Raw genomic sequence first — 144,179 nt, forward strand, 5'->3', positions numbered from 1 at the left:
TTAGAAAAATGTTGTCTCTGTCCAAATATATATGGACCTAACTGTATATATCACTCATTTTCATATTTTTCATTGTCTATGGATGATTTTCCTCTGATACACATTTATTACCATGGTGGCGCTCACATAATGTTGTCGTGATGTAACACCGGTCATGATTTTTTAAGTATTTTAAAGATTATGGACACTTTTGACATGGAAGAGAAAATGTTTACATATTTTTGTTTTTTTGGAATTAAAACAAAATTGTGCTAAGATTCAGTCTGCAATTAACATTCCTTCATCAATTTTAAATTCCTGCTATGCTGTCTGAAGCTCAATCTAAGATTCAGATTTTTCTCTTATGAGACTCTTTATCCCAGTAATGTAGGCTGGATGTGAGGCCTGTGTGTAGCCATGGTCTTGCAGTATTCCCTGTTCATATATCAGCCTCTGTCCTGCACTTTCATAAATGCACTTAGCTGGATAAAGGACTTAAAGACAATCAACATCACCAAAAATACCAGACAATTTTGAATGAACACTATTTAGAAGGCTGCAACACTTTGCATTTAGGAGGCAAATGAATAATAATAAATAAACAATAGTGTGCATAGCCTTTAAGTGAAGTTTTATTTTTTACACAAATAAATCATATCTATTTGTTTTTTTATTTTGTAATGGAAGTCAGTAAAGTGACGTTTTGTACCTTATGCTGTACTTTGGCAATTGTTTGAATAACTTTTAGCATTTTGTTTTAATAAAATAAATCCGTATTTTATCTAAGCACTTAACCATGAAATGTAGTGTTGCACTTCTGCCATACTTTTGTACTCGATTGGCATCCAATATGTTCATTTGTCATGTGTAAAGTATATTTTGACACATCTGGATATGTAAGGGGCATAATATAGATTTTAACATTTCAAACTAAATTCTAAGAAAAGTGATCTGTCTAAATTATTACAATGAAGTTTGGAAAAGGACTACTCAACTTGTGAAGCACTTTGCCAACTGACATTGAGGATCATTTTTAACCTTCTTTTACCCTATGCATTCAGTAATTACTGCTGTTATCATTTGTCAGCTGACAGTAATAGTATGAGAGAAGAGTAATGAATATGATAAAATCTCTGAAAAGAAATATGAAAGAACTACAGTCAATGTCTTATCCTAGAGTCAATTAGGAATGTTCATAAAGCGGCTACTTACACTAAACATGTTCTTAGATTTTTAGATGTGGCAAACACTTGAACTATAAACTACGGGAGAGGTGCAGGAGGCATTGAACCAAGATTCTTTAGAATTATGTACGGAACGTGAACGCTCTTGTCAAGCAAGAAGATAAAACCCGATGCTGTATAAGATAATTTAGCATAATATCAGATTTCTGGTAGCTACAAAATAAATAACACATGAATAATGCTTTATGTGATTTAATGGTATATTCTTTTGGGTTTTAAATCGGTGGCTCAGTGGTTAGCACTGGAGCCTTTGCAGTGCTAGGTCCTAGGTTCAAATCCGACCAGGGATAGCATTTGCAAGGAGTTTGAATATTCTAGCCAAGTTTGCGTTGGTTTCCTCTGTGTTTTCCGTTTTCCTCCCACACTTCAAAAACATACTAACAGGGAATTTTTATTGTGCGCTCCAAACTAGACAGACGTGATAATGTCTGTAAAGTGCTGTGGAATTAATGACTCTATATAAGTTAAGAAAATGTGATGTAGTGGTCAGCCAAGTGCAGCGAATGAAAGACACATCATGCTTACTTCCCTTTAAAATCGGCAGATGACCAGCAGTGCTATCAGTTAAGAACTGTCGGCAACCAGTGGGAACCAACTACATCCAGTTATTTTCATGGAAGAATTGATTATCTCTTCTGATAATTTTCATGGAAGGCTTGCAGCCAAACATGGAAACAATGACAAGTGACTCAACTGTGTATGAAAACATAGGAACAAGGAAAATGTCAGCAATTGTTCTGGACTGATGAGTCAAAATTTTAAATATTTGGCTGTAACATAAAGCTGTTTGTCGGTGAAGGTCTGAATAATTATTTGAAATGTAGATTGAGAGCTCCAACGGAGACAGTTATAGTGACATCTGTAAAGCGCAGTGGAATTCATGATGCTATACAGGTAAGGAAAATAAATTGGTGAAAAAGCTCTGCCTGACATACTCATGATGGACAATGGCGGTTCACAATCTACAAGCATAACTCCAGTCATCAAGCATGTTTTTGCACATTGAGGAAGGAGTTTTCCTTTCATAGAGGAAGGACATTAATAAGTGCTAGCTGAGTGATTGATAAACTAGCCAAACACAAAATGGTATGGAGTATCTGTTAGACATGCGCATCAAAAGTAATGCCAAACATATACCAACCTCACAAAACTCTGTCATATGCCACTCTAAAAGTATATAGTGGGGTCAATCACCCATAGGCAGAGTATATTTTTTGTAGGAAGCCTTTGCATAGAAAAATGTTGTCGACTACACTTTTTTGTGCAGGAAAAATGACATACCAATGTAATCCAGTCAAATGAAGGACACAAGCATAGCACCCAATATATACGTTTGGTGTCCATAATAGGGCTCAGAAGTGATGTTAATGTAAGGAGATAGACCGGACCGTGGGTACCTGTATGCCGGGTCCCGAACTAGGAGGGCTGCATCCTCTGTTCCTGGGGGGAAGCCTGAGTTGGGCGGACCTTCCCCGGCTGTCTGGGGGAAGCCCAAGTGAGGAGAACCTTCCTGACAACAGGAGGGGGCGGGGACAGCCAGAAAAGGGCGTGCAGCAGCAGAGGCATAAAAGGAAAAAGCGCGTGAAGCAGGGCAGTCTGGCGCAGGCAGAGAGCAGTGCAGAAAGCAGCATGCAGAGCGGTGAGCAGCGCACTCTGCTTCCCCCACCAGAGAGGACCGGTGTGGCGACAGGCCATATAGAAGGAGCCCCCGTCACCTGCAGAGAGAGCAGTGCAGAGCCGAGCGGAGCCGTGCACACAGAGTGGAGCTGAACAGGTTGTTGCAGCAGCGAAAGAGAGGAGTGCTCCGTCCAGGGAGCACCATCCCTATACAGACCAGCGATCGCTGTCGCCCTCTGCTCACCTCGTGGACCAGAGAGAGAGAGACGGGCAGTGTGTGCCCGGTGACCGACATAAAGCCAGGTGCCAGATGCTTCAGGATCGTGAGTACGATGCGTGTGCCGCCTGAAAGAGACAGGGAGCGAGACCGTAACCTACACCCTGACTGTGCTAATAAATCTCGGCCCCAGACACTTGCGACTTGACTTGACCATTGTATACTTGCAGAGCCACTTTGGGCTTGTATAGGACTGTAGCCCTCACCATTGTTTAGCCGCCATGTTATATGGACTATGGGCAGTGGAAGGTCCCGGAGACCGACCACTGTCACCAGAATATGGGATATTGTTGTGTTCTGGACTCCATTTTTAAGGACACAGCGCCATTGAGTTTGTAGCAGGAGCTGCTGTACAGGAACGTCCTTACTCCTGGTCTAACGAATTGCCGATACTTGAACCATTGTATTTCACCTCAAGTTATCCTTTGTCTTTATGTACTGTTTGTCTCCCCTGTTTAACCCTTCACCTCCCTGCGTGGAGTATTCCCCTGTAAATAAACCTGTTAACCCTTGCTCTGCCTACGTCCCGTCACTGCATCCCGTGTTCCTGCTAGTACTATACATTAACACAGGGATAGCTGTCAGAAAGATGCATCCGATAGACTGAACCTTTTGGGGTCTGGAGGTTCATCATCAGTTCTGCTGTTCTACAAAGGATTTGTATTTAATCCTTAAAGAGGACCTTTCAACACTTTGTTTAGTTTGAACTGGACACACAATATAATAGCGGCTGCAGAGCAGAATAAAGCAATTTTTTTTAAGTTGTGTGTTGTAGACACATTAGCAATCAAAGTATTTGGCACCTAATAAGTAAACTTTTCATAAGTACAAGTGAGTGTTATCAGATAGCAACTCATGCAAGGAGAAGAATTACTTGCCCTCAGTGTTAGCAACTCATACAGGGAGAATAAGTATGCAAACCCAGTGAGAGCAACTCATACAGGGAGAAGAAGTACACACCCCCAGCGACAGCCACTCATACTGGGAGAAGTCCACCCCCCCCAAAGATAGCAACTCATACAGGGAGAAGTACACAAATCCAGTGATAGCAACTCATACTGGGAGAAGTACAAGCCCCCAGTGATAGCAACTCATACAGGGAAAAGAAGTACACACCACCAGTGGTAGCAACTCATACATGGAGAAGAAGTACACACCCCCAGTGATAACAACTCATACAGGAAGAAGAAAAACATGCCCCCAGTGATAGCAATTCATAAAGGGAGAAGAAGTGCATGCCCTCAGTTTCAGCAACTCATACAGGGAGAACTACATACCCCCAGTGATAGCAACTCATACAGGGAGAAGAAGTACACACCTCTAGTGATAGCAACTCAAACAGGGAGAAAAAATATATACCCCAAGTAATAGCAACTCATATAGGGAGAAGAACCAATGACAGCAACTCATACAGGGAAAAGAAGTATACACCCCCAGTGAAAGCAACTCATACAGGGAGAAGTATACACCCCCAGTGAAAGCAACTCATACAGAGAGAAGAAGTATACACCCCCAGTGACAGCAACTCATGCAGGGACAAGAAGTACATGCCCCTTGTGATAGAAATTCACAATGGGAAAAGAAGTACACTCCCCTATTGACAGCAACTCAAACTGTACATGGAGAAGAAGTTCACACCCCAGTGTTAGTAACTCATACAGGGAGAAGAAGTTCACACCCCAGTGATAGCAACTCTTACAGGGAGAAGTGTGCACTCTCTGTGATAGCAACTCATAAAAGGAGAAGTACACTCCCCCAGTGATAGCAACTCATACAGGGAAAAGAAATACATGCCCCCAGTGAAAAGTATCTGAAACACCCAGGACTAATGTTAGTGTCAGCAAAAAGATTCATTTAACCTCTTAGTGACCAAGCCAAATTTGTAAAATCTGACATGTCAAATTATGTGGCAATATTTTTTGTGGTATTCCTGAAGAAGTCAGATAGACTTTGAAATGTGTAGAATAAACCATCTTGTCTTATAAATACATCTGGATTTGTACTGTTTAGTAGCGTGGACATTATCCATAAATTTAATTTATACTATTTGTGATATGGTCGCTTGTTGACCCGTGGATCTGCGGCAGCCGACACAAATATGCTTTCATTACAACACCAGGTGAGCAGTTTTTGTAAAAATGACTTCTGAGTTTGTGGGATAGGACCCTATCTGCACTTCTTTATTCCTATAGTTTTTATTGCTGTTGCTGTGGATGGCTGGGCTTCTCTCTTAAAAACGTTACGTGGTCACGGCTTCTATTCCGGGCTCTATGGCCCGTCCAAACGGTTTGGGCACCGTGGCCTGACTGACTACTTTGAGGAAGTTCTCCCTCTCTTAGCTGCAGCTGACCCCTTCTGTATTTAACTCCTTTCTAACTGGTTTCACTATACTATATTACATCTACTATACTAGTGGCCAGAAATGGTTACTACACTTTCCCCAATAATAGGTACACAAAACAGCAAATATATACATTACATTATGTGCATAGCAGCATTGTTACAACACTAAGGAAGGGAAGGGTATTACACGGTCCCGATACACCCCTTACACACACACACACACACACTCCAGAAAAGTTTACCTGGAACAGAGGGTATCCCTACATTCCTTGCTAAAACTAGATTCTTAACTGAACATACTAAACTTGTATCTAAACCACAATCTCCAATCTGGCTCCCCGCTATGAGCCAGCCCTACAGTTAACCCTGTCTTCCATACCATCAAATATATTACAATAAAATACATGCAGAAATACATTTAAACTACTGGGGGGGCAGTAATCTTGGAATATTGTTCTCTTATATCTAAAATCAATAAAAAGTCGTATTGGAGGTCTTTAAGGAAATATGCCAGAATTCTGCAAACGGGGCCAATTATGTGGTATGCGTAAAATGTATTTTGTATTTTAGACAGTTTTATGTCCCATTTTTGAAAAGTGTGTAGAAACTGGAAAAGGACATAAAACAAGAGAATGCTAAAGCCGAAAGGCCTTCTTGGACTAAAGGTTGAGTTAAGGGAGTATCTCTAGGATGCATACTCGGCATTCTCCCTTTACATACACATACAGTATGTAAGCAATACACACATACACAAATTACACACATACATTCATACACATTACACACAAATATAAACATACATCACACATATTTCCCTTTCCTGCAGATCTGTCACATCACAGTACTGGCCAGCACATATGTAATCTCTGCATTCTCCCTATGACTGGCTCTTCCGCTGCCAGGATCAATATGCACAGTGGGACTATTACAACTCAGTTTGAATGGGTGGTTCAATATGCAACTAAGGCTGCAATGGTCCAGCTGCCATCTTCCGCATCTGTATATTCACAGCTCATATACCGTAAAGTGGAATTCAGGTTATACAGAGAATATGATAGACTGCTGAGCCATGTTTACACCTCTTACAATTGCAGCTTTGCTAGTACAAAAAACAGGAACAGAAATCTTTATTACATCGCTCATGTACAGAAATATTAGCCACAGATAAATTAAAAAAATTGGATGGGGATATGTGGGAAGATGTTACAATGAATAACTTATTGGGAGGTGTTGTGAGCCCTATTTGGTACACTATGATCGTAATAAATCACATAAATATTTCACAAAATGCATTCACTGATTAAAATTTAATTGACAAGTTCACTTTATTTGATTTTCTACATATCATTTACAAATTAAATGTGGGTGTATTATGGCTATGTCATACGTCACAGCACTACTGGTTCCACAATACTTGATACTGCATATAAGATACCCCCCCGTGGCTCATTAGTTCATATTTGGTCTCTTCAAATGAAATAACATGTTGTCTAAAAATGAAATTTGCATAGTCGCAGCAATGTCTTGTTAATTATATGAATCTCTTTGTTGGCTGCAGATTAATCTCTGCATGGTTCAGCCGTTCAACAGTGAATATATATTTACTCAGGAACAAAAGTAACATAGCTTACAGCTGGTATTTCTTATAGCCTAGGATCTTATTATGTCTATCCGCTTGAAAAGTGAAAGAAGAGTGTGCTTTACATACACACACTGTGAGCAGGAACTTCATTTTTGTAATATAACACTATTGCTGAAGACAGAAGCTTATGCACTATTAAGAAGTGGTAAATCATAGTTGATGCATTATATGGAATAATAAGTATTAGTCCAACACCCCCACACAACAACTACTTATCCTGTTAGTTCTATAGTAGCTCTGAATTCTTCAAATTTGAATCTTGGAAGTGGCTTTGTCATAACATCTGCTCTAATCTTGTCAGTCTCGCAATAATCAAACTCAATTATGCCACATTCTATGAAATCACTCAGGTGATGATATTTAACATTAATGTGCTTGTATCGCAAATTGATTTTCTCACTACATGTAAGTTTAATGCATTCTTGGTTGTCTTCATAAATCACCGTTGGTTGAGTTGATGGCTTACCAAGATCGCCTAATAATTGGTTTAACCAAATGACCTCTTGACTGGCGTGGGCTGCAGACACACACTCTGCTTCTGTAGGTGACAAGGCTACAGACACCTGTTTTCTGCTAGACTAAGGAACTGAACTTTCTCCAAACTTGAAAAAATTGCTGCTTGTCGATTTACGATCGCTTTTCATCAGCCCAGTCTCCATGCACATCTCCTGTTGCAGATATCCTTAAACATGTGTCTTGAGTCTCTTTCAAATATCGAAATACTATCTTAATGCATTCCAGTCTTTTTGGCATGGTTTTTCTACATATCTGCAGAGAATTCCAATAGTTGCTGTGACATCCAGTCGAGTCATAGTTGTATAGAAGTACACACTACCTGTCTGCATTTCTCATTGTTAGGTAACAGATTATCTTCTCTTTCCAACTCTAGTTAGGATGGTTTCATTGCAGTTGATATACCTTTGGTGTCTGACATTTCAAACTGATTCAGAATTGAGTTGGTTTTTGCACTTTGGTTTAGATGAAAGCTTCCATCATTTTTTCTCTTTTGACCTGGATTCCTAGATAATAAGTCAGATTTCCAAGGTATTTAGTTTCCTTGCCTTCAAAGTCATACTTGGTCTTAAAAAAATACATTTCATTGCTTTCTTGCCTTGTGGTAGTATGGTGAGTTTCCAAGTTTGAAGGTGATGAAAGGACTTCATTTTCCTCAATATTACCATTAATCTACTTCAGTTTTTCATGGACAGGTAGTTGTAGCATCTTATCCCATGACTGTGGCTCTGACTCAGGTAGTGTTTTGGCAAAGTAGGACAGATGTTTAGCTGGTATACTCTTGTTTGATCTCCTAACTTCAGGTTCACCTGTTTTTTTCTGTTGCGTCTTGAGTTCATTCATTTCAAAATGTTCACATTTTTTGCCAAATTTCCAATTTTTTCACAATTAAATTCAAGACATATCAAAGATTTTTTCCCACTAACATGAAGTACAAAATGTCAGAAATAAACATTCTTAAAATCAGTGGGATCCACTGAAGCGATCTAGAGTTATTAGCACATAAAGTAACACTGGTCAGAATTGTAAAATTTAACTTGGTCATGAAGGTGAATACAAGATCGGGTGTGAAAGGATTAATATAGCATGAACTAGGCAGTATTTTAACAGGGTGTAGTTAAAATGCATCAGGAAAAAAAAAAGAGAACTGCTGTATAAACGCTTCTCAAAATAAATTCATCAAAGTAAATGTAATTATTGCCGGCAATTACTAGTTAGGTTTTGACATCTGTGGGGGTGCAATATCTTCTTTGTGCAGTTTAATAATATATGACTATTTGGCATTTTGTACAAGTATTATTATGTACAATATTCTTCAAATATGTGGTACTGAGAGCTAGGGCATAACTTTGAAATTGTAGTTCCAGTTACAAGGTTGACCAGGTATCTCTGAATTTGAAAGAAAGTGATCTGACTGCATATCGAGAAGTTAAGTATATTCTGAATGTTGGTCAAAAATAGTAGTAGGTCCTTAACCTACAGCTTTGCACTATCTAAGTTTAATGCCATTCATTCATTCATTCAATGCAAGAACAGACAAACCAATTCAACAGTAAATAATTTTAGTGTTTTGGATCCTAACTGTGCTCTGGTATACAGAGATGAGTTTTGTCGATTACTCTGTTGTTCGTAGAGTGACACATTACCTGTTCTAAGCTGAGTTATTCATCTCACTATTCCGCAGCAATGTGATGCTCTGATGAAAGTCAAAAAGACTAAATTTCTTCTTTTCATCTACCACCATCTCACATATCCTATTTGGTCTGCTTTACTCTATGCTGGGTTTTCTGGCAGCGAGGAGGTCTCTGACGTCACTGCGCGCTGTACAGCATGACGTCGCGCTGTTATCACGTCCGTCGCTCAAGGCATATTCAGCTCCTGGAGGAATGCATGTAGTGATGCCATGATGTACGCTGTGGCAACATGTAATGCAGTGACATCAGAGGACTCCCCAGTGCCTGAAGACCCTGTGTAGAGTAAAGCCAGCCAAAGAGAAAGCATGCGACAGGGGAAGGTGAAAAGAAGAGGTGCAGAATATAATGTCAAGGAAAGCTTGAGTCCAGCTCACCCACATGCATTGTTTGGAGATCTGGAGCAAAGGAACGGTTCATGCCTTGGACGTGAATGATTGCAAGGACAGAAAAATTTAGCTCCACGAACATCCATAAAGTCTTCTTTATTGGTGTGAATAGAAAACACTCCAGTCAATGAATTAAAATGCCATGGTAGTAAATAAAACAACTAGTTTCAGGTAGTGAAACCCTTAATCAAAACAATGGGAGGGGTTGGAACATATATAGGCCAGAATCTTGCCATATTATTCATTGAATGGATTCAGATTCATATAGTCAATCTAAAGTTCACTTTCAATGCACAGAAAACCAACGTTGAATTTTTGGATTTAAAACTAACAGGTATCGATGGTCAAACAATTATTACAGAAACTTTTAGGAAAGAGACAGTGGGAAACACCATCCTGCATGCAGCAGTGACCACCCCATGCATACTATCAAATCGATACCAATAGGTGAGCTCACAAGAGCAAAAAGAAATTGTAGTTTAGCTAATCAATGAAACTTAATAGGAGCCTCAGTGACAGTAGATATAAATGTGGAAGCTCACTAGAGCGAAAAACATCTTTGATAAAAAAAATCCTAGGTTTAAATCCTCTAGTAATGAAGAATGCACAGTTAGACAACTCACACCCAATACTTTATCTTTGAAATACAGTGACCAGTTTTCTATCATTAAGAAATTGTTTATTAAAAATCACTCCATATTGGAAACACGAGACATCAGCTGCAGTTATAAAAAAAAAAACGCCACTGTGTTGTCCCAAGGAAAGCACCTTCCTTGGGACAAATTCTTGCACCGAGTGAAGTAAAAAACTGTAAGCTAGAAAGTAGAAAAAATTGGCTATCAATTACAGGATATTTTTAAATGTGGCAAGAAATCTTGTAATATGTGTTTGTATACTGAGAAATGTAAGAGTGTTTTTGATTCCTTAAACAAAGCCAAATTTCCTGTTAAAACTTTCAATTGCCAATCAAATTTTGTTTTGTATGTCATGGAGTTCTCTCACTGCACCTTAAGATACATCGGCTGTACCACTCACCAACTAAAGGTTCTCATGAAGAAAGGGGAGGAGAAATGGGCTAAAAAGAAGAGAGGAGGCAGTCTTATCTTCCGGGTAGTATACGCCCCATAGTCTGGAAGATATAATTAATATAAAGTGATAAAAGATGATTTTTACAGAACAAGGCATCATCCACAAGGCATACAGGTATGACTAGTTTTAGCTGTGTACAACCTGTATGATCATATTAATAGCTCAAAAGGCTCAGATGGGGTGACAGATTCCTTTTACATGAGTTATTATTATTATTATTTATTATTATAGCGCCATTTATTCCATGGCGCTTTACATGTGAGGAGGGGTATACATAATAAAATCAAGTACAGTAATCTTAAACAATGCAAGTAATGATGGGTACAGGAGGAGAGAGGACCCTGCCCGTGAGGGCTCACAATCTACAAGGGATAGGTGAGGATACAGTAGGCGAGGGTAGAGCTGATCGTGCAGTGGCTTGGTCGATTGGTGGTTAATGCAGGTTGTAGGCTTGTTGGAAGAGGTAGGTCATCAGGTTCTTTTTGAAAGTTTCCAAGGTAGGCGAGAGTCTGATATGTTGTAGTAGAGAGTTCCAGAGTAGGGGTGATGCATGGGAGAAATCTTGTATGCCATTGTGGGAAGAGGAGATAAGAGGGGAGTAGAGAAGGAGATCTTGTGAGGATCGGAGGTTGTGTGCAGGTAAGTACCAGGAGACGAGGTGAAAGATGTATTAAGGACACAGATTGTGGATGGCTTTGTATGTCATGGTTAGGGTTTTGAACTGGAGTCTTTGGGTAATTGGGAGCCAGTGCAAAGATTGGCAGAGGGGAGAGGCTGGAGAATAGCAAGGGGACAGGTGGATTACTAAGGCAGCAAAGTTTAGAATAGATTGGGGTGCGAGAGTGTTAGAGGGGGGCCACAGAGTAGGAAGTTTCAGTAGTCAAAGGCAGGAGATGATGAGGGCATGGAGTATGGTTTCTTCAGATTCTTGGTTGAGGAATGTAAGGATCCTTTAAATATTTTTGAGTCGAAGTCGCAGGAAACGGAAAGGGCTTGGATATGTGGTTTGAAAGAGAGATCAGTGTCAAGGATTACTCCGAAGCAGTGAGCTTGTGGGACTGGGGAGAGTGAGCAGCTATTTAGTTTAATGGATAGATCCATTGGGGGAGTCGAGTGAAATGGGGGAAAGATGATGAACTCTGTTTTGTCCATATTAAGTTTTAGAAATCTAGCGGAGAAGAAGGATGAAACAGCAGACAGACATTGTGGGACTCTGGTTAGTAGAGAGGTGATATCTGGTCCAGAGATGTAGATCTGTGTGTCATCAGCATAGAGGTGATACTGAAAGCCGTGAGATTCTATTAGCTGTCCCAGGCCAAAGGTGTAAATGGAGAAGAGCAGGGGCCCTAAAACTAAAACTTGCGGGACTCTGAAAGATAGGCGGCTAGGTGAGGAGGTGGTGTGCGAGTGGGAGACTATGAATGTCCGGTCTGTAGCAATAGGAAATGGTCCACTGTGTCAAAGACAGAGGACAAGTCCAGGAGTAGTGTCGCTTGGCCTTGGTGGTTAATAGATCATTGGTGACCATAGCTAAGGCAGTTTCAGTGGAATGGTGTGGCCGGAAGCCAGATTGTAAGCAGTCGAAGAGGGTGCAGGAAGAGAGGTGGGCGGACAGTTCAAGATGGACGTGTTGTTCCAGTAGTTTTAAGGCATAGGGGAGAAGTAATATAGGGTGATGGCTAGATATAGAGGGTGGGTCAAGAAAGGGCTTTTTGAGGATAGGTGTGATTGAGGCATGTTTGAAGCTTGAGGGGAAAATGCCAGTTGTTAGTGATAAGTTGAAGAGATAGGTTTGGGTTGGGATGAAGACTGGAATGAAGTAGACTAAGATCAGGTCAAGAGCAGAGGTGGTGAGATGTGATCTTAAGAGTAGAGCGGAGAGTTGATCTTCTGTAATTGTAGAGAAGTTGGTTTTGGAGGAGGAGGGCTGGGCAGTTAGGAGGAAGAGCTTTGGGTGTTGTTGACCAAAACTGTCTCTGATGTTATCAATCTTCTGTTTGAAGAATAAGGCAAAGTCTTCAGCTGTGATAAGTGTGGAGGGAGGAGGTGCTGGGGGAGGAAGGAAAGAATTGAAGGTGTTGAATAGCTGTTTAGGGTTGTGAGACAGGGAGGATATGAGAGATGAGAAGTAGGTTTGTTTAGCTGTGGCAATTGTGTTCTTGAAAGTAGTGAGGGACTGTTTGAATGCGATGAAGTCTTCGTTGGAGTGGGATCTTCTCCATCTCCGCTCAGTAACCCTGGAAGCCTGCCTCAGTTCTTTGGTCAGGCTGGTGTGCCAGGGCTGTCTGTTGATTTTGCAAGCTTTGGTATGTGTGAGAGGAGCAACCGATTCCAAAGCTGCAGCTATTGTGTGGTGTTAAATAGAGTGGCAGTGACATCCGCATTGTGTAGGGAACTTATGCCTGTAAGATGGAGAAGGGAATCAAACAGTGAGTGTAGATTGAGTTGTTTAAGATTTCTGTGAGGGTGTGCAAGTTTATGGAGTGGGAATTGTGGACCATGAGAGGAGAGGGAAGATAATGTAAATAGGTTGTGGTCAGAAAGAGGTAGCGGTTTGTTAGAGAGGTTAGATAGGGAGCAGAGGCGGGTGAAGTTCCAGTGTGTGGCCATCTTTGTGAGTGGCTGCAGAAGACCATTGAGTGAGGCCGAAGGCGGAAGTGAGAGATAGAAGCTTAGTGGCAGCTGAGAGGGAAGTGTCAATGGGGATGATGAAGTTGCCCAAGATGAAGGTTGGAGGGGGAGTAGATGCGCACAGAGTGCACCTCAAAGGAAGGGAGGGTAACAGAGGGTGGCAGTGGGATTTGGGTGAAGAAGCAGTTATCCGACAGTAGAAAACCAACTCCTCCGCCATGCTTGCTGCTGGGGCGGGGGTGTGGGAAAGGTGGAATCCACCATACGAAAGTGCAGCAGGTGAGGCTGTGTCAGAGGGGGTGAGCCAGGTTTCGGTGATGGCGAGAAAGGACAGTTTGTTAGTAATGAAAAGATCATGGATGTAGGAAAGTTTGCGCAAATCCACTTAGACATCTTTAATAATAAAAACTTAGAATGTCATACAAGAGAAAAAGTATTTAAGTGGTAATCATTTTGTTGATGCTCCAGTGCTGATGCATCATAGCTCTCTCACTGGTCTTTACTTCCAAATACCTCTTGACACACAGGAAATGTGAGCCAATCAATGGTTGCAGCAGTAACCTCCTAAGTCAGTGATTGGTTGCAGCAGTCACATGTCTCTATGGTGGGACATGATCAATGCAGTATGAAGTAGAGACAGGTGAGGTGACCTGGCGAAGGTTGACACAAAAGTGTCTTGGGACAGGTGAAATGAGTGTTCTCTTTTATATTCTTTATCCCATTCAGTAATGATAGTGATGCCACAATATGGACACCAAAATTATAAATGACAGCTGGAATCTCTTGAATAAACTGCTCCAAACTTTCTCTTCAGATGAGCTCCTTAAATTCATGGCCAAGAACTGATTCAGGGAGAGAAAAAATATCGATTTTATTTCATTTATTAATCCAAATGGGAACATCATTTTTTAGTTTCTAGTGCTAGATGAAATGATTTACCTGTATTCATAGATTTTCTGCTTTCAAATGCAGCTGATGAAATAATGAAACCACATTTATAGATACAGTATTTTTACATTTTTCTTATTACATTTCTGAAAGTATATTATAAAGGAATATTAATAGGATTTTCAAAACCCATTTTCAAATACCCTATAAAGGAAATTCTACAGTCAATAGAAGAGGGGACCCTTGTTTAGGAATCTCATCTATTTGTCAAAGCATAGAATGGATACTAGTAGAGTTGAGCGAAACGGGTCGGTCAAATTCAAAAGTCGGCGACTTTCGCTGAAGTCGGGTTTCATGAAACGAAACCCGACCATAGCGTGAGGTCGGCCACGAGGTCGGCGACCAGAGCGCCAAAGTCGCGTTTCAAATGATGCTTCCAGCGCCCTTTTTCAGCCAATGATGGAGGACGCACACTGTGGGCAACGCGATGACATAGGCATCAATCACCACCATCTTTGAGAAGGGCATGCAAGTGATTGGCTGGCTTTGTGTGGCATAACAGGGGCTATAAAAGGGCGTGCACGCCAACCGCCATCTTACTTCTGCCGATCTTAGCATTAGGGAGCGGTTGCTGCTGATGATTCTGAATAAGGGAGAGCGTTAGGCAGGGAAGAAGAACCAAAAAACTGCTTCTGCTGTTAGCGATTTCCACTTACAACACAACACTTTGTGTGCAGTGACAGGGGAGGCTATATTTTTGTGCATCAGCTCTATTGGTTATTAGGCTGCCTTATAAGGTTACCTGATAGCTGCATTGCTGTTTGCACACTGCTGTGCAAACTGCTTTTTTAAAAGCAAAAATACTTTTCTTCCTCGTTTCTGCACAGTTACCAAGCGTTCATTTTTCCACCCTTTTCTGTGCAGCAGTCCTGCTTATTAGGCTGCCTGCTGCCATACTTGGACTAAGAGCATCATTGTCAGCCTCCTAAAATCTCTAGTGAGATACAAATTCTCCCCAATACTATACACACCTTGTACCTTGTCATACACCAGCCAATTTCAACCTGTTACATCGAGGTGTAATCTCTACTGGGCCTGAGACAATAGTTCAGCGTCCTCAAATCTCTAGGGAGATTCAAATTCTCACCAATACTATATACACCCTCCACCTTGTCATACACCATCCAATTTCAGCCTGTTAAATTGAGGTGTAATCTCTACTGGCCCTGAGAAACAAGTTCAGCGTCCTCAAATCTCTAGTGAGATTCAAATTCTCACCAATACTATATACACCCTCCACCTTGTCATACACCATCCAATTTCAGCCTGTTACATTGAGGTGTAATCTCTACTGGCCCTGAGATACTAGTTCAGCATCCTCAAATCTCTAGTGAGATTCAAATTCTCACCAATACTATATACACCCTCCACCTTGTCATACACCATCCAATTTCAGCCTGTTACATTGAGGTGTAATTGGGTGGTGTTTGGCAAGCAAGATGTTAAGCCAACGCTGCGTGCAGATCTTCTGGGGCTGATGGTGTGTTGCAGCATAGAGGGTGTAGCTCCCCACAGGTGAAGCTGTAACCCCAGGGCAGTGTAGTAGCAATAGATGAGAATAGGCGCAGGCGGTGTGAGGAATGCTGGTACCCAGATGTAGTGGTGCTGATGGTGCTAGCGCGCAAATGAATGGAAGACACCAGGGCTTGCAGTTCCAAAGCTTTACTCAAAGTCCATGGTACACACTGGTGCCTGCCTCCGTGCCGTGTCCTCTGGGGCAGAGACTCAATCAACCTCCCGGGCAAGTCAGGATTCTCCTCTCCAACACTCCGCCAACATGTACCTTTCCTGAACGACTCCTCTATTGCACTTTAAGGTGGGAAGAGCTCCAGTACCGTGGTACTCTGAAGTTCCTCCTATCAGATGTTCCTAACAACTCCACTTGTATGGCGGACAGCTGTAGCCTCTCTCGGGGACTCCCTTCTCCGGAGTCCTGGCTCTCTATTCAGTTGCTGTTGTGCCCCAAGTCTTAAATGGGAGTAGTGAATTTACAGCCAACTACTCCACCGGTGTCTGCTGCAGAACCATAAGTGTCCATACAACCTCAGAGACTGGGCCCCGGCCTTGCGCTGAGAACCTATAGGCAGGGTTCCTCTTCTGACCCACAACTCCTCTCTGTTCTCTCTACTCCTCTTTCCTATGGAAGCTTAGGTTGCAGTTCTACGTCTTTCTCCTTCTGTTCTTTTCCCCGTGCCAGCTGGCTCAGATCACTGAGGCAGCTGCAGCACTCCTTCTCCTCGGACCCGTCCTCAGACTCTCCTGACTGACTGTCCTTCTCCCGCCTGACCTCCCGTCAGACTGACCTCTAATTCTAAACCTTCCAAACCTTTTATATGGATCTCAACTCCACCCACCTCCCAGCACATCCAGTGTTCCAAGCAGGGAACCACCAGGGCACTCCTAATGTCTAGGAGGAGAGAGACACACTCACTGTGGTTGTACTGAACTACCCTGTTGTGTGGGGTGCGAGTGTTGGAGTGTGCAAAGGAGTTCCCAACTTACCTAGGTGGTGGGGCACTACACCTTAGGAGAAGGTGCAGTACCTCTGTGGCGACTGAGCCTCAGGGGCACCACATACCCCCCGTTAAACACAGCACGTCCGCGGGCTGCAAGACAACAAAGTTGACAGTACAGGAACATACAAAATTTTATAATGCTGCATAAACAATTCTTATACTAAACTTCCTAGTATAGGAGGTACTTGTTCTTGAACGTTTCAAACAATTCTTATTTAACTATCTAAATTTCAAGTCAAAAAGTGCAATTTTTCATCCTAAGTGCCATTATCTGTGACTCACTATCTCTTCAGTATTATTCAGCTTTTCCTTCTCTAGTACACATTTTCCCCATCATTTTACTCTCTTCTAGACGCAAGATGCTGACCGCAAGTACCTGGTCCGTCACCTGTCTACTTTCAATTCTTTATTCTTAATTCTGTATTAAAAACACTTCTCACTCTATCTAAAAGCCATTTCTCAGTTACTAATACTCTTATAAAACACATTATCAAATACTTTACAGTAAAACATTCAACAATTATTCTTGTAAGTGTTGGACACCGCTCCCAGCCGGGATTTCTTGCAGTGTCCTTGGAGGTAGACATTATCTTCAAAAAGTGTCCATGCAAAACATCATCTTCGCAAAGTGTCTTTTTATGTATAACACCATCTTCGCAAAGTGTCTTTTTATGTAAGACCAAGAGAGGGCACCTAAAGAGGTGCAACTATTTACAAGTAAGAGTTTTTGGATCACTCCAAGTTCATGATCGCTAGTTCACTTTAAAAAACGCTGCCAATCAAAACGAGGCAACTTTGGGAAAAAGAAAGCCATGATATACGAACAAAAAGGCACAACTGGTGCAAATAAACCCTCCTGGGTAGCAAGATTTGTAAAGTTCTTATTGCTGATCCCCTCCTGGGTTTCTGGAAACCGAACTGGAACTGTCCTCATCCTGATTCTGGTTCCTCACTAAAGGGCCTTGAAGCTGTGGCAAATGGAACCCATGATGTATTTCAATGCCCATCAACTGTTCCTCCTCGATAGGTGGTTCCGCTGTTCAGGTATGAGGTCTAGCTCCTAGGGCTTCTGCAGCTTGTCGGCGCTGATAATCAACTACCTGGGGACTTGGCAGTGAAGGGATCCCGAGATCACCGTCCCAAAACGATCCAGACCCCCCTCTTCCTTGAAGACGTCGGATCGGGCGTGCCAGTTCCAACTGCACCCCTAGCAGCAAGGACCTCCTCTGCCTCCCCATCAACCCATTAGGAAGGCCAGGATATATACCTGGGAGTTCCCGGCGGTGCGGCCTCTGCTCCGCTGCAGGCATGGGGGCAGCGGGTGTTGCCCGGAGAGACACCGGGGATGGCAGTGGAGCCCATGGCAGCTCCAGCTCCGCGGGGGTCATTGGCGGGACCTGTGCAGCCGCGTCAGGTCCAGGCAGGAGCCTCTCCTCTTTCGCTTCAGCTCCCTGAGATGTGTACAGCTCCTCCGGTATTAGCGGCAAAGAGGGGACAGAGTACGCTGCCGGTGACATGGCAGCTGCTCCAAGCTCCACAGGGTCTGCCAGGGAAAGGTTCGACGCAGCAGCGGTGGGTACCGGTGTCGCTGGTACCGCAGGTGTAGGCCCCTCCCGGGCGCGCTGCAAGTTCAATGTCCATAGCGCCTCTCGCCTCAGTCGCAGGCGGCGTGTCAACTGGATAATCTCGTCCTCCAGCTGTTGGTGATTCATCCCTGAGATCGGATCGGAGCCTTCAGCCATGGTGCCAGGGAGATCCGTTTCCCTGCGCTCCGCAGGCCTCCTTCCCTCACTCTCCAAAATGGCGTTCTGGCATTCTTCTTCCTGCCTCGGCCCCTTTCCCGCCACTGGCTTCTTCTGCCCCTCCTTCCGGGGGTGGTGCCTTCTTCCCACGCCTCCATACCAAGCCAGTATACGAACCCCTCGGGGGGTGGGCCATGTCGCTGTCACATAATAGTTCAGGCAGGGAAGGCCCAATACTCTTCTCGGTCTTTTCCTAGGACCTCCCATCTCTTCACGCCCTTCATCTCCGCGCCAGCGGCCATTTCTAATGTCCATTTTACAGTCTATTAAATCAGGTCTTCCGCACATTTTCAAAAGTTCATAGTCTCACAAATTTCAGGCGCACAGAACCCGATGGTATCGGGTCTCGTCATCCTGTTTGTGACGCCAAAATTGGGTCGCCCTCCCAGGGCTGTGGGGTACACCGTACTGGGCCGGTGTCAGTGGGGTTTGTCACGGCAGCTGTGACCCGGTCCATGGCCCTGGGTGCCCAAGTCAATGGTGGTTTTTAATGTAGTTTATAGGAATAGTTTGTGATGCCACCTTTGGTGTTTGGCAAGCAAGATGTTAAGCCAACGCTGCGTGCAGATCCTCTGGGGCTGATGGTGTGTTGCAGCATAGATGGTGTAGCTCCCCACAGGTGAAGCTGTAACCCCAGGGCAGTGTAGTAGCAATAGATAAGAATAGGCGCAGGTGGTGTGAGGCATGCTGGTACCCAGATGTAGTGGTGCTGATGGTGTTAGCGCGCAAATGAATGGAAGACACCAGGGCTTGCAGTTCCAAAGCTTTACTCATAATCTATGGTACACACTGGTGCCTGCCTCCGTGCCGTGTCCTCTGGGGCAGAGACTCAATCAACCTCCCGGGCAAGTCAGGATTCTCCTCTCCAACACTCCGCCAACATGTAACTTTCCTAAACGACTCCTCTATTGCGCCTTAAGGTGGGAAGAGCTCCAGTACCGTGGTACTCTGAAGTTCCTCCTATCAGATGTTCCTAACAACTCCACTTGTATGGCAGACAGCTGTAGCCTCTCTCGGGGACTCCCTTCTCCAGAGTCCTGGTCTCTCGGGGACTCCCTTCTCCGGAGTCCTGGCTCTCTATTCAGTTGCTGTTGTGCCCCAAGTCTTAAATGGGAGTAGTGCATTTACAGCCAACTACTCCACCGGTGTCTGCTGCAGAACCATAAGTGTCAATACAACCTCAGAGACCGGGCCCCGGCCTTGCGCTGAGAACCTATAGGCAGGGTTCCTCTTCCGACCCACAACTCCTCTCTGTTCTCTCTACTCCTCTTTCCTATGGAAGCTTAGGTTGCAGTTCTACGTCTTTGTCCTTCTGTTCTTTTCCCCGTGCCAGCTGGCTCAGATCACTGAGGCAGCTGCAGCACTCCTTCTCCTCGGACCCATCCTCAGACTCTCCTGACTGACTGTCCTTCTCCCGCCTGACCTCCCGTCAGACTGACCTCTAATTCTAAACCTTCCAAACCTTTTATATGGATCTCAACTCCACCCACCTCCCAGCACATCCAGTGTTCCAAGCAGGGAACCACCAGGGCACTTCTAATGTCTAGGAGGAGAGAGACACACTCACTGTGGTTGTACTGAACTACCCTGTTGTGTGGGGTGCGAGTGTTGGAGTGTGCAAAGGAGTTCCCAACTTACCTAGGTGGTGGGGCACTACACCTTAGGAGAAGGTGCAGTACCTCTGTGGCGACTGTGCCTCAGGGGCACCACATACCCCCCCGTTAAACACAGCACATCCGCGGGCTGCAAGACAACAACGATGACAGTACAGGAACATACAAAATTTTATAATGCTGCATAAACAATTCTTATACTAAACTTCCTAGTATAGGAGGTACTTGTTCTTGAACGTTTCAAACAATTCTTATTTAACTATCTAAATTTCAAGTCAAAAAGTGCAATTTTTCATGTAGTGGTGGGGCACTACACCTTAGGAGAAGGTGCAGTACCTCTGTGACTACTGAGCCTCACGGGCGCCACATAATCTCTACTGGCCCTGAGATACTAGTTCAGCGTCCTCAAATCTCTAGTGAGATTCAAATTCTCACCAATACTATATACACCCTCCACCTTGTCATACACCATCCAATTTCAGCCTGTTACATTGAGGTGTAATCTCTACTGGCTCTGAGATACTAGTTCAGAGTCCTCAAATCTCTAGTGAGATTCAAATTGTCACCAATGCTATATACACCCTCCACCTTGTCATACACCATCCAATTTCAGCCTGTTACATTGAGGTGTAATCTCTACTGGGCCTGAGATACTAGTTCAGCATCCTCAAATCTCTAGTGAGATTCAAATTCTCACCAATGCTATATACACCTTCTACCTTGTTTTACAGTACCATATAGCTGGTGGTATTTTGGGTACATTTTCACAAAAATGAGGAAGTATGGTGGAAGCCTCCGTGGAAGTGGGCTGGGGTTGCCAGCTTGTCCTGATGGTGGTGGTGTTGGTGGTACATCTGTTGGTAGTGGCAAAAGCACAATAGCACCTAAGGCAGGAGGTGTTGAGCCTGCGTCATCATCTGGCTCCACGAGGCCTCGAAGGCTCCCTTTTCTGGGAGTTGGTAAACCGCTTTTAAAGCCGGAGCTTCAGGAACAAGTTTTGGCTTACATTGCTAACACAGTCTCCAGCTCTCTCGCCTCCTCTTCTAAAGTTTCAAAAAATGCAAGCACTGAGTCGTCAAGTGCTGGCTCCTGGTCAGGAAGAACCCCTTTCCTTATGTCCTTCACCCCTACCAAAAGTGAACGCTTCACATTAGTCCATGTAGCTCTTTCTATCATACTATGCCTGGGTTATCAAGTCAAATCGTGAATTCCCCAGTCCAAAATGAATCTGACATGGAGTGTGGGTGGCCAGCCAGGGCAGTGGGGTTAATCGGTACCGGGCCGGTGTCTCAGAGGGATGTGTCACGTTGGTCGTGATGACCCGTTCCATGGCCCTGGGCGTCCATGCAAAGGGGTGAATAACATTTATAGGTGAATGATACGTGATGCCACCTGTGGTTTCTGATCAGTTTGACCAGCGCTGCAGTGTCGCTTCTCTAGGACAGATGTTGTGGTGCAGCTAAATGTAGAAGCCCTGCACAGGTAGGGCCGTAGTCGCAGGGCAGATGAAACAGTTGGTAGATGGTGTGCAGTGCAGGATGTAGCAGAGTCGTGCGCCAGGCCCAGGAGAAAGATGACAGACACAGTCGTGCAGTTCCTTTACCTGTACTAGGTAAGTGCCGTCCAGGACCCAGAGTACAGATGGAGGAGTTGGTCAGCATGGAAGCAAATTTGGAATTCTCTCTCTGCAGATAGGTAGTGTGGCCTCCGTTCTAGCACTTATCTGAGGTACTCGCAGTTCTGAGTTCACTGAAGTTCCCCCTGTTGACTCTCTTTTGGAACTTTCTCGTATGGCAGGCAGCCATAGCCTTTTCCTTCTGGCTCACACACGTCGCTGTTGGGGCCTCTGAGCCTTAGTTGGGAACAGAGCATTTACAGCTGCCACTTCCTCCGGTTTCTGCTGCAGGACCGTCAGTGTCCCTACAAACTCGGAGACTGGAATCCAGACCATGCGCTCCAGCTAGGAGTGAGCCTTAACTCTGCTCATCCTCCAGCTCCCCTTCTCACGTCCACACACTTCCCCTTCCCTTCACAGACTGCCCTAACTTACCTCCTCCCGACCACAGAGAGCAGCTCCTCAGCAGTCAGGTTCAGAGGTTTCCCTGCTGGCCTGGAGTGGGAACTGTGTTGTGTGTTGGTTTAACTGCTAGAGAGATCCTTCGTTGCTCCCAAGCATGATATCACACTCCCTAGGAGGAAGGTAATGCCACTGTGGTGACCGTACTCCTGGGGGCGCCACAAGTGCACTGATGCCCAGCCACTGCTAGATGATTCTGCTGGTACATTGACCCAGACCACTACATTCCACTCGCACTCTACACAGCCAGAATCTGACCCTGATGAAACTCAGGTTCCCCTTCCCGCATAATATACCACCTTACACGGTGACAAAGAGGAAGGTGCAGATGAAAGTTCAGGTTCCTTGAGCAGGTGGGGGGGCATACTCATGGCGACGGCACTGGCACAGGGCCCCTCATAGTACGCAAAAGTGTCTCTGCTGGTGGGAGGGCCCACCGCCCACCCGCCGTCAGACACACCGCCGTACTATGAGGGGCCCTGTGCCAGTGCCGTTGCCAATGAGTGGGCCCCTCCTGCTTGCTCTGGAACACAGCACTTGCAAAGTTGAAATACTTACCTCTCCCTGCTCCACTGCTGTGACGTCTTCCACGTTTCCTGACAGTGACATTCTGGTCAGAGAGCGCGATGACATCACGTCTGTACGCCCTCTGTCTAAACAGTCCAAGTGCAGTGAGATGGAAGATGGGGACGACGAGGTGTCCAGACTAGTACAGGGATTCCCTAGCGAGGAGACTTATTTAATTGTTTTCAATGTTGGGACAGCAATTTTGGGGAGCACTATACTCTGGAGACTAATATATGAGGCCCACCATACACTGAAGCATTCCAAAGGTGGACCTCAGACACTGGAGCAGCATTTACAGGGCCCATTATACACTGGAGCATTAGAAATGGGGCCCATTATATATGGAGCATTATTTGGGCCCATAAGACAGTGGAGCTTCATCCATGGGGACCAACATATACTGTAGCATTATGTGGAGCTCATCATATACTGTTTCAAACATTATATGGGACCAATGATTCTGTATGGAGAAATATATGGGCCTCATTGCTCTGTATAGCGCACTATGCGGTGGCCATAATACTGTATGGAGTAATATACTGTCCGTTTTTGGAGCTATTGGAGAATTTAAAATGGATATCAGTCATGAGATGTAAGAAGTGAAGTATTTTTCATTGTACTATACCGCTATTTCTCTGCCGTATCAGAGGATCATGAATTGTGGCATGTGTTAAAGGAGCCCAGTGGCACTTTTTGGCCCAGGGCCCATGAAAATTTGGAGCCAGCCCTACCCCCCCCACAACTTTAGCCAAATAACCCCCAGTTTTCACTGCCTAACTATTATTATAAAGTAAATTAAGGTTGACAAGCTTAAGTAATAAGAATAGATGTTTTTGGCATTAAAATGGGCACTTTAGGTGTGTTTCCTGTCCTCCACTCCTTGCCGACCTTGGTTCCCCATTGACTTGCATTGGGTTTCGTGTTTCAGTCGGCCTTCGACTTTTCACGATAATCGTCCGATTGCGTTCGACCCGACTTTTGAGAAAGTTGGGTTTCATGAAACCCGACTCGACCCGAAAAAAGGCAAAGTTGCTCATCTCTAGATACTAGGAGTTTCTCTCTCTCTGGAGGACCCTTGGATGGGAGCAGCCCACTAATTTCAATGTACATTGTATGATGCTCCATTTCCTTTGAAGTGGCACTGCAACAAAATTAAACACATGCAGCCCCATTATGCATCTGACTGTAGCTGACCACTGGGGCTCAATGGAGAGAGATAACGTATGTGCAGCTACTAATGGTAGCCGGTAGGACTGTTACACAAAGAGTTGTCCAAAGTCAACAGCACCTTTTTCCTCTCAATGTTAAAGGATGTAGCTGTATGCCCTGCCTTGCGGTGCTTGTATGGGGTGGGACGTAGCTGATTCCAGCTATATTTTAATAACAGGTGTCTGTCTCTAACATAAACAAGAGAAAATCCAGCTCAACGGACTTGTGAACAAACCTATTCTTCATTTACCAAAGTGCTCAGTAGAGGATAAAACAGAATGATCATGGATGTCACATATCATGTAACTTGCATCGCTGATTCAGATTTATTCTCTACTGAGCATATTGGTGAATAATGAATATGTTTGCTCACAAGTACTTTGAGCTGGTTTTTCTCCTGATTATGTGAGTGCTAGTGTAAGGGGGACGACCGCACCGCGGGTACCTGTGTTACGGAACGGATAAGGCTGCGTCTCCTGTTCCCAGGGGGAAGCTTGAGCCGACTGGATCTTCCTCCTGTCCGAGGGGGCATGGTTAAGGCTTACCAGGGGCAAAGCTGGGTGTGGGAACAGACCGAGTTGGCAGGAAGGTGCAGCGTGCGGCTGAGGAGAGTGAGAGCTGCTGTTTCAGGGCAGTTAGATGCTGAGGCGCGTGCCCGGCCGTGAGAGTGACAGTTAGTGGCGCAGTTTGGCGCCCGGCCATGGCAGAGACGGACCGCTGGGACTCTGAGGAGAAGTCGGTCATGTGCAGGTCGGCACCCGGACTTTGAGGTGCCAATCACTTTGTAAAGGTCAGTGCTGTGGGTGGGCCGCCTTACAGAGACTGTGACTGTGACTGGGTACTGCTGATTCCTGAAGCCCCGGTGCATATTCATCGAGCCTCACCTAATTCTGACAGGACTGTGGCCTATACCTTGCAGTCCACCGGAGTCTCCTTACTGAGGACTCCACAGGACATTTCAAAGACTCAAAGTTGCCAGCCAGGCACGTATCGTCGTCTTCTTCAGAACCCCATCGGATCTACGTTGTGCCTACAGCTATTGGCGCCATCATCGGCTCCAGGACCTCATCTGACAGGAAAACGTCTGATTGATAAGTGACTTCTTTAAGAACGACTTTATTTGTTATTCCTGCGTTGATTTTTTTCCCTACTACACCCTTCTATTCCCTGTACTGACTGCATTTTACCTCATGTTTTCCCTATCTCCCTATGTGGAATAATACCCTGTTAAGTAAAAAACTTGTTAACCCTTGATCTGCCTCCTGACTGTCACTGCATCCGGCAACCTGCTTACACTGACTCACCGAAAAGGACAAAAATTCAAAAAACATCACAGAAAAAAAGCCTTACCACCACCAGGTCAAATTACCATTGCACTAGCACGATACAGCAGACCCCCATAATAAAGGCGGGAGGCAGCACAGGTGACCTCCTGATGTTGTTAAGGCTTTTTATTTTCTGTGATTTTTTTTTCTGTTTATGTGCTCTGAACAACAAAGGATGTCTTCTACGTTGAGCTGGACTTATATTTATTTGATCTGTCTCTAACTCCCACCTCCTGAGCTGAGCCACTGTCACAGCCAGTGTGTGCTTCTATCGTTCCCTGCTCCACAATCACGGGGAACCGGTGATAGCTGAGGGGCTCTGTGCTTGTCACTCTGAATTTTGGACATTCATTTCAAGATTTCTATGTGCTGAAGAAAAAGAAAATTAATTTCTGCTTTTCTTTTGGTGATAAGCCACTTACATACCATAGCAATTTTTCATTCATCGTTTCGATAAATCCTCATGCATCTTTCAGCTGTAAATACAAAAAGCCGTCTCATATATAGTCTCATTGCTCTGCAGTCTGCTGTGTACAGGTGTAAGTATCACCTCTATCCCACCAAACCTGGTCCAGTTGTCTTCTATGTTATAACTGTTTTTGTCATTGTCCAAGAAACATAAAAATTAGTGTAGCATTGCTATGAAAAAAAACAAAATTGATGTAAAATCATCATGCATATACATGAAGTAGCCATTCTCATCGGTCCGTAAAGGCTTTGAAAAATCTGTCTTCAGATATTTCTTGCCCCAGTCTTGACAGCTTCTGTGTCTTGTTCAGTGGTGGTCAGTTTCAGCCCTCCTTTCCTATGCCATGTCTCTGAGCACAGAGCACCTTGTACTTCTGTCTTGCTCAGTGGTGGTCAGTTTCAGCCCTCCTTACCTCGGCCATGTCTCTGAGCACTGAACATCTTCTACTTCTGGGAACTCCAGGGAGGTTGCAGTTTTGGAATATGACAGTGTAAGGGGTGTACCGGGACCGTGTAATGCTCCACTCCCTTTCTTCATATATTGCCTTGTATGTATGATTGCATATTTATTGCTGTATCTAAATCAAGAAAAATAGGCAGCACTCCAAATTAAATGTGAAAAAAGTGGATACTTTACTGATCCTCAGGTGGCGACGTTTCGACAGTGACCCGTCTTTATCAAGCCATTTTTCTTGATTTATTAATTTGGTTGTTTGGATACTGCTGAATAGGTTTTGCACCAACTGTATAATTTTGGTAGTGCTGCCCTCTTTTTTTGATTTATTGCTGTATCTAGCTATTTGTACAAAATTAATAAGTAGAGTGCAGTACCTGAGTTATTACGCTAGATGGGGGTACATTAGTGTGCATAGCATTGTAGGAATCGGAAACTATTGCAAGGAATAGTTAATTAGGAGGAGCCAACCATGGATAAGGTAGAGGGTTTTCCCTGTTTAGAGCAGTAGGGCATTAGAGCCCTTGGGCCAGAAGGACAGCAGTCACAGCAGTAGTGGGAACAGAAGCTGTAGCCAAAGCCACAGATGGACAGGAACGCAGGTTGCTCATCATGTGGCAGCTTACTTCATGGGCAGATGCCCTCTTGTCTGGGATGAAACAGATGAGGAAACTCCTGAACGTAGTAAAGCTGAATGGGAGGATGCTGTGGTACCGGATGGAACAGTACGACCCAGGCACCCACTGAAAGACGTAAGGAAGAGTACTGGGAAAGTGAAGGTTGTGAACTGTATGGAACCCTATACTGATGCTGTATCTGATAAGGACATGCTGCGAAAGGAAAGAAGTAAAGTTATTCATTTACAGTTGAAAATGGACTGTGTCTCTGTTTATGCGCAATCATATGGAGGGGGTCTTCAGCAACTTAGAGGAAATCCTGAAGGTGCAGAGAGGTAAGTACACTTCTCAGAGACACCGCACTACACTCACTCACAGAGCCAATGCGCGTGTCCTGAGTACAGAAACAGTGCTAAAAGATACCTGTGTAGCAGGGCAGCAGAGGTGACAATGCGTGCTTCAAACTATTAGTGTCAGGGTCCAGTCAGCGCCGGAAAGTAAAGAGGCACAGGACCTGCGGACACTGAAGTTAGCAAGCTGGCACAGGACCTATGGTCACGTGACTGCAAGGGGGCGGGGCTTAGCGTCCTGCTTTCAGATATGACAGGACACCATACAACAACTCAGAGTCAGGCAAAACGGAGGTCACAACAGTACGGGCAAACGAGGCACAGGAGGGACAAACAGACAGGTAGTCAGACAAAGCCAAAGGTCGTACACAAGAGGGCGACGTGGTCCCAAGGGGACGAGCAGAGAGAAGTCGGGTCACAAGCAGAGAGTCATACACAAGAGGTAGCGCAGTACAAGAGGGGCAGGCAGAACTCGTAACAGGGACAGAACCGGATCAAAACCAAACAAGCAAGCAAGATATCAGGCACAAGGCACACGTACGCACAAGGTCAACTAACTCAGACGAGGGCAGGAGTATAACTGACACCGGACCTAGGTCCAGTGAGCATTAAATAGCTGCCCTCTGCCAGAGAGAGGCGGAACAATTAACCCCCTGTCTGATCAGGATGGGCCAAAGCGAAACCCCGTCCTGGATCATGACAACATTGACAAGAGGACATTTCTTGTATCTGACAGGAGACCAGGGTGCGCAAGAGCCATTAGTCTTTGCCACGGCTATGGCCCTAGCGCTCCCTCACAACAGCACTGGAGGATATTGGCTTCCTGGTCTCATCACGATTGATTCTTCTCAAATCTTTGGCAGTTAATCTGCGTCTTATTTTCAACACTTTTTTGTGACTTTCTTGACTATTTGCAACAAAATATTTGATGGTTCTGTAATTACATCCCAATATCTTAGCAGTTTGAAGAGTGCTTCATCTCTCTATACAACTTCTAACCATTTTTTTTTACTTTTCAGACTCAGTTAACCTCTACACAACACTTGGTGTAAGTTTACGTCATGCACTGGAAGGGGTTCCTGCAAAATTATGCAAATTTGTGCCATGGCGATCATGCAAGCACAAAATCTGTGCTAGCATGATCGCTGCCAGGGGCTTGGCATAAGTTAAAGCTGTGCTCCGGCAATCACGGCCAGGAGAGGTGCTCACACCGCTCCGGCCCATGTAACCTCCTAAATGCTGTGATCGATATCACTGACAGCATTTAGAAGGCTGGGAAAGGGAGGTCGCTCCCTCTCCCATGCAATAATTAGCACCCCCTTGATGTCATTGCAAGGGCCCGATCATTGCCATGGCAACCTGAGGTTGTCATGGCAAAATATGGAGAAGGAAAAACTTTTTTTTTTGCAAAAAAGCACCTTTTAGTGTGTGATAGTATCTAAACCAAGCATAAAAAATATATAAATCTGATTTCGTCGTAATCTCACAGACCCAAAAATAAAATTGTCTTATCACTTTTACTGCACGAGAGACGGTGTAAAAAAAAAATAGCAGCAATTCTTGACCTGCTGTTGATTTGTTCATTCTGCCTTACAAAAATCACAGTAAGGCTCCACTCCCATTTATCCTGTGCTCTATGCTGAGCGCTTACACTGGCGTTTCTGTTTAAATCTTTGAAATATGTGATTCATATGGAACTCGTGACTAAAGATTCCCTATAGTGAGGTAGATTGAGGCCATGGCCTATGATCCAGCTGTCTTTCTTTTGAAGAGTTCATAAAAGTGCAGTCAGTCACAGTTTTGTGCAACTCTGAAAAGAAGGACTCCACAGAACAGAGGCGAGACGGAGTCTATAGTAACTCTGCTGCTTCATTGAATTGACCCATTGTGGGTTTCATCTGAATCGTGTCATTCAGGGAGATTTAGATGGAAACCCTGATGTAAGTGCTCAGCGTGGAGAACAGTATCAACATGATCCAAAATGTTAGGTAGAATGTTCCCAATGTCATCTTCAACTCAATCCACAAAAAAGTGGAAGCTTTGACTTTCATGTTACTGTTAGCATAAAGTTCCTTCTGAACCCCCCAATGTGACTAAACCACATTTAGCGTCAATATGTTTGGCATTTCTGTAGTGATAAGAGCCTGCTTAATTTACGGGTGCATGTCTTCAGAAGCATGAGCTGGCCACATTGTATAGGCACTATAATATACTGGGCACTACAATGGCAGATTTGCAATTTTCACTCAGCAACATCACTGCTGCTTGTTTCTGGAAAACACCCAAGGAGTCAAAATCGTCACTACACCTATAGATAAATTCCTAGAGTGGTGTAACATGTTAGAGCTGTGTATATGGAGTACGCAAACTATTCTACTATAGTTTGTTCTCCAAGAGTCAAATAGTGCTCCTTCCTTCCCAAGTCCTATATGGTAAGGAAGGTACTATAAGGCCACATATGGGGTATTTCCACATTCAGCAGAAATTGTGTGACAAATTAGGGTGCTATTTTTACCCATTTCCTCATGTTGAAATAAAAAAATTGGGGACAAAACAATATTTATGTAGTAGAAATGTAATTATTTTTTCTTCACTGCCCAATAATATAAAATTCTGTGACACACTTGTGGTGTCAATAAGATCATTGCACCCTTAGATGAATTCATTGAGAGGTGTAGTTTGTAAAATTAGGTTATTTTTGTACGGAATCTGCTGTTCTGGCACCTCAAGTGCTCTCTCAGTGTGTCATGGCACCGCCAACCCTGACAACAAAATCTGCATTATAATATGGCGCTCCTTACCTTCGGAGCTTTACACTTTGACTGAAACGTAGTTCCCAATTACATGGAGAGTATTGGCATACTCAGGAGAAATTGCTCAACAAACTGAGAGGTCCATTTTTTTCTATTAGCCCTTATAAAATTTAAAACCTTAGGGCTAAAACAACATTTTACTATTAAAAATGTAATTATTCTTTCTTCACCCCCCAATGGTATAAAATTCTGTGAGGCTCATGTGGTGTCAATATGCTCAATGGACTGCTAGATGATCTCATTGTTGAGTGTAGTTTGCAAAATGGGGTCACTTATCGAGGGATTCTCCCAATGTGACATGGCACAATCAAACCATTCCAGAAAAATCAGAACTTCAATATGATGTTTCTTTCCTTCTGAGCTTTGCACTGTGCCTCAAAAGTAGTTTTTGACCACATGTGGGGTATTTTCATAGTCAGGAAATATTCCATAGCAAAATGTACCTTTCAATTTTTCCTCTTATCCCTTCTGAAAATTAAAAATTTTCGGCCAAGGCAACATTTTAGTGTAAAAAATGGTAATTTTCTATTTACTCAGTCTAATATTATACATATCTGTGAATTGCCTGAAGGTTAGAAATGCTCACTACACCCATAAATGAATTTCACAAAAGGTGTAGTTTCCACAATGGGGTCACGTGTGGGGGTTTTCTGTTATTTTTGCTCTTCAAATTTGTCATGGCATCCGCATGCTATTCCATCCACAATTGAGCTCCAGAATTCAGTTGGCGCTCCTTCCTTTCTGAGCCCTACTGTGTGCCTAAACTGTAGTTTTCCACCACTTATAGGGTATCTGTAAAGAGATGCAAGAGTGCGATAAGGTCTTATCCAGGTTAAAAATTTGATGAATAAAGGTAAAACCGCTCACCTTTTAAGGTTGTGTGACACACAACACTTAAAGAACCTAAAGACCAGATGCTGTAGCTTCCATAGAATATAAACTTAAGGTAACCAGATTGGAACTGTTTATGCGCTTTCTGGAATTAGACACAAGTAATCTCTATATATAAAACTGAATGTATGTATGTATGTATGTATGTATGTATGTATATGTGTGTGTGTATCACCAACCAATCACGAAGCATGTTTCATTTCACCAGAGCTGTTCAAAAGAAGCTGAGCTGTGATTGGTTGCTATGAGCAACAGTTTTCCTTGCAACCAATCACTAAGCATCTCTCATTTCACCAGAGCTGGTTAAAAGAAGCTGAGCTGTGATTGGTTGTTATGAGCAAGTTTTCCCACTTGACAACACCTCAGCAGACACTGACATGGTGGGAGAAATCTAGCATCCACGGAACATAAGCTCCCAGCCATTGTCTGCCCCCCAGACAGGAGCACAGTGCACATGACAGAAATGAATCCCCCCTCCTGTGGATCATTGGTAATGTTTGCAAGTTAGTGCAAATCCACTCAGCGCTTTTTTCTGATCCCAGGCCTTTCTTAAAGGGATCTCTGGTATGGAAGGCAGGGCAAATCCATCTAGTTCTTTGGTTCTGACCCCAGGCTCTCTTAAACGGATCCTTGGTATGGAAGTCAGGGCAATTGCCTTCAAATGCTCTGGTACAGACCCCAGGTTCTCTTAAAGGGATCTCCTGTACGGAAGTTAGGGCAAATCCCTCAGCACTCTGATTCTGACCTCAGAGTTCTACTAAAGGGATTATTGCTATGGAAGTCAGGGCAAATTCACTCAGAGCTCTGGTCCTGATCCCAGGCGTTCTTAAAGGGATCCCTGGTATGGAAGTTAGGGCAAATCCACTCAGCGCTCTGGTTCTGACCCAAGGCCTCTCTTAAAGGGATCCCCGGTATGGAAGTGAGGGCAAATCCAATCTGCACTTTGGTACTGACCCCGGTCTTCTCTTAAAAAGGATCCCCGGTATGGAAGTTAGGGCAATTGCCTTCAAATGCTCTGGTACTGACCCCAGGCTCTCTTAAAGGGATCTCCTGTACGGAAGTTAGGGTAAATCTCTCAGTGTTCTGATTCTCACCCCAGGCTTCTATAGAAGGGATCATTGGTATGGAAGTCAGGGCAAATCCACTCAGCGCTCTGGTTCTGACGCCAGGCCTCTCTTAAAGGGATCCCCGGTATGGCAGTTAGGGAAAATCCCTTAGCGCTGTGGTTCTGACCCCAGGCCTCTCTTAAAGGGATTATTGGTATGGAAGTCAGGGCAAATCCACTCAGTGCTCTGGTTCTGACGCCAGACCTCTCTTAATGGGATCCCCGGTATGGAAGTTAGGACCGTTCCATTCAGTGCTGTGGTTCTGACCCCAGGGTCTCTTGAAGGGATCATTGGTATGGAAGTTAGGGCAATTCCACTAAGCGCTCTGGTTCTGATCCCAGGCCCCTCTTAAAGGGATCCCTGGTATGGAAGTTAGGGTAAATCCCTCAGTGCTCTGATTCTGACCCCAGTCTCTCTTAAAGGGATCATTGGTATGGAAGTTAGGGCAATTCCACTCAGCGCTCTGGTTCTGACCCCAGGCTGATGGGATGATATGGGATATTAGGGGTAGTAGTCCAGTGGCTCTGGCTGTCGGGATGATGTGGGATATTAGGGGTAGTAGTCCGGTATCTCTGACGGAATGATGTGGGATATTAGGGGTAGTAGTCCAGTGGCTCTGGCTGACGGGAAGATGTGGGATATTAGTGGTAGTTTTCTGGTGGCTCTGGCTGACAGGATGATGTGGGATATTAGGGGTAGTAGTCCGGTGGCTCTGGCTGATGGGATGATGTGGGATATTAGGGGTGGTAGTCCGGTGACTGTGGCTGATGGGATGATGTGGGATATTAGGGGTACTAGTCCAGTAGCTCTGGCTGACAGGATGATGTGGGATATTAGTAGTCCGGTGGCTCTGGCTGACGGGACGATGTGGGATATTAGGGGTAGTAGTCCGGTGGCTCTGGCTGACGGGATGATGTGGGGTATTAGGGGTAGTAGTCCAGTGCCTTTGAAGGGATGATTTGGGATATTAGGGGTAGTAGTCCGGTGGCTCTGGCTGATGGGATGATGTGGGATATTAGGGGTAGTAGTCCGGTGGCTCTGGCTGACGGGATGAAGTGGGATATTAGTGGTAGTAGTCCGGTGGCTCTGGCTGATGGGACGATGTGGGATATTAGTGGTAGTAGTCCAGTAGCTCTGGTTGATGGGACAATGTGGGATATTAGGGGTAGTAGTCCGGTAGCTCTGGCTGACGGGATGATGTGGGATATTATAGTGAATGTGGCTATGCGGAGTGGGCATTCTAATTTGTTATAACTAACCATAGTTAGTCACTATACCTGGACAGCGCCAGGCTCTTCAGCTAGTAATAGATAAAATTTCAGGTTTATTGATGCGTTTCAGAGTCCACCAACTCCTTCTTCATGGTTGTTCTGAGCAAGAAGTCAGTGGACTCTGAAACACGTCACTAACCCTGCAGTTTTATCTATTACTAATTATGTCTTAAATACAGAGAGCACAGAAACACTTTCAATTTGGTAACTTTTATTATATATGGGTTATCGGTGTACTCAGGAACAATTGCACAACAAATTACATTGTCCATTTCTTCCTGTTACCTTTGATAAAAAGAAATATTTAGGGCAAAAGTAACATTTTTGCTGGAAAAATGTGTTTTTCATTTTCATGGCTCAATGTTAAAAATTTTTGTGAAGCACCTGTGGGCTTAAGGTGCTCACCATAACTCTAGATAAGTTCTTAAGTGGTGTAGTTTCCAAAATGGGGTCACTTGTTGTGGATTTTCACTGTTTAGGCACATCAGGGGCTCTGCAAACACAACATGTGTTCGCTATCAATTCCAGCCAATTTTGCATTAAAAAAGTCAAATAGTGCTCCTTCCCTTCTGAGCCCTGCTGTGTGTCCAAACAGTATATATAGGGTATCAGTGTACTCAGGAGAAATTGAACAACAAATTGTATGGTCCATTTTCTCCTGTTAATCTTATGAAATGTGTTCCTTTTTCTCATCCTAATGTTATACTTACAGTGGGGAAAATAAGTATTTGACGCACAGCCGATTTTCCAAGTTTTCCCACCTACAAAGAATGGAGAGACCTATGATTTTTATTGTAGGTACACTTCAATTGTGAGAGACAGAATCTATGAATAAAAACCATAAAACCATATTGTATGATTATTAAATAATTAAATTACATTTTATTGCATTACATAAGTATTTGATCACCTACCAACCAGCAAGAATTATGGTTCTCACAGGCCTGCTCAGTAAGAGCATTGAAGATGGGTCATGGCTGGGTCTTCCAACATGCCAATGACCCAAAACACACAGCCAGGGGAAATAAGGAGTGGCTCCTTCAGAAGCATTTCAAGGTTATGGAGTGGCCTAGCCAGTCTCCAGACCTGAACCCAATAGAAAATCTTTTGGATGGAACTGAATCTCAATGTTGCTCAGTGACAGTCCCATAACTTGAAAGACCTGGAGAAGATCTATATGAAGAGTGGGCCAAAATCCATGCTGTAGTGTGTGCAAACTTGGTCAAGAAATAGAGGAAATGTATGACCTATGTAATTGCAAACAGCGGTTTATGTACCAAATATTCTGCCTTTCTGTTGTCTCAAATACTTATTTCATGCCATAAAATGCAGATTAATTATGTAAAAATCATACAATGTGATTTTCTGGATTTTTTTAGATTCTGTCTCACAGAATTAAAGTGTAGTTATGATAAAAAATTACAATGGGAAAACTTGCAAAATTGGCACTGTATCACATACTTATTTTCCCAGTGAATATCAGTGAATCACCTGAAAGTTAAAAATGCTCACTATACCCCCAACTCAATTTCACAATAGTGTCACTTGTGGGGGATGTCCACTGTTTACAGTGTCCGCTATCGATTCCAGCCAATTTTGTGTTCCAAAACTCAAAAGGTGCTCCTTCACTTCCAAGCTCTGCCGTATCTTGAACCCTGTTGTGCCACCAAACAGTAGTTTTCCATCACATATGTGATATGAGCACAACAAAATGTATAGTCCATTTTTCACTGTTAGCCGTGTGAAAATTTAAAATTTGGGGTTAAATCAACTAAATTAATCATTTTGTGGTAAAAAGATAAATTTTAACTGTTTCATTTCATATTGCTTTAATCCCTGTGAACCGCCTGAAGGGTTAATAAACTTATTGAGTGTGGTTTTGAGCACTTTGAGGGGGTACAGTTTTTAAAATGGTGTGTTTTTTTGGTATTTTCTGTCATTTAGGCCCCTCAAAGTTGCTTCAATTGTGATGTGGTCCCTAAAAAAATTGGTTTTGTAAATTTTGTTGGAAAATTGAGAATTTGCTGATTAACTTTTAAGCCTTCTAACTTCCTAACAAAAAAAATGAATGTTTCAAAAATGAAGCTGATGTAAAGTAGACATGTGGGAAATGTTCTTTATTAACTATGTTTTGTGATATCACTATCTGGTTTAAGGGCATGAAAATGTGAAAATTCTGAAATTTCCTAAATTTTTTGCCAAAATTGCAATATTTTTACAATATTTGGTTGAACACCAAAAACACACGAATTAGATGTATGTACTATATAGTATACATACAGTGTGGACTTCACACATTATATTATACTAGCTGAGGAGCCTGGCGTTGCCTGGTGTTAGGGTTGGCGGAGCGCACCAAATGAAATATTATAATAATAAGGAGCGTTCACAACCCACGGTCCACCGTGTAGAGATGGAACCTGCTCCTAAGCAATGGCGGAAAAAGATGGTGGTTGAACACCAAAAACACGCGAAATAGATGTCACCCGGTGTGAACAGCGGTGAACTCTGTTACTTCACAGAGCCGCAGAAACTACGAAACTAGAACGCTGTTCCCTGTTAAATGTCACAGGGCTCAGCTGATATGGCACGAGTGAGGTCTCTAGGCTCAACCCCTAGAAAGTGGGGACTCGAGTCTGACAGGACCCACAATGCGCACGGCGTCACACTAGCGATGCCACTAATTGGCGCTGACTCTGCCTCCTGCCTGCACTATCAGCCTAGGCACTAGCTGGCAGGGCTGAGCAACTCAAGCATACCAAGGGTAGGGGTTTCATAATGAGTCCATCACTAGAGGCAATCATACGTGCATACAACACACACACCATATGGTCTATACTAGCGCACGGCTATAGATCCCAGTCTGCCAGGACCTTGCTAGTGGACAAATCCGGGTTCGCTTGAGGACCTGAGCAGCTGACCGCCGACCACAAATAAGAGGTTGCCACCTCACGAGCATGCTCAGTAGGGCGAAACCCGGACTTAGTCTAAGGAACGACTGGTTGCTGCTGTTTGCTGTTGATTGCTATAGCTGAACCTAGAGACAGCAGCAGTAAATCACACAGCACGGGCCTGAGCAATACGCTGAGACCAACATCTCTGCTGAGCAGGATCTGCTGAGACTGAATAGGAGACCGCAAGAAAAGACATGGTTTATAATGATTATATTGCACATAAAAACATTTCACATCATATATTCAACACTACAGATTTGCAAATTAACTAAACGTTTACCTAAGTATTGATAGTATTTTATTTTCATCTCTTTCAAGAGCCTTTTGATAAACAACTTTTTTGGTTTTTCCTTTCGGTGCAAAGATAAACAGATTTTTGGCAGTTCCAACTCTTGCACAGGCCACGTAAAGTTGACCATGAAAAAAGCATGTAGACTGCAAATCGGTCCCTACTACTTTCAAGGACTGTCCCTGAGCCTTGTTAATGGACATTGCAAATGCCAGTCGAAGTAGAAACTGGAGGCATTTAAAATCAAAAGGCAAATCAGATGGAATGAGTGGAATTCTTGGAATGAAAATGTCCTCTCCTTTGGCACATCCTGTTGCTGAGCTGTGTATCTAATCCTATCCTGTGTGTTACTGTCTGCTGAGCTGTGTATCCAATCCTATCCTGTGCAATACTGTCTGCTGAGCCGTGTATCTAATCCTATCCTTTGTGATACAGTCTGCTGAGCCGTATATCTAATCCTATCCTGGCTCTCCATGCATGTGTTGTGACTGTCACACAGCCATGACCACATGCAGCTGCGGCGTCAGACACCTGATTATCGGGAGCACTTCAGGTATCCGGGTTCCCTCTGCAGCTTCTTCGGTAAGAACTATAACTTGATGAATAAGGAGGGAGCCGACGATGTTCGCTCATCTCTAGTGAGAAGGGTTTCTCCAGTCACTCTTCTGGTCATGAATTAGATGTGTGAGTGAGGTCATGCTCCTTTTTGACCCAAGTTATACCAACAAAGTAAAAAATAATTTACTCAAATATGAGTGGCGTAAAACAGTGCAAATTTATGAGTTTGAAGTATCGGCCCATAACTATCCAAAATAGCGGGCAAAATGCTATGTTCTGGGACTATTATCTGCAGGAAAAGTGAGAAATTTGTACAGACTAAAATAAGTATGTGTGCAGAATATGATAATTAGGTTACGTCATACCTTCTGGTTGGTGCTAGATTGGAGCCAACTTAATTCCAAACAATGACAAAAAGCATGGCTCCAAACTGTACGACTTAATTAGGAAATAGTCAGATGGTGTTCTGTCTGTCAGCTGAATATTCATATCACAACCCTATTGAGCTGTTTCGGGAGCAGTTTGAAAAAGTGAAAGCCAGCACGCCAATCCAACAGCAACAATAGACTGACAGCTGGCAGTGCTGCCAATGGAGGATTCTTTTATTAAGGCAAATTTCAAAATCCATAATATCCTCTAAGCTTTGGGCTGATTTTTTTTCCACTGTATATAAATAAAATACATTTACCAGAACATTTCACTATACTTTGCTATATTAGTTTGGGCTTTTTTCAACAGTATTTACACAAGAAAATCCCATGACAGATAACACGATCAGTGATAAAAATTCTACATTAAATGTCACCTGCTTAACCCAGCAGGAAGTACGGCGGCGTCTAAAAATCACTAAAATTGACAAATCCCCGGGCCCGGATGGGATACACCCCCGAGTACTGCAGGAATTAAGTACAGTCACAGATAGACCATTATTTTTAATCTTTAAAGATTCCATAATAACAGGGTCTGTAACACAGGACTGGTGTATGGCAAATGTAGTGCCAATATTCAAAAAGGGGACAAAAACTGAACCTGGAAATTATAGGCCAGTAAGTTTAAGCTATCAACATGGGTTTACAATGGACCGTTCCTGTCAGACTAATCTGATAAGCTTTTATGAAGAGGTAAGTTCCGGACTGGACCAATGGAACGCAGTGGACTTTGTATACATGGACTTTTCAAAAGCTTTTGATACGGTGCTACACAAAAGGTTGATACATAAAATGAGAACAATGGGGATAGGGGAAAATATGTGTAAGTGGGGCAGGGGGCATTTATGCACATTTAATCGAAGTACATTTAATCAAAGTATGAGGCAGATATAACATGGATGAATGTGACACACATCTCTATTCTCTTCATACAGGTAACCAGCTCTTTCAATCTCTGCTCTGAATCAACTCCTGTGTGTCTCCACTCCATTCAATGTCAGCAAGCAGTTAATCTTGAATGCTATATATGTGTTTTCAACTGTGCAAGCTTATATCTGGTAAGTAGTAACCAGCTCTTTCAATCTCTGCTCTGAATCAACTCCTGTATGTCTCCACTCCATTCAATGTCAGCAATCAGTTAATCATGAATGCTATATATGTGTTTTCAACTATGCAAGCTTATATCTGGTAACCAGCTTTTTCAATCACTACTCTGAATCAACTCCTGTGTGTCTCCACTCCATTCATTGTCAGCAAGCAGTTAATCCTAAATGCTATATATGTGTTTTCAACTATGCAAGCTTATATCTGGTATATAGTTATTTAAATTTACTCTGCTTGTCCCCTTATGTTGTGAGGTCAAGAAACGTTTTAAAGTGCTTTATGATCCATGTAGTGCTGGACATTTGTTTATCTGACCACAACATTTATTGGCTCATGCTGTCTCAATTTAGTTTGATTGATTAACGAGAAGAGAGCGAGCAAAAAAAAAAAAAGGAGATCTAAGCCTTAGACTCCTATATATTCAGACATAGCTTGGGGAAGGCATTTATGCAGGGGGCATTTATGCACATTTAATCGAAGTATGAGGCAGTTATAACATGGCAGTTAGACAGGGCAGGAGACAGATAAGACATTTATATACATCTATTCCCTGTATATGCATATATCCTGGCCGCTGCATTCACACACATCCACCGCCCTGGCATTAACTCTCTACACTCCATCCATATTGGCCCCTCACTCCTTTCCTCTCCTATGTATAGCACTCACGCTCTTTTCACATTGCTACACAGCAGAGATCCATTCAGTCCCACCATTCAACATCAGAGACGCTCTCACAAATCACTTAACCATCTGCTCACTCTTTCTATCCTCCTTCTCCTAGTCGCAGGAAACATTGCTCCCAACCCAGGTCCCCCATGTTATAGAAAGTCAAACCCCCCAACTGCTACACTCAGAAACCCCTCTAATCTTATTAATATTCCCTGCATGCCATCTGTGTCTCTTAATTGTGCCCTTTGGAATTCTCGCTCAGAGTGTAACAAACTCTCCTTTATTCATGACTTTTTCCTTTCTAATTCTCTTAACCTTCTGGCTCTTACTGAAACCTGGATCCAGCAGTCAGACACTACCGCTGCTGCTGCTCTTTCATATGATGGACTACACTTTTCTCATATCCCAAGATCAGACAATAGAGCAGGTGGAGGCTTTGGTCTGCTCCTATCACCGAATGTACCTTTCAGGTTTTCCCTCAACTACCTTCACTTGTCTTCCCTTCTTTTGAGGTCCATGCCATCAGACTCTACACCCCCTTCTCCATGCGAGTGGCGGTGGTGTATAATCCTCCCAGCCACTCCCATCAGTTCCTGGATCATTTTGCCACTTGGCTTCCACATTTTCTCTCCTGTGACAACTTGCAGTCTTCATTGGCCCCTATCTCCTCCCTCTCATGTCCTGATTCTGCATTGAAGCATTACAATGAAACACTTCAAAGTGCCCTGGATGAATTTGCATCTCCTATAAATAGAACACCACAACACAGACAGTGACAACCCTGGCACACCCTGCAAACACGTTTCCTGCAGCGGTGCTCCAGGTGCGCCGAACGTCTGTCGAGAAAATCCAATCTACACAAAGATTTCATCCATTATAAGTTTATGCTTAGAACATACAACACTGCCCTTCACCTCTCAAAGCAAACCTATTTCAACACCCTCATCACCTCACTGTCCAATAACCAGAAACGTCTCTTTGACACTTTTCATTCTCTACTCAACCCAAGAGTACAGGCACCCACCACGGAGCTTCGAGCTGACGATCTGGCCAATTACTTCAAAGAAAAAATAGACCAGATCCGACAGGAAATTATCTCCCAATCACCTTATACCATGCACTGTCCTCCCTCCCCCACTGGATCTAGCTCACTCTCTGATTTTGAACTAGTCACAGAAGAAGAAGTAAGCAGGCTCCTTGCATCTTCTCACCCAACCACTTGCACCAGTGACCCATTTCTGTTACATCTCCTCCAGTCCCTTTCCCCTGCTGTCACCCCTCACCTAACTAAAATCTTTAACCTCTCTCTCTTCTGGTATCTTTCCTTCCTCATTTAAGCATGCCATTATACATCCACTACTTAAAAAACCATCCCTTGACCAAAACTGTGGCGCTAACTATAGACTTGTCTCTAATCTTCCCTTCATCTCTAAACTCCTGGAACGCCTGGTCCACTCCCATCTTATCCACTGTCTCTTTGTTAAGTCTCTTCTCGACCCTCTCCAATCCGGTTTCCGCTCTTTACACTCTACTGAAACTGCCCTCACTAAAGTCTCTAATGATCTACTAACAGCTAAATCAAATGGTCATTACTCCATGCTAATTTTCTTGGATCTCTCTGCAGCATACGACACTGTGGATCATCAGCTCCTCCTCACTATGCTCCGTTCCACTGGCCTCAAGGACACCGTTCTCTCCTGGTTCTCCTCCTATCTCTCTGACCACTCCTTTACTGTATCTTTTGCTGGCTCCTCCTCTTCCTCTCCCCCTCACTGTTGGGGTTCCTCAAGGATTGGTTCTAGGCCCCCTCCTCTTCTCTTTGTACACTGTCCCTATTGGTCAAACAATCAGTAGATTTGGTTTCCAGTACCATCTCTATAGGATTGCTACCTCCAATAGGTTGCAGTAGAGTTCTAGTCCTCTTCCTCTCTGAAGAGACAATTTGCATAATTAGCATATTTCCCAGAGGAGCATTGCGGCTTTAAGTCTCCTCACCTCGACATGCTTAGCATGTCATTCTCCGCAAGGATAAATGATACTTCTTGGATATCGGTCAGACGCCTCTCTCACAGCCAAACCAGATCTCCCACTTTGCACTGATGAGGGGCAGTACCCCGAAACACAGTGTCTGCAAATGGAGATTCTGGCTTGGCTTTTATCCTAAGTCATGTAACTAGGCTCGTTAAAGGTCAACATTGACTTTTAGGATTGCTACCTCTAATAGGTGGCACTAGAGTTCTAGTCCTCTTCCTCTCTGAAGAGACAATTTGCATAATTAGCATCTCTATGCTGATGACACCCAATTAAACGCTTCTTCTCTTGACATCACGCCAGCCTTTCTAGAAAACACCAGTGATTGTCTAAACGCTGTGTCTAACATTATGTCCTCACTATATCTGAAACTAAACCTGTCAAAGACTGAACTCCTTGTGTTTCCTCCCGCTACTAATGTACCTATACCCGACTTTGCCATTTCCGTGTGTGGTTCCACTATTACTCCCCAGCAACATGCCTGCTGTCTTGGGGTCATACTTGACTCCAAGGTTTCCTTTGCCCCCCACATCCGATCACTGGCTCGCTCTTGTTATCTGCACCTCAAAAACATTTCTAGAATTTGACCTTTTCTTACTTTTGACTCCGCAAAAACTCTTACTGTTTCTCTTATTCATTCTCGTCTCGACTATTGTAACTCTCTTCTAATCGATCTCCCTCTTACCAAACTCTCCCCCCTCCAATCTGTCTTGAATGCTGCAGCCAGGATCATATTCCTCACCACTCGTTACACCGATGCCTCTAGCTTGTGCCAGTCATTACACTGGCTACCCATCCACTCCAGAAATCAGTATAAAGTTATTACCCTCACCCACAAAACCCTCCATGGCTCAACACCACCCTACATCTCCTCCCTTGTTTCAGTATACCACCCTACCCGCACCCTCCGTTCTGCTGATGACCTGAGGTTAGCATCCTCAATAATAAGAACCTCCCACTCCCGTCTCCAAGACTTTACACGTGCCGCGCCAATTCTTTGGAATGCACTTCCCAGGTCAATACGATTAGTCCCCAATCCCCACAATTTTAAGCGTGCCCTGAACACGCATTTATTCAGACTGGCCTACCGCCTCAGCACATTGACCTAATCTATCCCTGTGTGGCACAGCCAAAAGTTTTGCCAAAACCAGGTTCCCAGCATTATGTTCCCACATGCTTTATGCATCCATTAGCCCTCTGTACTGTTACACACTTAACATTATGGCTGGTCCATACAATCAGGGCAATTGTTACCACCCACCTTTCGTGTCTACCTTTTTCCTCATAGCTTGTAAGCTTGCGAGCAGGGCCCTCATTCCTCTTGGTATCTGTTATGATCTATGGGATTATTGTTATGCTGTAATGTCTATCGTCTGTACATGTCCCCTCTGAAATGTAAAGTGCTGCGGAATATGTCGGCGCTATAGAAATAAAATGTATTATTATTATTATTATTATTAATATTATTATTATTAAGTGGGTTAAGAGCTGGCTCAGGGATAGGAAACAAAGGGTGGTTATTAATGGAGCACACTCCGACTGGGTCACTGTTAGCAGTGGGGTACCACAGGGGTCAGTATTGGGCCCGCTTCTTATTAACATATTTATTAATGACCTTATAGGGGGCATAGAGAGTAGAATTTCAATATTTGCAGATGACACTAAACTCTGCAGGGTAATCAATACAGAGGAGGACAATTTTATATTACAGGAGGATTTATGTAAACTAGAATCCTGGGGTGATAAATGGCAAATGAGCTTTAATGGGGATAAATGTAAGGTCATGCACTTGGGTAGAACAAACAAGATGTATAGTTATGTGCTTAATTTTAAAACACTGGGCAAAACTGTCACTGAAAAAGCCCTGGGTGTATGGGTGGACGACAAACTCACATTTAGTGGCCAGTGTCAAGTAGCTGCTGCAAAGGCAAATAAAATAATGGGATGCATTAAAAGAGGCATAGATGCTCATGAGGAGAACATAACTTTACCTCTATATAAGTCACTAGTGCGACCACACTTAGAATACTGTGTACAGTTCTGGTCTCCGGTGTATAAGAAAGACATAGCTGAACTGGAGAGGGTGCAGAGAAGAGCGACCGAGGTTATTAGGGAACTGGGGGGTCTGCAATACCAAGACAGGTTATTACACTTGGGGTTATTTAGCTTGGAAAATCAAAGGCTTAGGGGTGATCTTAATACAATGTATAAATATATGCGGGGACAGTACAAAGACCTTTCTTATGATCCTTTTACTCTTAGACTTGTGACGGGGAAAAGGGGGCATCCTGTACGTCTGGAGGAAAGAAGGTTTAAGCATACTCACAGACGCAGATTCTTTACTGTAAGAGCAGTGAGACTATGGAACTCTCTGCCATATGATGTTGTAATGAGTGATTCACTACTGAAATTTAAGAAGGACTGGATGCCTTTCTTGAAAAGTATAATATTAAAAGGTATATACACTATTTTCCTTAATATTGCGTTGATCCAGGGAGCTAGTCTGATTGCCGTATGTGGAGTTGGGAAGGAATTTTTTTCCCCAATGTGAAGCATACTGTTTGCCACATGGGTTTTTTTTGCCTTCCTCTGGATCAACATGTTAGGATAGGATATGGATTGAACCAGATGGACTTAAAGTCTTCCTTCAACTTACTAACTATGTTACTATGTTACTTTGATACTGATATATCTTGTCTAAAATTGTCTGAAGCTGCTGATTATGGCAGGACTGATTGACCATATAATATGTATGTGGGCCTCTAGAGTCTCCCATTACAGATAATGGGAGCGCGTCTCTCATAGAGAACATACAGTGAGTTGCAAAAGTACTCACTCCCTTGGCTTTTTACCTATTTGTTACATTAAAACCAGTGTTTAAATATTTGTTGTGATCAGATTTGTGTGTGATGCATCAGCACTAGATAGTCTAAGTTAGTGAAGTGAAGTGAGAAAAATATAGACATAAATTATATTTATGGGATCAAATAACTAAAAATTGGCAAGTGCATATGTATTCACCCCTGTTGCGATGAAGCCCCTAAAATTTCTGGTCCAAGCAATTGCCTTCATAAGTCACATGCTTAGTGAAAGGAAGTCCACCTGTGTGCAATCTAGCTGTCACAAGGTCTGTCAGCATATACACTTTACCTTTTCTGAAAGACCACAAAGGTTGCGACACCATTAAGCAAGAGGTACCACTAACCAAACAACACCATGAAGTCCAAGGAGATCTCCAAACAAGTCAAGCAGAAAGTTGCTGAGAAGTACAAGTCAGGGTTTGGTTATAAAAAAAAATCTCTAACTTTGATGATCCGCCGGAGCACCATCAAATCCATTATAATCAAATGGAAAGAACATAATTCCACAACAAGCTGCCCACAAAACTCAAAGCCCAGGCAAGGAGGGCATTAATCAGAGAGGCGGCATAGAGACCAAAGATAACCCTGAAGGAGCTGCAGAGTTCCTAAGCAGAAACTTGAGCATTTGTCCGTTAAACCACAATAAGATGTACACTCCTTAGAGGTGGCCTTTATGAAAGAGTGGGCAGCAAAAATCCTTTACTTATACACAAAAACACCCGAGTGGTTTAAGGGGAAACGTGTAAATATATTGAAGTGGCCTCAGGGATGCCACTAGGAATTTAAGGACCCCATACTGGCAACATTTTTGGGCCCCTTCAGACTCCGCCCAGGCTCCACCACAGCTCCACCTCCACCCCTCGAACCTTCCACAGTCCCATTGCCCACTCTTGGAAAACCTCCACTTCTGCACATGTCCTCACCAATCACACATTACCAGTTCCCATCGAACATCATATCATACACATAACCAGCAGCTTTTGCTTTGGCCAAAAGACTTTTTAAGCTGTCACCACGACAAGGTAGACTCTTTTGGCAGGGCCCTACTCTAATCTAACCTATTAAATGTTTCTTAAAATATCCAATACTCTTTTTAAGCATATCTTTATTCATTTTTCTTTAATGAAATGAGTCACATACATTGTGACCAGACTACACATTACAACCACATAGTGACCGGATAATACCACATACAAGAGACAAATACTGCCACACCATGGACGGACCACATATTACCACCACATAGTAACCTAATAATACCACATACAAGGAACAAATACCTCCTCACAATGACCGAATACTACAATACTGATCATTAATAAAAATTAAAAACAATCCTAAGTGCCATTATACACAGGAGCTATGTATATAGTGTCAGTGTACAGGTAATACAGTGATCACGATTGACATACCCAGAAGCTCTGTACATACTATACAGTGTATACTGTAAGTGTACAGGTAATACACTGACTTACCAGTGATATCTCTAGTTGAAGTCCTTCATCTTTTTTCTTCATCCTTTCTTTCTACTTCATCCAGTGCAGATTGCCATCACTTCTTCCAGCCAGGACTCATCTCTGGCATAAAATAACACAGTTATCTTTAGCATCACTTCCAGAGCACATTCCCCACTTTTTCCTTTTCTTCTACACTACACAGCTGAATACAGATGTGCACCCACCATTAATACATAATTAATTGTTATGCAACTCAGCATTCCAAATATAAATTATAATCCACCACTGCGCCACCACTATTATACATGTGCACTTGAGCCAGTACTCGTCACTGAACTATTTCCGGTCAGCTGACGTTACCGCTGCCATTACACATGTACTCCATGCGGTAAGCTTAACAGCTATTGAGAGTTGCTAATTATTTGATTGTATATATAATAATAGGACTCAGGACCTACCACATTCCTTTTTTCAACTGATGAATCCACAGTTATGACGATACACGCCGGGTTTACAGGAGCCAGTCCTTTGCCTTGCACCTTAATGAATTCAGTTATGTGTGTCCTTCTGTAAGCATGCCTATTTAGGTTACACCTTGTAGATTGGTAATGTATTTTACAAACTATAATTTTAATGGGCTATAAGGAGGGTTTCACTTTACTTGAGCTTGTATATTTTAGATGTACTACTGTTACACCTCCACCTACATATTGTGGTGTTAGGTGCCTATATTTAGATATAAGGATTTAAATAACTCCACATCTATATTTAACTGCTCTCTCTCTATATATATTTTTTTCTACCTCCTTCTGCTGTCTTTTGTATTTGTTGCCAATCTCTATTTTCTTCCCAACATTTTTTTGTGCATTTGAAGATTTTTTTCATAACATCATTGTGGTTCATGCATATAGAGACATGGCATCTCTCACTTCATCTAGAATTAGAAATTTCATATATTATCTTTAGGTGTTACTGGGCTATCCGTTGCTTCCTGTATGTAATTGTTACACCTTGTGTAACTATTGGTGTATTTTAAATGTTTTTAAAAACTTCTTGTGGTTTTGTGTGTTCTAATAAAATTTGGTATTGTCTATGGTGATCCCTGCGTTTGGTATGTTTCTTGCTCTTTGGTTGCATTTAGGGATGAGCGAGCATATTCGTGGGTATTCGGTACTCGGCGAGTAATGCGGTACTCGCGGTATTCGAAACATAGCGAGTATTTCACTACTCGCCTCGCTATTCGGTTCTTCCGCCCAGCAGTTGCCAATCACAGTAATGCCGCACCCTTCTTGGATGTGGGCTGCATTACTATGATTGGCTGGCCCCCCAGCTTTCTATACGTCATCAATTATAGCCTGGCACTAAGCCCTGCCGCCACCATTTTCTGCACATTGCATGCAGAACACAGCTAGTGTAGGGAGAGTGTGAGCAGCTGCTAGGAAGAGTTGTTTTTTAGTTAAAATCAGCCCGAAATCCTCTGTGGAACCCAAAAGCTCTTTTCAGAGCTGAAAGTATTAGGTCAGGGACCGAGTAGTGACCGTTTTCCCAGCTTTTTTTAAGGTCACATTTACCCCTGCAGGGCAGGTTTTTTGTGTTGCTGCCATGCTGCATTCAGAGCGAATAGCACGCACGGTACTGCACAACTGACACGCAGCGGGCATCGCTGTCTTGTGTGGTGACTGGGGTGCGTAATCTCACCTTAACCCTCAGGGCAATTTTTTAGTGGCAGCACCGCTGTCTTGTGTGATGACTGGGGTGCGTAATCTCACCTTAAACCTCAGGGCAATTTTTTTCTGCTGCTGCGGTACCGTTTGCAAAACACAATGCAGTACTAGGCTGTAGTGCTACCTTCCACAAAGCACTAACTGCTCCTTGTTCCCCAATATCTGCATCTGAACATCTGCAACTATGGCAGAAAAATCCAAAATTCCTAAAAAGGCTGTTGTGAAGGGACAGGGACGTGGACGTGGGGTCGTTGGTGCCCAACAAGGCACAGAATCTGGGAGATTGAAGAAGGTTGATGCATCTAGTTTCCTGGCAAAATTTCCCGGTCTGGAACCTAAACGGGCCTGGAAGCCAGAAGAACAAGAGCAGATACTGTCTTGGATGGCTGATAAGGCCTCCACGAAATGTTCTAGCAGCACCCAATCATCCATGACAAAACAGTCTACTGTCCATACAGAGAACGCTGGGTCATCCTATTCTCAACCTGTTCCTAGTTCATCACCCGGTCAGGAGTCACAGGAAACATTTGACCCCAACCTTGGTCACTCCGAGGATCTGTTTGGTCCATTTTCTTTCGTTGCCTCTGGCCTCTCACCGCGCGACATTGAAGAGGAACGTGAGGGAGTATCGTCTGTTGAAGATGGCAAAATATTTGAAACCCCACGTCCAAAAGAAAGCCACTTTCATCCATATACCGGGTGAAGAGGTGGAGGCTGATGGTGATGACACACAGTTGCCATCTGTCCAGTCACCAATATCAACACGGAAGGAGGATGACATGGACGACGAGGTGGTTGATGATGAGACCACCGATCCGACCTGGGCCGTTGGCACGCATAGCCAGCACAGCAGCATAGAGGATGAAGGTGGATACATAGCACCAACAAAGGCACCAAGGGCTACTGGTTTGAGCAGAGTGCGAAGTGTGTCAACTGTTGCCAAGAGCAATCCCTCTGTGTCCCAAGTCAAGGCAAGGGTGCGTTCAGCCGCTGTCTGGAAATTTTTTTCCGATAGTCCTTCTGAACCAAATGTTGTCATCTGTAGCATCTGCCATAGGAAGCTGAGCAGAGGCCAGGGCAAAGGCAACCAAAGCACCACCAGTATGCGGAAACACATGGCAGCCAAGCACCCTAGTCGGTGGGCTGAACAACAGGGTACCAAATCAGTGTCTGTGACTGTGGGTCAAACCACTGCCATGTTGTCTGTGATACGGCCTCACCAATCTGCTGGGCAGGAAGCAGGTGATCATCATACCTTTTGCTCACAAGCTGCGGTTGCACAGACACAGGCCACAACAAGCTCATCCACTTGTTTGTCCCAGGAAAGCGTCCAATTGTCCATGCCCCAGATGTATGAAAGGAGGCATAAATACCAAGCCACGCACCCTCAAGCACAAATACTGAACGCGCACATTGCCAAGTTGCTAGCCATGGAGATGTTGCTGTTTAGGCTTGTGGGGACAGAGTCTTTCTGTGATCTTTTGGCTGTGGTTGCCCCACGATACTCGGTTCCCAGCCGGCACTATTTTTCCCGGTGTGCCGTCCCCGCGTTACACCAGCACGTGTTAAACAATCTAAAGTGTGCTCTCACTAACGCCGTAACCGGGAAGGTCCATCTTACAACAGGCACGTGGACAAGTATTTGTGGCCAGGGATGATACATCTCTGTCACGGCACACTGGCTGAACCTGGTGGAAGGTGGGACAAAGTCTCAAACTGGATCATCAACACATATCCTACCCACGCCACGAATAGCGGGCCCAACCTCAATCAGGGTTTCCGCCTCATCATATACGTCCAGTCGCCCCTCTTCCTCCTCCTCCGCCTAGTCATCCTATGCTGAATTACCCTCAACATCACTCCCAAGTTAGGAGCTCTGCAGCAGCGCATCGGCAAAGCAGCAAAATGCTATGCTGAAGCTGGTCTGCTTAGGTGACACACCACACACTGTATCAGAGCTTTGGCAAGGAATAAAACAGACCAATCAGTGGCTCTCCCCACTGCAACTCCAACCTGGTCTGGTTGTCTGCGACAATGGGCGTAACCTGGTGGTAGCTTTAAAGCTCGGGAAGCTGGTACACGTGTCATGCATGGCTCATGTGCTGAACCTGGTGGTGCAAAAATTTATAAAAACATACCCTCATTTGCCGTACCTACTTGAGAAGGTGCGCCGTATTTGCGCCCATTTCCGCCATTCCTCAACCACTGTTGCCGGTCTTGCAGCGCTTCAAAAGCAATTTAATTTGCCAAACTACATACTCATTTGCAACCTGCCAACACGGTGGAACTCAACATATCATATGTTGGCAAGGGTAAGTGAGCAGCAGAGGGCACTTTCTGAATACCAGCTTAAACATGCCCGTCACACTGAGACTCAGCCAAGACACATAACAACTGTTGAGTGGGTGTGGATCGCTGATATTTGTGAGGTGCTTGATAACTTTGAGTACTGCACCAAGATTGTGAGCGGTGATCAGGCTATTATCAGCGTAACCATCCCTATGCTATGTCTGCTGAAAAAAATCGCTGCAGAATCGAAAAATGGAATCTTTGCATGCCCAGCAGCTGGGTATGGAGCAAGATTTCACAATGGGTGATCCTACTTAGCCCAGCCAATATCATCAGGTAACATTGGGGGATGAAGAGGATGATGAAAATGAGGAGGGAGAGGACTTCTTTTTCAGTGGTACCGAGGGGACACCTCATGCTACAGAGGGGAATCCCAACCCAAGCTTCATGTCTGTCCAGCATGGGTGGGCTGAAGAGGAGGAGGTGGAGGAGGAGAGTCATTGTGAGGAGAGGATGGGTATTGTTCCTCCTTCAGGGGTCACAGAAAATTTGCCTCTATGCCGCTTGGCACACATGGCACACTTCATATTTGATTGTCTGTGCCAAGACCCTCGCATAATCCACATTTTCAATAGCAGCCTATACTGGTTGGCCACCTTTCTAGACCCACGGTACAAGGACAAATTTCCTTCGCTACTGTTGTAGTCACCAAGGGGTTTCACAATGGAATCCTTCAAGAAGGCTGTTGTCGATAATTTGATGGCAACAGCACCCTCAGACACCACTGCTAGCAGAGATACCAGCTCTGTGCAACAGCATGCATTAATGGGGAGAGAGACGCCAAGCAGGTCCAAAAGAGGTGGTGGTTAAATGTCCACAAACTGGGCCATCTTCAATAAACCAGCTCATCACCAAGGACTAGCTGGAACAGTAGCAATGTCAAGGAGGGAGAAGTTGAACAAGATGGTCAACGACTATCTAAGTGACCATACCTGCGTCCTTCCTGACGCTTCTGTACCGTTTAATTACTGGGTATCCAAGCTGCATAGTTGGCCCGACCTCTCCTTCTATGCCTTGGAGGTGCTGGCCTGCCCTGCTGCTAGTGTGATGTCAGAGCGTGTTTTCAGTGCCGCTAGGGCAATCATCACAGATACATGCACACGGTTGACTACAGAGAATGCAGACAGGCTGACTCTGATAAAAAGGACTGGATTTCGCAACAGTATTTAAGCCCTCCAGATGACAGTATCCCAACCTAAAGTCACCCAACACGTTTTTTAAAAATTGGTGATCACATCCATCCCTTTCCATACAAGCCCCTTTTCTTCTTACACATGTTTTCAAAACCTGCTTCTGACACATGTACCTCAAGGTCAATAAGCTAAAAACAATGTTACGTTAATTAATATTTCACATCGGAGGCACTTGTGATGAGAGTGAGACCCTTCTTCCTTCATCAACCATGATACAGCCCCTTTGGCTAATTTTTGGAGACACTATTGCTATGCCTGGACACTGGGCACGGCCACCTCTATGCTCATAGTCCTGGCTTTATCATAATGGTTTGGCCCTTCAGACCTGCCTTGCTTCCTTCATCAACCATGATACAGTCCCTAGGGCTAATGTTTTGAAGACTCTAAAACTATGCCTGCACATTGGGCAGTGGCACAAGGACAGTAGTCCAAGCTTTATAATTGTGAATCCCTTGTGATGATGATGATGGGTGGCTTCTTCCGGCGTTAACCATAACACAGCCCCTACCCCTAGGGCAGATTGCAATCCTTACACCACTTAAGCCCCCGTCACACATAGCGATCTCGCTAGCGAGATCGCTGCTGAGTCACAAGTTTTGTGACGCAACAGCGATCTCACCAGCGAGATCGCTGTGTGTGACACTTCTCAGCGACCGCCCCCCCTGCCGGGTATCGCTGATCGTCCTGGAATGGCCAGGACATTTTTTTGATCGCTGGTCTCCCGCTGGCCAGCACGCATCGCTGTGTGTGACAGGCGGGAGACCAGCGATCAGCGAGCTGCCGCTGGTAACTAAGGTAAACATCGGGTTTCTAAGCGGCGTGCAGCGCTTAGAAACCCGATGTGTACCTTAGTTACCAGCGATCTGGTGCAGGGAGCTGGTAACCAAAGGTACACATCGGGTTTCTAAGTGCCGCGCGTCGCTTAGAAACCCGATGTGTACCTTGGTTACCAGCTCCCTGCACCAGCGCACTGGTGACTAAGGTACACAGTTACCCACGTGTCGCTGGTGTTGATAGCTGGTGAAGCTGCCTGTTTGGCAGCTCACCAGTGATCATGTAGCGACACACAAGCGATCCTGACAAGGTAATATCGTTGTCGGGATCGCTGGTGCATCGCTATGTGTGACAGAGGCCCTTACACACTTAGCTGTCAGTAGATTGCCTCCAGCATCACTCGCTCTTACGGTACTTCTGATATATCACTGACTGGCACTGCGTAAGTGGCGTACGAGTCCCGCACTTCCGGCAAAAAACCAAACGGCTTAAAATAGTGACTGCACATTCTAGTGAAGCAGTAGTGTAAAAACAATCGTGCAGTAATCGTGTAAATGTTAAAAAATGTATGCTGTAAACAAATGTATATAACATGGGGGCACCTGTTTACAGCATACATTTTTTAACATTTACACATTTTTTAGCGTTTTCCTCAGCCCCCAGACCGCTTTGAAGGGTCCAGCAGACAATTACTCGCATTTTCCATTGACTATCATTGGACTCGCTATTCGTACCGAATACCCGAGTATTAGGGTATACTCGGTACGAGTATAGCGAGTCCGAATACTTCAGTACTCACTCATCACTAGTTGCAATGTGTCTGTCATGATCCAGGTTGGATCTGACAGATTAAATGCACAAAGTAACCTTTTTGCAGCTATGGTGTCAGCAAGGAGTTCTTGCATGGCTTGGTGGAGTGGCAGCTATGGTGTAGAGCTGCACTCATGATGCTGGATTCGGTTGCTGGAAAGCTGGACTCAATATGCTGGACTCTTTGGTGGAAAGCTGGACTCTTATGCTGGACAAAGGTGGTGGACTCTGTTTGCTCCAAGGCTGCACTATGGTGTTGGACCCGGTCGGAGGAAAAGATGCACGCAGGTGGTGGGCTCTGTTGCTGGGAGCATAAGCAACAGAGCAAAGCTAAGTGGTGTTCCCCTGTTTTGTCACTTTTCCTTATGTGTGTTTAGTGCAGTGGTGGGATTAGTTTCCGCACCGACCAATTCCCTAGTGAGGGTTTAGGTGCAGGGCGAGCTAGAGTTTAAAGGTATCCTGAGCGGCGCCTGGTGCGGAACCGGCCTAGGGAACGCTAGAAGTGTAGAGACACTGACTCAGGGGAGTGCAGGAGGTCTCCACGTCCCCATTCCCTATCACAGGGCCACCATTGTTATTTTTACCCAGATTTCCCCTTTATTGTTTAAATTCGCCTTACTGGTGGTGGGGTTTCCAGTCTTACGTGTATTACCTAAATTCGCCTGTTGGAGGCGGCGTATCCAGCTGCATGTGTTATTATTTAAATTTGCCCAACTGGAGGCGGTGTATCCAGGGTCACGCATGTCATCTAAATCTGCCCTGCTGGAGGCGCTGTGTCCAGCCACGCGAGACCGTGACAGTGTCATGTCATCTCTCTTTCACACCTCAACCCTCTATTAATTATCAACTTCTCTTTACTGCTCCCATTCCCCAGTCTCAATACATCATCATTTACTCTTCCCACCCTCAAAATTCATCATAATTTGCTCTTCCCCAATCCCCAAGTCATCATTTGCTCTCCCCCCCAGCCTCAGTTCATTATTTGCAGTCCCCATCCCTCATCCTAAATTCATCATTTGCTGCCCCCATCCCCCACCCTCAATTCATCATTTGCAGTCCCTCACCCTCAGTTCATCATTTGGAGGAATGCTTGGTCAAGCTGATATTTCCAGTGTACGAGGGTGTCAAAAGAGAGAGTTTTCCTTTGTCTAGGTGCCTTATGCAGCCAGAGACAATGATATCCAAGTCCCTTATTCATTTTAGGGTCAATGCTCGTGTACTAATCATGCTTCATCGGCCCCTCCATTGCGGTGAAAGTTGCCCTGTCTCCCCCCTTTACTTCATCGTCTGCAGTCCCCTCCTCACTCCATCATGTGCAATCCCCCTCTCCCCACTCACTTCATCATTTGCAGTCCCCTTCCCCCCACTCACTTAATTCTTTGAAGCCCCATACCCCCATTTACTTCATCATTTGCAGTGCGCCTCACCCCCTTCATCATTTGCAGTCTCCCTCCTTCACTCATTTCAGCATTTACAACCCCCATCCCCCACTCACTTCATCATTTGCAGTCCCCCTCCACCGCACTTCATTTGCAGTCCCCCTCTCTCCCACTTCATCATTTGCAGCGTCCCTTCACCCCTTCTCACCCATTTAATTCCAGGTTAGATGGCCATGGAGCTCCGGGAAATCTGTTCTGTGCCACAGTGCCCAGCACTTTGGTGGACAATGGGGCCCAGTGAGAAGCACAAGAGGAGGGGACTTGGGCTCCCTTCTCTACTGCTGCTCATCAGGTCCCATATAGCAGGCTCGTCAGGTCCCATACAGCAGTAAGGGCAGTAATGTCCTAATGGAGGCCCTGAGTGGTCTAGTCAAAGCCCAGTCCTTAATCCAATTGAGAATCTGTGGTCAAGCTTTGAAGATTGCTGTTCACCAGAGGAAACCATATAACTTAAAGGAGCTGGAGCAGTTTTGCCTTGAGGAATGGGCAAAAAACCCAGTCATGAAAAACCTTTATAGCTCCAGCTGCATTTAAAATTCTTCTTTATTATACCATTTTAAAATCGGTTAATTCAAAAGATTCTCCACATTATAGCCACACGTTAGTCAGAGGCTACGCGTTTTGACCTATACGGGCTTTATCAAAGCCATACTGAGTTCTATGCATGATTTTCTATATAGGAAAGGCTCACCAATGAGGAAACTTTACAAGGTCATGTGACACATTACGAAAGGTCCTTTCTAAAAAAAAAAAAAAAAAAAAATTTGAACGTGCAAGTGCATACACAAAAGGAAACAAATAAAAAAATAAATATAAAATCATCAAACATATTGAACAATAATGTAACATTAAATCATGCCGTTTATTGAGGCCACTGGGAGATCTAGTGTTCAATTGAAAGATCCAAAAAGCTTTTCGGGTGAGAAGACGCCGCCTGGCATCTCCTCCCCGAAGTAATGATTTAACATGTTCAATTCCCTGTACTTGGAAACATAAAGTGTTTCTGGTATGATGTGTTATAAAATGTTTGGCTGCTGCTGAAACATTCCGTCCAAAGTTGTTAGTATTAATTTTATCATATAAATGCTCTCTGACTCGTACTTTGAGATTCCTGGAAGTGCAACCTATATAGGACAGATTGCACATAGTACAATCTATTTTGTACACTACATTTTTGGAATTACAATTAATGTAGTGTTTGATTTTAAATTTTAATGTACCGTCATTTTTACTAAATTCTTTGGAAATGCGTGCACGTTCGCATGTTTTGCAACTATTGGCGTCACACTTATAGAAGCCAGTGCAGATTAGCCAGTTTTTTTGTTATGATCCAAAGTGAATAGACTCGGTGACAAGCTACTGGCCAAAGAAGGAGCTCTTCTTGAGACTACATTAATGCCTGATGCTAAAATCTGTACAAGTTTGTCATCTTCATACAGAATTGGTAGATATTTATTAATAATTTTTTTGATGCATGAAAATTGTGGACTGTACTGAAGGCAGATATAAGGTTTTTTCTCTATATTTTGAACTCCTGTTGTGCTACTAGATGTCGTAATTAGTTCACAGCGATTCTTATGCTGTAGAATTTTTTGCGCTCTATTTAGAGCCCAATGAGGATTCCTGCGATTTTTAAGTTTATTGGTAACAAGATCAAATTCTTGCTTCAAATCGCTGTCGGAACTGCAATTTTGTTTGATTCGGGTGTATTCCCCTACTGGGATTGATTTAATAGTGTGCTTGTTGTGACTGCTCATGTAAGATGGTGTTCCCACTAAGCGGTTTGTGATGCATTTTTGTGGATATAATATGACCATCTACTCCAATTAAATTCAAATCCAGGAATGAAATATTTTTGGGATCATGTTTGTAGGTAAACTTGATGTTATAATTGTTGGAATCAAGATAGTGAACAAAACTTGGTATGGCAGATACATCTCCACCCCATATGATTAGGGTATCATCAATGTATCTACCATACCAATAGATGTGCTCAAGAAACGGATTGGAAGCAGAATATATGAATTCTGATTCCCAAAATGACATTACCAGGTTGGCAAGAGAAGGTGAAAATTTTGCTCCCATTGATACACCCGTTTGTTGTAGATAAAATTCACCATTAAATGCGAAAAAATTGTGAGACATCAAAAATTGAACAACTTGTACAATGTAGTCCTGCAATTTGGAAGAAAAATTACTGAATTTCTGCAAAAACCCAGTGGCAAGATGTGGAAAGCTCACAGAGACTTTTCCAAAGTGACTTGCAGCTGTAATTATTACAGCAAATGGAGGCTCTACTGGGTGCTGACTTTACGGGGGTGAATAGTTATACACACTAAAGTTTTCAGTAATTTTGTCCTATTTGTTATTTCCTTCAATATAAAGAGAAATTCAAATGTTCACAGTTATAGGCATGTTCATTACATGAACTGATGAAACCCTCAAAAAAAATTAGTGAAATTCCAGGTTGTGAGGTAGAGGTAGCAAAACACAAAAAATGACAATGGTGTGTGTATTTGCGTGTGTGTGTGTGGGGGGGGGGGAGGATTGAATATTTTTTGCAAAACACTGTAGGAAAGCCAAGTGTTCCTATGTGTGGGGCAGTCCGGAGAGTTAGCTGTCCCATGATGACTTTATAATGTGCATAGCCACTTGAAGTCTAGAGTGACTGAATCTACCAGATTAGGATTACAACCACAGATAATGTTCTACGTTAAAATGACAACTGTGCTAAAGGGAATCTGTCACCCCTTTTTTGAGATATCATATAATGATATCATTCAATTGTGTGTCACATAAGGAGTCTCTTAGTACTTTTGCTTCCCCCTGACCCCGCACCTTTCATGCATAAATATCTTTTTTATATCGGTTCAGATGTATGTAAACTGCCGCTGTCCGATCCGCTGGGCGGGGCTTATTCACCTGCTCCCCCCCTCCCTGTCTTGCTCTATGCATTTCTTCTTGTGTAGAGCAAGACAAGGAGGGGGGAGCAGGTGAATAAGCCCCACCCATCGGACCGGACTGTGGCAGTTTACATACATCTGAACCGATATAAAAAAGATATTTATGCATGAAAGGTGCGGGGTCAGGGGGAAGCAAAAGTACTAAGAGACTCCTTATGTGACACACTATTGAATGATATCATTATGTGATATGTCAAGAAAGGGGTGACAGATTCCCTTTAAATTACAAAGTCAAAAGAATCTTTTATTTTTTCCAATTTTTTTAAGGCCTTTATAGAAGTGCTTTTTTTCACTCGGACTCAGTTTAGCATATCATTACAATGAAAATTGAGGAAGCCTTATTATTGTAGTGTTTCCCTGCCTGTGGCCACAGGGATTTCATCATAATTCTCATCTCTGTACCAGACAGCCATCACATCACTGATATCTCCCGCTGGCTGTCTGATCTGTTATGGGCTTATTCAATCTTGGAATTTCCAAAGGGAACATTAGAAATGTTACATCGCTATTTTTTTGACCTTTAAAATTTGGAATTTATTTGAATATTCAACATATCAAACAGTATGAGTGACATATACAAGCGTGTACATAAACAGATGGTTACAGAATGAAAGAAAGCGCTTTTATAAGTTTTACTTCGCTTAAATTCATTGCAGCTGTTTAAAGTTTCAGATCAGCAGTGAGATTTTTGCTGTTAGTAAAGATGCGGCTTAAACACATTAGGGAAGCTGATTATTTATATCGAGATTCAAATCCTCTACAAAGCCTAAGACACTGAATGGTACAATTCTGTCTGCCTACAGCTACTGCCACGGGAGCTTATCTCTTACCGCATACAGTGTTAATAATACATTTAATGGCTTATCCTACAAACTTTAATTCCAAAACAGATGCCCTGGCCACATACAGTTTTTGAAATAAGTATTGAACAAGTCACCAATTTTCCAAGTAAATGAATTTCTAAGGCTACTTTTACACTTACCGCATTTTTTGCGGCCCATTATTGCAGCCCGTATTTGTGGGCCGTATTGCTGCATTTTTCGTGGTCTGCCGCAATAACGGACCGCAAAAAAGTTTGCGGATCGCCGTTTTTTTCCCCCCAATACTATGGAAATAGTATTAGAAAAAAAAACGGCATTCCGCAAAACCGGACGTCACGGTGCGCCGCAAAAACAAACTTCCATTTGTTTTTGCGGCCCCATTGGTTCAATGGGGGCTGTGTCCGTACGCCATGAAAAAGATCGAGTAAGTTCGATCTTTTATCACGGCCGCAAATACGGCCCTCACATTTGTACGGCACACGGTGCACAGTGGAATTTTTGCAGGCCGATTTTTCGGCCTCATAGAAATCTATCTACTATGAGTGAATAGAGAAATATTCAGATTTGGGAAAATCTGCCAGAATAATTTCTAATATCCGTGTATTCGTACCGAATAACGAATCCAATGCAAGTCAATTGGAAAGCCAAATATTTTTCTGTTGGACCCAACAAACGGGTCTGGGGGCCTGAAAAAAAACCTGAAATGGATGGGAGAGAGCTAAAACTAAATGGGAACAGCATGGAGAAGTTGCCCACATGCCATTCTGACTCACATATGGTATCTGGAAATAATGTTGTCAGACTATTGCGCCGGTTTTATGGATTTATAATAAGACCTACCAAACTAAACCTAAATTTTTTTTTAAAAGGGAAAAATGCTAAGAAACATTTTTTCCTTCATAATTACATGTATATAACGCAAAATAAAAAAAAAAAAATATATATATATATATATATATATACCTTCCTTTTTAGCATATGTTCATATGAAGCGTTATGGCTTTAGTTTTTCCTTTTACATTTGTGAGGGCTCTCACTCCTACATTTGGCAGGTCCCTCGCTCATTCCAAATTGTTAGCTAGATAGTGCAATACATATTCCCCATCACTTTACAAAGCCAGCTAAAACATGCCCATTTGAATTATGGGCTTCGCCCGCCACCATCACCACATCCTCCGCCATGTCATTATGTGGCCCCCGCTTGACATTTTCAGAGGGCCAGCGGGGGCAGTGAAACCTGAGTTTGAGAAGGGCCCTCAGGTGGTCTGGTATCATACATTTGGGAGCACTCTCACTCCTACATTTGGGAGCTTCCTACCTCATTAAAAATGTTAGCTAGATGGTGGAATACATATTCCCCTTCACTTTACAATGCCAGCTAAAACATGCCCATTTGAATTTTGGGCTTTGCCCGCCACCACCACGTCCACCACCATGTCATTATGTGGCCCTTGCTTGACATTTTCAGAGGGCCAGCAGGTGCCATGAAACCTGAGTTTAGGAAGGGCCCTCAGGTTGCTCTGTATCATACATTTGGCAGGGCTCTTACTCCTAGATTTAGGTGGTTCCTCCTTCATTCAAAATTGTTAGCTAGATAATGTAATGCATATTCCCCATAAATTCACAATGCCAACTAAAACATGCCCATTTGAATAATGGGCTTCGCCAGCCACCACCACCACATCCATGTCATTATACAGCCCCTGCTTCACATTTTCAGAGGGCCAGCAGATGCAGTGAAACCTGAGTTTTGTGAGCTCCACAGTTCATTTTTGCCACCGGATCCCAATGGAGCCACTGTCATAGCAGGTGAAGCTGCTGTAAGGTGAATATAATGCAGGACTTGGGGTAGCTGTATGCTCAATGAAAGTAAATTGGATTCTACCAGACACCAAAAGCATTAGAATTAAATTTTGAATAAAGTATATGTGGATCGCTCGCCATGGCAGTGGGGATGCTTGGTATCGGGCCACTTCTTAAAGGGTAAGTGTCACAGCAGCAGTGACCTGGTGTGTGGCCCTGGGTGTCCAATAAAAGGGATAGTAAAAAAAGGGATAATAAAGTTTGTAATAAAGTGTTCATAACGCCACCCGTGGTATTCAGTCAGGGGACCGACGCTGCAATGTAGATCCTCTGCCTCTGGGGCGGATTGTTGTCTGTGAAAATGGTTAACTTCACCGAAGCCAGGCAGTGTTTGAATTGCTCAGTCACAGCCCAGACTATGGCGAGAAACTCCAGCTTAAAGGAGCTGTAGTTGTCAGGGTTCCTTTCAGTGGGACAAAGCTTCCTGCTGGCGAAGGCAATTACTCTTTCTCTGCCTTTCTGCACTTGGGACATCACTGCTCCCAAATCCAGGTTGCTGGCATCGGTATACAGTATAAATGGTTGGTCATAGTCTGGGTAGGTCTGGACATCATCTCCCGTAAGAGCCAACTTCAACTGGGTGGAGGATCTTTCTAGTTCGTCATTCCAGTCAAAAGTAGGACTCTTCTTCCTGGCCTTCTTGGGCTGGCCCATGAGAAGGTTTTGCAGGGGTGCTGCTATTTCAGTGAAGCCCTTGATGAACCTTCGGTAGTAGCCTACCAACCCGAGGAACTGACGCATTTCATCATGAATGTTGCTGGGCCTCTGTCAGTCCCAGATAACAGTGACTTTGTCGGGGTCTGGTGCCATGCCTTCCATGCTCACATTGTGGCCTAGGTACTGCACCTTGGGCTTCGGGAGGTGGCATTTGGATGGTTTCACTTTCAGGATAAAGTTGAACAGGGCCTCGAACACCTCGGCCAGGTGCTCCAAATGGTCTTTGTAGGTCTTGGAGAAGACAATGACGTCATCTAGGTACAACAGAACTGTCTCGAAGATCTTGTGTCTGAGGCAACACTCCATCAACCTCTGGAACGTTCCTGGCTTGCTGCAAAGCCCAAACGGCATATAGTTGAATTCTGAGAGGCCCATTGGTGTCACAAAGGCGGTCTTCTCTTTGTCTGCCTCTGCCATGGGAACCTGCCAATACCCACTGGTGAGATCCAAGGTAGAGAAATAGTTAGCGGTTCTCAGTGCAGCTAGTGATTCTTCTCTCCTAGGTAACGGATAGGAATCCTTGTGGGTAATGCTGTTAATTCGCCTGTAGTCAACATACATCCTCATTGTGCCATCTTTCTTTCTAAGGAGGACTAGCGGAGCTGCCCAGGGGCTACAACTGTCTCTGATCACCTCAGCCTCCTTCATCTCCCATGACATACTCTTGGCACATTGATAGTGAGCTGGGGGTACAAGCCGATACCTTTCTTTAATGGGCGGATGAGTTCCAGTGGGGATATTATGTTGGACCTGTATTACCTGCCCAAAGTATAAGTGTTTGCTGAATACTCTTGAACCACCCGGTAAACCCCATTCCTTTGGTGTGAAGGGGTGGAGTCAGTGCCTACGTGCAGCTTCTGACACCAATCCTGTTAAGGGCTGGTGGAACGCACCAAATAATGAAGATGGTATATGGTGCGTTCGCAGCCCGGGGTCCACTGTGCAGAGATGTAAACTGCAGCTAGGCAATGACGAATAGGATATAACAGGAGGTAGCCGGACACCGGCGGGTAGCCTCAGACCCGGTGTGTGCAAGGGCAGACTCTGCTACTTCACAGAGTCCGTGCTAGCTGGCGTATAACTACCACTCAGAGCTGGTACAATGTCTATCCTGGTGGTCGCCACTAACCAGCATAAGAACAGTGCTGGAAAGCGCACGGCGCCGCTCTGGCAGACACTGCGGTATCAGTGGTATGTGAAGCCTGTACTGGCTGATGCCCACAGGTGCTACAGGAAGGAGAGCTGACTACACTGTGGCGCTAAGCAGTGCTAGTGCAAGATGCTAACTCTGGCTCTAAGACCCTAGCTCATGCGCATCAAAGGGAGGGAGTCTTAATGAGTCAGTCACCACCAGTCTCTTACATCCGTCATCACACACACCATTAAACAATATAGAATCAATGTCTATCTTAGCGCATGGCGGGGCGGCCATGCAAACCTTTTATATTAGTGTCCTTCCGGGACCTTCCTGATGGTCCAATCCGAGCTGGAGAAGGACCGGAGCATGTGACCTCTGCTCTCCAATGAGAGATTGTCCCACGGGCATGCTCAGAGGAGCGAAAGGAGGACTTAGTCCCTGGAGTTGTTCGCTGTTAACCAACATGCGTTGCTAAAGCTGGAGCAGAGGTGGCAGCAGCAACCAAACCCACAAAGCTAGTCTGAGCAGAGCGCTGGGATCGACAAGTCTGCTGAGCAGGCTGCTTTGCGGCCGGAGAGGAATGGGAGACCGCCGAAGGCAAGGCTCGGAATTCCTGCTGTGCAGTGACAGAAACCCAATGCCTAACATTACCCCCATCCTAGGGCCCCCTTCTCTCTGAGCCTTGCTACGCTCAAATGCCGCAATGTGAAGTGAAGCGTGGATGTTCTCCACTGCCTCCCAGGTCCGAGCCTCTGGACCATGACCCTTCCAGTCCACCAAATAAAACTTTTTACCACGCATCACCCTGCATCCCACGATGGAATTGACCTCAAACTCATCCGAAGACAGGTCTGATGTCCCGGCAGATGACTCGGAGAACCAGGACATGTGAACAGGCTTAAGGAGGGACACGTGGAAGGTGTCAGAGATAGCCAAGTGTGGTGGAAGGGCCAGGCGGTAGACCACTAGATTGATCTGCTAAAAGATCTTGAAGGGGCCAATGTAGCAAGGTGCAAACTTAGTGGACTCGACCCGCAGCCTGATATTACTAGCGGAGAGCCACACTAAGTCGCCAGGAGCAAAAGTCGGAGCAGGACGCTGGTGTGTGTCGGTGGAAGCCCTCATTCTCTCCTTAGAGGCCCGGATGGCATCCTGAGTGCGGTCCCAAATGTCACGAGCCTGCACCGCCCAGTCTGCCACCCTGAAATCAGTGGATGACACGGGCATAGGGACAGGGACACGCAGATGCTGGCCGTAGTTAAGGAGGAACGCGGTTTGACCGGTGGAATCGGCCACAGCGTTGTTCAAAGCAAATTCCGCCCATGGCAGCAAGGATGCCCAGTCATCCTGCCTGGCCGAGACAAAATGTCATAGGTATGAGACCAGGGTCTGATTGGCTTTTTCAACCAACCCGTTCGTCTCAGGGTAATAGACCGAGGAGAGATTTAGCTCAATACTGAGCAGACTACAGAGCTTCCTCCAGAACCGAGACACAAACTGGGGACCCCGGTCACTGACTATCTGTTCTGGCATACCATGCAAGCGAAAGACGTGTTTTATGAACAACGCTGCCAGACCCCTTGCAGAAGGTAGCCGCGAGAGTGGCACCAGGTGCACCATTTTAGAAAAATGATCGGTGACAATCCAGATGACCGTGCTGCCACTGGACTTGGGCAGACCGACCACAAAGTACATGCCGACCATCTCCCAAGGTCTGTCCGCCACCGGCAGGCAGTAAAGTAGCCCGACAGGCCTCTGACGAGAAGGCCTGATCTGGGCGCAGGAGACGCATGCCCAAATGTAATCTCCCAAGTCCTGAGCCATATGCGGCCACCAATATGTCCTCACCAGGAATTCAGTGGTCCGCTTCGTCCCAAAGTGACCTCCCACGCGTGGGCCCAAGAGAGAACCTCTGGTCGCAGACGGGCGGGGACAAAGGTCTTGCCCGGGGCACCGATTCAAGAGCGACCGGAGCCACAGTCCTCAAGCTCTCGGATGAGACGATTAACCGAGGCTCAGTCTCCTCCTCCTCCAACGACACCACGGAGCGAGAGAGAGCAAGGGTGAAATGGAAGCGGGAGAAAAGCAGCGACCATCTCGCCTGACGAGAATTCAGCCGCTGGGCCGTTTGCAGATATACCAGGTTTTTATGGTTGGTGTACACCTGGAAGGGGAACCGCGCTCCCTTCAGGAGGTGTCTCCACTCAGAAAAGGCCAGCTTCATTGCCAGCAGCTCCCTGTCCCCGATGGAATAGTTCCTCTCCGCCGGTGAAAAGGTCTTAGAGAAGAAGAAGCAGGGGTGCTTCCGACCTTGAGCATTGCGGATACCGTCATCCCTCCATGTAATTCCTAGAGCGCTTATTTCTGGCTTGCTTTGTGTGCTATCTTGCGATACAGTTGGTGCTATTCTGGGAAGTACTATTGTGAATTGGCAGGGATTCTGACGGGCGCATGCGCCGTAAAAGTCAATGCGGCAGTTCGTCCTCCTAATCACATCCACTGTCTCTAATGGCAACCGTGTAGTATAAGAAACCCTCCCAAACCCCTGTTGGACACGCCCCCGGAAGAAGCTGCGGGCAAAACGCGCGTCGGGGCGAGGGGGCACGGACGGCTCATTCCTTTGTACTTGCGGCAACCGTTTAAGGTAATATACATGGCAGTCCTGATAGCGGTCACATTATTATGGGTATTTTGATTCTTAATATATGTGCATTTTTGGGCAAGTCAAATCTCTTGGAGAAATTTTAGCGCCACATTATTTGCCATCATCTTATCTTATTTGATAATAGGAATCATTTACTGTCTAGTTGTGCCAGAATGGACTTGGTCTATTGTAGGAATTTTTTACCTCTGGACATTTATTTTGATATAAACTGGTTTGCCTGATCATTTGAATCTTCGCAATACATATCTTCTTAAATTGGAAGTATACAGGATTATTTATTGAGTGTTGCTTGGGTACGCAGGCCGTGCCTCTGCATGCGGATGCCTCTGCATGCGGTGTTTTGACGGTGTGGCGACCGCAACAAATTCCAACACATTGCATTTGGTGCAGGTCGCCGCACCATCAAAACTACGCATGCGGAGGCATCCGCATACATCGGCAAGGCCTGCGTACCCAATGCTAAAGATAGGGTACGCAGGCCGTATGCTGACGGAGGCGGAGCTGAACGGAGGAGGCGCGGCAATGTGCGGAGCTTCATGGAGGAAGTCCGCATCTCTCCGCAGCTCCTCCGTACGCTAGTGTGAAACTAGCCATAGATAGTGTTAGGGTTGCGGATCGCACTAAATATAAAATATAAGGAAGTGCGATTGCAACTCGGGGTCCACCGTGAAGAGATGGAAAACTGCTGCTTAGTAATGGTGGAGTAGTAAGTGATTACCGGCGGGTTATCCACTGACCCGGTGTGCACAGGGGCGAACTCTGTTGACTCCAGGACTCGACCCTTAGACCGCAGGACTGGAGTCCCTCTAGACCGCTAGCGCTCGGCGTCACGACTTCAGTCCCGCAAGAGTCACTACAATTTATAACGCGTGCAAGTGTGCACAGTGCTGCTGTCACTTGCTGCGGTTCGATAGTGCCCAGCAGTGGACGACACCATCGGACGCTAGTGTGCGAGTGCTAGGAGCACGGTGGCGGAAGCATAGTCACCTGTTGGTGCTGACTCAAAGACCCTAACTCATGCGTATTAAAGGAGGGGGGTATTTAGTGAGTCATTCACCAGATTCATGCATCCATCATCACACATACCAACAACATTATGTGTCTATACTAAAGCATGGCCATGCGACTCTATTATAGCAGCGTCCTTCTGGGACCTTTCTAGTGGTCCAATGGGAGCAGCAATAGGACCTGAGCATGTGACCTCAGACCTCCAATGAGAGGACTTTCCACGGGCATGCTCAGTGGACCAAAAGAAGGACTTAGTCCCAGGAGCTGCTCGCTGCTGGCTATTGCAGGTTACAATAGCTGAACCCTGATTAGCAGCAGTAACCAAACCAACAGCAGCAGACTGAGTAAGATGCCGAGAATGATGTCTTTGCAGAGCAGGCTCCACTGCTGCCGGAGAGGAATGGGAGACCGAAGACGGCAAGGCTCTGGATTCCTGCTGTGCAGAGACAGGAGCCTAACAGATAGTGACTTACAGCTGTTGTTCTTTCTAATAGAGTCATTCATTTTTCTAGTCTTTTTCTTCTGGCCCAGACCAGCATGACAACTTCTTCCAGCCATGACTTTTTGCAGAGTTTATAACAAAGACACATTTGGCATCTCACATTTCAAGCACCGACCCCATCTATTTGCAACCTGTAAAAACTTATCTTACTGAAACCTCAATACTGAGCCATTGTTGATGGTAACAGTAACCGGGTTAATAAAGTATATTATGACATAGCAAAACTGCTAAATACAATATCTCTGCAATGTTCTATTGCATACACTATCATTATTATCTAGCAGTTAAAACCTTTATGTCTCAATTTTACAGGCATCACTCTCAGTACTAGGCCCATCCTTGTTGTAGTCTCTATAAACACCTCTGATCCTGACACTGGTCCTAACGAGGGTTACAGGTGTTTCCCGCTAGACCGCAAGTCCTAGGTATGGGCTGGGTACACAGTGTACTCATCACCCTGGCCATCTCCATTCCCTGAAGCATGGCCCCAGCCCATACCCTGTACCTTATGTTTGCCCTGAAGTAAAAGCCCACAGGAACGGTCCTCTGCTACAGCCACATGGTCCCAAGCCTGGTTCCAATCTGGTCACGGTTTTCTATTGGCACAGGGTACAAATCTTCTTCTTGTGCTGCTTACAGATCTTCAACTTGTGCTGCTTACAGATCTTCTACTGGTGCTGCTTATGGATCTTCTACTGGTGCGGGGTATGAATGTCCCTCACAGCTCAGGCCGTCTCCAGCATCTGATTACTCTCAGAACCTTCTGTGGCGATGGTGGCTGTAAGTCCACCTAGCAGCCACACAATTTGTCTTTGTGCAGGTTCTAAGACCAACTAACTTCTTGGCCTTGCAGACCTTTTTATAATTAGTAACTGAGATACAGGTCACCTGACCTGCTGTCGTCTTCAAAATTTTCCTGTGGGGACATACTTTCCCACTATTAGAATCCTTCTGCTGTGATTTTTTTCTTACTTTCACCTTTGAGCATTTGATGACGGTGTTTGCTTGCAGTTACTCAGCTACTATACTCATCTCTCTTGTCCACATCCTTATAATTACTGAACCTGTTGCATGGCATGATAACAGTGCTCCTCTTAGTGCCCCACATAATAATGCCACCACTGTGCTGCCACTTACAAAGTGCCCTCTAAATGGTAAAATAGCCCGCTATAAAATATTAATGCCTTCTGTGAGTTACCTAGAAGGTGTATGTCCCTTTGACAGTTATAATGTTGAGTGTCCCTATAATGTAATAATGCTTCTTAGGTGCCCACTTAATATGCTCCCCTGAGTGCCCCTAAAAAGTAATAATAGCTCCTAGATACAGTAATAATAGCTCCTAGATACAGTAAGATGGCCCTCACACACCCCTTTGTACAGTATGACGGACTTGCAGTACTTATATACATTATCATTCCTTGCAGTTCCCCTATCTACTATATAACAGTCTAATTCTGTCTGTCTGTCTGTCTGTCTGTAATGGAAATCCCACCTCGCTGATTGGTCGTGGCTAGTGTTGAGCATTCCGATACCGCAAGTATCGGGTATCGGCCGATACTTGCTGTATCGGAATTCCGATACCGACTTCCGATATTTTTTCAATATCGGAAGTCGGCATCGGAATCGGAAGTTCAAAGTTGATTGACAGCCTGACGTCATCATGATGCGCGGTGTGTGCGCATCATGATGCGCCGTCATTTCGGGCCTTCCGGGGGTCTCTGCCGGCCTGCCGGGGGGCTGTGCCGGCCTGCCGGGGGGCTGTGTGGACTGCCCGGGGTCTGTACCGGCCTGCCGGGGGGCTGTGCCGGCCTGCCGGTGGTCTGTGCACCCTGTGGGGGTCTGTACCGGCCTGCCGGAGGGCTGTGCCGGCCTGCCGGTGGTCTGTGCACCCTGTGGGGGTCTGTACCGGCCTGCCGGGGGGCTGTGCCGGCCTGCCGGTGGTCTGTGCACCCTGTGGGGGTCTGTACCGGCCTGCCGGGGGGCTGTGCCGGCCTGCCGGTGGTCTGTGCACCCTGTGGGGGTCTGTGCCGGCCTGCCGGGGGGCTGTGCTGATGTCCGGGGGTCTGTGCAAGCATCGTCCGATGGGACTACAAGTCCCATCTGGCGATGCCTGCTACCATGACAGTGATTGACACATTAGCCAATGATGGGACAGTAGTAGTCCCATCATCCGGCTAATGTGTTAAATGTTAAAAAAAAAAAAAAAAAAATACTACATACATACTACATGCATGCTACATACATACTACATGCTACATACATACTACATACATACTACATATATACTACATACATGCTACATACATACTACATATATACTACATGCATGCTACATACATACTGCATGCTACATACATACTACATACATACTACATGCATGCTACATACATACTACATGCTACATACATACTACATACATACTACATACATACTACATACATACCACATATATACTACATACATACTACATACATAACACATATATACTACATACATACTACATACATACTACATATATACTACATATATACTACATATATACTACATGCATGCTACATACTACATACATACTACATGCTACATATATACTACATACATACTACATACATACTACATACATACTACATGCATGCTACATACATACTACATGCTACATACATACTACATATATACTACATGCATGCTACATACATACTGCATGCTACATGCATGCTACATACATACTACATACATACTACATGCTACATACATACCACATATATACTACATACATACTACATACAATACATTCATACAATACATACATAGACATACAGTACATATAACATAGAGTAACATACTTACCAATACTTGTCACATTTTTCCCCGAAGCCATTGTCGTCTACGGAATAAATATTAACATAACAAACCACAAAAATACTCACCCACGATCCGAAGCAGTCCACGAGTGTGTCCCACGACGATCTTGGGTAGAGAACGGCAGCATCAGCTGTTGCTGCCGTTCTCTACGGGCTGCAGGAATCCAATGACGGAAGGTAGGTATCCTTCCGCACTGTATTCCTCCGCCACTTAAAAAAAAAAAAAGTCCCTAGTCTCACTTTATGCCATTGCTGTGTGGGAAATTCCCACGCAGCAATGGCATAAAGTGAGACTAGGGACTTTTTTTTTTTTTAAGTGGCGGAGGAATACAGTGTGGAAGGATACCTACCTTCCGTCATTGGATTCCTGCAGCCCGTAGAGAACGGCAGCATCAGCTGATGCTGCAGTTCTCTACCCAAGATCGTCGTGGGACACACTCGTGGACTGCTTCGGATCGTGGGTGAGTATTTTTGTGGTTTGTTATGTTAATATTTATTCCGTAAAAGACAATGGCTTCGGGGAACAATGTGACAAGTATTGGTAAGTATGTTACTCTATGTTATATGTACTGTATGTCTATGTATGTATTGTATGAATGTATTGTATGTAGTATGTATGTAGTATATATGTGGTATGTATGTAGCATGTAGTATGTATGTAGTATGTATGTAGCATGCATGTAGCATGCAGTATGTATGTAGCATGCATGTAGTATATATGTAGTATGTATGTAGCATGTAGTATGTATGTAGTATGTATGTGGTATGTATGTAGCATGTAGCATGCATGTAGTATGTATGTAGTATATATGTGGTATGTATGTAGCATGTAGTATGTATGTAGCATGCATGTAGTATATATGTAGTATGCATGTTGCATGCATGTAGTATATATGTAGTATGCATGTTGCATGCATGTAGTATATATGTAGTATGTATGTTGCATGTAGTATATATGTAGTATGAATGTAGCATGTATGTAGTATGTAGTATGAATGTAGCATGTATGTAGTATGCATGTTGTATGTATGTAGCATGTAATTTTTTTTTTTTTGTACATTCAACACATTAGCCGGATGATGGGACTACTACTGTCCCATCATTGGCTAATGTGTCAATCACTGTCATGGTAGCAGGCATCGCCCGATGGGACTTGTAGTCCCATCGGACGATGCCTGCACAGACCCCCGAAGCCTGCACAGCCCACCGGAGCCTGCACAGCCCCCCTGGCAGGCTGGCACAGCCCCCCGGCAGGCCGGCACAGACCACCGGAGCCTGCACAGCCCCCCTGGCAGGCCGGCACAGCCCCCCGGCAGGCCGGCACAGACCACCGGAGCCTGCACAGCCCCCCTGGCAGGCCGGCACAGCCCCCCGAAAGGCCCGTACAGACCCCAGAGAGGCTGTACAAGGGAAAAACAGGATTTTTCTTATTCCGATACCGGAAGTCCCATAGACTTGAATGGGACTTCCGGTATCGGAATCGGCGATACCGATACTTTTTTTTAATATCGGCCGATCCATTCCGATCCGATACTTTGAAGTATCGGACGGTATCGCTCAACTCTAGTCGTGGCAGTTAGGCCGTGACCAATCAGCGACAGTTGCTTAGTTGTCGTGGCAACACGGCCGCATTGCCTATTGTACAGGCACATTACAGCCGTTAAAGGCATCACTGCTGCGGTGCTCATTACACAGGCACAGTCCTGTACATATTTTGGAGTACAATACATTAGGTAATTAGTTAACAGTAGAACAGTGACTGCAGCTCTGGGTGTAACTTGCGTACAATACATTAGGTGACAGCAGAAAAGTGAATGCAGCTCTGGGCGTAACTGGAGTACAATAGATTAGGTAAGATCTAAACAGTGACTGCAGCTCTGGCTGTAACTGGAGTACAATACATTAGGTAAGAGCAGAATGGTGTCTGCCGCTCTGGGTATAACTGGAGTACACTACATTAGGTAACAGCAGAACAGTGACTGCAGATCTGGCTGTAACTGGAGTACAATACACTAGGTAAGAGCAGAACGGTGACTGCAGCTCTGGGTGTAACTGGACTACAATACATTAGGTAAAAGCAGAACAGTGACTGCAGCTCTGGGAGTAACTGGAGTACAATACATTAGATAACAGCAGAACAGTGACTGCAGATCTGGGTGTAACTGGAGTACACTACATTAGGTAACAGCAGAACAGTGACTGCAGCTCTGGGTGTAACAGGAGTACATTAGGTAACAGCAGAACAGTGACTGCAGATCTGGGTGTAACTGGAGCACAATACATTAGGTAACAGCAGAACAGTGACTGCAGCTCTGGGTGTAACTGGACTACAATACATTAGGTAAAAGCAGAACAGTGACTGCAGCTCTGGGATTAACTGGAGTACAATACATTAGATAACAGCAGAACAGTGACAGCAGCTCTGGGTGTAACTGGAGTACAATACATTAGGTAACAGCAGAACAGTGACTGCATCTCTTGGTGTAACTTGAGTACAATACATTTGGTAAGATCTGAACAGTGACTGCAGCTCTGGCTGTAACAGGAGTATAATACATTAGGTAAGAGCAGAACGGTGACTGCAGCTCTGGGTGTAACTGGACTACAATACATTAGGTAAAAGCAGAACAGTGACTGCAGCTCTGGGATTAGCTGGAGTACAATATATTAGATAACAGCAGAACAGTGACAGAAGCTCTGGGTGTAACTGGAGTACAATACATTAGGTAACAGCAGAACAGTGACAGCAGCTCTGGGTGTAACAGGAGTATAATACATTAGATGGTGGCCCGATTCGCATCGGGTATTCTAGAGTCTCTGTTAAAATAAAAAATAGTTATATACTCACCTTCCGATGATCCCCGGACTCTGTCCCTCCTCTCACCACGCTCCCGGCATCTTCCGGTCCCAGTAATGCTTAGCGAGAAGGGCCGCAGATGACATCACTCTCGCGAGAGTGCGACGTCATCAGCGGTGTTTCACGTTAAGCATTACTGGGACCGGAAGATGCCGGGAGCATGGCGAGAGGAGAGAAAGAGTCTGGGGGCCGTCGGGAGGTGAGTATATCACTATTTTTTATTTTAACAGAGACTCTAGAATACCCGATGCGATAGAATCGGGCCACCATCTAGTACACAGTATAATGCCCCTACCTGACCTGTTGTGTGAATGTAAATGAGCACTGAGCACCTTCCCAGATATTCATTCGCCGCTCATTTCGAGAAATTCAGCTTATGTTAAAAAAAACAACCTGAATGTGCAAATATGAATTCCATATCTTTATATTATTTTGAAGGAGTCATTTGAGATTATTGAGACTACAATAACCAAGTTGAGATTACAATAACAAAGCTCTTTGGGATTTTTTTTTTAAACACCTCCATTCTTGTCCATGGTTTGTAAGTAGGGTTGCAGCTAATCCACCTTAAAGTTCATATGGTTGACTTGCTATACCAGACAAAACCCATGTACAATAGGGGTGCTGTTTTGGGAAAAGCAGAACTTTTTTAATTGGCGACAAGTGAGGACAATAAGGAGCACAGAAGGGGGTTGGAAGGATCTAGGACTAACTGCAACTGCATTTTTAGGCTTTTGGGAGAAGTTAGGCTGAAAGATATTTGTTTTATAGGTTTATTTTATTGTCAATTTCTATTCTATACTGACCACACTAATGGAAGTAACGACAATACTGGCATCAGATCAGATAATGGACCAAGAGGAACCACAGATGCTAAATCTGAACTACAGATGCTAACATCTTAATGCTCTCCTTTCCACATATTACATGCCATTTCAAGGGCAAAATACAACTTCAATATACTTTTAATGAAATCAAGTTGTGTTGAAGTTTATGTGCTGATACCATAGAAGCTGTTCTAACAGGACAGCGGTTACCATAAACTGGTTTATATTCTGCTAATAACAGGCACAATAGAAATTTGATCCTTTTGGGTCAACATAGTGCAGTACTGAGCTTGCCATTTCTCCCTGGACTCCCAAATCAATATTCCTTTTTCAAGCACTCAATTTCAAGGAAAGGCAATTAACCTAAGACACCGGGTCTGAGCACATGTTGCTGGATTTTGAACCATTGATAGCCCCGAGCTAACTAGCTGCCCATAAAGTTTCCATGATTATGATTGCCTCTTTTATAGAACTTTAATAATGTCATTCCAAGGAAAATAACATTATAACATTGCAAAAGAAAATTACTCCAATTACAGTTCCTCTAACCTAAAAGAACAAAGTAGCAATCTGCAGTTTTATTTTAACCCCTTTTTTTAATCGAGTTCATCTACACCTGTTAAGTGTTACATAGTTCAATGCATTGCATGCAAGAGAGAATCTGAGTCAACAGGTGAATAAGATAAAAAATCTTACAATCTTTATTGAAATATATAAGGTAACATCATATCAAAAAAATATAATAAATAAAATGAGAGCACCACAGGGTAGAAACAGCTCACCCAGGGTAGTACCCACTCCACCATGCCTTATGAAATAGAATGTACATGCGGTGTATATATAAAGAAATAGACAGCAAGTGCAATTGTACACCGACATGTTATTAAATAATGCCCAGGGAGACACCATAGAATGCAAGTAAATACCGATCGCCTAAAAGCAGCATCAGTGACACGATATCTTACCCAGGCATAGGCAGGAGCGGGATGACCCCAGGGCCAGGTGATGAAAAGCCCGACGCGCGTTTCGCGTGAAGAGACCACGCTTTCTCAAGGGAAGTCTGTGTGTGGTGGAGCGCAGGACCTTCTTATGTCCCATGTGATGCGGTCACATGGGAATCAGTGAGCCAATCAACGTGGTTCTAGACGGCACGTGCGCGCTGGAGACCAGAGGCGTCAGCCGATGCAGGGGAAGGCGTCATACATTACCCCGGGCGCAAGGAGGAAGAGAACTTCCCAGAGCCCGGGGGAAGGCAAAAAGACGCTGCCCCCGATCGCCAACACCAAGGAAAACAGCGCGCACGAGCACAACCACTACATCACCACCGGAACATAATATCAAAGTAGAGAGAAGAAAACCTCCACATTAGAGTAATATAATGTAGGACAAAAGTGTACCAAAAATATGCACCCTTACAATCGCGAATATGCAACAGTATATAGTCATATATAAAACATCCTATATCAAGAATATACTTTCAGACATACATACAAGCACAATACAAAAGATCATATACGCATATAGTAGAGGAGCTTGATAGTACGGTAGATGATCAGAGGTGATGAGAATATATTTTCACTTCCAGATGATTTAGAAGGTCCCACGACAAACTAGAAAGATGAATTTAAAAATGAGAGAAAAAAAATATTAAAAACACAAATAAAAACACGAGAAACCCCTCATCCTGAGAGAAAGGGGGGCCAAGGAAAAAAATGAGAGGGAAAGAAAGGTAAGATGAAGGAATATTATACTAGGATAATGAGAATATCTAACTACTAAATAAAGGGTCCTACAAAAATCCTACAAAAAAGAGGAAAAAGATAGAGATTCATTAAGGCCCCTCGGGGCCAGGGTGTCCGACGTTACTATCCATTTGGCCTCAACTTGGGCCAATCTACGTTTATAGTTACCACCTCTTATGCCAAGATGGACCTGATCAATACCTCTAATCTTGAGCGAAAAGGACTCACTATTATGGTATTGCCGGAAATGGCGGGGTAATGTTTTAAGAAGTGATGGATCGGTCACTGTCTTTGACGCACAAATGTCCCGCACATGCTCTCGCACCCGAGTTCTTAACTCCCTAGACGTTAGGCCAATATATATCTTGGAACAGCCACATGTGGCATAGTATATAACGTTTGTGCTACTACATGATATCCGATACCGGATATCATATTGTTTCTGTCCGTCAGAGGAAGTAAAGGTAGAGCAGCGCAGGACATTTGTGCATGCCAGACAGTGACCGCAAGGTATGGAACCAGTAACAGGGCCCCTCGTACCAAATGGATTGGCCACGGCGGGTACATAGTGACTATTAACCAGAAGGTCATTAAGATTTTTTTACCTCCTTGAAGTCCTCAGAGGGTGCTTACCCAAACACAATCCCAGGGAAGGCTCAGTACTCAAAACAGGCCAATGTTTAGTGAGGGCACGTCTCATATTGTCCCACTGACTGTTAAAAGTGGAAATGAACCTAATAGGTCCATCATTGCTAGTCCGAGAGTTCCGAATATGGGATTTGAGGAGACCAGATCGTGGAGTCGCCCTTGCCCTTAAATAACCGTTTTTTATGCATCTATTAGAATATCCACGGCTGGAAAATCGTGATTTTAAATCAGCCGATTGGGCTTCAAATTTCATATCCGATGAGCAGATCCGCCTCATCCGTAGGAACTGTCCGACCGGGACAGCCCTAATAGTAGATGGATAGTGAGCAGAGGACGCATGCACCAAAGAGTTAACAGATGTTGGTTTGTGATAGACGTCAGTCTGAATGTGGCCCGAAGAATCCACACTCAGAGTGACATCTAAAAAGTTAATTTTTTGGGGGTCAGAAATATAAGTTAGATGAATATTAAATGCATTTTGATTAAGCGTCCTCATAAAATCCCCGAGCTGCTGCACAGTCCCATCCCACAAAAATAGGATATCATCAATATACCGATGCCAGCACAGGACATGGGAAGCGGCCGGCGCGCCCGCGTCGCCAAAAACAGATCTCTCCCACGAACCGAGGAAGAGATTAGCGTACGCGGGCGCACAGGCCGCGCCCATAGCCGTGCCGCGTTTCTGCAGAAAGAACTGATCCTTGAATGTCAAGAAATTGTGGGTAAGGATATAGTGCAGCAGCTCGAGGATCAACTCATGTAAGGGGCCGTCCAGGTCGGAAGAACCCAGGAAGAGGCGGACCGCATCGATCCCATGTGAATGTTCAATGCAAGTATAGAGGCTCTCCACGTCTGCAGTCACCAACAAAGTCCCATCTTCCACAAAGATGCCATCGACCCTAGCCAGGGCGTCCGTAGTGTCACGTATATACGATGGTAAGGTTTCTACTAGAGGTTTTAAGTAGAAATCAATAAAACGGCATACAGGATCACAAAGTCCATCTATGCCTGACACTATAGGACGTCCCGGAGGGTCGAGGGCATCCTTGTGGATTTTGGGTAACAAATAAAAAGTGGGAACTCTTGGATATTTAGTAACCAGACCATCAAAGACCTGCTTTGTAATTATATTATTATCAAGTGCCTCCATGAGAATGCGTTGTAGGTCGAGAGAGAAGGTCGCAAGAGGATTATAAGATAAACGAGAATAGGTATCCATATCTCTCAGTTGACGAAATGCCTCACGTTCATATTTCTCATGAGGCCAGATAACAATATTCCCCCCCTTGTCCGCCGGTTTAAAAATAACATCAGGCAAAGATTGAAGTTCAGATATGGCAGTGCGTTGAGCATGAGTAAGGTTGTCATGTTGACGCCTAGTTGTCAACTCCTTGAATTCCTCCTGTACCAACCTTGTAAAAACCTCAATTGCCGGACTTAGCGACAAGGGGGGGAATTTTGTTGACCTAGGTAAAATAGACAGTGGAAACCTACTTGAGATAGTAGTTGTTTGCTCATTTAAGAGCTCCTCCAAATTGCGTAAAGCCTCTCTCTCGACCTCACACATCGATTCGCTGGAGTCTCTCTTCATATGTAATTTACGTAGCAAAAGCTTACGAGAAAATAAGTGCAGGTCTTTCATGGCTGTGAAGAAATGGAAAGAGTTAGTGGGACAAAAAGAGAGGCCCCGAGATAGAACCTCCAATTGGGTATCAGACAATACATGTGATGATAAGTTGAGTACCTGAAGCCCCCCCTGAGATTGCGAGGCCTTTCCACTGTTGGATTTATTTTTCAACGTCTGTCTCGTCAGAATCCGTTTATTCGTAGAAATAATCCCAGAGGAACCCGTTTTAGTGGAATTTTTGGGGGTCTGCTCATCCTCCCCCGAATAATTAGACCTCATAGAAGTAGATCTGGACCTGGAACGTGAATAGCTCCTAAATTGTGATCTCGAACGATCCTGCGGATTCCGCCATCTATAGACACGTAGCAATTTTTTATCTTCTACGTCTCTTTGGAATTTTTTAGCCTTAGTAGTCTGAATTTCTTGGGCCCATTTCTGGGACAGCTCATCCAATTCCTCATTTAGTTTTTTTAGGGAATCACTGGTCATTTCTTTGCAGAGAGTAACCTGTAAGGTTTCAATCTCTGATTCCAGAGATACCAGGGACTCATGGTTCATCTGTTTAAGTAATTCCATGAAGCCCCTGGAACATGTGTTAATCAGAGTTTCCCATTTATTTTTAAAGACATCGTCATTTACAGGAAAGGATGGAAAGACCTGAATCCGTAGGCCACGCGGTATGAGGTCCTTCTGTAGATATTTTTCAAGAAATGCATGGTTCCACCAAATGCGGGTCCGTTTACGAAGCAAATCTCTAAAATGTTGAATAACATCCTGAATTTCCCTACTCACTCCCTCTGGGCCCCCCCCGTATCATCCTGTAGTGTGTCATTAATAAGTGCACGCCACATCTGATCACGTGCACGGAAATCCATATTAGGACTGAAGCACACTGTGAAAAACACAGAAATAAATATTAGATACAAATGCCTCAGTGACATCATACGTGTCATGAGAAAGGGGAGATAAATTGTGCTTCCCCTAAGAGAAGAGACACCCACTCCAAAAAAATTGCATGCAAGAGAGAATCTGAGTCAACAGGTGAATAAGATAAAAAATCTTACAATCTTTATTGAAATATATAAGGTAACATCAAATCAAAAAAATATAATAAATAAAATGACAGCACCACAGGGTAGAAACAGCTCACCCAGGGTAGTACCCACTCCACCATGCCTTATGAAATAGAATGTACATGCGGTGTATATATAAAGAAATAGACAGCAAGTGCAATTGTACACCGACATGTTATTAAATAATGCCCAGGGAGACACCATAGAATGCAAGTAAATACCGATCGCCTAAAAGCAGCATCAGTGACACGATATCTTACCCAGGCATAGGCAGGAGCGGGATGACCCCAGGGCCAGGTGAGGAAAAGCCCGACGCGCGTTTCGCGTGAAGAGACCACGCTTTCTCAAGGGAAGTCTGTGTGTGGTGGAGCGCAGGACCTTCTTATGTCCCATGTGATGCGGTCACATGGGAATCAGTGAGCCAATCAACGTGGTTCTAGACGGCGCGTGCGCGCTGGAGACCAGAGGCGTCAGCCGATGCAGGGGAAGGCGTCATACATTACCCCGGGCGCAAGGAGGAAGAGAACCTCCCAGAGCCCGGGGGAAGGCAAAAAGACGCCGCCCCCGATCGCCAACACCAAGGAAAACAGCGCGCACGCGCACAGCCACTACATCACCACCGTCTATCGCAAACCAACATCTGTTAACTCTTTGGTGCATTCGTCCTCTGCTCACTATCCATCTACTATTAGGGCTGTCCCGGTCGGACAGTTCCTACGGATGAGGCGGATCTGCTCATCGGATATGAAATTTGAAGCCCAATCGGCTGATTTAAAATCACGATTTTCCAGCCGTGGATATTCTAATAGATGCATAAAAAACGGTTATTTAAGGGCAAGGGCGACTCCACGATCTGGTCTCCTCAAATCCCATATTCGGAATGCTCGGACTAGCAATGATGGACCTATTAGGTTCATTTCCACTTTTAACAGTCAGTGGGACAATATGAGACGTGCCCTCACTAAACATTGGCCTGTTTTGAGTACTGAACCTTCCCTGGGATTGTGTTTGGGTAAGCACCCTCTGATGACTTCAAGGAGGTCAAAAAATCTTAATGACCTTCTGGTTAATAGTCACTATGTACCTGCCGTGGCCAATCCATTTGGTACGAGGGGCCCTGTTACTGGTTCCATACCTTGCGGTCACTGTCTGGCATGCACAAATGTCCTGCGCTGCTCTACCTTTACTTCCTCTGACGGACAGAAACAATATGATATCCGGTATCGGATATCATGTGGTAGCACAAACGTTATATACTATGCCACATGTGGCTGTTCCAAGATATATATTGGCCTAACGTCTAGGGAGTTAAGAACACGTGTACGAGAGCATGTGCGGGACATTTGTGCGTCAAAGACAGTGACCGATCCATCACTTCTTAAAACATTACCCCGCCATTTCTGGCAATACCATAATAGTGAGTCCTTTTCGCTCAAGATTAGAGGTATTGATCAGGTCCATCTTGGCATAAGAGGTGGTAACTATAAACGTAGATTGGCCCAAGTTGAGGCCAAATGGATAGTAACGTTGGACACCCTGGCCCCGAGGGGCCTTAATGAATCTCTATCTTTTTCCTCTTTTTTGTAGGATTTTTGTAGGACCCTTTATTTAGTAGTTAGATATTCTCATTATCCTAGTATAATATTCCTTCATCTTACCTTTCTTTCCCTCTCATTTTTTCCTTGGCCCCCCTTTCTCTCAGGATGAGGGGTTTCTCGTGTTTTTATTTGTGTTTTTAATATTTTTTTTTCTCTCATTTTTAAATTCATCTTTCTAGTTTGTCGTGGGACCTTCTAAATCATCTGGAAGTGAAAATATATTCTCATCACCTCTGATCATCTACCGTACTATCAAGCTCCTCTACTATATGCGTATATGATCTTTTGTATTGTGCTTGTATGTATGTCTCAAAAGTATATTCTTGATATAGGATGTTTTATATATGACTATATACTGTTGCATATTTGCGATTGTAAGGGTGCATATTTTTGGTACACTTTTGTCCTACATTATATTACTCTAATGTGGAGGTTTTCTTCTCTCTACTTTGATATTATGTTCCGGTGGTGATGTAGTGGTTGTGCGCGTGCGCGCTGTTTTCCTTGGCGTTGGCGATCGGGGGCGGCGTCTTTTTGCCTTCCCCCGGGCTCTGGGAGGTTCTCTTCCTCCTTGCGCCCGGGGTAATGTATGACGCCTTCCCCTGCATCGGCTGACGCCTCTGGTCTCCAGCGCGCACGCGCCGTCTAGAACCACGTTGATTGGCTCACTGATTCCCATGTGACCGCATCACATGGGACATAAGAAGGTCCTGCGCTCCACCACACACAGACTTCCCTTGAGAAAGCGTGGTCTCTTCACGCGAAACGCGCGTCGGGCTTTTCCTCACCTGGCCCTGGGGTCATCCCGCTCCTGCCTATGCCTGGGTAAGATATCGTGTCACTGATGCTGCTTTTAGGCGATCGGTATTTACTTGCATTCTATGGTGTCTCCCTGGGCATTATTTAATAACATGTCGGTGTACAATTGCACTTGCTGTCTATTTCTTTATATATACACCGCATGTACATTCTATTTCATAAGGCATGGTGGAGTGGGTACTACCCTGGGTGAGCTGTTTCTACCCTGTGGTGCTGTCATTTTATTTATTATATTTTTTTGATATGATGTTACCTTATATATTTCAATAAAGATTGTAAGATTTTTTATCTTATTCACCTGTTGACTCAGATTCTCTCTTGCATGCAATTTTGTTGGAGTGGGTGTCTCTTCTCTTAGGGGGAGCACAATTTATCTCCCCTTTCTCATGACACGTATGATGTCACTGAGGCATTTGTATCTAATAGTTCAATGCATATCCAAAATGTCTCTTCAGAGAGGAAGGGGACTTGAATTCTAGTGCCGCCTATTGGAAGCAACAATCCTAAATGTCAATACTGACTCTTTAACAAGCCTTGCAATATTTTTAAGGGGTCATTTTTCCTGCAGCTCCAGGGAACAACTATGGGGACATTCTTTGCCCCCTCATATGCCAACCTGTTCCTGGGGATGTGGGAAAGGGACCTCCTCCTGTCAGATCAGCCATTATCAATGGACCGCTCCTCTCATGGACGTAATACATTGATGACATCTTGCTGATCTGGCAGGGATCCATTGAATCCCTACAGGAAGTCATGGCATCCTTAAATATCAATGACCACAACATTCACATCACTTATCAATATAATCATGATGCAATTGAATTTTTGGATGTCACATTCAGGAGAGATTTGAATGATGAGGTGCAAACTGATATATTCCTGAAATCTACATCTACAAATATGTTGCTGTACGCCTCCTCCTCACATCCCAGACATATGATCCAATCCATCCCCAGGGGACAATTTTTGCATCTTTGTAAACTATATTCTACTGAAGCCAACTTCGCGAAACAAGCTGGGGACCATAAGTTGCGACTATGTAAGCGTGGTTACAGTAACCGTATGATCAAGAAAGCATACAACAGGGCAAGACATTCATTCAGACACGCCCTTTTGTATAAACTGCAGTTGTACGAAACCAACGATATTGTTTGATTTATTACCGACTACCACTCCCAATTCCCACTTATGAGAAAAGCACTAAGGCTGGTTTCACATTTGCGTTTTTTAGCGCTGGAAAAAAACGCATATGTGCGCATGGGTTTTTTCCCCTATATTTAACATGGGTGCGCATACATGCGCGCTTGTAAGCGCATGTATGCGATTTTCATGCGCTGCGTTTTTTTGGGGTGTGCATTTGTATTTTCCAGACGCAGCATGTTGCATTTTTTGGCCCTGCAAAAAAGCGCATGCTCACATATGCGCACGTTTTGCGCTAAAAATGGCCATTATAGCCTATGGATGCGCATATGTGCGCACTGGCATGCTCATGTATGCGTTTTTTTGCATATGCGTTTTTTTTTTTAACCATGGAATTTAGGGGTTTGGGTTAGAGTTAGGGTTAGTTAAGGGGGTTTAGGGTTAGGGTTAGGGTCAGGGTCAGGGTTAGGGTTTGGGTCAGGGTCAGGGTTAGGGTTAAGTATGGTTTGGTTAAGGGTTAGGGTCAGGGTTAGGGTCAGGATTAGGGTTAAGTATGGTTTGGTTAAGGGTTAGGGTCAGGGTTAGGGTTAGGGTTAGGGTTAGGGTCAGGGTTAGGGTTAGGGTTAGGGTCAGGGTTAGGGTTAGGGTTAGGGTCAGGGTTAGGGTTAGGGTCAGGGTTAGGGTTAAGTATGGTTTTGTTAAGGGTTAGGGTCAGGGTTAGGGTTAGGGTTAGGGTCAGGGTTAGGGTTAGGGTTAGGGTTAGGGTTAGGGTCAGGGTTAGGGTTAGGGTTAGGGTCAGGGTTAGGGTTAGGGTTAGTTAGGGTTTAGGGTTTGGGTTAGGGTTAAGTATGATTTGGTTAAGGGTTAGGGTCAGGGTTAGGATTAGGGTTAGGGTCAGGGTTAGGGTTAGTAAAGTCATGGTTTGGGTTAGTGTGAGGGGCCACCTAATGTTGGAAAAAAACGCAAACGCGGTAAAAACGCACTAAAAACGCATACAAACGCATAAAAACGCTGCGTTTTTTTCATGCATGCTCATAAAAATGCTTGAAAAAAACGCAGCAGTTGTATGCTTTTGTATGCGTTTTTTCAATGCGTTTTTTTGCGGGAAAAACGCGCTGCAAAAAAAAGCAAGTGTGAAACTAGCCTAAGCCCGGGCCTATCCTTAAAACTGATCCGGTCATCTCCAGATTCCTGACTGAGAGGGCAGCCATTGCAGCTAAGAATCTATGTGACCATCTAGTCCATAGTCATTATGTAAGTGATCCGGTCTTGACATTTCTTGATGGTTTTGAGGAGAGGAATGGATGCATCCCATGTGGTTATTGCATGGCTTGTCAATATATTGATTATTGTGATATGCTTTTTGACTTTAATCAGTCTCGGCACTGTGAAATAAAAAAGCGTATCACATGCACTAGTAGAAATGTCATATACTATGCAAAGTGCCGATGCGCCAAGATCTATGTTGGATTGACAACACGCCAATTAAAGGTGCATGTCAGGGAGCTCAGTCAGGGGAATGGAAATGATTGACGTTAACATCTGTGGGGGGGAGTCTCCAAGTGGCTTGCTCAACTCGAATCTAGATGGATTTGGATGCTTGGGACATTATACCCATCTGGTCTGAACGATAATATCAGTTATGCCCCATTTTTGTGATTGCTGGCCTTTCAGTACAACACTGGATTTGTCACCTCTCACATAATTTGATGTTATGTACGTTTTTATGTATTTTAATTTTTGGTTTTCATTTTAGTAGCTTACGGTTGACGCACGCGCATGGCAATTTTCATTTTTACATAGTCTCTTCTGCATGACAATTATAACATCTGGATGCACATTGATCACTTAAGATTTTATCGGTTTTATGGCAACGCTAACTTTTATTATATGTATATTGTTTCACATTTTTGTGACATACGTTCTCTTTTTGGTGGTCTTAGTGTTTATTGTTAATCTAATATATAAAGCTCAATGTGGGTGTGTATGTGTGTGTGTATGTCCGGGATAGGCATCCGCACCGTCGCAGCTACAGCCACAAAATTTAGCACAGTCACACGTCTGGACCCCGAGAGTGTCCTAGGCTATGTTGTGAGGCGAAATTTTAACCCCGCGCGTTCCAATTCACCAAACAATTTTGCCCCTATCTTCATAATGGGGAAAAAGTGTGTGTGTATTAAGCCCCGCCGCTCATTATGATGTCATAATGGTTGACTATGGGATGGAGGATGTGTGGTTGACTATGGGATGGAGGATGTGTGATGGGTATATGGGCACTGGACTATGGGATGGAGGATATGAATGACGGGTATATGGGCACGGGACTATGGGATGGGGGATGTGTGATGGGTATATGGGCACTGGACTATGGGATGGAGGACATGTATGACGGGTATATGGGCACGGGACTATGGGATGGCGGATATGTATGATGGGTATATGGGCACGGGACTATGGGATGGAGGATATGTATGATGGGTATATGGGCACTCGACTGTGGGATGGAGGATATGTATGATGGGTATATGGGCACGGGACTATGGGATGGAGGATATGTATGATGGGTATATGGGCATGGGACTATGAGATGAAGGATGTGTGATGGGTATATGGGCACTCGACTGTGGGATGGTGAATATGTATGATGGGTATATGGGCATGGGACTATGGGATGCAGAATATGTATGATGGGTATATGGGCATGGGACTATGGGATGGAGGATGTGTGATGGGTATATGGGCACTCGACTATGGGATGGAGGATATGTATGATGGATATATGGGCACGGGCCTATGGGATCATGGATGTCTATGATGGGTATATGGGCACAGGACTATGGGATGGAGGATAATTATAATTTGTTATAACTAACCACAGTTAGTTACTATGCCCGGGCAGCACCGGGCTCTTCAGCTAGTTCATAGATATTATGTACAGTGGTGGCCAAAAGTGTTGGCACCCCTGCAATTCTGTCAGATAATACTCATTTTCTTCCTGAAAATGATTGCAATCACAAATTCTTTGGTATTATTATCTTCATTTAATTTGCTTGCAAGGAAAAAACACAAAAGAGAATGAAGCAAAAATCAAATCATTGAACATTTCACACAAAACTCCAAAAATGGGCCAGACAAAAGTATTGGAACCCTCAGCCTAATACTTGGTTGCACAACCTTTAGCCAAAATAACTGCGACCAACCGCTTCCGGTAACCATCAATTAGTTTCTTACAATGCTCTGCTGGAATTTTAGACCATTCTTCTTTGGCAAACTGCTCCAGGTCCCCGATATTTGAAGGGTGCCTTCTCCAAACTGCCATTTTGAGATCTCTCTACAGGTGTTCTATGGGACTCATTGCTGGCCACCTTAGAAGTCTCCAGTGCTTTCTCTCAAACCATTTTCTAGTGCTTTTTGAAGTGTGTTTTGGGTCATTGTCCTGCTGGAAGACCCATGACCTCTGAGGGAGACCCAGCTTTCTCACACTGGGCCCTACATTTTGCTGCAAAATTTGTTGGTAGTCTTCAGACTTCATAATGCCATGCACACGGTCAAGCAGTCCAGTGCCAGAGGCAGCAAAGCAACCCCAAAACATCAGGGAACCTCCGCCATGTTTGACTGTAGGGACCGTGTTCTTTTCTTTGAATGCCTCTTTTTTTTCCCTGTAAACTCTATGTTGATGTCTTTTCCCAAAAAGCTCAACTTTTGTCTCATCTGACCAGAGAACATTCTTCCAAAACGTTTTAGGCTTTCTCAGGTAAGTTTTGGCAAACTCCAGCCTGCCTTTTTTATGTCTCGGGGTAAGAAGTGGGGTCTTCCTGGGTATCCTACCATACAGTCCCTTTTCATTCATACGCCGACGGATAGTACGGGTTGACACTGTTGTACCCTCGGACTGCAGGGCAGCTTGAACTTGTTTGGATGTTAGTCGAGGTTCTTTATCCACCATCCGCACAATCTTGCGTTGAAATCTCTCATCAATTTTTCTTTTCTGTCCACAACTAGGGAGGTTAGCCACAGTGCCATGGGCTTTAAACTTCTTGATGACACTGTGCACGGTAGACACAGGAACATTCAGGTCTTTGGAGATGGACTTGTAGCCTTGAGATTGTTCATGCTTCCTCACAATTTGGTTTCTCAAGTCCTCAGACAGTTCTTTGGTCTTCTTTCTTTTCTCCATGCTCAATGTGGTACACACAAGGACACAGGACAGAGCTTGAGTTAACTTTAATCCATGTCTACTGGCTGCAAGTGTGATTTAGTTATTGCCAACACCTGTTAGGTGCCACAGGTAAGTTACAGGTGCTGTTAATTAAACAAATTAGAGAAGCATCACATGATTTTTCAAACAGTGCCAATACTTTTGTCCACCCCCTTTTTATGTTTGGTGTGGAATTATATCCAATTTGGCTTTAGGACAATTCTTTTTTTGTTTTTTCATTGAAGACAAATTAAATGAAGATAATAATACCAAAGAATTTGTGATTGCAATCATTTTCAGGAAGAAAATGAGTATTATCTGACAGAATTGCAGGGGTGCCAATACTTTTGGCCACCACTGTATATTCACTTGACAATTTTTGTTTTATTATATTGTTGTCATGTAATGGGAAAGTATGTGTGATGTATGTACACAAGGGTTGTTTTCAATGTTCTAATATATATGTCTTTTGATCATTCTGTATCTATGCATCGTGCTGTAGATACACCACCATATTTAGTGCCTCCTAACATACAGTACTTGTCATCACTTGTCATAGCTTGTGATTGTTATCAGCGATTGTATTATACTATTTTTGTGCATTTTTTGCCAGTATGTTGGCTCTAACATCCTCCTTTTGTACACATGTGTGTTGTCCTGTCTCCGCTATCCCCACTAGCTCTCAGTATCAGTAAGTGGTGATTGGCATTGCCTCATCCTGTGGTGTTGATGCCTCCTACCACATGCCGCTGATGCTTGCCAGCATAGCGGTTGCCATGACAAAAAATGCATCATTTATGGTCGGGGACGCCACTTCCAGTGTGCGGTGCCGCTTCCAGACTGCTGTGGTATAAATTTTTCTATAAATACACAGCACCCCGCAGTACACATATGCCCCCTGACGAAGGTAAGACCAAAACGCGCGTCGGTGCGGGGACGCACTCTCCAGGGATCTCTAAAGCTCCGTGCATAGGTAGTGTTATTTATTACATGTTTGTATATATTTGTATATGGCCCTATATAAATTGCTATTCAGTATTGCCTCCTATGCAGGGATTGATTTGCTATGTCACTATGACTCATGACATCACTTGTTTTGGATTAATGCATTTATTATAATAGTTGTCAGTAGAGTTGAGCGAAACGGGTCGAAAAATTTCAAAAGTCGCCGACTTTTGGCAAAGTCGGGTTTCATGAAACGAAACCCGACCCTAGGATGAGGTCGGCCACGAGGTCGGCGACTTACGCGCCAAAGTCACGTTTCAAAAGTTTGTTTTGCGCTCTTTTTCAGCCAATCAGGATCCACGGACACTGTGGGCAACGTGATGACATAGGCAGGGGTCACCACCATCTTTCAGAAGGGCATGCAAGTGATTGGCTTGCTTTGGTGGGCGTCACAGGGGGTATAAAAGGGCGTGCACGCCGACCGCCATCTTACTTCTGCCGATCTCAGTATAGGGAGAGGTTGCTGCTGATTCTGTAGGGAGAGCGTTAGGCAGGGAAGAAGACAAAAAAACTGCTTCTGCTGCTAGCGATTTGGCCTGCACAACACACCAGTCACTGTGTGTGCAGTGCAAGGGGAGGCTATATAGTGGTGTATCAGTGGTGTTGGTTGTTGGGCTGCCTTCTAAGGCTTCCTGACATTCCTGCATTGCTGTTTACCCACTGCTCCGCAAACTGCTTTTTTAAAAGCAATCCCAATTTTTTTTTTTTGTCCTGCTGAGAAGAAAAAAAAACTGCTTCTGCTGCTAGCAATTTGGCCTGCACAACACACCAGTCACTGTGTGTGAAGTGCAAGGGGAGGCTATATTGTGGTGTATCAGTGGTGTTGGTTGTTGGGCTGCCTTTTAAGACTTCCTGACAGGCTGGCATTGCTGTTTACCCACTGCTCTGCAAACTGCTTTTTTAAAAGCAATCCAATCTCCCTTATCCTCTAGTCACTTTTGTCACAGCTGTGCCATCGAGCCTGTCACATAGCGCTCAGATATTCATTGGGCCTCACACAATCCAAAAGTGTCCAGTGTCCAAAAGTGTGTGCAGAGATTCAAAATCTCCCTTATCCTCTAGTCACTTTTGTCACAGCTGTGCCATCGAGCCTGTCACATAGCGCTCAGATATTCATTGGGCCTCACACAATCCAAAAGTGTCCAGTGTCCAAAAGTGTGTGCAGAGATTCAAAATCTCCCTTATCCTCTAGTCACTTTTGTCACAGCTGTGCCATCGAGCCTGTCACATAGCGCTCAGATATTCATTGGGCCTCACACAATCCAAAAGTGTCCAGTGTCCAAAAGTGTGTGCAGAGATTCAAAATCTCCCTTATCCTCTAGTCACTTTTGTCACAGCTGTGCCATCGAGCCTGTCACATAGCGCTCAGATATTCATTTGGCCTCACACAATCCAAAAGTGTCCAGTGTCCAAAAGTGTGTGCAGAGATTCAAAATCTCCCTTATCCTCTAGTCACTTTTGTCACAGCTGTGCCATCGAGCCTGTCACATAGCGCTCAGATATTCATTGGGCCTCACACAATCCAAAAGTGTCCAGTGTCCAAAAATGTGTGCAGAGATTCAAAATCTCCCTTATCCTCTAGTCACTTTTGTCACAGCTGTGCCATCGAGCCTGTCACATAGCGCTCAGATATTCATTTGGCCTCACACAATCCAAAAGTGTCCAGTGTCCAAAAGTGTGTGCAGAGATTCAAAATCTCCCTTATCCTCTAGTCACTTTTGTCACAGCTGTGCCATCGAGCCTGTCACATAGCGCTCAGATATTCATTGGGCCTCACACAATCCAAAAATGTCCAGTGTCCAAAAGTGTGTGCAGAGATTCAAAATCTCCCCTATCCTCTAGTCACTTTTGTCACAGCTGTGCCATCGAGCCTGTCACATAGCGCTCAGATATTCATTGGGCCTCACACAATCCAAAAGTGTCCAGTGTCCAAAAGTGTGTGCAGAGATTCAAAATCTCCCTTATCCTCTAGTCACTTTTGTCACAGCTGTGCCATCGAGCCTGTCACATAGCGCTCAGATATTCATTGGGCCTCACACAATCCAAAAGTGTCCAGTGTCCAAAAGTGTGTGCAGAGATTCAAAATCTCCCTTATCCTCTAGTCACTTTTGTCACAGCTGTGCCATCGAGCCTGTCACATAGCGCTCAGATATTCATTGGGCCTCACACAATCCAAAAGTGTCCAGTGTCCAAAAGTGTGTGCAGAGATTCAAAATCTCCCTTATCCTCTAGTCACTTTGGTCACAGCTGTGCCATCGAGCCTGTTACATAGCGCTCAGATATTCATTGGGCCTCACACAATCCAAAAGTGTCCAGTGTCCAAAAGTGTGTGCAGAGATTCAAAATCTCCCTTATCCTCTAGTCACTTTGGTCACAGCTGTGCCATCGAGCCTGTCACATAGCGCTCAGATATCAGTGGGCCTCACACAATCCAAAAGTGTCCAGTGTCCACAAGTGTCTGCAGAAATTCAAAATCTCCCCTGTCCTATAGACACCTTGTACCTTGTTTTACATTACTATATAGTTTGTTGGATTTTGTCTACATTTCTACCAAAAATGAGGAAGGCTGGTGGAAGAGGCCGTGGAATTGGGCGGGGGTTGGCAGCTGGTAATGATGGTGTTGGTGGTGGATCTGATGGTAGTGGCAAGAGCAAAATAGGACTGAATGCAGGAGGTGTTGAGCCTGCGTCATCGTCTGGCTACATAAGGCCTCGAACGCTTAGTTTTCTAGGAGTTGGCAAACCGCTTTTAAAGCCAGAGCATCAGGAAAAAGTTTTGTCTTACATTGCTGACTCAGCCTCCAGCTCTATCACCTCTTCTTCTTCAGTTGTAAAAAGTAAAAGCACTGAGTCGTCATTGGAGGCTCATGTTCATGAACCACACCTTTCCTTGTGTCCTTCACCCCAACCAAGATTGAAGGATGACGCAGGCCATACTACTGATTACTCCATGGAGCTGTTTTCACATACCATGCCTGGATTATCAAGTCAAATGGTGAATTACCCAGGCCAAGATGAATCTGACATGGAGTGCACTGATGCACAGCCGCTGATGGATGATTCTGCTGGTACATTCACTCAGAGCACTACATTGTCCTCGCAGTGTACAGAGCCAGATTCTGACCCTGATGAGACTCAGGTGCCCCTTCCCGCACACTATACCACCATACACGGTGACACAGAGGAAGGTGCACATGACATAGAAGAGGAGGTGATGGATGACCCAGTTGTTGACCCAGATTGGCATCCATTGGGGGAAGAGGGTGCTGCTTCCAATAGCTCAGATGAGGAGCATCCACAGCAGACATCGACATCGCAACAGCTGTTATCTGGCAGGCCCGGAGCACTCCAAAGACAGGCTCCAAACATCAAAAGAGTTGCTGGACAGCTTGTCCAGAGGGTCAAAAGATCACAGCGTGCTAGGCCGCAAAATGTCTGCCAAAGTAGGAAGAGTGCAGTGTGGCACTTTTTTGAACAAAATCCTCATGATCAGGCCAAGGTTATCTGTAAGAAGTGCGCAAAGACCTTTAGCCGAGGGAAAAATCTGAAAAATTTGAATACCAGTTGCATGCTTAGACATTTAACCAGCATGCACTTGCAAGCGTGGACACAACACCAAACCTCAAGTGCCACATGTGCAACTGATCACAACGAAGGTAGTCAGCAACGCTACATTGTTTCCCCCACTGTAAGCCCACCGGTTAGCACAGCAGCAAATGTTGAGGTGTTGTTGCAAGGCCACAGCAGTCAGGGAATCCCACTGTTATATCAACGAAAGACTGATTCTAGGCCATCAGAAAGAACACCAACTCCATCACCATCATCAACCCTCTCTCAGTCCGCCCTGTCCACCATATGCAGCTCTCAAGTCCAGCTCACCCTCCCAGACACTATGAGTAGGTCAAGAAAGTACTCAGTCTCTCATCCGCGTATACTGGGTTTGAACGCCCACATTGCCAAACTAATCTCGTGTGAGATGATGCCCTTTCGGTTGGTGGAAAGCACAGCTTTCCGCGAACTCATGGCCTATGCAGTACCACGCTATGACCTACCCAGTCGCCACTTCTTCTCTCGCAAAGCCATCCCAGCCCTCCACCATCATGTGAAAGACCGCATTGTCCATGCACTCAAGCAGTCAGTGAGCGGAAAGGTGCACCTCACAACTGATGCATGGTCCAGTCGGCATGGCCAGGGCCGTTACGTGTCCATCACTGCGCACTGGGTTAATGTGGTGGATGCAGGGTCCACAGGGGACAGCGGTGGTGGGACAGTGCTGCCTAGCCCACGGTATAGGAAACAGTTGGCTGTAGGCGTTCGACCTTCCTCCTCCTCCTCCAGAAGCGAACGCTCGTCCACAGAGCGCAGTCGTACGAGCACTCCATCTGCAGCTGCCACTGTTGCACACGATGTGTCCCCCTATCGAGCAGCTAGTGGAAAGCGTCAGCAGGCTGTGTTGCAGATGATGTGTTTGGGCAACAAACACACCGCCGAGGTGCTGGCCGAGTACTTGAAGCGACAAACTGAGTCATGGCTGGGCAGTGTACATCTTGAGGCAGGCAAGGTAGTTAGTGATAACGGCCGTAATTTTGTGGCAGCCATAGCCCTTTCAAAACTCAGCCACATACCTTGCTTGGCTCACACCTTGAACCTGGTGGTGCAGTGCTTCCTCAAAAATTATCCGGAGTTAACAGCCCTGCTCCAGAAGGTGCGAAGACTGTGCGCGCACATCCGCCGGTCGCCTGTACACTCCGTTCGTATGCAGAAGCTGCAGCGATTGCTCCACCTTCCCAACCACCGCCTCATTATCGACATTGCAACAAGGTGGAACTCCACCCTGCACATGGTGGAGCGGCTGTGCGAGCAGAGGCAGGCCATAATGTATTTGTGGGAGGATACACGGCCAGGCACTTTGAGAGCAGACATGGAGTTGACAGGTGTGCAGTGGTCGAATCTGAAAGACCTCTGTAAAGTCCTTCAGTGTTTTGAGGAATGCACACGGCTGGTAAGCGCAGAGGACGCCATCCTAAGCATGAGCATCCCACTTATGCGTCTGCTCATGCAAACTTTGATGCACCTTAAGGAGCAGGCGTCTGCAGCCAATGTTGATGAGGAGGAAGAGGAGGAGGGAATCCTTGATGACATTCAGCCATTGTCTGCTCAGGGACCTCTCCTGGACGAGGTGGAGGAAGAAGAGGAGGAGGAGGATGATGACGGGGATGATTACTTAGGGGAGGAGGATGCATCTCGTGGGGCAAGTGAAAATGTTGGCGTGGCAAGGTCTGGTACAGGGTTTGTGCGTGACTGGAGGGATGTGGATTTGCCAGAAAGTGCTCCTCCAACCAGCACTCGCAGTGCATCATTGACACCGGGAACATTGGCCCACATGTCAGATTATGCCTTGCAGATCCTAAAAAGGGACCCCCGCATTGCCAAAATGATGAACGATGACGACTACTGGTTGGCCAGCATCCTGGATCCACACTATAAAGGCAAATTACAAAACATCATGCCACAGGAGAACCTTGACCTAATATTGGCTAATAAACAAGCAACTCTGGTAAATCGGTTGCTTGAGGCATTCCCAGCACACAGCAGCGGTGATGGTTCTCACACGAGCCGTACGGGCCGGGGGCAGCTTGGCAGAGGTGTTCGTGGTGCACACAGCAGAAGTGGCGTTGGAGACAGGGGTTTCATGACAATGTTGTGGACTGATTTTTCAAATACCGCTCACACAACTGGTAATACTGCATCGATGGAAAGTGACAGGAGACAGCAGTTGTCAACTATGGTTACAAACTACTTTTCCTCCCATATCGATGTTCTCCCACACATCTCATTCCCCTTTGACTATTGGGCCGCTAAACTGGACACCTGGCCTGAATTGGCCCAATATGCCTTACAGGAGCTCGCTTGCCCAGCTGCAAGTGTGCTATCGGAAAGAGTCTTCAGTGCAGCTGGATCAATCCTGACAGAAAAAAGGACCCGTCTGTCAACCCAAAATGTGGATGATCTAACCTTCATTAAAATGAACCATGCATGGGTTTCCAAGGATTTTGTCCCACCTTCCCCTGATGACACATAGGGTGACAGAAAAATGGCTTGCTTTGGTCCACCTCTTCCTGGGACTTGACCTATTTCGCCTTTTGCATCAGCTGAATGTCCAACATCAACATATGCCACTTTCTAAAACTCCCTAACTGTGCTGCCTCCCCCCCCATGGCCGGGGTCACCACCTAGCGCACGACACCGTGCGAGTGCCGTTGCCCTGGACAGGTGGGTAGGCCGACTCTTGGGCGCGGGCACTGGCACAGGGTCCCTCATAGTGCAATCAAGTGTCTCTGACGGTGGTGGTGCACACCCGCCGTCAGACACACCGCTGTACTATGAGGGGCCCAGTGCCAGTACCGACGCCGACGACTGGGCCCCCCTTGCTTGGGCAGGGCCCCAGCATTTGCAATCTTTACCTCTCCCTGCTCCTCCGCTGTGTAATCTGGGCCGTCAAATCCATACTGTGCCTGACACCGTCTGAGCCTGCCTCCTGATGTATAGACATATATTTTGAATGTGTACGCTATCCATACATGTTATCCGGGGAAACGGTACCCTTTCTAACTTTTGTGCAATCACGTGCAATCCATACTGGGCCTAACACCGTCTGAGCCTGCCTCTTGAGACATATATTTTGAATGTGTACGCTATCCATACATGTTATCTGGGGATACGGTACCCTTTCTAACCTTTGTGCAATCACGTGCAATCCATACTGGGCCTAACACCGTCTGAGCCTGCCTCCTGAGACATATATTTTGAATGTGTACGCTATCCATACATGTTATCCGGGGATACAGTACCCTTTCTAACCTTTGTGCAATCACGTACAATCCATACTGGGCCTAACACCGTCTGAGCCTGCCTCCTGAGACATATATTTTGAATGTGTACGCTATCTATGCATGTTATCCGGGGATACGGTACCCTTTCTAACCTTTGTGCAATCACGTGCAATCCATACTGGGCCTAACACCGTCTGAGCCTGCCTCCTGAGACATATATTTTGAATGTGTACGCTATGCATACATGTTATCCGGGGATACGGTACCCTTTCTAACCTTTGTGCAATCACGTGCAATCCATACTGGGCCTAACACCGTCTGAGCCTGCCTCCTGAGACATATATTTTGAATGTGTACGCTATCCATACATGTTATCCGGGGAAACGGTACCCTTTCTAACCTTTGTGCAATCACGTGCAATCCATACTGGGCCTAACACCGTCTGAGCCTGCCTCCTGAGACATATATTTTGAATGTGTACGCTATCCATACATGTTATCCGGGGATACGGTACCCTTTCTAACCTTTGTGCAATCACGTGCAATCCATACTGGGCCTAACACCGTCTGAGCCTGCCTCCTGAGACATATATTTTGAATGTGTACGCTATCCATACATGTTATCCGGGGATACGGTACCCTTTCTAACCTTTGTGCAATCACGTGCAATCCATACTGGGCCTAACACCGTCTGAGCCTGCCTCCTGAGACATATATTTTGAATGTGTACGCTATCCATACATGTTATCCGGGGAAACGGTACCCTTTTTAACCTTTGTGCAATCACGTGCAATCCATACTGGGCCTAACACCATCTGAGCCTGCCTCCTGAGACATATATTTTGAATGTGTACGCTATCCATACATGTTATCCGGGGATACGGTACCCTTTCTAACCTTTGTGCAATCACGTGCAATCCATACTGGGCCTAACACCGTCTGAGCCTGCCTCCTGAGACATATATTTTGAATGTGTACGCTATCCATACATGTTATCTGGGGATACGGTACCCTTTCTAACCTTTGTGCAATCACGTGCAATCCATACTGGGCCTAACACCGTCTGAGCCTGCCTCCTGAGACATATATTTTGAATGTGTACGCTATCCATACATGTTATCCGGGGATACGGTACCCTTTCTAACCTTTGTGCAATCACGTGCAATCCATACTGGGCCTAACACCGTCTGAGCCTGCCTCCTGAGACATATATTTTGAATGTGTACGCTATCCATACATGTTATCCGGGGATACGGTACCCTTTCTAACCTTTGTGCAATCACGTGCAATCCATACTGGGCCTAACACCGTCTGAGCCTGCCTCCTGAGACATATATTTTGAATGTGTACGCTATCCATACATGTTATCCGGGGAAACGGTACCCTTTCTAACCTTTGTGCAATCACGTGCAATCCATACTGGGCCTAACACCGTCTGAGCCTGCCTCCTGAGACATATATTTTGAATGTGTACGCTATCCATACATGTTATCCTGGGAAACGGTACCCTTTCTAACCTTTGTGCAATCACGTGCAATCCATACTGGGCCTAACACCGTCTGAGCCTGCCTCCTGAGACATATATTTTGAATGTGTACGCTATCCATACATGTTATCTGGGGATACGGTACCCTTTCTAACCTTTGTGCAATCACGTGCAATCCATACTGGGCCTAACACCGTCTGAGCCTGCCTCCTGAGACATATATTTTGCATGTGTACGCTATCCATACATGTTATCCGGGGATACGGTGCCCTTTCTCACCTTTGTGCAATCACATGTAATCCATACTGGGCGTGAGAACGGCTGGCGAGCTGTTAAGCAAGCTACAGCACCTGTGGTTTGCACACGTAAGTTTTTCATTTTTTCAGGAATGACGGTTAGGCCTAATTCCGGAACTGCGGTTGACCTGCACTTACTGGGAAATCATTGTTCGCGGGTAATAATTGTAATCAGTGATCCCCATCACTAACGTTGTTCAGCGGGTTATCTGCACCTGTAAGCGACAAACGCTGGCCTTTTCAGTGTAGCGCACATGCAGCCACGGACATGTAAGGGCATGACACACCAGTTATTGGCCAATCTCATGTGCCAGAGCCTCACGTGTCCCTCTAGTAAGCCGGACTCGGACCGCGGGGCATGACGGAGTCTCGTTCGTTAACGGAATTAAGCTTGCAATGTGTGCATCTGTTTTGTAGCTGGCATGGTTGAGGTTTCCCAGGTGGAGTCGAATTTAACCGTAGGCTCCACTCCTGGTGGTGCCCTTCTGGACATTCCTTTAAGGTTCAGCTTTGCAACCATACTGCCCACGTAAAACAAACACTTTGCCTTCATGAACGCTGTTTGGAGGGTCATGACTCGTGGGAATAACGCCGCCCAATCAGTTAACCTACTAGAGAGATCCTTCGTTGCTCCCAAGCATGACATCACACTCCCTAGGAAGAAGGTAATGCCACTGTGGCGACCGTACTCCTGGGGCGACACAAGTGCACTGATGCCCAGCCACTGCTCGATGAATCTGCTGGTACATTGACCCAGACCACTACATTACCCTCGCACGCTACCCGGCCTGAATCTGACCCTGATGAAACTCAGGTTAACCTTCCCATATACAGTTCCATCTTACACGGTGACAAAGAGGAAGCTGCAGATGAAAGTGCAGGTTCGGCCCACCCGCCATCAGACACACCACAGTACTATCAGGGGCCCTGTGCCAGTGCCGTCGCCAACGAGTGGGTCCCCCCTGCTTGCCCAGGATCACAGCACTTGCAAAGTTGAAATACTGTACAGTGAGATGGAAGATGGGGACGACGAGGAGTCTAGACTAGTACAGGGATTCCCTAGCGAGGAGACTTATTTGATTGTTTTCAATGTTGGGACAGCAATTTTTGGGGAGCACTATACTCTGGAGAATGATAGATGGGGCCCACCATACACTGGAACATTCCAAAGGTGGACATCAGACACTGGAGCAGCATTTACAGGGCCCACTATACACTAGAGCATTAGAAATGGGGCCCATTATGTTTGGAGCATTATTTGGGCCCATAAGACAGTGGAGCTTCATCCATGGGGACCAACATATACTGTAGCATTATGTGGAGCTCATCATATACTGTTTCAAACATTATATGGGACCAATGATTCTGTATGGAGAAATAGATGGGCCTCGTCATGAGATGTAAAAAGTGAAGTATTTTTCATTGTACTATACCGCTATTTCTCTGCCGTATCGGAGCATGATGAGTTGTGGCATGTGTTAAAGGGGCGCTCTTTCGCCCAGGGCACATGAAAACCTGCAGCCAGCCCTCCCCCCCGCAACTTTAGCCAAATAACCCCCATTTTTCAGTGCGTAACTTGTATTATGAAGTTAATTAAGGTTGACAAGCTTAAGTAAGAAGAATTGATGCTTTTGGCATTCAAATGGGCACTGTAGGTGTGTTTCCTGTCCTCCTCTCACTGCCGACTTTTATTCCCCATTGACTTCCATTGGGTTTCGTGTTTCGGGACGACCCAGACTTTTCCCTATAATCGGACGATCTTGCTCGACCCGACTTTTGGAAAAGTCGGGTTTCACGAAACGAAACGCGACCCTAAAAAACCAAAAGTCGCTCAACTCTAGTTGTCAGTATTGTCATGATATATATTATGATATATGCAGCTGTGTTCATGTTGTGTGCGCCTTAGTGTCTCATAGCACATCACGTGACATGTGTTATTTCCCTCCCCTCCACACCTTGCTGTTATCCTTTTTAATTAATAAACTTTACCTTGTTCATCATTTTTGGACTGACACAACAACCTATTTTCCTTTGATTTTGCTCCATGTTTCATGACGATAGGGCCATGTCAGTCCTTATTTACATTTACATGGCTAATAGTTCGTATATAGGTTTTTACTAGTGATTATCGTCTAACCATGTGGTTTAGGAGTATGAGTTTTATTCACTGAGTCAGCATACTGCAGTACTGAGCTTGCCATCTCTCCCTGGACTCCCAAATTATTATTCCTTTTTCAAACACTCAGTTTCAAGAAAAAGCAATTAACCTAAGACCCAAGGCTCATGCACATGTTGCACTTAGCTGGATTGTGAACTATTGGTGGCCCTGAACTAACTAGCTGCCCATAAAGTTTCCATCATTATGATTGCCTCTTTTATAGAACTTTAATAATGTCATTCCATGAAAAATAACATTCTAACATTGCAAAAGAAAATTACTCCAATTACTGTTCCCCTAACCTAAAAGAACAAAGTAGCAATCTGCAGCTATATATTAACCCCTTTTTTAATCAAGATAATCTACATGTTACATAGTTGAATGCATATCCAAATTGTCTCTTCAGAGAGGAAGAGGACTTGATTTCTAGTGCCATCTATTGTAAGCAACGATCCTAAAAGTCAATATTGATTCTTTAGCGAGCCTTGCAAAATGACTTAGAATAAAAGCCAAACCAGAATCTCAATTTGCAAGCACAGTATTTTGAGGTGTTGCCCCTCATCAATTGCAAATTATGACATCTGATTGGCTAGCTGAGAGGCTCTGGACCGGGGTCTAAGGAGTAACGTTTCTCCTTGCGAAGAGTGACAAGCCAGGCCTGGCACGTCAGAGTAAGGAGACTTCTAAGCTATGCATGCTACTCTGGGAAAATAAATATGAACATTGTCTCTTCAGAGAGGTTGAGGACTTGAGCTCTAGCTCCACCTATTGGAAGCAGCGATCGTGAAAGTCAGTAATGACTTTTTAATGAGCCTTGCAATATGACAGGACAAAAGCCAAAGCAGAATCTCGATTTGCAGATATGTTGTTTTGGGGTGTCGCCCCTCATCTGTGCAAAGTATGAGATCTGATTCGGCTATGTTAGAGCCTCTGGATAGTTGAATGTATAAAATACCTATGAAAAACATATAAAAGAGAAATAATCTTGAGAAATACTTTCTCCAAGGTTTTAAACTTAGATAACTAACCCAGTATAAGGTGAAAGAATTTTACTTACCATATATACTCGAGTGTAAGCCCACCTGAGTATTCGTATTGACTTGAGTATAATCCGGGTATGCATTGTCCCCTCATCCCTATCCTGGTAAACATAACTCCTCATCCCTAGCCTTTTATGCATGGCTCCCTATTCCCATCCTTGTTTGCATGGCTCCTTATCCCCATCCTTGTTTGCATGGCTTTTTATCCCCATCCTTGTCTGCATGGCTCCTCATACCTGTCCTGGTATGCATAGCTCCTTATTCCTATGCTTGCATGCATGGTTCCTCATACCTATCCTTGTATACATGGCTCCTTATCACCATCTTTGCATGCATGGCTCCTTATCCCCATCCATGTCTGCATGGCTTTTTTTTTCCTATCCTTGTATGCATGGCTCCTTATCCCCATCCTTTTCTGCATGGTTCCTCATCCCTATCATGGTATGCATGGCTCCTCATCCCTATCCTTGTATGTATGGTCCCCATGAGAAAAGCATTAAAAAAAATCCTGCTTACCTTCCCTGCACGCCCTCGCAGCATCTTGTTCCTGTGCCAGCAGCATCTGCAGTTGAGCGATCACGTGTCCCCTGCTCATTAAGGTAATGAATATTCACCTCTCTCCATGCCTATGGGTGTGGAGAGAGTTGAATATTCATTACCTTATTGAGGAGGCACCCATGATAGCCCGGCAGCTGCTGGAAGCCGGCCGCTGTGGCTGAAACTGTGCTCGCTATAAGAGAAATTAATATTAATTGCCAGTGTAGTGAATATTCATTTTTCTTTAGCAGCGGGCACAGGAGTTAGCCACAGCCACAGGCTCCTGCCTCTGTGACCCGCTGCTCCGCCGCTCTCCCTCCCTGGCCATCATCTAGTCCTGAGGAGATAGCGCGTGCCACTGATCTAGGTGTTGGTAGGTTGAGATCTAGTAATCAGGAAGCTGTTTCAGCACTGATCTGAATACAACTTTCGAGAAAACTCTGTTCTCATTTAGTTACAACTTGCGTTTGTAACTGAATGACAACAGATTTTAAAATTGACAAAAGCTCAGGATAAATAACTTCTGCCTCGGCATATGTTGTAGCAAGGATATCTGCATATAGTTTTCATAAGAATCAGAAAAGGTGAAAGAAAGAGGTTTGCCAGGGTGTTCTTTTCAGAGTAAACGTCTCTTCTTTTCCTTTTTTTTCAGATTTTTCAGGTCAGTAATATATTTCAAGCCAAAGAAAGAGCAAGTGGATTTCAGACGCGCTTCACTTTTGTCGTCACGTTCTGCTTTCTCTCTCTCATTGTAGCCACATTTTCCCCTAATTCTTCAAAACCTGCCTGCCTACAAAGACAATCTTTTCCTGCTGTATAACTGAACATTTACTTGTGTTGAATTATTGTCCTTGGAAGTTTTCATTGTAAGTGATGGCATCAATTTGTATCATCTAATGGATTCATGTAAGGTCTTTTTAGAGAATTCAAGGTATATATTTACAAAAGTCGATTCTTGTCATTTGTCTGTTCGGATGACCTTAGAAAACTAAATAAGTATAATTATGCCAAAATGAGTCAGATTAGAGAAAGACTACAGAAATCTTTGTAACAGATAGATCACAGCTTTCAGTTCCTAAGTTCTATTACAATGGCAATAAAAACTGAAGCTTTATTAGAAATGTTCAGACATACAGCTGAGTGGAGGCGTTCTAAGCTACAAACTAAGCATTTAGTGATTTTTTTTTAGTATTCATTATTATGCTAACCTTTTCGTGTGTAGATTAATCAGAGGCTTTAAAATTCAATGCTGGTACAGAGAAGGTATAAATAGGTCTGACAGAGAGGATGCAAGTATAGACATTAGATCATTGGTTCCAACCATAAACTAAGACAGCAGTATATGGTTGTGATCCAGAAGCTTCTTTACACCTCCGCTAGGACCCACTGTTTCATGAATAAGTGGGCAGTTTTATAATATCCATCCGATCCTTAGATGTGGGATAAAGTCTTAATAATTTTTAAACACAAGTATTTGAAAAGTCTCTTATTATTAATAAACTGTTACAATTAAAAAGCCCCCCAAAACACTTTATTAAATGCCCCTTTCATAGAAGTATTAACATGAAAGGATTGGGGTCCTCATAAGGCTCCTCATTGCCTTGCCAATCCATCAACCCCTCCCATGTAATTGTATATAAAAGTCATTTTGTGATGAATCTGGACAGTTAGAGGACGTTATAGCTTACAACTTTATTTACAAAGCTGCGGAGAAGTCAGAAAACACTGAAGAACACCTACAAATAGTGTGTGACAGCATAGTAGTAAAGAAGATTTCATTAATGGGGAGAAAGAGATAAAAAGTCATTGTGGTATTGGTTATCATCCATTTACCCATAGCCAGGGCAATTAGAGGCTTGCCAGTACTTTATCAGATAGGATATGTATATATATATATATATATATATATTCTTTATCAGATAGGATATATGTATATATATATATACTAGCTGAAGAGCCCGGCGTTGCCTGGGCATAGTAACCAACTGTGGTTAGTTATAACAAATTATAATGATTATATTGCACATAAAAACATTTCACATCATATATTCAACACTCAGATTTGCAACACAAATTAACTAAACGATTACCCAAGTATCCTCTCCTGTGTGATACTTTCTGCTGAGCTGTGTATCTAATCCTATCGTGTGTTACTGACTGCTCAACCGTGTATCTAAACTAATCCTATCCTGTGTGATACTGACTGCTGAGCAGTGTATCTAATCCTATCCTGTGTGATACCATCTGCTGAGCTGTGTATCTAACCCTATCCTGTGTGATACTGACTGCTGAGCCGTGTACCTAATCCTATCATGTGTGATACTGACTGCTGAGCCGTGTATCTAATCCTATCCTGTGTGATACTGACTGCTGAGCCGTGTACCTAATCCTATCATGTGTGATACTGACTGCTGAGCTGTGTATCTAATAGACGATAACACCATAGAAATGATAAGAATAATAGGCCTCAGTTACCACAACAATCTACAAAGAAAACTGTTGCTGATAGCAACCAATCACAACTCATTTTTCATCTTTTAAACAGCTCTGGGACAACGTGGCGAGTTTTGAGTGGCAACTTTTGTGTTTCGACTTTTATGTGGCGAGGTTGGTGTATGTGTGGTGAAATGTGTGCTGAGGGTGGTATATGTGTTGAAGCACGTGGTAGTATGTGGCACATTTTGTGTGTGTGTTCATATCCCCGTGTGTGGTGAGTATCCCATGTCAGGGCCCCACCTCAGCAACTGTGCGGTATATACTCTTTGGCGCCATCGCTCTCATTCTTTAAGTCCCCCTTGTTCACATCTGGCAGCTGTCAATTTGCCTCCAACACTTTTCCTTTCACTTTTTCCCCATTATGTAGATAGGGGCAAAATTGTTTGGTGAATTGGAATGTGCTGGGTTAAAATTTCACCTCACAGCATAGCCTATGATGCTCTCGAGGTCCAGACGTGTGACTGTGCAAAATTTTGTGGCTGTAGCTACGACGGTGCAGATGCCAATACATACATACACTTTTTCCCCATTATGTAGATAGGGGCAAAATTGTTTGGTGAATTGGAACACGCGGGCTTAAAATTTCAGCTCACATCATAGCCTATGACGCTCTCGGGGTCCAGACGTGTGACTGTGCCGAATTTTGAGGCTGTAGCTGTGACGGTGCGGATGCCAATCCTGGACATACACACACACATACATACAAATATACACACACACATTGAGCTTTATATATTAGATATACACATACAGTTCTGGCAAAAATTAAGAGACCACTGCACAGATTTATAAAAATCAGCTTCTCTACATGTCTGACACCCATTCCATTCCAGTGTCAGTTGAATTCCAACCAGAGTACACTTCATTCTACTTAATGTGCTTCTGATTAGGTGATCACCTGAACCAAATCTTATTTAACGTAGGAAAGTATAAAAACCCTGCTGTGGTGTTCACAATCCTCTTGCAATAGGACAAGCTGGATGGCAAAACAAGTGCTAGTAATATCCCAAAGTAATAGGAATGAAAAAATTACTTTTAACCATGCCAAAAGAGTTGAAAAGTCTTGAGTGAGGAAAAGAAGGTCTCAATTCTGGCTTTACTAGCAGTGAGCGTCATGTTGCCTTGATATTTCAAATTTCTAAGACAGCAATCCATTACAACAAGGTCAAGCAGCAGACATTGGGGACAACAAAGCTACAGACCAGCAGAGGGCAAAAACGACTCTCCACTGACCGGGATGACCGTCATCTTATTCGAATGTCACTCAGCAACCGCAGGATGACATCAAGTGACCTAAAGGAATGGCAAATGGCAGCTGGGGTGGAGTGCACAGCAAGAACAGTTCATAACAGGCTCCTAGAGGCAGGGCTTAAGTCATGTAAAGCTAGAAAAAAGCCTTTCATCAATGAGTAGCAAAGGAGAGCCAGGCTGAAGTTTGCCAAAGGCCATAAGGATTGGACCATAGAAGACTGAAGTAAGGTAATCTTCTCTGATGAGTTTAATGTTCAGCTTTTCCCAACACCTGATCATCTAATGGTTAGATGGAGACCTGGAGAAGCGTACAAGCCACAGTGGGTGCAAGAATTTGGTGAAGGATCAGTGATGATCTGGGGATGCTTCAGCAAGGCTGAAATTGGGCAGGTTAATCCTTGCGAAGCACGTATTGTTAGGTGTCGGCAGCTGCACAGCGGGAATCCAGAGCCTTGCATCCAGCGGTCTCCCATTCTCCACCGACCGCTCAGGAGCCTGCACAGCAATCTCGGTGTCCCAGACGCTCTGCTCAGACCAGCTCTGTAGGACTGGTTGTTGCTGCCACCTTTGGGTCAGCAATAGCAGCGCAAGCTGTGCTGCAGCAAGCCACTCCAGAGAATAAGTCCTCTCGTCGCGCTACTGGGCACGGTCACAAGACAATCTCCCATTGGAGATCGGGAGTCACATGCTCAGGTCCTTCTCCTGATCTGATTGGTCCATCTCAGAGATCTGGAAGGTCCCGGAAGCGCACGGCTATAAAAGGTCCACATAGCCGCTCGGCCATGCTCTAGTATAGACTCTAATTGCTACTGTGTGAATGGTGATGGATGTATGGACTGCAAATGACTCATTAAGATTCCCCTCCCTCTGATATTACGAGTGCGTATAGGGATCTAGTTATAGAGTCAGCGCCAGTCAGTGGCAAGTTACTGGCCACACTGCACATCCTCCACAGTACTAGTGTTAGGGTTCTAGATAGAAACCCGAGAGTGGACCCTCTGGGTCGTGGCTCCAGAGCCCCCGAGGGCGAGTGGACCAGGTGATGACCACCCCCTATACAGGGAGTGTTAGAGGCAGGCCCAAGGGAGATGGAACCACGACAGCCGGAACCAAAGGGACGACCCGGGGGGTATACAGGAGAGCAGATCGGAGCGTGGGAGGGTATATGAGGGATTGAGTAGACACAAGGCAGGAGGAAACAGGCTGTGGAACCGGGAAGGAACAGGACGGAGCCGAGGCAAATAGCTGGAATGGAAGAAGGACACAAGGAGATTAGGAGACACTGGAGCTAGGGGTTCTGGCAGAGAACAAGATAGGGGAAGAAGCACAATATGCAGGAGACAGACAATTACAGAGGCAGCGGTACAGGCGGGAAGCAGGCACAGGAGAATACAGGATGGCGAACAGGGAACCAGGAGAGGAAGGTAGGACGAGAGAACGGAGAAGGAACAAATAGCAGGGAGAAACCGGACAGGGCAGGGAGCAGAGTGCAGCACCGGAGGTGCGCAGGGACCTGAGAGCCGGGGGGTGACACTGCGCTGGGACTGCAAGCGCCACGGACAAAGACAAACAGGCGTCTTACCTTCCAAGACGAAAAGCAGAAATACCCAGTGGGCGCCGCCATGATGGGGCGGAGCCACCGGGTCACGTGCTCCCAGGATGCCCAGCGGCCGGGGAAGGGCGAGCGCGTATGCGCGGGCCTCTGATGCGCCATGATCCTGTAAAGCCAGACAGGGGACGGCGCGAGGCGTCGGAGGAGGTAACAACTAGCGTCTGACAGTGCGCCCCTCTTGGGCACTGTCGCATTGCGGCTGGCTCAGTCACCACGCTGCTGTAGCAGCACTAGTTGGCGTCCGCGGTAGCGACGCCGCTGAGTCCTGTGAGGTCAACAGGCTCGGCATTTATGTTCATGCCTTTAGCGACTCTGTGAATCAACAGAGTACGCCCAGCGCACATCGGGTGACGTTATAACCCGCATGTGCTATACCGCCATATAGTGCGTCTGCCATTGTCTAGCAGTGGTTTTAACACCTTCTGCACTGTGGACCCCGGGTGGCGAACACACTTTCTATTATTTAATATTTAGTGCGTTCCGCCGTCCCTAACATTATACTAGCGCCAGGGTCTGGCTAGGAATGGCGGACCTGCAGCAGCTACGGCAGTACATTCGGCAGCTGGAGAGCAGGTTGGCGGCTGTTGAGAGCTCCACCTCAGCTGCGAATGCTACAGTGGCCGCTGCCCAGACAGTCGCAGAGGCTGTCTTGCGTGTGCCCACACCCACACCAGTGCCGACAATGTCCCGCCTCCCGTTGCCCGATACATTTTCTGGCGACAGCGGCGCCTGCAGGGGTTTCGTGAGCCAGTGCTCTAGCCAGCTTAAGTTACTGGCTGCGTGATTGCCTTGTCGGGCAGGGCGTTAGAATGGGCCACGCCACTGTGGGAGCGTGGTGACCCCGTGGTTCTGAGGCATGCCAGTTCCTCACCTCTCTAAAACAGGTCTTTTTGGGACCACGGGTCACTCACGACACCTCTCTCCAGCTATTAGCTTTAACACAGGGCTCCCTCTCGGTCAGCTACTACGCCGTTTGTTTTTGGACACTGGCTTCCGAGTTGACGTGGCCTGATAAGGCGCTCGTCCCTGTGTTCTGGAGGGGTTTGTCGGAGCATGTCAAAGATGCTTTAGCTACCAGGGAGGTTCCCGTAACTCTGGAGGAGCTGATTACAATCTCTACCCGCATTGATCTCCGTTATATTGAGCATGGGTTGGAGCGAGCTCAATCCAGACAGAGGGTTAAGTTGGCTCCTGCCTTCTCTGTACCTCTTGAACCTACGGAGGTGTCTCGCACCAGCTCTAAGCCGCATCTGGTGCGAAGCTCCGCACGCTGTTATCAGTGCTGGCAGTTTGGTCACTAGGCTAACACGTGTCCACAGCGGTCAAAAAAGGATCACGCCCCATGGTCGTATGAGGGGGTCTATCACATATGAAACCCTTTTCTCCCAAACCGGTATACTGAGGGATGTTAGATAGCGGTGCTTCCACTTAGGAGGTAGAGGCCATGTTGGACTCCGGGGCAGAAGGGAATTCCATGTCTTCATCCTTCGCCCAAAAGCACGCTATCCCGCTGGTGCTACTGCCCCATCCCATGACTATCAGGGTGATTAATGGTGCGCCTTTACCATCTCAGATCACCCACCAGACAGCAGCTCTTGGTCTCTCTATCTCACCATCTCACCACGAGATCTTGTCCCTGTTCATTTTGCCAGATGGCATCGACCAGGTGCTTCTCGGAGTTCCCTGGCTCCGTTACCATTCCCCTCATATTGATTGGTCTTCGGGGAATATACTGGGGTGGAGCAAGGACTGTGAGGGGAGGTGCTTGAGGGGCAGTGTCCAAGTAGCCTCCACAGAAGTACCCACGGACCTTTCTGCGCTTCCTACACACTACCGGCAGTACGCGGACGCTTTCTCCAAAAAGTCTGCGGAGATGCTTCCGCCGCACCGTCCATACGATTGCCCGATAGACCTATTGCCAGGCGCAGAACCTCCTAGAGGCCGCGTATATCCGCTATCTCTCCCCGAGATGGAGGCTATGTCACAATATATCCGGGAGAACCTGGCAAGAGGTTTTATCAGAAAATCGGTATCGCCGGCTGATGCAGGGTTCTTCTTCATGCAGAAAAAGAATGGAGAGTTGCGCCCCTGCTTTGACTACAAAGTTCTCAACGCCATTACTGTAAAAAACAAATACCCTCTTCCTTTGATCTCTGAGTTGTTTGACAGGTTGTAAGGGGCCCGGATCTTTACGAAATTGGATCTACGGGGGGCATACAACCTGATCCGCAGACGCTGTGGTGCAGTGACCACTATGTCCGCTAGGGGGCGCTGTGTGGGTGTCCCAGGACGGGCCTACAGTCAAATCCATTGTGGTAATGAGTATAGGATGCTGAAGGATCATTATGTATCTCAAGGTAGATGGCCTTGAGATGAAGGCTTGCTTATGTGCTGATCAGCAGAGGCACTGCTCAGCTGTTGTTACGCTGTGTCAGCGAGAGCTATCTACAAATCCACCCAGGGGTGTGTTTAAGAGTGTCTTAATAAAGTATATGTGTATGAATGCTTGAAGGACCTGTGATGAGGTCATAGCCATGTGACCCACTGGGCGTGGCTACGGACCATATAAGGTAACCAGAGTAAGTCACATGAGAGAGAGTGCATGGATCTGATTGGGCCATGTGGAAGGTCCCGGCAGGCCTATGTGGAGGAAGGTGTGCTACCTTCCTGAAGACCACGTGCTGAGGCTGCTGACCCGGTGACGCCTGTGGATATTGCCTATATGTGAGGATGGATAAGCCTCCTGTGTTTGCTGAGGCTCCAGGATTGAGCCTGAAATCATGGACACTTATGCTTGCTTTCACCTGAGCTAAAGGCTATTCCTTGTGTTATGTGCTGCTTTTTGGGTTATGAAGCAATAGACCCTGTGAACTTTTAAAAGGAACATGCCTCCTGGTTGTCTCCCGTCACACCTAAGCAAGTAGAATCCCTACAGTTGGTGGAGAATGCGGGCAGCGGTTCCAAGAAGCACATGTTGCCGGACTGGCGGCTCTGAGCCAGGAGAGCAGACGGTCTGGAAAATCGTGAGTAATACTGACCGAAGGTCAGAGGAAGTGACTGTGTTGATATTTGTGGGATACCTCTGAGGAGAAGAGGTGTCCAGGAACCTGTGTGGCTGACACCAGCAGGTAACAGACAGTAGTCTGTGTTGTACTGGCCGGGGTCAGTGAGAAAGACTGTGTACCTAGAGGGTTCAATGAGCAAGGTCCTGGAGGGTCAGTGTTGGGAGATTCTAGGAGAAGAATTGTCTCCCTGGAGCACTTGGTATGACCTTGGACCTGGTGAGGCGTGAGTGTTGGGCAGTCTCAGGCAGAGATGGATGTCCTGAAGAGCACCCGCTGAGCCTCTGGACCTGGTGAGGCCGGTGTGTTGGGAAACCCTGGGAGGAGGGTCGGCTCCTTGAATAGCACCCGGTGCGCCCTGTGTGTTGGACGGTCTCAGGCGGAGACGGTACATCCTAAATAGCACACAGACAGGACACGTGAGTTTTTTGTGGTGTTTTTTCTTTTCTCAACTCAGCCTGCGGTGGCTCAGTGGGAGTCAAGAAGGTGACAAGCAGCTTGGTGTAACTCGGCGGGGTTATGAAGGGGACAAGCGGCTTCCTGTAACTCGGCGGGGTTACGAAGGGGACAAGTGGCTTCCTGTAACTCGGCGGGGTTTCGAAGAGGACACCAGCTGCTGCGTGTGAACAGCAACCGGTGGTGCTGGTGATTTGTGACAGCAGGAGCTGTGGCAGCGCCAGAAGGAACTGGTGTGGTGTCATGCTGAAAGGGCCAGTACCAGTCCAAAAAGACATAAACTGTACTGTGTGAACTATGGCATAAGAAGTTCTGCAGAACGGTCATGGGGAAATCCTGAAAGGGGGCGGTGGCCCAAATTGGGGTGGTAGCCCAAAAGGGGGTGGAGTCCCAAAAGGGGGTGGTGACCCAAATTGGGGTGGTAGCCCAAAAGGGTGTGGGAGTCCCAGAAGGGGGCGGTGACCCAAATTGGCGTGGTAACCCAAAAAGGGGTGGAGTCCCAGGAGGGGGCTGCGACCCAAATTGGGGTGGTTCAGGAAATGGCAGCACTGGTTGCCTCAGTGAGTATGTCTGGGGAACCGCATTGTGTGTGTATCAGTTTTGAGGAGTGCGGCATGTATTTTCCTGATAACGATGAGCCACAGGTGTGCACCGTGATGCTGCACCGGGAAAGAGTCCCTGGTAGGCTGGACTCAAAGAGTCAAGTGACTCTGACTGGAACTCCTCTTGTTTTATCTCTGACCGAGAAAGACGTCAGGGTTTGCTGCGACCATGGGGTCATTGTGAATTATACGGTGGACAGAGTTATGATTGAGATGACAAAGGGGAAGTGTCAAGGTGGTAGTATGCCACCAAACTTAGTGCATACCTTTGAGAGGGGTCGAGACTTTGTCGTGTTTGATGACGTATGGTCGGACGATGAAGACGTTTTGACTGTGGGGCCAGCGGACACTGAGACGGTGACGCCTCCTAAAGTGGACAGGTCAGAGGTAGAACCGACTGTAAGAAAAGGTACATCTGCCCAACTTACAGACCTGATGTCTCGTGACATGACGGATGGTGGGCTGGGAGATGAGACTGACGGGACTAACCCAGTGGTACCCTTTGACGATATAATTAAAGAGATAGTGGTGAGACAGGTGCTGGCCAAAAGAGAACAGGATCATGAGATACAGCTGATAAAGGAGACAGTGGAAGGACATCTCGAACGGGAAAGAGTCCTAAGGCAAGCAGCTGAGCACAGAGTGGATGAGCTGGAGAAGGAAGTCTCTAAGCTCAGAGGTCACCTGCCAGAGTGTCAAACTATGAACAAAGCTATAGTGAAGGATATAGAGGTGCTCAGAGAGGCGCAAGAGAAGCATCAACAGGAGATTCTCCGGAGAGAGGATGAGCGTCGCTACCTGGCAGAGGAGCGGGATAAAGTTCTCCAAGAACTCAGAGGAGTAGTCAAAGGTCTTCTGAGGGAGAAGAGCTGGGACGAAGATGTACAGCAGCCGTGCTCAAGTGATAACAAGGCAGAACTGCCAAAGCCCATCTTGGAAAAGGGTCCTGAAGACTGTAAATTTCAGGAAGATGGTGAGCCAAGAGCTGCACAAGATAGTCACCCGGTCATGGCAGATATCTTAAGGGAAGTGTCTGTGGGGAACCCAGAGCCGTCTGTCCAGGATGAGAGCAAGTCCATGACCTTCAAGTGCGTGATGGAGGTACCCGAAGACGTGCGAGAAGCATGTGCCAGCGAGGGTGTGCATGAGACCTTTAAAAGGGCAGTAAAGGCCTATAGTGTGAACTGGGCACCAGAGACAGATCAGTTGGTGATAATGGCAGAAACAGAAGACACAGAGAGAAGGGTGGCTGTCCTGAAGGAGATGCACCTACAATGTCTCCGCACGAAACAGATGCTCGTGGTGCGTAATAGGAAAGCCGCTCGACATCTGGAGCTTGCGAGGGAAGCTCAAAGTCGGCTGGGCTTTGTGGAAGACATAATTCAGTTACCCAGAAATCTGGTGGGCAAAGTCGTTGGCAGACTTGGAAAGGTGATGCAGGAGATGGTAAATCGATCCAGTGTGAAGAGAGTGAGGATCCAACCTGCTGGGGAAATCCAAGTTGCTGTTGAAGATGACATGGTTCCAGTCACTGTGGTTGGCTCGATGGAAAGCATTGGGAAGCTTTGCATGCTCCTGGAATTTCGGGTAGCGTACCTGAAGGAGATAGAGCAGCTAAGACAGGATCGACTGCAGATGAATAAGCAGATACAGAACATCAGGTGGCATCCACCTCCAACACAAGGTGTAAGGACCCGAAGGGATCCTCCAAATAATGAAAGGACAAGTAGTCAAAGGCAAGAACGTTGAGAGTCCGCAAGTGGCAGTTCTAATCTTAGTAGCATAGGCACGAGACCTGGAGGTGGACGTGGGACTCATGACCGTACGAACCGGGAGAGCCGGCCAGTGAGAGAAAGGTCGGGTGACGGAGCGCACTGCAGACAGGTGGAGACTAAAGAGTGTCTGGTCACGCTGACGGATTTTGACGGGAAGGCCAAAGCCCAAGGCCGAGATACTGACCGCTGGGGGCGGGGGAGGCCTAACGTAAATATGATGCAGTATGACTACCGAAACAGACGAAGATGGCCCTCTCGACTTGTAGGGCAAGGTGACATGGGTGCCCGGTCTCGAGATCCCTGGGTGATGTCATGTGTTCAACCCCACAGGTTTGAACTGAGGGGGGAGGTATGTGGTGCAGTGACCACTATATCCGCTAGGGGGTGCTGTGTGGGTGTCCCAGGATGGGTCTACAGTCAAATCCATTGTGGTAATGGGTATAGGATGCTGAAGGATCGTTATGTATCTCAAGGTAGGTGGCCTTGAGATGAAGGCTTGCTTATGTGCTGATCAGCAGAGGCACTGCTGAGCTATTGTTACGCTGTGTCAGCGAGAGCTATCTACAAATCCACCCAGGGGTGTGTTTAAGAGTGTCATAATAAAGTATATGTGTATGAATGCTTGAAGGACCTGTGATGAGGTCATAGCCATGTGACCCGCTGGGCGTGGCTACGGACCATATAAGGTAACCGGAGTAGGTCACATGAGAGAGAGCGCATGGATCTGATTGGGCCATGTGGAAGGTCCCGGCAGGCCTATGTGGAGGAAGGTATGCTACGTTCCTGAAGACCACGTGCTGAGGCTGCTGACCCGGTGACGCCTGTGGATATTGGCTATATGTGAGGATGGATAAGCCTCCTGTGTTTGCTGAGGCTCCAGGACTGAGCCTGAAATCATGGACACTTATGCTTGCTTTCACCTGAGCTAAAGGCTATTCCTTGTGTTATGTGCTGCTTTATGGGTTATGAAGCAATAAACCCTGTGAACTTTTAAAAGGAACGTGCCTACTGGTTGTCTCTCATCGCACCTAAGCGAGTAGAATCCAACGCGAAGGAGACGAGTGGAAGACAGCCTTTAATACCAGGGATGGCCACTACGAGTATTTGGTCATGCCCTTCGGCCTCTGTAATGTGCCCGCTGCCTTCCAGGACGTCGTAAATGACGTCTTTCGTGATATGCTTTATACCTCGGTGGTAGTCTATCTGGATGACATTCTCATCTTTTCTCCAGATTTGACCTCTCACCGGGGAGACATCTGCAAGGTCTTCGACCGTTTGCGGGCGAATTCTCTCTTCGCCAAGCTGGAGAAATGCCAGTTTGAGCAAGAGTCCTTGCCGTTCCTGGGCTACATCATCTCGGCCCAGGGGTTGGCTATGGATCCTGCCAAATTTCAAGCAGTAATGGACTGGCAGGAGGCCCATTCTTTAAAAGCGGTTCAGCGCTTTTTGGGGTTCGTTAATTATTATCGTCAGTTCATTCCCCATTTCTCCACACTGGTAGCTTCTTTGGTCGCTCTCACCAAGAAAGGAGCTAATCCTAAGATTTGGTCAGAGCAGGTCTCCACGGCCTTTTCTTCTCTGAAGTCCCTTTTTGCTGGCACTCCTATCCTCCACTGTCCCGATGTGGATAAACCCTTTATCCTAGAGGTGGATGCATCATCTGTCGGTGCAGGAGCAGTCCTTTTCTAGAAGGATGCTCAAGGTCGGAAGCATCCCTGCTTCTTTTTCTCAAAGACCTTCTCACCGGCAGAGAGGAATTACTCCATCGGGGACAGGGAGTTGCTGGCCATGAAACTGGCATTTTCTGAGTGGAGACATCTCCTGGAGGGAGCCCGGTTTCTCTTCCAGGTGTACACGGACCATAAAAACCTGGTATATTTGCAAATGGCCCAGTGCTTGAACTCTCGTCAAGCTAGGTGGTTGCTCTTCTTCTCCCGCTTCACCTTGCATCTGTCTGGAGAGAAGAACATCCGTGCGGATGCTCTCTCTCGCTCGGTGGTCTCAGCGGAGGAAGAGGAGGCTGAGCCTCGGCTAATCATCCCCACGGAGAGCCTGAGGACCATGGCTCCGGTCGCTCTTGAGGCTGTTGTGCTGGGCAAGACCTTTGTCCCTCCTCACCTGCAGCCGGAGGTCCTCGCGTGGGCACACGCGCCCAGGGTGGGTGGTCACTTTGGCATTAAGCGGGCCACAGAACTCCTGGCAAGGTCTTATTGGTGGCCGCACATGGCTCAGGACACAAAAGAGTACATTCAAGCATGCGTTTCTTGTGCTGGGAACAGGTCCTCTAGGCAAAGGCCAACTGGGTTGCTGTATCTCTTGCCGGTGGCAGACAGACCCTGGGAGATGGCCGGCATGGATGTTGTGGTCGGCTTGCCCAAATCCGGTGGCAGCACGGTCATCTGGGTGGTGGTTAACGATCATTTTTCTAAAATGGTGCATCTGGGCCACTCACACGGCTGCCTTCCGCTCACGGTCTCGCCGCACTGTTCATAAAGCATGTTTTTTGTTTGCACGGTATGCCAGACAAAATAGTCAGTGACCGAGGTCCCCAATTTGAGTCTCGGTTTTGGAGGGAGCTCTGCAGTCTACTCAGTATCGAGCTAAACTTATCCTCCGCCTATCACCCCAAGACGAACGGGTTGGTTGAGAGAGTCATTCAAACTCTGGTCACGTACCTGCGACATTTTGTCTCTGCCAGGCAGGATGATTGGGCATCCTTACTACCGTGGACTGAATTTGCCCTGAATAATGCAGTGGCTGATTCCACTGGTCAGACGCCATTTCTTCTTAATTACGGTCAGCATCCACGCATCCCCGTCCCGATGCCAATGTCTTCCACTGACTCCAAGGTGGCAGACTGGGCAGTGGAGGCTCGCGACATTTGGGATCACACCCAGGATGCTATTCGAGCCTCGAAAGAGAGAATGAGAGCGTCCACCGACACACATCGGCGTCCCGCTCCAACTTTTGCCCCTGGCGACTTGGTGTGGCTCTCTGCCCGTAATATCAAGCTGCGGGCCAAGTTCTCCAAGTTCGCTCCACGATACATTGGTCCCTTCAAAGTCCTCGAGCGCATCAGCTCAGTGGTCTACCATCTGGCTCTTCCACCACACTTAGCCATCTCTGACATCTTCCACGTGTCCCTTCTCAGACCTGTCCTCGAATGAGTTTGAGGTCAACGCCATTGTGGGACGCAGGATTGTGCATGGCAAAAAATTTTATTTGGTGGACTGGAAGGGTCATAGTCCTGAGGCCCGGACCTGGGAGCCAGTGGAGAACATCCACTCCCCGCCCCTGATCGCGGTGTTTGAGCATACCGAGGATTAGAGGGGAGGGGGCCTAGGAGGGGGGTAATGTTAGGTGTCGGGTTCCTGCAGCTGCTCAGCAGGAATCCAGAGCCTTGCATCCAGCGGTCTCCCATTCACCACTGACCGCTCAGGAGCCTGCACAGCATTCTCGGCATCCCAGATGCTCTGCTCAGACCAGCTCTGTAGGACTGGCTGTTGCTGCCACCTCTGGGTCAGCAATAGCAGCGCAGGCTGTCCTGCAGCAAGCCACTCCAGAGGCTAAGTCCTCTCATCGCGCTACTGGGCACACTCACGAGACTATCTCCCATCGGAGATTGGGAGTAATGTGCTCAGGTCCTTCTCCTGATCTGATTGGTCCATCTCAGAGATCTGGAAGGTAGTGATGCCACACGCACGGTAGGTCTAGACGGACATCGCCCTGAGTCTTGGGTTAGTCCTGTTGCCACATACCGTGCGTGCACTCCGCTGAGTCCTGTGAGGTCAACAGGCTCGGCATTTATGTTCATGTCTTTAGCGACTCTGTGAATCAACAGAGTACGCCCAGCGCACATCGGGAGACGTTATAACCCGCGTGTGCTATACCGCCATATAGAGCGTCCGCCATTGTCTAGCAGCGATTTTAACACCTTCTGCACTTTGGACCCCGGGTGGCGAACGCACTTTCTATTATTTAATATTTAGTGCGTTCCGCCGTCCCTAACACGTATGAATCAAGCCGCATACAAGATTATCCTGAAAAAACAGTTGATTCCTTCTGCTCAGGCAATGTTCCCCAACTCTGAGGACTGTTTTTTCCAGCAGGACAATGCGTCATGCCACACAGATAGGTCAATCAATGTGTGAATGAAGGACCACCACAGCAAATCCCTGTCATGGCCAGCCCAATCTCCAGACCTGAACCCCATTGAAAACCTCTGAAATGTAATCAAGAGGAAGATGGATAGTCAGAAGCCATCAAACAAAGAAGAACCGCTTAAATTTTTGTACCAGTGTCATAAGGTCACCCAAAAGCAGTGTGAAAGACTGGTGGAAAGCATGCCAAGATGCATGAAAGCTGTGATTAAAAATCATGGTTATTCCACAAAATATTGATTTCTCAACTCTTCCAGAGTTAAAACATTAGTATTGTTGTTTCTAAATGATTATGAACTTGCTATCTTAGTATTATTTGAGGTCTGCAAGCACTGCATTTTTTTGTTATTTTGACCATTTCTCATTTTTTGAAAATATATACAAAGTTTAGTGCTTGGAAATTCAAAGACATCTTCTCAGTAGTTTATTGAATAAAATTGCAATTTACATTTTACTCAAAAATCTATTTATATAATTTCCTTGTAATGTTTTCATTTCCTGTTCTGGCCAGATGTCACCGCATCCCAAAATTCCAAGCGGAGGAAGTTCACCGACCACCATATTGGGACACCCAAGTGATGGGTGTCTCAATATGGAGACTGCTGTTGGTACCAACCTATTGCGCAGTACCACCAGCGGAACACCGTCGCACCACACACAAACTCTATACGCCATACGCACCACACACACACTCACATACTCACACACTCACACACACTCACTCACGTTCATGAAGCCTCTTGCATGGTACCTCCTGCGGAACACTGTCGCACTGCGCCTGCGCGAATTCCGTGCAAGTGCGGTGAATCACTCGGCTAATCCCAGTGACAGATGTGCAATGTGTCTACAGGCAGAGGAAGCCATGAATGAAAGTTCATTTTAAAAATTGTCTGTGTCTTACCGTGTACAGAGCATGCCACATCTCCTGGGCAGGGGAGGAAGCAAAAGACAATGCTGACATTACATCAGGGGATCACAGAGGATTTATTTTGTGAGGTAAAATATTTCACTGACTGTTTTTAAACAATATTTTACCTCACAAAATGTATCCTCTGCAATCTCCTGCTGTAATGTCAGTATTGTTTTTTGCTTCCTCCCCTGCCCAGGAGCTGTGGTATGTTCTATACACGGTCAGATACAGGGGTGAGAGAGACAGAGCACAGGGGGAGACTGCTCAAATGGGACAGCACATGAGGGGAGAACACAGCACAGGAAGGAGAGAGACAGCAGACAAGGGGGATAGCACATGGGGTAGACAGGTCAAAGAAGAGAGCACAGACAGGAGAAGTCAGCACATGGGGAAAGAGAGAGTGGATAGGTGGGTGAGCACATGGGGGGAGAGATTCTCAATGCTGCAAAGCCTGCCCCCATCATGACATTACCGCCCTCCCGATAGCATCGGGCCTCCATCTAGTATGCCTATAAAGAGAAAATTTTGCAGTGGTCTGGAAAACCCCTTTAACAATTACTATTTCTTCAGTATGACCCAAGCACCTATGTCCAGAAAGAAGCTAGAAAAGTGCAAACACTGCAGAACGTCTAAGGATTCTTATTAAAAAGCTGGAATGATCGTATGAAAAACAGAAATATTTTATAATGAAGTGATTTATCATCTGCAATAGAGTATTGCAGTTAAAACTTCAGATTTATTGGGACATTAAAAAAGAGAGGTAAAAACAAAATTGATCATAAAACGCCTGGCCTAAGCATTTCAAACCCAGTAGGGTTTTCCCAATCATGACAAAGCATAGTAAAAAGAGTTTGCTTATATAGTTTATAATACACACAGAAGTGATATAGAAAACATCACATCAATAGTGAAATGATATGTGCAAAAATAAGACAAAGTAGAAAACCTACATACAAAAGAAATAGAAGTTATGTAAAAAAATAGAAAACCCATGATGACACAAGACCTATTGCACCAACCCCACTTAACTCAACTGAGAAATAATTATTATGAGTTTTAATTAATCAATCCATAAATATAATAAATATTAAATAATTAATCAATTTAATAAAATACCAGTACCAATCTGCCACAAGGGAGGGGGATTCAAGAATTTGATAACCACCCACGACAACACACACCTCAGCCAATTTTCCAAAATGTTCTGGAGTCCTACATTAAATATATCAAGTCACACATCGGACAGATGAATCAAATCCGTCCGAGAGAGACCTGACATGAAGCCCTCCACGTCAACGTGCCTATAGCAATTCCTCTTAATAGCTAACATAAACTTACACATATCTTTATTTATGCGTTTCCTGTTCTTTTCCAAAAAAACATAATCCGGAAGAACGCCAAAGCAACCTCGGGACCATTTCGGAAAAGACCAAGTAGCAAGACTGAATTTGACATTGGATCCAAGCAATGTCTCTTTTCATTTGAGAAAATAAATTCCAGGTACGAATCTTACCTATATCGTTTCCTCCTAAATCAATAACTAAAATGTCCGGGGAAGGAAAAGCGACAGAAAGTGCAATTAAAAACTCTGGCAGGTCAGACCAACAAAGGCACCTTTTACCATGCCAAAATACCTGCACTGGACTCGTTTGAAAAGCCAGGTTTTTGGAATAACATCGACTCTCAGCTCTCTGGTGAGCCCAGTGGATAAATGAGTGAACCACCAGCCATACAACCTTTGAGCCTGAGGAAATAAGGAAATAGAAAAAAGAAAGTTCACTGCAGCAAAAGTAATTGAGGGCAAATGTACAACTTAAATTTTTTAAGACTGCCATCTTCCAATTTTTTGAATTAAGGAATCAGATAAACCTGAATGAGCAGCAGTAGTAGCAGCTCCAATCCTGAATGAATGGGAAGTGAACCCAAAACTATCCAAGTGAAGCAGACTTCAGCACTTCTTGAAAATAAAATGTAACTGATAAACAGTTGTGGGGCAACCGTTGCTATGACAAAAGAAAGGACCAAGGACGACTCCACATTGCTAACTGAGCAAGCTAAAGAATCTGGACAACGAAAAAAAGTAAGGGTCTGTGCACACGTAAGCGTTTTTTTCATGTTTTTTTAAGCGTTTTTACTGGCAAAATGCTTACAAACGCTTAAAAGAAGCATCCCATTCATTTGAATGAATTCTGCACTTTTTGTGCATATTGATGCGTTTTTTTCCGTGAAAAAAACCCATCGCTGTAAAAAACACAGCTCATTAATTTTGCAGAAAAATCCGCATTTCTAACTATATTCTATGAGACTGGGGATGCTACGGAAAAAAACGCATAAAAAACGCGCAAAAAAACATGCGGAAAACGCGCAGAAGAAAGCGTGTTTTCTGCATACGTGGGTACATAGTCTTACTGATGCACCTCAACCACACTGATCCGTCTTGGACTTTCGTATAAAAATCAACATATTAGATGCAGAAACCTGGACATCCAACAAACACAAACCCAAACGAACTGTGCGGGAAACTGAAACCAATTCACTGACCCGGAGTGCAGCAAAAAACGCCACGACGAAAGCCGCGTGAAAGAAAGCAACTTTGTAATCATCACAGCATACCTTCTCTAAAGCACTGCACAACCTAACTAACAGGGCTTCTGTAATAGAACGACGACCATCAGGGGAAAAACAAGACCTCTTGTAACCTTTTATGGCCTGTTTCACTATAAATAAATCAAGCAACTCGGCTTCACCTTGAAGACATAAAAAAAAATGGAAATCCCCGCTAAAGTCTTCTGAAAATATGAAACCGACGGATTCTGGCCAATTAAGAATTTGAAAAAATATAAAACTGACTCAGGAGTGCGCCTCAGTATGGGAAAGCCATACCTTTTACAAAAGTTGCCCCATCCTTTCCAGGAGGAAGAATAAGACTCCCAAGTATTAGCGGCCACAGAACCGGTGACCAACTCGGGTATCTTAGTCAAGTGAGCGACCACCATTGGGACAGAAAGAGGCAACCTTCCTGAGCGCCACCCAGAAATGACTCTCAAAAATCCGATAGATGCTGATGAGACAACAATTGAATAGGTAATTGATGATTCTGAACACAGAAACTAGCCTTCAACCAAATATTAGCTTTCAAGCACTGTAAAACAATTTGCCTAAGGAGAACAGAGGCCCATGTGTTCTTAGAAGTCTGAGTGTTAATGACAAAAACCAACTCCTTACTGTGAGACTGAAAACAAATTCTTAAATTTGACAATTTCGAAGACCAAAGAAATAAACACATCAAGATACAGAGCAACTCGGAAACTAAGTTGTTTGCAGTAATACCTTTCGAAAGCCAAGTCGGGGGCCAAAAAGCAGCACACCATTCACGATAGAAAATAACACCAAAGCCAAAATCACTGACTGCAGTAAACAAAGAGATGGAAAGCGAATCTGGAAAGGTGTGTTGCCAACAAGAAATCCTATTGTAATTGTCTAGAAAATGAGACCAAACCAAAAACCAACTCCTTACTGTGAGACTGAAAACAAATTCTTAAATTTGACAATTTCGAAGACCAAAGAAATAAACACATCAAGATACAGAGCAACTCGGAAACTAAGTTGTTTGCAGTAATACCTTTCAAAAGCCAAGTCGGGGGCCAAAAAGCAGCACACCATTCACGATAGAAAATAACACCAAAGCCAAAATCACTGACTGCAGTAAACAAAGAGATGGAAAACGAATCTGGAAAGGTGTGTTGCCAACAAGAAATCCTATTGTAATTGTCTAGAAAATGAGACCAAACCAAAAACCAACTCCTTACTGTGAGACTGAAAGCAAATTCTTAAATTTGACAATTTCGAAGACCAAAGAAATAAACATATCAAGATACAGAGCAACTCGGAAACTAAGTTGTTTGCAGTAATACCTTTCAAAAGCCAAGTCGGGGGCCAAAAAGCAGCACACCATTCACGATAGAAAATAACACCACAGCCAAAATCACTGACTGCAGTAAACAAAGAGATGGAAAACGAATCTTGAAAGGTGTGTTGCCAACAAGAAATCCTGTTGTAATTGTCTAGAAAATGAGACCAAACCAAAAGATCCGATTTCAACGATCTTGTCAACCGGATATGTGAACCCGGGAGATAACACCAACTGTGGCATCATACATTCCCCAAAGAACACCCTACCCATCGGAATAATGGGTACTGCAAAGTTAAACAGGCCTAGAGCGGACTGTATTTGCGGCAATGTCACTTTTGACTGAGACAATAAAAATTGCATCGAAGCCTTTAACTTTTGCAACTTACCATCCAGCAGACTTCTAGTCATATGGTCAGAATCAATCAAGATTCCAAGAAACTCCAACTGATGACACAGCAATACCGTTTTATCCTCTGCCAATGGTCCGCCAGAAAACTCCATCAGTGAAAAAAGTCTGCCCAACAAACTACGACAGCCTGAAGAGTGAAAAGGGGAAATAAACAAAATGTCATCTAGGTAATGCTGCATAAAACTATCGTTGAATTCCTACTGAACGCACCATTGTAAAATCGTATCAAAACCTTCAAAATAAAAACATGAAAGAGAAAAACCCATGGGAAGTGACTTATCAATGAAAACTAAGTTCCTAAAAGACAAACCTAAAGAATTAAATCCAGACGGATAAACAGGTAACAGCCTAAACGCTGGTTTAACATGTGCTTTAGCCAACCAGGCGTGTGTGCCTACGCGCCTCAACAAGTCCACCGCCATGTCAAAGGATGCATAACGAACAGAAGCAAAAGTAGAATCCACTTGATCATTAAGGGAAGGGCCATATGGGTAGGAAAGATGATGTATCAGGCAGAATGATCCAACCTCCTTTTTTGGCACAATACCAAGGGGTGACACTCTAAAATTGGCAAACAGAGGAGAGGAAAAAGGGCCCGCCATCCTCCCGGCGGAAGCTTCTTTAACCCCTTTACCCCCGAGGGTGGTGTGCATGTTAATGACCAGATCAATTTTTACAATTCTGACCACTGTCCATTTATGAGGTAATCACTCTGTAACGCTTCCAAGGATCCCGCTGATTTTGACATTTTTTTCTAGTGACATATTGTACTTCATGATAGTGGTAAAATTTCTTTGATATGATTTGTATTTATTTGTGAAAAAAAAACAGAAATTTGGCGAAAATTTTGAAAATTTTCCAACTTTGGATTTTCATGCCCTTAAAACAGAGAAATGTGTCACACAAAATAGTTAATAAATAACATTTCCCACATGTCTACTTTACATCAGCACAATTTTGGAACCAACCAAATTTTTTTTGTTAGGAAGTTATAGGGGTTAAAAGTTGACAAGCGATTTCTCATTTTTACAACACCATTTTTTTTAGGGACCACACCACATTTGAAGCAATTTTGAAGGTCTATATGATAGAAAATACCCAAGAGTGACACCATTCTAAAAACTGCACCCCTGAATGTGCTCAAAACCACATTCAAGAAGTTTATTAACCCTTCAGGTGCTTCACAGGAATTTTTGGCATGTTTAAAAAAATGAACATTTAACTTTTTTTCACAAAAACATTTATTCAGATCTAATTTGTTTTATTTTACCAAGGGTAACAGGAGAAATTGAACCCCAAAAGTTGTTGTACAATTTGTCCTGAGTACACTGATACCACATATTTGCAGGTAAACCACTGTTTTGGGCGCATGGCAGAGCTCGGAAGGGAAGGAGCGCCGTTTGACTTTTCAATGCAAAATTGGCTGGAATTGAAATTGGACGCCATGTTGCGTTTGGAGAGCCCCTGATGTGCTGAAACAGTGGAAACCCCCCACAAGTGACATCATTCTGGAAAGTAGACCCCCTAAGGAACTTATCTAGATTTGTGGTGAGCACTTTGAACCCCCAAGTGCTTCACAGAAGTTTATAATGTAGAGCCGTGAAAATAAAAAATCTTATTTTTTTCACAAAATGATCTTTTCACCCCCAATTTTTTATTTTCCCAAGGGTAATGTCAGGGTCCTGACAGCGCCGGCGTACAGTCTCCGCTAAGCAGGGACTCACCTGCACTGTAGGGACCCCTGGAGACCAGAACAGCCAGACAATAAAGATGCACGGGACCTGAATGTAGAAGATTAGAAAGCCGGCACAGGACCTATGGTCATGTGAACGGTCATGTGACTGCAAGGGGGCAGGGCTTAGCATCCTGCTTTCAGAGGAGGAAGAAAACTCAGAGTCGGGCAAAGCAGAGGTCAGGCACAATACAGGCAAGCGAGGTAAAGGAGGGATAAACAGACGGGAGGTCAGACAAAGCCAAAGGTCATACACAAGATATCAATACAGTACCAGGGATGAGACAGAACGGACAGTCAGGGCCAAGCAGAGATCAAAAACCAAACGGACATAGAAGGTACCAAGCAGAATCCAAAGCGATATCCAGAGAACAGACCGAGTCATACACAGGGAAGCAAGCAACCAGAACACAGCACTAACACACTCTGGGGTCACCACTAGAGTTGAGCGACTTTTGGTTTTTTAGGGTCGAGTTTCGTTTCGTGAAACCCGACTTTTCCAAAAGTCGGGTCGAGCAAGATCGGCCGATTATAGGGAAAAGTCGGGGTCGTCTCAAAACACGAAACCCAATGTAAGTCAATGGGGAATAAAAGTCGGCAGTGAGAGGAGGACAGGAAACACACCTACAGTGCCCATTTGAATGCCAAAGGCATCAATTCTTCTTACTTAAGCTTGTCAACCTTAATTAACTTCATAATACAAGTTACGCACTGAAAAATGGGGGTTATTTGGCTAAAGTTGTGGGGGGGAGGGCTGGCTCCAGGTTTTCATGTGCCCTGGGCGAAAGAGCGCCCCTTTAACACATACCACAACTCATCATGCTCCGATACGGCAGAGAAATAGCGGTATACTACAATAAAAAAAACTTCACTTTTTACATCTCATGATGAGGCCCATCTATTTCTCCATACAGAATCATTGGTCCCATATAATGTTTGAAACAGTATATGATGAGCTCCACATAATGCTACAGTATATGTTGGTCCCCATGGATGAAACTCCACTGTCTTATGGGCCCAAATAATGCTCCAAACATAATGGGCCCCATTTCTAATGCTCTAGTGTATAATGGGCCCTGTAAATGCTGCTCCAGTGTCTGATGTCCACCTTTGGAATGTTCCAGTGTATGGTGGGCCCCATCTATCATTCTCCAGAGTATAGTGCTCCCCAAAAATTGCTGTCCCAACATTGAAAACAATCAAATAAGTCTCCTCGCTAGGGAATCCCTGTACTAGTCTGGACTCCTCGTCGTCCCCATCTTCCATCTCACTGCACAGTATTTCAACCTTGCAAGTGCTGTGATCCTGAGCAAGCAGGGGGGGCCCACTCGTTGGCGACGGCACAGGCACAGGGCCCCTGATAGTACGGTGGTGTGTCTGATGGCGGGTGGGCCGAACCTGCACTTTCATCTGCAGCTTCCTCTTTGTCACCGTGTAAGATGGAACTGTATATGGGAAGGGTAACCTGAGTTTCATCAGGGTCAGATTCAGGCCGGGTAGCGTGCGAGGGGAATGTAGTGGTCTGGGTCAATGTACCAGCAGATTCATCGAGCAGTGGCTGGGCATCAGTGCACTTGTGTCGCCCCCAGGAGTACGGTCGCCACAGTGGCATTACCTTCCTCCTAGGGAGTGTGATGTCATGCTTGGGAGCAATGAAGGATCTCTCTAGCAGGTTAACTGATTGGGCGGCGTTATTCCCACGAGTCATGACCCTCCAAACAGCGTTCATGAAGGCAAAGTGTTTGTTTTACGTGGGCAGTATGGTTGCAAAGCTGAACCTTAAATGAATGTCCAGAAGGGCACCACCAGGAGTGGAGCCTACGGTTAAATTCGACTCCACCTGGGAAACCTCAACCATGCCAGCTACAGAACAGATGCACACATTGCAAGCTTAATTCCGTTAACAAACAAGACTCCGTCATGCCCCGCGGTCCGAGTCCGGCTTACTAGAGGGACACGTGAGGCTCTGGCACATGAGATTGGCCAATAACTGGTGTGTCATGCCCTTACATGTCCGTGGCTGCATGTGCGCTACACTGAAAAGGCCAGCGTTTGTCGCTTACAGGTGCAGATAACCCGCTGAACAACGTTAGTGATGGGGATCACTGATTACAATTATTACCCGCGAACGATGATTTCCCAGTAAGTGCAGGTCAACCGCAGTTCCGGAATTAGGCCTAACCGTCATTCCTGAAAAAATGAAAAACTTACGTGTGCAAACCACAGGTGCTGTAGCTTGCTTAACAGGTCACCAGCCGTTCTCACGCCCAGTATGGATTACACATGATTGCACAAAGGTGAGAAAGGGTACCGTATCCCCGGATAACATGTATGGATAGCGTACACATTCAAAATATATGTCTATACATCAGGAGGCAGGCTCAGACGGTGTTAGGCCCAGTATGGCTTGCACGTGATTGCACAAAGATGAGAAAGGGTACCGTATCCCAGGATAACATGTATGGATAGCATACACATTCAAAATATATGTCTATACATCAGGAGGCAGGCTCAGACGGTGTTAGGCCCAGTATGGCTTGCACGTGATTGCACAAAGGTGAGAAAGGGTACCGTATCCCCGGATAACATGTATGGATAGCGTACACATTCAAAATATATGTCTATACATCAGGAGGCAGGCTCAGACGGTGTTAGGCCCAGTATGGCTTGCACGTGATTGCACAAAGGTGAGAAAGGGTACCTTATCCCCGGATAACATGTATGGATAGCGTACACATTCAAAATATATGTCTATACATCAGGAGGCAGGCTCAGACGGTGTTAGGCCCAGTATGGCTTGCACGTGATTGCACAGAGGTGAGAAAGGGTACCGTATCCCCGGATAACATGTATGGAGAGCGTACACATTCAAAATATATGTCTATACATCAGGAGGCAGGCTCAGACGGTGTCAGGCACAGTATGGATTTGACGGCCCTGACTACACAGCGGAGGAGCAGGGAGAGGTAAAGATTGCAAATGCTGGGGCCCATGTGCACCTTCCTCTGTGTCACCGTGTATGGTGGTATAGTGTGCGGGAAGGGGCACCTGAGTCTCATCAGGGTCAGAATCTGGCTCTGTACACTGCGAGGACAATGTAGTGCTCTGAGTGAATGTACCAGCAGAATCATCTATCAGCGGCTGTGCATCAGTGCACTCTATGTCAGATTCATCTTGGCCTGGGTAATTCACCATTTCACTTGATAATCCAGGCATGGTATGTGAAAACAGCTCCATGGAGTAATCAGTAGTATGGCCTGCGTCATCCTTCAATCTTGGTTGGGGTGAAGGACACAAGGAAAGGTGTGGTTCATGAACATGAGCCTCCAATGACGACTCAGTGCTTTTATTTTTTACAACTTCAGAAGAGGAGGCGATAGAGCTGGAGACTGAGTCAGCAATGTAAGACAAAACTTTTTCCTGAAGCTCTGGCTTTAAAAGCGGTTTGCCAACTCCTAGAAAACTAAGCCTTTGAGGCCTTGTGGAGCCAGACGATGACGCAGGCTCAACACCTCCTGCATTCGGTCCTATTTTGCTTTTGCCACTACCATCAGATCCATCACCAACACCATCATTACCAGCTGCCAACCCCCGCCCAATTCCACGGCCTCTTCCACCAGCCTTCCTCATTTTTGGTAGAAATGTAGACAAAATCCAACAAACTATATAGTAATGTAAAACAAGGTACAAGGTGTCTATAGGACAGGGGAGATTTTGAATTTCTGCAGACACTTGTGGACACTGGACACTTTTGGATTGTGTGAGGCCCACTGAATATCAGAGCGCTATGTCACAGGCTCGATGGCACAGGTGTGAAAAAAGTGACTACAGGATAAGGGAGATTTTGAATTTCTGCAGACACTAGTGGACACTGGACACTTTTGGATTGTGTGAGGCCCACTGAATATCAGAGCGCTATGTCACAGGCTCGATGGCACAGGTGTGAAAAAAGTGACTACAGGATAAGGGAGATTTTGAATTTCTGCAGACACTAGTGGACACTGGACACTTTTGGATTGTGTGAGGCCCACTGAATATCAGAGCGCTATGTCACAGGCTCGATGGCACAGGTGTGAAAAAAGTGACTACAGGATAAGGGAGATTTTGAATTTCTACAGACACTAGTGGACACTGGACACTTTTGGATTGTGTGAGGCCCACTGACGCTGTATGGTGTGAAAAAATGCACGCTCAGTACCTCAGCAGGACAAAAAAAAAATTGGGATTGCTTTTAAAAAAGCAGTTTGCAGAGCAGTGGGTAAACAGCAATGCAGCTGTCAGGAAGCCTTAGAAGGCAGCCTAACAACCAACACCGCTGATCCACCACAATATAGCCTCCCCTTGCACTGCACACACAGTGACTGGTGTGTTGTACAGGCAAAATCGCTAGCAGCAGAAGCAGTATTTTTTTCTTCTTCCCTGCCTAACGCTCTCCCTACAGAATCAGCAACCTCTCCCTATGCTAAGATCGGCAGAAGTAAGATGGCGGTCGGCGTGCACGCCCTTTTATAACCCCTGTGACGCCCACCAAAGCAAGCCAATCACTTGCATGCCCTTCTGAAAGATGGTGGTGACCCCTGTCTATGTCATCACGTTGCCCACAGTGTCCGTGGATCCTGATTGGCTGAAAAAGAGCGCAAAACAAACTTTTGAAACGCGACTTTGGCGCATAAGTCGCCGACCTCGTTGCCGACCTCATCCTAGGGTCGGGTTTCGTTTCATGAAACCCGACTTTGCCAAAAGTTGGCGACTTTTGAAATTTTTTGACCCGTTTCGCTCAACTCTAGTCACCACACAATGCCAAGGGCGAAAGTATAACTGATGGGGGATGGGAGCTTCCTGAGGCTATAAAAAGCCTCCCCAGAACCAATGAGAGGTCACCCTAATAGATCCCAGGTGTGCAGGTGAGAGTCTGCACTGCGATCAAAACATTAACCCCAGAAGTGCCGGTCACCCAGCACTGGTATCATGACAGTACCCCCCTCTCAACGGGGGCCTCTGGACCCCCAGGCTTGCCCGGGTACCTAGCATGGAAAGCCCGAACCAGACAATCCGCATGCATCAACCGGGCCGGCACCCAGGACCTGTCCTCCGGCCCATACCCCTTCCAATGAACTAGGTACTGTACTGACCGCAGTACCAACCTAGAATCTACAATGTGACCAATCTCATATTCCACATGTCCCTCAACCGAAACCGGAGGAGCAGCGGACTCGGATTCTCCCCGGACTGCTTCAAACGGCTTCAGTAGAGATCTATGGAAGACGTTAGGGATCTTGAAAGAGGGTGGAAAGCACAGCCTGTACACTACTGGGTTGATTTTTTCCACAATATTGTACGGGCCAATGAATTTGGGGCCCAACATGCCTGACGGAACCTTTAACTTAATGTTTCGCGTGGAGAGGCAAACTTTCTCTCCCACCTGAAACATGGGACCAGGTTTTCGTTTCCTGTCCGCGAAAAACTTATACCTGCCTTGAGACCTAGATATACGCCGCTGGACTTCTGCCCATGTATCTTTTAACCGCTGAACAGAGTCCTCAGCCCCGGGGCACCCCGAATACAGACGAGAAAACTCACCAAAATAAGGACTGAACCCATAGTTGATGAAGAAAGGGGACATACCAGTGGATTGACTCACTCGACTATTGAAGGCGAATTCAGCCAATGGCAGTATATCACACCAGTCATTTTGTCTAGCAGAAGTCAGACATCTGAGAATCTGTTCCAGAGACTGATTAGTGCGTTCCGTCTGACCATTACTCTCAGGATGGTATGCAGACGAAAAGGACAGAGATATCCCTAATTTTTTACAGAAAGCACGCCAAAACTTAGCCACAAACTGCACACCACGATCAGACACCACATTCAGGGGTACCCCATGCAAGCGGACCACATGCTGCACAAACAATCTAGATAAGATCTCAGCAGAAGGTAATGTGGACAGGGGTACAAAATGAGCCTGCTTAGAAAATCTGTCCACCACTACCCATACCACCGTATTACCCCTGGAGGAGGGAAGATTGGTAATAAAATCCCTGGACAGATGGGTCCACGGTCTTTCGGGAACTTCCAAGGGCATCAGCTCCCCCGCCGGCCGGCTATGGGAGCTTTAAGAACAAGCGCAGACCCCACAACCAGAAATGAATTTCTTTATATCAGAACCCAGAGTAGGCCACCAGAAGATCCTAACCACCGCCAGTCACGTGGCTGATATACCAGGGTGAGCACACAACTTGGATTTGTGGAACTCTTGCAAGAGTTTAAGGCGAAGTTGTTCTGGGACAAACAACTTGCCCCCTGGTTTGGCCGCAGGAGCCAGCGACTGGGCCCCTCAATTTCCCATTCCAATTCAGACGAGATCCCTGCTAACACCACCCCAGGGTGCAGAATGGAGGACGGTGGCTCAGGGACAGACACAGGGTGAAAACTACGAGATAAGGCGTCAGCCTTGACATTCTTTGACCCTGGACGGAATGTAATAGTAAACTGGAAACGAGAAAAAAAAAGTGACCAACGGGCTTGTCTGGGCGTTAATCTTTTAGCAGACTCGATGTAAGACAAATTTTTGTGATCAGTGATCACAGTAACTGGGTGACTTCCCCCTCCAAAAAGTGCCGCCATTCCTCAAACGCCAACTTAACCGCAAGAAGCTCTCTTTTGCCTACATCATAATTTCTTTCAGCAGCAGAGAACTTCTTGGAAAAGAAGGCACATGGCCTGAGTTTGGTTAGAGTGGCAGGCCCTTGAGACAACACCACCCCCACCCCCACCTCGGAGGCGTCCACCTCCACCACAAATGGCTTGGAAGGATCTGGCTGTATCAAGACAGGAGCAGACATAAAACATTTTTTCAGCGTCGCAAAGGCCTCTTTTGCGAGTGAGGACCAATTTCTCACATCCGCACCTTTGCATGTTAGATCCGTGAGAGGTTTGACCACTTGTGAAAACCCCCGGATAAATTTGCGGTAATAATTGGTGAACCCCAAGAAGCGCTTAAGACCCTTAAGATCTCGGGGTTGCACCCAATCCGCAATGGCCTGCACCTTCTTGGGGTCCATGCAAAAACCCTCCCCGGATACAATTAACCCCAAAAAAGACAATTCTTGCACACAGAATACACATTTCTCCAATTTGGCATACAGATGATTTTCTCTCAGTCTTTGGAGAACTGTTCGTACATGTTCCAAATGAGAATGCTTGTCGGTGGAGTATATCAAAATATCATCTAAATAGATAATGACAAAATGACCAATAAGATCCGAGAATACCATGTTGATGAAATTCTGAAATATGGCGGGGGCGTTGGTAAGACCAAACGGCATGACTAAATTTTCAAATAGTCCCTCGGTCGTGAGGAACACGGTTTTCCATTCATCCCCCTCTCAGGCCCTTATCAAATTATATGCCCCCCAAAGATCCAGTTTAGAAAACCACTTTGCCCCTGATAGTTGGTTACATAAATCGGGAATCAACGGAAGGGGGTACGTATTCCGTACAGTAATCTGATTAAGCTCCCGGAAGTCGAGACAGGGACGTAACCCGCCATCTTTTTTCTTTTCAAAAAAGAAACCTGCCGCCACAGGTGAGACAGAAGTACGTATGTGTCCTTGGCGCAGACTTTCAGCAATGTACTCCTTCATAGCCAAGCGCTCAGGACCGGACAAATTAAACAGACGGGCTTTAGGTAATTTAGCCCCTGGGACCAGCTCAATAGCCCAGTCAAAGGGTCTATGTGGCGGTAACGTCTCGGCCTCGCTTTCGGAGAATACATCTTCGAAGTCCTTCAGGCATTCCGGAATACCTTCCAGCTCGACAGATGATACAGACACAGATTTAACAGGTTCAACCAGCAGTGCAGATTTATCACATAACTCAAAATCATTAAACCCCACTGAACAATCTCCCCCGTTTTCCAGTTAATAACTGGGTTATGGCGTTGTAACCAGGGCATGCCCAACACCAACCCTGCAGGTAGACAGTCCAGCACAAAACAACTTAGGTTTTCCACATGAGTAACGCCCACTCTGAGCGAAAACAAGTCAGACATAAAGCGAATTCCCTCCTTAGTGAGGGGAGAGGAGTCAATTGCCATCACCTTGATCGGAACCTTGAGCCTAACTGTCCCTATCTTGCAGTGTGTGACCAATTGGGAGTCAATGAGATTAATCGATGACCCGCAGTCCACGAAGGCTGTAGAGGAAAAAAAACTGCCATCTACAAACAGTTCCACAGGCAGTAACACTTTAGAAAACGAGGAAAAGGGTACCTGAGGGTCTGAGCAGTCTCCCCGTTGACTACCCAGACCTAGTCGTTTCCCGCCGACCGGATTTGAAGACGGGCAATCAGGACACTCCCTTTTCCAATGTCCCGTTTTATCGCAGTAAAAGCATAACTGCTTGTCCTTCCGGCGTTTCCTCTCCGTATCCTTCAGGGAGAGGGCGCCTACATCCATGAGATCAGGGGCAGTCTCTTTTCCACTGGGGAACAATGGAGTTTCCACCTGCATCACCCCTCTGGCCCGCAGCCTGCGGTCCATCCGGACGGCCTGGGTCATGGCGTCCTCGAGAGAGTTAGGTGGGGGATGTAACGCCAAAGCATCCTGCAGCTGCTCGGACAAGCCTCTGCGAAAGAAACCTCGGAGTGCGGTGTCGTTCCAAGAGACCTCTGCGGCCCAGTGGCGGAACTCAGTACAAAACCACTCAGCTGATTGTTTCCCCTGACAGACACTCATCACCATGTCCTCTGCCAATCGCACTCGGTCAGGCTCATCATAAATGTGCCCGAGGGCCTCAAAAAATGCATTCACAGACACTCTCTCAGGGGCAGTGGGAGAAAGGGAGAAAGCCCAAGCTTGTGGGGACCCTCTTAATAGAGACATAACAACCCCGACCTTCTGACTTTTGTCCCCAGAGGACCGTGGTCTCAAACTAAAAAAAAGTTTGCACCCCTCCATGAAGACCCTGAACTCCTTTTGGTTTGCAGAAAAAAAGTCAGGCAGTTTAACAGGTGGTTCTGGGGACACCAAAACAACATCACTTGCCCCAGCCCCCAGAGACCCAGCAGCTAGAGCTCCCCGCACTGTCTCAGAAACCTGCTGCTGAGAACGAGCCAGAGCTTGCTGCTCCAGAGATAAACCCTGAAACATCTGACTCAGACTTTTCATCCTGTCAGCCAGAGACTGTATGGGATCCATAACTCTCTGCATAAAAAACCCCCAAAAAACTTAATGGTCAGTTATAATGTCAGGGTCCTGACAGCGCCGGCGTACAGCCTCCTCTAAGCAGGGACTCACACGCACCATAGGGACCCCTGGAGACCAGAACAGCCGGACAATAAAGATGCACGGGACCTGAATGTAGAAGATTAGAAAGCCGGCACAGGACCTATGGTCATGTGAACGGTCATGTGACTGCAAGGGGGCGGGGCTTAGCGTCCTGCTTTCAGAGGAGGAAGAAAGCTCAGAGTCGGGCAAAGCAGAGGTCAGGCACAATACAGGCAAGCGAGGTACAGGAGGGATAAACAGACGGGAGGTCATACAAAGCCAAAGGTCATACACAAGATATCAATACAGTACCAGGGATGAGACAGAACGAACAGTCAGGGCCAAGCAGAGATAAAAAACCAAACAGACATAGAAGGTAACAAGCAGAATCCAAAGCGATATCCAGAGAACAGACTGAGTCATACACAGGGAAGCAAGCAACCAGAACACAGCACTAACACACTCAGGGGTCACCACACAATGCCAAGGGCGAAAGTATAACTGACGGGGCATGGGAGCTTCCTGAGGCTATAAGAAGCCTCCCCAGAACCAATGAGAGGCCACCCTAATAGGTCCCAGGTGTGCAGGTGAGAGTCTGCACTGCGATCAGAACATTAACCCCAGAAGTGCCGGTCACCCAGCACTGGTATCATGACAGGTAACAGGAGAAATTGGACCGCAAAAGTTGTTTTGCAGTTTGTCCTGAGTATGCTGATACCCCATATGTGGGGGAAACCACTGTTTGGGCGCATAGCAGAGCTCGGAAGGGAAGGAGCACCGTTTGACTTTTTTAAAGCAGAATTGGCTGGAATTGAGATCATACACATGTTGTGTTTGGAGAGCCCCTGATGTGCCTAAACAGTGGAAACCCCCAATTTTAACTCCAACCCTAACCCCAACACACCCCTAACCCTAATCCCAACAGTAACCACAACTCTAACCACAAACCTAACCCTAACACACCCCTAATCGCAACCCTAACCTTAATTCCAACCCTAACTCTAACTTTAGCCCCAACCCTAACTCTAGCCCCACCCCTAAACCTAACTTTATCCCCAACCCTAACCCTAACTTTAGCCCCAACCCTAAAACTAACCCTAACCCTAACCTTAGAACTAAAACTAACAGGAAAATGGAAATATATACTTTTCTTATTTTATTATTTTTTCCTAACTAAGGGGATGATAAAGGGGGATTTGATTTACTATTTTTATAGCGAGTTTTTATGTTTGGCAGCTGTCACACACTAAAAGACCCTTTTTATTGAAAAAAATAGTTTTTGCATCACCACATTTTGAGAACTATAATTTTTTCCATATTTTGTCCCACAGAGTCATGTGAAGTCTTGTTTTTTGCCGGCTGAGTTGACGTTTTTATTGGTACCATTTTGTGGCACATGACTTTTTTTATCACTTTTTTTGTTCATTCTGCCTCCCGTTTTTTGGGAGGCAGAATGAACAAAAACCAGCAATTCATTAAATTCTTTTGGGGGGTGTTTATACCGCTCCACGTTTGGTAAAATTAATAAAGCAGTTTTATTCTACGGGTCAGTGCGATGACAGCGATACCTCATTTATATCATTTTTTATGTTTTGGCACTTTTATGTAAAGGAAAACTGATATATCACATGGTCATAAGTATTCAGACCCTTTCCTCAGTATTGAGTAGAAGCACCCTTTTGAGCTAGTACAGCCATGAGTCTTCTTGGGAATGATGCAACAAGTTTTTCACACCTGGATTTGGGTGTCCTCTCCAATTACATCAGATTGGATGGTGAACATTGGTGGACAGCCATTTTCAGGTCTCTCCAAAGATGCTCAATTGGGTTTAGGTCATGGCTATGGCTGGGCCAGTCAAGAATGGTCAGAGATGTTCCAAAGCCAATCCTTTGTTATTTTAGCTGTGTGCTTAGGGTCATTGTCTTGTTGGAAGGTGAACCTTCGGCCAAGTCTGAGGTCCAGAGCTCTCTAGAAGAGGTTTACATCTAGGATATCTCTGCACTTGGCCGCTTTCATATTTCCTTCAATGGCAACCAGTCGTCCTGTCCCTGCAGCTGAAAAACACCCTCATATTATGATGCTGCCACCACCATGTTTCATTCTTGGGATTGTATTGGGCAGGTGATGAGCAGTGCCTGGTTTTCTCCACACATACCGCTTAGAATTATCACCAAAAAGGTCTATCTTCATCTCATCACAACAGAAAATCTTATTTCTCATAGTCTGGGAGTCCTTCATGTGTTTTTTTTTAACACACTCTATGTGGGCTTTCAGATATCTTGCACTGAGGAGAGGCTTCCGTCTGGCCACTCTGCCATAAAGGCCCGACTGGTGGTGGACTGCAGTGATAGTTGACTTTGTGGAACTTTCTCCCATCTCCCTACTGCATCTCTGGAGCTCAGCCACAATGATCTTGGTGTTCTTCTTTACCTCTCTCACCAAGGCTCTTCTCCCATGATTGCTCAGTTTGGCTGGACGGCCAGGTCTGGGAAGACTTGTGGTGGTCCCAAACGTCTTTCATTTAAGGATTATGGAGGCCACTGTGCTCTTAGGAACCTTGAGTACTGAAGAAATTCTTTTGTAACCTTGGCCATATGTGTGCCTTGCCACAATTCTGTCTCCGAGCTCCTTGGCTAGTTCCTTAGACCTCATGATTCTCATTTGGCCTGACATGCACTGTAAGCTGTGAGGTCTTATATAGACAGGTGTGTGCCTTTCCAAATCAAGTCCTATCAGTTTAATTAAACACAGCTGGACTCCAATGAAGGAGTAGAACCATCTCAAGGAGAATCACCAGGAAATGGATAGCATGTGACTTAAATGTGAGTGCCTGAGCAAAGGGGCTGAATACTTATGACCATGTGATAATTTGGCTTTTCTTTCTTAATAAATTTGCAAAAATTTCTACATTTCTGTTTTTTTTCAGTCAGGATGGGGTGCAGAGTGTACATTAATGAGAAAAAAAGAACTTTTTTGAGTTTACCAAATGGCTGCAATGAAACAAAGTGAAAAATTTAAAGGGGTCTGAATACTTTCTGTACCCACTGTAAATCCATGACTTGTTCATTTTGATGAAAGTTATGTGGTCTACACTTTCAGGGGACATCCAGATGCACTTTTCCATCACGACACCACCAGCAGCGCTGAAGACACGTTCTGAGAAAACGCTGGCTGTCAGGCATGACAAAACCTCCAAGGGATGACATTTGAGCTCAGGCCACGCTTACATTTTTGAAGACCAAAATGCTCCCTGATGGCATTTCTATTCAGTTCAAGATACTCCTGCACCATCCTTTCCAGTCGTTCACAATGTGTCAGACTTCTCTGCTGGTGCATGGTCTGGTCTATAAAATGTGTGACTTGACTAGCAGAAATTGCTTAACCCTAGAACGCATATCTGGGGCCTCGCAGGCCCGCCCTGTTAATAATTTTCTATTTTCTGCAAGATTACTTTAGTTAGAATTTTGAAACTCTAGGTATTCCTCAGGTATATAGTTGTTTGTCATTTCCAGTTCTTCATTTATTTTTATGTTACAGGCATTTCGGTATAACAACTCTTTTTTGTGAATACCCCATATTCACATACCTGGGGCCTTTTAGGCCCGTACTAGGTTTACATGTGATCCTAAGTCTTTTTGTCTTCATTGTTGCTGGGGAAGACTTTGACTCAGTCTTTATGACTCTGCTGTTGCTATGAAGAGTGTGAATTCTGCCTGACTACATGGTCATGTGATCTTGGGAAGGAGGCTCCCTCACAACGTCATGCGTCTCTGACATCATCATAGGTCCTGAACACTGTTCATTGTGTGCTACTTGCTGAAGAGACTTTGGAGGAAGGAGTCAGCTTTCTTGTTTCTTGAAAAAGAAACTTTCTGAGTTCCAAAAATCCAAAAGCTTCTACTGCACCTAAAAGAAAATGGTGACCTGCTGAAGGTGAGAGGAGAGGTCTGCACTTTACGCTTAGCACACACACACTAACAAAGAGTGTACAACCCTGATTGTAATCTTTTTTTTTTTCATTTTAGTTTACTGACTTCTAAGGTTACAATGGCACAGTCTACATCCAGGGGTTTGACTGACCAAGAAATCGAAGCAATCATTTTTGATAGTGATGAAGACAGTGAACTTTCTTTGTCTGATGAAGAGTACATGCCACCAGCTAATGTCTCTACTTCATCGTCCAGTGATTCTTCAGATGATGAAGAAGTAATGGATCCAGCAGAACGTAGAAATAGAACATCCAAAACTAATGTTTTTTGGAACAGTACTGCTGAGGTTCTTGGACGAACCCCATCACATAATATTGTAAGAGTTGCTCAAGGAACTGTAGGGATTCCACAATTCCTGCCCAAAAGAGATATGTTCTGTAAATTTTTTTCAGATGATATTGTAAATGAGGTAGTTTTGTGTACTAACTTAGAAGGAAAACGTATCGCTTCAGGAAGAAAAAATACATGGAAAAATAAAACAAAAGAGGAACTGTATGCTTATATTGGCCTTACTCTTCTGGCAGGGAGTACAAAATCATACGATGTTCCTATCAGAGAACTCTTTATGAACCCTTTTTCAGATCCACATTACAAAGCTACAATGTCAGTCAATAGATTTGAGGATATTCGGAGAAGCCTTCGTTTTGATGACAAGAGAACTCGTCCTGTCAGGTTGGAAGCAGATAAATTAGCCTCCATTAGCTACATCTGGAATCTTTTTATCAAGAACTGTACTAAGCATTACCATACTAGTGACAATGTGACAGTGGATGAGCAACTTCTTGTATTTAGGGGACGTTGCAATTTCATTCAGTATATGCCCAGCAAACCTGCTAAATATGGTATTAAAATTTTCTGGATGTCTGATTCTACAAGCTATTATGGAATGAATGGTCTGATTTACTGTGGCAAAGATGTTGACGCTCCAGTCCAGAAAGACCTATGTTCTGACGTAGTAAAAACACTTGCGAAACCAATTTTCTATTCTGGAAAAAATATAACAATGGACAAGTACTTCACCAATCTTGAACTGGGCAATTTTTTGCTTCACAAACAACTTACACTTGTTGGTACAATGAAGCAAAACCGCAGAGAAATTCCTCCAATCATGAAACACAATCAACATCGACAACTTTATGATAGTGTATTTGGTTTCTGCAATCAAGCGACAATGGCGTCTTATAAAGCTAAGAAAGAAAAATCTGTGATATTACTGAGTACAATGCACCATGATTGAAGTATAGACACCAATAACAGGAAACAGAAACCCGAAATCATCTTGCATTATAATAAAACCAAAGGAGGAGTGGACAAGATGGACGAAATGATTGGAGAGTATACGTGCAAGAGGCAGACAAAACGTTGGCCTGTAGTTCTTTTTTATAATATGCTAGATGTGTCAGCCCTCAATACCTATATTGTTTATAGTGAGACTCATCCAGAATTCCATGCCAACAGAAAGGACAAGAGACATCTATACTTGACAGAACTTTGCTATGAACTTTTAATGCCTAACATGATGGAGAGAAGCAGAACAAAATGCTTACAAAGGCAAACAACAGAAGCTATGATCCGATGTGGTATACATTTTCAGGAACATCCAGAGCCAAGAGAATAAAAAAGAAAGCAATGTTATATTTGTCCCGCAAAGAATGACAGGAAATTTGAGCGTGTCTGTACTACTTGTGGACAAAATGTCTGCAAGGAGCATTCTTCCGAACAGATAACGTGTGAAAGTTGTTGCGGTCATTAGTAAAGTAGAAAAGGAACCTTTGAAAAGAGATATTCCTGCAGCATGTTTACTGCAACTTTTATATAAAAAACTTTTAGACAAAAAAACATTATTATAAAGAGTTATATGGAATGCGTATATTGGGCGTTTTAAGCCCGTTCAGTTACTCTTTTGTTTTTTTTTTGCACATAGTAATGTTTTGAATTATTCACATCTTAGGCTGTGTTCCCACTGGTGCTGGGGTCTGCCAGGAGGTGATCCGTAATGGATCTGATCTCTTGGTAACTCCAGTTAAGGCTGCTGGAATGCCGGTATTCCGCCAGCCTTAGCTGGGGTCACCAGGAGGTCAGATCCATTACAGATCTATTCCTGGCAGACACCAGTGCTAGTGGGAATGCATCCTTACTTTGCAATTTTCAAATAAACTTTGAAAATTATTTTTGTTTGAGTTATTCCATGTTATTTGCACACGGGCCTAAAAGGCCCCAGGTATGTGAAAGTGTAGATTTTTATGGTCATGCGTTCTAGGGGCCATTTACACTGCTGCTGCTAATATTTTTGCAATGACACCTTGATGTTCCCATGGTTAAAAGTCTAGAACTGCGATGCACACTGCGTGCCTCACTGCTGTATTGAGGAGAACCACTATTAAGATTGATTACAAGTGTGTTTCGATACTGCAGCATGCGCACATCCCTTTTCAGGGTAGGAAGCAGCTGGCAAAATTTACTCTTAAACATTGGATCAAACACAGAGTGGGAACCCAGTAGTCATCATGTTGAAGGTAGTGTCGCAAAAAGGTCATGTTTCGGGTGCTTCCATGAGGTCCAAGTCCATGTTGTGTTGGTGGCGGGGTAACACTCAAGGTTGCTTCTCCTGTCCCCTTCCGCTAACTATGGACAACAGAGAGGGGATCATTATCCTCTTCATCTCCTGACTGTTGCCCGTTCATCATTTCTTCTTCCTCGTTCTATGTAACTTACTGATATTGTTATCACTTCCGCAGTCCTTGCTGCGCAGTAGTGAAGTGGGGGGAATTTTCATTAAGAGAGAGGTTGAGGGCACAGGTGGGAGCCCTAGAGGAGTAGTGGAGGAAGTATTAGATACAGAGGTTTTTCTCACAAGCCTTGGGGATTCCAAGACTTTTTGATTCCTCACTGCAACACAGTTTTATCACAAACAATTTGGATTAGCAAATAGGGCCTCCTGGGTGAACCCCTATATTAGACCTAACGAATTTAAAGATGAAATCTGGCCTTCTGATTCCTCTCTGGATCACAGTTTTATCCAAAGTAATTTGGATTTTGGCCTCCTGATATCTCACTGCAACACAGTTTTTGCCCAAACGATTTTTCTTAGCAAATTGGGCCTCCTGAGACTGCAACACAGTTTTAGCACAAGTTAGATGCTGGAAAATTGATTTCACACATGACAGGATCCTATCTAGCTAACTAACACGTTCTCTTTTAGCAGCAGTAGTAGCAGATGTGGCCTTTTTGCACTGTGACACCGAGAAAATGGCAACAGAAAAACAAAATGTCCATATTTTATATGGACAGGGACATCTGACTTTGTCAGCCAATCACAGAAGACCTTGTGTCATGATGTTGTGGATAGTTTCTGCTCCCTGATTGGCTATCAGAATGTGCACACATTAATTTTTTAAAGGAAATTTTTTTTAAAAAAAAATTACATTCCAAAACGGGTCATTTGGAAAGTTGGGATGAAAGTCAATAGACTAGACTGTGATGGGTGCAAATGGATCTGGAAGAAACAAGGGAGAAAGGGGCTAACAGATCAAGAAATTGAAGGAACAGTCAAGTTTATTGGAGGAAGCCTGATGATATGGGATTGTTTCACAGCCAAAGTCGATGAATACTTGACCAGGATCAATGGTGGTCTCAATGGTGAGCTATATCTGAGTATCCAACAGGATGAGTTACTTCTTATGGAGGGCTTATGGATGCATAAAGCATGTTCCCACATGCTTTATGCCTCCATTAGCCCTCTGTGTCTGTACTGTTACACACTTAACATTATGGCTGGTCAATACAATTCAGGGCAACTGTTACCACCCACCTTTCGTGTCTACCTCTTTCCTCATAGACTGTAAGCTTGCGAGCAGGGCCCTCATTCCTCTTGGTATTTGTTATAATCTATGTGATTATTTTTATGCTGTATGTGATTATTGTTATGCTGTAATGTCTATTGTCTGTACAAATCCCCTCTGAAATGTAAAGTGCTGTGGAATATGTCGGCGCTTTAGAAATAAAATTTATTATCATTATTATTCTTACACCCCAGTACTATGAGTATGAAAAGGATGACATAGTGATCCAGAAGGACAACAGCCTGAAGCATACAATGAAATAGAGGTGCTAGATTGGCCCCACAGTCCCCAGACTTCAACCCAATTTAACACTTGTTGGTAGAGTTGCAGAAAAAACTGTATTCATACTCAAGTGAGTCGACCAGCATGCACCAACTTTGGGAATGTGTAGTAGAGACATGGGATCAGATTTTGGTTGAAATATGTTTCAAACTGATAGAGCGCATGCAGTGTCAAATGTACTGGCAAAGTTCTGGAGGGGAGATTTGATTCACTGATGCTATTAGCTTCAGTGATTTGAAACCCAGATGTTTCCTCCAGCACACTATGTGTTGAGAGGGGTTATTCAGCGATTTTAAGATCTGGGTTTTTGTGGACAACCATAGAGCAGGTGGGAGGTTGTCCACCAGGAGGCGCTACCCATGAAAAACTCCTCTGTCAGGAGCATTGGCTGAGAAGGAGTCCATCTTTTCAACAGGATGGTTCTGCCAAAGGAGATCCTGACAGACCAAGGAACTCCGTTTATGTTCAAAGTGATGATGGAATTGTATCTGGCTCACCAGATTACACAACTCCTTGACATCAGTGTACCATCTGCACACGGATGTCCTGGTGGGGAGGTTCAACATGACCTTGAAGTCCATGCTTAATATGGTCATGTAGAAGGATGGATGAGACTGAGATTGAATACTTCAGTGTCTGTTGTTCTCTATCAGGGAGATCCCACAGGCCTTTACGGGGTTCTCACCGTTGGAGCTGCTATACGTTCGTTGACTTTGTTGACTTCTGGATGTTGCAAAGGAGACCTGGAAAGCAGTGGTAACACCCCACTGGAGCATCATAGAGCATGTGGCCCAGATGCAGGACCAGATCACAAAGGTGATGCAGATTATTAAGTAGAGCCTTCTTCAAGTACAAGAGGCCCAGGCAAGAGTCTACAATCAGGCAGTAAGACTATGACAGTTTAGCCCTGGAGACCAGGTGTTGGTGTTGATCCCCAAAGTGGAAAATAAATTCCTGGCCAAGTGGCAACTACATGGTCCACCAATCAGGGAGAAGAAGGCTGTAGCAGGTGTACCACGTTAACCTGCTCAAACACTGGCGAGACAGGGAACTGGTGGAAGCTACGTGCCTGCGGGCCAATCCTGAATCAGGGTTGAGGATGTTACAGTGGCAGAGACACTCTCACCAGCCCAGAAGCAACAGTACCAAGAGCTGCTTCAGCAGAACCAGGACCTGTTTATGGAATTGCCAGGTTGTATGTAGGTCATAGAGCATGAAATCATGATGGAACCGCATGTGAGGGTGAACCAACCTGTGTTGTCCCAGGTAGTAGATGGGGACGAATATCCAGTCCTGAGTATGAAAAGAAACTATGCCATCATAGAGAAATGCCATCAAATGGGTAGTTCACACGCTGAGGTATTAACAAAACAATAAAAACTAAAATTTAGTTTTTAAGCAGCAAAACAGTAACAATGCAAGGACATGACAAAAATCTGCACAATTAAACATATGCTAAGTAGTTGTAAGTCAAAGTAAGTCAAATTTATGTATGAGATAGCCAAGAGGATTGTCTACAAAATGACGGTGGTCTCACGTTCAAAGAAGTAGTGGATGGTGAGATATGGAGCCTGGAAGTCAAAAGTTCAAAACATTGTTACAAGTTGATTCAAACTTTGCATTATTTGTCTGGGTGTACCATATTAAGCATCTAGAACAGAAAGAGTAGAAAAGAATTGTCTGAGGACTTGAGAACCAGAATTGTTGAAAAATATCAACAATCTCAAGGTTAAAAGTCCATCTCCAGAGATCTTGATGTATCTTTGTCCATGGTGCGCAACGTAATCAAGAAGTTTACAACACATAGTATTGTACCCAATCTCCCTGGACATGGATGGCAGAGAAAAATTTGATTGCAATGCAGGATAGTCCAGATGATAGACAAGCAGCCCCAATCAAGTTCCAAAGATATTTGAGCTGTCCTGCAGGCTCAGCGAGCCTCAGTGTGAGCGTGATGTATCTGTCGACATTTGAATAAAATTAAACATTATGGCAGGAGTCCAGGAGGTCCCAACTGCTAACACAGTGACATAAAAAGCTAGACAGCAGTTTTCAAAACTGTAAGTGAGTAAGCCAAAATCTTTCAGGGAAAGCATCTAGCGGACAGATGACACCAAGATAAAGTTTTTTGGTAAAGCACTTCATTGTTCTGTTTTCCCAAAAGGGAATGAGGCTTACAAATAAAAGAACACAGTACCCACAGTCAAATATGATGGAGGTTCAAAGATGTTTTGGAGTTGTTTTGCTGCCTCTGGCACTGGGTGCCTTGACTGTGTGCAAGCCATCAAGAAATCTGAAGATTACCAAAGGATTTTGGGTTGCAATGTAGTGCCCAGTGTCAGAAAGCTGGGTTTGCATCCTAGGTATTGAGTCTTTCAGTAGGCCAATGACTCCCAAATAGTGATGAGCAAGTATGCTCGTTACTCGAGTTTTCCAAGCATGCTTGGGTGTTCTCCGAGTATTTTGGGCATGCTCGGAGATTTAGTTTGTGTTGCCGCAGCTGCATGATTTGCTGTATGTGGATGGATACCATATTTTGGCATAGGTGGTTTCCTTCATTGGAGGCTGCCCTTCCCGTGGTTGTTCCTTCCCGTACAAAGACCTGGCTGGCCATTGCTTGCGTTGAGAAACACGTGATGGTGTCTCCGCGGCTTCTGTTTTGCATGTTTTACATATTTCCCATAAGGGATGGGGGCAGTGCTCTAGAATCACTGCGTTGAGAAACACGTGATGGTGTCTCCGCAGTGTCGGATGTTGATCTCCATGAGTTCATTCATCCTCCTCTTCATGGTCTTTTTACTAGGCATTGCTCCTACCAGCCAGTTTCCTACTCCACACTGATGAGGGGCAATACCCCGAAACAGCTGTATGTGGATGGATACCATGTTTTGGCATAGGTGGTTTCCTTCATTGGAGGCTGCCCTTCCCGTGGTTGTTCCTTCCCGGGCAAAGACCTGGCTAGTCATTGCTTGCGTTGAGAAACACGTGATGGTGTCTCCGCGGCTTCTATTTTGCATATTTTACATATTTCCCATAAGGGATGGGGGCAGTGCTCTAGAATCACTGCATTGAGAAACACGTGATGGTGTCTCCGCAGTGTCGGATGTTGATCTCCATGAGTTCATTCATCCTCCTCTTCATGGTCTTTTTACTAGGCATTGCTCCTACCAGCCAGTTTCCTACTCCACACTGATGAGGGGCAATACCCCGAAACAGCTGTATGTGGATGGATACCATGTTTTGGCATAGGTGGTTTCCTTCAATGGAGGCTGCCCTTCCCGTGGTTGTTCCTTCCCGGGCAAAGACCTGGCTGGTCATTGCTTGCGTTGAGAAACACGTGATGGTGTCTCCGCGGCTTCTGTTTTGCATGTTTTACATATTTCCCATAAGGGATGGGGGCAGTGCTCTAGAATCACTGCGTTGAGAAACACGTGATGGTGTCTCCTCAGTGTCGGATGTTGATCTCCATGAGTTCATTCATCCTCCTCTTCATTTCCTTCTGTTTATGACATACCCGACTGGCTTTTGACCTTGGACTCCTTGACCACTCTGACTCATGGCTTGGCTGTGAGAAGTGACTAGCATCATATTACATCTGGCCGCTACGTTTTTCTTTTTCACCAGTATGGATCCTGTTCACACACTTTGAGACAAGGTGGCGAATTTGATGCAGATGAATCAGGATCTGGCAAAGGATTGCCAAAGTCTGGAGTCATTGCAATATCAATTGCAGGGTCAGATAAATAACTTGATGAAGTCCTCCCATAGCCCGCCACTGCCGGCAGTGACTGTGATGTCAGTACCCTCTGATGTACAGTTGATCTCTCCTGAACCTGTCATATCCCTCTCTGATAAATTTTCAGGAGAGAAAGACCAGTTTAGGGTATTCAGGGAGAGCTGTAAGTTATTTTTAAGTCAGCAGGGGAGGAGTTCTGTAAGCATCCTGGCGGGATGAGGCAAGCCTCCAGGAGTGGACCCTCTGGACCGTGGCACCGAGGGGCCCCTGGGCAAGCAGCCAGGTGAAGCCGACCCCTATACAGAGATGGTTAGGAGCAGGCCCAGAGGTTTTAGTACCACGATAGCTGGTACCAAGAGGGGCGGTTCTGAAAGGACTGGAGTAGGACTGTGTGCAAGGACCACGGAACAACAGGACGGTGCAGGGCATGGGAAGCAGGACTGGAGTAGGACTGCAGGAGTGGTCCATAACACAACAGGAGACAGGACTGGGGTGGGACTGCAGGAGTGGACCACGACACAACAGGAGAACAGGACCGGAGTAGGACTGCAGGTGCGAACCACGGAGCAACAGTACGGAGCAGGACACGGGAGATAGGATTGGAGCAGGACTGGAGGAGAGGACCACGGAACACCACAGGAAGCGGGACCGGAGTAGGACAGCAGGAGTGGACCACTGGACAACACAGGAAGCAGGACCGGAGTAGGACGGCAGGAGTGGACCACTGGACAACAGAAGGCAGGATGAAGCAGGGACACAGGAGAGGACCGAGCAGGGACTTCAGGGACACAAGCAAGGGAGAGAGATCACCAGAGACTAACTAGAGTAGCGGGCCTAATGTGCTATCGTAACACGAAGATCAGGCGCCTCCATTACAGGAGGGCGGCCTGAAATACCCAGGTATAGCCTTCCATTGGTCCGGCAGTGCTTCCAGGTCAGGGCACCGCTGGAGCACAAGGAGGAATAGAGAGACGCGGCTGCGGCCTTCGGCGCATGCGCATAGCGTGCAGTGATGCCGTCAGCTGCGGACCAGTCAGAGGAGGACGCCGCAGCTGTCGGGTGGTGAGAGGCTGCGGCGCGGGAGCAGGGAGGTGAGTATACAGTGGCGTGACAGGGGCTGTGACAAGTTCCAGCAGGTGGGAATAATCATGTCCCGACTGCGAGGGGGTCCTCAGACGTGGGCATTTTCTTTGCCCCCACAAGCCCCAGAATGGTTTTCCGTTGACACCTTTTTTGACAGTTTAGGTCTGATATATGATATACTCGACAGAATTCAGGTTGCGGAAGCTAAGATCATGAACCTGGCTAAGGGGGGGGGTCGCATAGCTGAGGGTTACTGTACTGAGTTCCGGCAGTGGTCCACCAAAATTCTATGGTGCGATGCTGCTCTCAGGTGACAGTTCCAAACAGGCCTTTCCGAGACACTCAAGGATGCTCTGGTCCTCCATGACACCCCTTGTTCTCTGATGGAGGCCATAACTCAGGCCATACGAATGGACCACAGAATCCGTGAGAGACATGGTGAACAGCAGGCGGCGTGTTATACTTCCCCAGAGCAAGTCCAATTAGCCGAGGTTAGAGTTGACAGTCTTCGTGTTGCGGAGAGAAGACAGAGACAAGATCTCGGACTCTGTCTATACTGTGGTCTCTCTGGACATTTTATTTATTTATTTATTTTTCTCATTTATATAGCGCCATTATTGGCACTGTCCCCAATGGGGTTCACAATCTAAATTCCCTATCAGTATGTCTTTGGAATGTTGGAATGTGGGAGGAAACCGGAGTACCCAGAGGAAACCCTAGTAAACACGGGGAGAGCATACAAACTCCTTGCTGATGTTGTGGGATTTGAACCCAGGACCCCAGCGTATCTATCCTGATATATGTCCCCCCGCCCTGCCTCTTTTTTTTAATGTTGAAAAAAAAACATACTCACAAAGAGCAAACACAGAAGTCATTGGACCCCGTAGCAGAAGTATAATGCACTCCCCACAGTCCTTCATATAGTGAAATGCACCCCGATTGTCAGTCATATAATATTATGCAGCCCTTACAGTCCTCCATATAATATAATGCTTCCCATATTCCTCTCTATATAATGTACAGCGCATAGTTCTCCACACAGTATAATAAACAGTCAAAGGTCCTCCATATGGTATAATGCACCATATAGTCCTATATATAT

The 144,179-nt window shown here is 45.2% G+C and overlaps 1 long non-coding RNA gene across 1 annotated transcript; it reads left to right on the top strand.

Annotated features, from left to right (window-relative positions):
- The first annotated feature begins 24,574 nt into the window (after positions 1-24,574).
- LOC141096509 (uncharacterized) lies at positions 24,575-99,309 on the top strand. The gene is made up of 3 exons (XR_012233698.1): positions 24,575-24,937; positions 38,607-38,729; positions 99,155-99,309. It is a non-coding gene; the product is annotated as an uncharacterized lncRNA (long non-coding RNA).
- The last annotated feature ends 44,870 nt before the right edge of the window (positions 99,310-144,179 follow it).

This window comes from Dendrobates tinctorius, unplaced genomic scaffold (assembly GCF_039654945.1).
Source record: "Dendrobates tinctorius isolate UK_male_01 unplaced genomic scaffold, ASM3965494v1 ptg000075l, whole genome shotgun sequence".
In the NCBI taxonomy this organism is placed as follows: domain Eukaryota; kingdom Metazoa; phylum Chordata; class Amphibia; order Anura; family Dendrobatidae; genus Dendrobates; species Dendrobates tinctorius.